This window comes from Melospiza melodia, chromosome 9 (genome assembly GCF_035770615.1).
Source record: "Melospiza melodia melodia isolate bMelMel2 chromosome 9, bMelMel2.pri, whole genome shotgun sequence".
Classification (NCBI taxonomy): Eukaryota; Metazoa; Chordata; class Aves; order Passeriformes; family Passerellidae; genus Melospiza; species Melospiza melodia.
In genome coordinates, this window is record NC_086202.1 from 6,627,936 (window position 1) to 6,772,114 (window position 144,179).

At 40.7% G+C, this 144,179-nt stretch overlaps 3 protein-coding genes across 3 annotated transcripts in view; 1 reads left to right on the forward strand and 2 right to left on the reverse strand.

The window, feature by feature from the left end:
• The first annotated feature begins 28,515 nt into the window (after window positions 1–28,515).
• On the forward strand, window positions 28,516–81,620 carry PDZD8 (PDZ domain containing 8). Its single transcript, XM_063163127.1, has 5 exons — window positions 28,516–29,459; window positions 45,886–46,008; window positions 50,044–50,146; window positions 75,771–75,933; window positions 77,032–81,620. The coding sequence occupies exons 1-5, from the start codon at window positions 28,552–28,554 to the stop codon at window positions 79,224–79,226; spliced, it is 3,492 nt and encodes a 1,163-aa protein (XP_063019197.1). The 5' UTR covers window positions 28,516–28,551; the 3' UTR covers window positions 79,227–81,620.
• Window positions 81,621–82,754: 1,134 nt separating this feature from the next.
• SLC18A2 (solute carrier family 18 member A2) lies at window positions 82,755–111,395 on the reverse strand. Its single transcript, XM_063163128.1, has 15 exons — window positions 111,272–111,395; window positions 109,176–109,527; window positions 102,029–102,087; window positions 99,986–100,069; window positions 97,245–97,337; window positions 96,735–96,824; window positions 96,586–96,629; window positions 96,451–96,511; window positions 92,924–93,019; window positions 89,823–89,901; window positions 89,521–89,572; window positions 89,048–89,111; window positions 87,588–87,707; window positions 86,051–86,184; window positions 82,755–84,223 (listed from the first exon to the last, which is right to left on the reverse strand). Exons 1-15 carry the CDS (start codon window positions 111,390–111,392, stop codon window positions 84,113–84,115), a joined length of 1,560 nt encoding a protein of 519 aa, XP_063019198.1. The 5' UTR covers window positions 111,393–111,395; the 3' UTR covers window positions 82,755–84,112.
• A 28,775-nt stretch (window positions 111,396–140,170) lies between these two features.
• The window catches only part of KCNK18 (potassium two pore domain channel subfamily K member 18), a 4,736-nt gene continuing 727 nt past the window's right edge, over window positions 140,171–144,179 (reverse strand). Inside the window, exons 2-3 of the mRNA XM_063162817.1 lie at window positions 143,509–143,664; window positions 140,171–141,250 (exon numbers count right to left, since the gene is read on the reverse strand). Coding sequence (XP_063018887.1) covers window positions 140,445–141,250; window positions 143,509–143,664 — 962 coding nt within the window. The 3' untranslated portion in view covers window positions 140,171–140,444. The remainder of the gene's footprint in view (window positions 141,251–143,508; window positions 143,665–144,179) is intronic.

Here is a 144,179-nt window from a genome sequence, read left to right on the forward strand (position 1 = left end):
CGCTGATGATAGTTACCTCCAGGGGGGTGGGTTCAAATCCACTTCTCCAGAGAGATTTGAACCTGCCATCTCCCACACCCTGGCTGAGTGCCTTAAATATTTGGTAGAGTATCTGGATATCCTCTACAGAGCTGTAAAGCTAGGCCAAAAATAGTTTCCAGCTGCAACTATATGACTGATTTGACCTGAGACTACTTGGGAAGGGGTGGGGGGTGGTGTCAAGTATTTTATTCACAGAAGAAAAATAATTGCCCTCCCCTATTAAGAAGACTGAAAGGAAGAAGCTCTGTTGCTACAGGAAATGAGCAATGAGATCTTTCAGACAAGGCTGGGAGGCTACACTAATAAACACCACCTTTCCCCAAGCTGTAGTTTGAAAAAATACAGAGTTCTTCTCCCTTTTTCCTTTTGTATGTAGCCATACAGTTATGCTTGGGGTTTCAGGATGTCCTGGAGTCACAGCATATTCTCATCATGTGCACTAATAATGACACACATTTTATACCTGTGACCCCTGGGAGTGCAAGTGGGTGTCTCAAATACACAATGTCTTTCCACAAAAAAATAAAGACCAAACAATCTACATTCAAGTTATAGAACCATATAATTATTCAGGTTGGAAAAGAGCTTTAAGATCATTGAATCTGGGCCTAGGTTTTAAATGACACCTGAAGTGAGGCTTCTAGAGTCATATTTAGGCTTATAAATAAATAATCAAATTTTCATATGCGCCCCATTCAGCTTCTCTTTGATTACACAGTTGCAGCTGGAAAGCCAACATTTTGGAAAATCAGCATAACTGGGGGCTTGAATGCAGACTTGAAGTAGAGATTTGCAAAGGGAGTTAGGAGCACAATTTCTGTGGAGAAAAGGTGTAGTAGTTCTACAAGCACAACTTTTAGGTATCCATTAGGAAAATCTCAGCCTTGCTGGAAACACCTCTGGATTCCTGAGATTTTGTGCATTTGGCAGCCAGACCCCAAGTTCTGTCGTCTGACCCGAGAAGAAGTCTACTGAGTTCTGTATAACTTATGTAGCCTTTCTTTGGAAAATAAATAAATCACTCAACTGGAAATACTCAAAAAAAGCTGGGCACGTGTCCAGATACAGTATGCCTAGCTTAGTGGCAAAAAAACTTACGGCACACATCCTGCATTGTCAAGAACACTGAATGTTTTGGCTGCCCTAATAGAAAAACAATAATTCAATCATGTATTATAAAGGAATTTCCTGGAGAAGTTTGGCCCCACTCAATCATCCTATTAGATTTATCCTTAATGTGGAAGAACAGCACATTAGATTCATTACATACATTAGGCCAGCGACGTTCATTTCCAGATGGGTTTCCGTAGAGTGGTCAAAATGCCTAAAAAAAAAGGCATTTTGAATGCCTAAAAAAAAAAGGCATTTTGAAGATGCCTTCATATGTAACTCCTAAAGCATGATAATAACTCTGCAGTCTCACACCATTGCATGCCCAGTAATTCCTCCTTGCAATGGAAGGACGCATTTAACACAACTAGCTGTAAGTATTTTATAAATCAATAATGGCAGGCCCACAGGGCTGGGATCATTGTTTTGTTTTGCTGGCAGGGGCCCGCAAGGCTGGGATATTATGCAAAGAAGAGAGAGGATGTGTGAGGAGATAGTTATGCTAATGTACAGCACTTCCTCCCTCCCTCTCTCCTCCCTGGAGTAACTGTCTTAGCATTACACGTGGTGATTTGTCCTTGGCAGCTCCAAATTACCTGCACCTGTTGGCTCTGGCACACTAAATAAGTATCCCATTAAAGATTTCTCTATTCACCAAGAATGAGGAAAATGCAGTTCAAAGTGCTCTGCTGCAGCCCTACAACCCTCACCGAAGTGTTTTAGCTGCCTTTCAGATGAGAGGAGCTACGTCAGTATCAATACTTTTGAAAATAGGGCTGCAGAGTGGTATTTGTGAAATTTTAGAGGTTTAGATTTCCCAGAGCCTTGCAGCCTTGGTCCTGGCTGGGGTCTGGGATGGTGCTGCTGGGAAACAGCCCTGTGCTGCCATCAGAGCCTGTAAGGGACTGTGTCTATGATGGAACAGAAACAAAAGTAAGGGAGGTGTGTCACCTCTGGAGACAACGATCTTTCTCATGCAACACTGGCTAGAATCCTTTTCTTTAAAGCTTCTCAAAGACCAAAACCTCCTGTGTTTGGGAAGACTGGCCCTACATTGTGTGAATTTTCCCCAGCTGCCAAAACACAGCTCTCAGCACACTCTTGGTGTTGACAGGATACCTTTGAATTTCTCAGGGTCCTTTAGATGTTTCCCCCTCACATTCTCCTCCATCTCACAGATGTGCCATGTGTCCAGCTGCCTCTCCCTGGATAGGAGACCTGGATGCTGCTGGTCAGCCAAAGGCCCAGTGATCACTGCCCCTTGGGGTCCCAGGGCAGAGGAGGAGCAGAACTTTGAGGGGCAGCTCTTGTGAGTGTCTCTCCACGAGAAAAGCAGAACTGCCTCTTCATGAGCCTATTGTGGGAGGTGGGTTTTGCTGTTCTGGTGTGCAGCACCTTCTCTGCTGATCACCCTGCACACACTGCAGATGTGCAGGGATGGGTTGAGGTACTATTTTAGTAAAAAAAATCACTCCTGAACTGAAATTGTATAAAACTGCTCCAAAAACACTCATTACTTTAGTAATAAAGGGTACTTATCTAAAAGACTTCACTTTTTGCTCTGTGCTTTTGCACACGCAGGATGTTTTTTGCACATCCAGACCGGGACACATTTGTGATTATGGAGCATCACAAAGCAGCTGGCCCCACTCAGGTGCTGTTTGGGGCCACTGCTCTACCAGGGTTACCAGAGATGTGGAGGTTCCACAGCAGGAGTTCTGACTGAGGCAGAGATGGAGGGTTGTTAATCACGCACAGCAAAGGACTGCAAACCATCACTCTGACTGTGCTTGATGCTGGGAAAGGTTTTACTATTCTTGGATCTGCCACAAAAACATTTCAAGTTGTTACAATGCCTCTCTCTCTGCAGAGAGGCAGGAGAGCATTTCAGCTGTGCCAGTGCAAACAGTTTCCTCACCACCTTCACTCCAGTGTCTCCTAATGATACCCCTGGACCCTGTGCTACACTCCATTGCACAAATGTAAAATACATCTACCTTCTGTGCATGTGTAAATATACAGGCTTTGCATTCATGCATGTAATGCAGGTATCAGCTTTCCTAAGCCCACAAGATCTGTAGCTCTACTGGTGCACAAGCATGTCCTCTGCATACCTAGAAATTGTATCAACAAGATGTGTGTGCCAAGACTTTTCAGGAAGGAATCTGAACCAGCCAGAAATTTCAATAAATGCCCATGAAGTACTGGGACATGCACTGGAGCTGCATGTTGTGTTCCTCCCATGCCAGCAGCAGGGGCAGGCAGGATGCTCTGTGGTGGAGCTCTCCTCCTGCACATCCAGAGTTTTTAAGGAATAACCCCTGTACCCTGCTGGGACAACTTGTCAATAATATAAATTTTACATATGTTTGAACTGCTTTTGTGGTCTTAAAAAATGTTAAAAGCACACGTATTTGTAGAAACTCTGGGTTGCCTGATGTGCTGGAAAGTTGCTAGGTGCCTATAATGTTTCAAACTGAATCCTTTCCCTGTTCAGGGAAACCTTGCCAGGTTTTCTGTAGTCCCAAGGGGTAAAGTTCTCATCTGTCAGTTCCAAGTTACTGAAACCATAAAGTTGAGAATACTACAATTATCAAAATCTCAGAAATGATAAATGGAGGGTCTATTTAGGATATTTTTCTGTGTGAACTCCTGTTGTGATGGATCCAGTCCCCACTCTTCAAGCCCTGAGTCCTTTGTTCTGCACTGATGGAAATAGTTTAATACAATTTCCCATGTCCCACAGGAACAGTTCACTGTGGTCATTACATTAATTAATCTTTTCTCTGAACTTGCAATGTCCCTAATACTATATCTGTGTTTGTTGTCAAATCCCATCTGTAAATTTGTAAGTTTGTCATTTTCTTCACCTTTCCTGACAGTCAACACCTTCCTTCCTCAGTGTTTGTGATATCCAGAGGAAAAAAGAGGAAATGGAGATACAGGTCAACTAGACAGCCTTTCTGTATATCAGTTCACTTTTATTGTTTATTAAAATGGAGAAAACCTGATTTAAAAAGTGAAATCATTATTAAGCACACTATTAAAACTAAGTAGTAATTTGTTGCTCTTGCTACAGGGAAGCTCAGCATATTTTTCTTTCTTGTACATTTTCCTGCCTTATTTTTCTTATTTTCCTCCATCACTTAACATCCATTGCAGGAGAGCAAAGCCTCTCCCTGAACAAAGCTCTGCAGACAAACTGGGATCATAGGCTGCCTTCTGATTTCCTGTACGTTACAGAAAATACAGCATGATGCCAATTACTTCGAGGGGGGAATGGCTTTGGATTTAAACCACTGTATCTGAGATCATAACTCTTCTCCCTGTGAGTAATTGGGGTCACGTGCCTTCCTTTTTAACCTCAGCACTGCAATGCCTACGCCTCGTGCTGCAGGCTGAGCAGCCTGAACCATCCCAGATGACTGAGTCATGAACATTTTTCCTAGATGAATACATGAGACTTTATATGAGAGCAAGTAATTGCTCTTCATATGTGCCTGGGATATTATTTCATTAACCAAACTACTCCCTATTCATGCAGAAGCCCTGAAGATCAAGCAGCTGCTAGTGCCAAATTAAGTTTTCCTTGGGGTTAGAGCACAAAGCCAAAACGTTTGGGTCCTTTTTCATTACCTTCCTCAATTTGTGGCTTTAGACAAAGTCCCTGGGATCTCTGTACATCAGTTACCTATCTATAAAGTTGAATGAAAGCTTAATTTACAAGGGAAAGGAGATGTGAAAGTTAAGCATAAGAGGCCAAATTCTGTCCTTTTATTCATACTGAAATAGTCCCAGGTTCCGTGTTCCTTGACTGTTTGGCTCCATGATATCACCAAGGAAAGCTGCACTTGGTGTCAGTTCACGTGTTTACCCCTGCTCTCCAGGCAGGTAAAACACCCTGGAACAGGCTGAAATTCTCCAGTGAAAGCTGCCCTATAAATGCAAAGTGTTCTTGTGACTCAGGTTCGCTCTTTGTTTGGGTACAGATTCAACATCTCACTTCCTTGGCTTATGAGGCAGGTTGTTATTACAACACTCTTTCCTACCTCCTAACACCTACTTAAACAGAAATCACTTCTTATTGGTCTGATGTTCTAGGCAGAAATCTATTTAAACTTTCCTTGACGTGAAGGAAATCATTAAAATCAACGTCAACCCCCCTGCCCCTGAAGGATTGCTGTCTTGTGACACCAAACCACCACAGGTAAAGCCTTCAGCATGCCTTTAACTCTGCTTTTCTTAGGAAGGACCTCAGCTTCTGAGACTGAAGAGACTTCTCTGAAGCCATGAGCAAACAGCGTGAGAAAGCAAGGGCGTGGGGGATAAGTTCTGCTCCCAAAGGAGGGGTTTTACATGGCTGAAGGAGGGAATTAAGACTTCAGATGGAGGCTTTAGCACCATGTTAGGTAAGTGGCACCTTTTAGCATAAAATCACTGTATGGGGAGTAAGCAGAATATTATCAGCTATGTTTATGTAATCATTTTATATGTTCTTATATTCATTCCATGCATGCATGAGTGGCTATATTACCAATGGGGCACTAGAGATCTGTTTTGCCACGTTTTCTCCCCATGGTAGTAACTTTTCTTCCCTATATGTAATGTTTATGCTATAGTCATCCAGGTTAGTGATAAAAAAATGCTATTTTCAAAATCCCACAGCTGTAATGGTGGCAGGTTGCTTTAATACCAGGATGGGGTCAAACAGAATGGCCCTGAGCCCAGCAGACACCCACTCAACACCCCCTCACACACACTGGACACTTCTTACCTTGCTTTCCACAAGCCCAAGAGCCCAAACCCATCTGTGTTCCAGAGATCTATTAGTGCACACACTAAAGAGCATATTTATGATACCACAAATATTTAAGCGTGGTCTCTGCAAGTGGGAGGAGAAACTGCTCTCTCCAAGAGCTTTTTGGCCATAGCATTTCCCTTTCTTGCCAGCCTCCATGTGTCCCCCTGAAGCAATGGGAGGCCTCAGATAATCATCTGACATCTTCCACAGGGCTCATAAAAAGAGCTAGTCAGAACTCCTTACATATTATCATATGCATTTGAGTTTCCACAGGACAGAGCAGCACTTCCAGGAAAGGAGGGAGAAGCGTGTAGCGGGTGCTAAGGCATTCAGGGAGCCTGGAGTGGGAAGGAAGGATCCTGCCAATGTGTCTCACAAAGCTCTGGCCAGCTCCTTCCCTCTTTGCTTTCTTGTTGGGAAAATTCAAATTTTTTAGCCTATATATATAGTGAGACTGTGAAATGAAGCTGATGAAAGGGTCAGTGTCAGAGGAGGCTCCCTCCTGAAGGGCTCAGAAGGTCTAAAATGCCAAACAGATTCATTTCTCAGGGAAGTCTGCTGCCTTCCTAGAGTCCAGATTAAATATGTGAAGAGAAAGCTTTCTGCCCTGGTATGAGTGCTGGATTTCTATCCATCACAGATTTTTCAGGTAGGAAGTGACAAATTTGTGACAAGAGTTTTGACCGTGATGAAGAGAGGCTTCAGGGGCTTGGGACAAGAAGTTAAGGGAGCAGGAGCACAGGCAGTGCTCTCCTCCATCTTTCCAGTTGCAGGGAATGATGAGGGAAGGAACAGGAAGAGCCAGCAGATCAATAGCTGGCTCCAAGCCTGATGTTATCGACAGAATTTTGGGGTTTTTGATCATGGGTCAGTTTACACGACACTGAGCTTGGTGGCAACAGATGGGGTACACCTGTGTCAGAATGGGAAAGGATCCTTGCACAAGACTTAGCAGGGCTCATTGAGACAGCTTAAAACTAGAAAAAAAAAGACAGCTTAAAACATTTGAAGGGGGAAGGGGTAAACCCAGTCTTGCTAGAGAGAAGCCTGGGCCAGCGCCCCAAAATTTGAGGGGCAGAGTGCTGGTGAGGTCCTGTGGTCTGCTCCTCAGTGAAAGAAGGGACAGAGATTTGTGCAGCAGCAGAGACATGAGTGTTATTGATATGTTAGAAACCATTGAAACACCTGAGAATTGTCAGGCAGGAATTAGGACTTCTCCCTGGAAAAGGTGGCAGGAGCGTGCAGGGGAGGATTTCCTGGCACAGCTGGTGAGGGAGCCAGCAAGGAAAGGCACCCACTGAACCTCTACTTGTGAACAGAGAGGGACTGGGGGGATGTGATGGTTGGAGGCTGCCTGGAGCACAGGGATCATGGACTGATAGAGATTTTCATTCTCAGAGAAGTAAGGAGAAGGATCCACAGAACTGCAGTGTTGGTCATCTGGAGGGAAGACTTTGTCCTCTCTAGGAGACTGATTCATGGGGTCCCTTGGAATAAGAGCTGAAGTGCAGAGGAGTTCAGGAAGGTTGGGCATTCTTCAGGAAGGAAACCTTCAAGGCTGAGGAGCAGGCTGTTCCCATGTGCTCAGAGATGAGCTGGTGGGGCAACACTGGCACAGGCTGCCCAGGAGAGTGGTGGAGTCACCAGCCTTGGAGATATTTCAGAGTCCAGTAGATGTGGTGCTCAGGGACAGGGTTTTGTGGTGGCTTTGGCAGTGATGGGTTAATGGTTGGACACAGGGATCTTAAAGGTAATTCCAACCTAAGAAATTCTATAATTCCATGAGTCTAAAAGATGATTTAAAGTGGATATTCAGTATCCTGGTTTGGACTAATAAATAGCCTTCCTGTAATATGCTGCTTTGCAGAATGGTCGAAGAGAGAGCCAAACTGAGCCTCTGCAAAATGGAAATGATCCTTGTCCCAGAGTTTACATTTTCAGCTGAAAAGAAGGGATCAGGTTCTCTCCCTCAGGCTGAGCAAATTCTTACTCTGCAAGTAAATGTGCTGAAACCAGTGGTAGTGCAGTGGAGTTGAAAGATGTCCTGGCATGGTGTGGAGGCCCCTAGCTTTGATTCCAAACTTCCATTCACCTTTTTTACTTCTGTACTAAAAAGCTGTGAGTGCCCTACAGGCATTGCAGTATATTGGGACTGAGATGCCATGGCTGAGCTTTGCTGATGCTTGGCTCTCCCAGCATACACAAAGAAATCCAGGGTCAGAAGTGGCAAATTTGTCCAAAAAGCCATTTTGGTTGTGTTTTTTGATTGTGGCTTTTTTTTTTTTTTTTTTTTTTTTTGCTTTACCTTCTCCCTCCAGCCAAATTCTCAGTCACACTGGTAGAGTGAGCATACTTCACTGGATACCCTGACTTGAATAAAGGAGCTTTTCCACTAGCAGATGGAAAGGGTGGACCCCATGGGCATGGTCCTGCTGCATCTTTTCCTGAACAAAGCCAATTAGTTGAAGTACCTGCTCTGTGCCCCCTCTGTGCTGCTACATATATTTCTTTCATTTCCCATGACATTAATACAACTCTGCATGTGGTGCTATTTCCCCATGGCATTAATGTAGATCTGCACATAAGGAGACAGGAGAAGAAAGAGGGAGCTCCTGAAGACTGACTTGGTTTATCCTTTAGCTCTCACAGAAACAGGCTGGAAAATCTCAGAGAGGAATTTTTTTACGCTGGCAAAATGCCAGACTGATTAAATCAAAATGAGTCTCCTGGCATAAATCTGAGGAGTTCCTCAGGTTTCCAGTGAGGTCAGTGGGCTGGTGATGGGGAGAGCCCTGGCCCAGCCCTGCTAGAGCCACAGCTCCATGAGATAACTGGGTGTGGGTCACCACTCTCTTTATCTGGTTATGTCACTGCAGGAGCTCAGCAAGCTGATGTAATTCGCACTGGACCAAGCTCATGGCTCGGATGCTGAGGCTGTAAGGCCAAGCTCTGCTCCCAAGAGCTTGTGATGGGCTCAGGAACCCTGCAGCTCCAAAATCTGTGCTTTTGCAAACACCTGAACCACCCCAAACGACACCCAATCACAAACAGGGTCACAAGGGGAAGGTACTCCAAAAAAGCACTCAGAACATTTCCAGGTGGTGAGGAGGAGCTCAAAGGCAGTAATTTTGGATGCCTATACCAAGTTAATTTACCCTCCATCCCTTTGGCTGTCTGGTCCTGTTCTCCTTTCTCCTCCCAGGCTGTCACCCAGTTTTTAAATGGCTTGAGGATCCCTGAGTGCCTAAAGGGGATAAACCCTGGAAGAGTCCAATTATTAATCTCTAGAAGTCTCTACTGAGTATACAATTTCTCTTTCAATTTTCTTTCTTAGAAATAGATTAATAGTTTAATTCCCTTGTTTTTCAGCTTGAGGCAGAAAAATCTAACAGGAGTTTTCAGCTTGAATGATGAAAATTTTGTGAGGCAATACTGAATGGCAAATAAGGCCTTTTCCTGGGAAGTTCTGAGCAACCTTGGCATGAGGTGGGACTCAGGCAGTGCAGGGTGGACTCACAGAATGTTTAGAAAAGCACTCCAGTGGTTGTGTCAGACCTCCCTAGAGCACTGCATTGAGTGGGTAAATGTATGTGATCTGCCCAGAGGTCTCAGGGAAGCAAGGCTAATTCCTTGTTTCATTGTCTTTGATGTGATTGTTCCAGAATCTCCTTAACCTGCCTTACATTGCCATAAAACTCTTTCTTCTCACCCAGATCTTGATGTCGTCTTCTCTCTTCCCTTCCTGGGATCTCTGTAAATAATTTTAAACACATTTTGTACATATTTGTACATATTTTGTGCACATTTTGTACATACATTGTACATATTTTGTCCTACAGCCCCATTTCATCTGCTCCTCTCAGATTGCCTCTCCTCTGCTCTGTGGGGATGCCAGAAGTGCAAAGATATCACAGCACAGAATATTTTTGCCCTCTGATCTCTGCCACCTCCTTTACTGCAAGGACTCAGAGGCAGACCCAGCTGTCACTTGATGTCCATTCAAGTGTCCAACACACTGGGGTGGATCTGTAGAGAACTCATCTTTAGTGATCAGGCAGGTGCTTTGTCACTACTGTTTATTAAAATCTATAATACTTGGGATCAGTCTTTTATCTCCAAGAAAATAAACAAATTTTCCCTGTTCCCACACAGGAGGCAGAGAATGAGGCTGGTGCTGAGCTGGAATTTAGCACTGCAAATCTGCAGTTTTTTCCCCTGGATCCCAAGATCTCCTCCCTGACTAGGGGAAGTTGCCTGGCAATGCAAGGAAACAGTCTGTGCCTGTGCTCCTTCACAGTTACAGACAAAGAAACAGGCACGCTGTGCTGGCTTAGGAAAATGGTCTGTCAAGTTCTTATAAACAATAATAAGAAGTAAAATAATGTTTCATTTTCTCCAAATTAGGAGGGTATTTGTTTTGCAGTCATAAAAAATCCTCTGAAATGGATCAGTAGTGACATCCAGTGGCCACAAACTGAGACAGACAGTAATTTTGGGATGTAACGGCACGGGCAGGATTTGCCGCTATTTGAATGTCTCCTAAAAGTGTTCTGTATGCAAAAAAAAAATAATGTTTGTAGATTTTATAAGTGCCACCACCCAGGGAATGAAGAAAAAAAATTATATATATATATATATATATATATATATATATATATATATATATATATATATATATATATATATATAATATACATATACATATATAAATCTTATCTACATATACTTATATAAATCTTATATACATATACACACACACACACACACACACACATATATATATATACACTTATCCACCCAGATCTTAAACTAGGAGCTACTCTTCTGCTCCGACCCACACAACATTCCCTCCATAGATATTGGCCTTCAGAATAAGCTTAATCCACTCAATAAGGTATTTTGGAGTTAAAGGTAAAGTATGGATGAACTTGGGGTGTCTATGAAGGTTGTCAGCTTGTTTAATCAGTGTTTTCCAAGGGCTTTTTGGCTCTCTGAAGGTTTCTATTTATCTCCTTGGCTTCTTAGGCATTTTCTGGCAATGCTGTCTAAACAAAGGGGCTTTCTGCACTTGGCAGAGTCAAACAGATGTCGTGGTTTCTGTATGATGAGTGAAGGATCTGCTATCAATGATTTTTTAAAAAGAAATGTGTATGAAATACAATGCAGACCCCTCTTAAAACCTTCACAGCCCTATTTCCCAAGGTTTAGATGGCCACTAGATCCAGGTAGTCCAAGTCCAACTTGGCAATCCTACATCATGAGTGATTTGTTTCTACATCATGATTGCATTTTTTTTTCTTACTGTGTTCTAACCCACAATGTGTTAAATACAGCAAGGGGAATATTCAGTCATCCAAATGGCTCCCTGGCCTTGAAGAAGCAGACACAGGGACTGTCAGCCACTCTGCTCCACTCCTTGCTGAGCCAGGGCTGCAGAGTGATTCTTCATGGGGACACGAACCAGCCCACCAAGGAGTGCATCAGCTGGCTTGGACGAGTTGGGGAACTTGAGAACACCTTGATTCTCTTTCTTGGTGTGTTAGAAACACACTGACCAGCCCAGTGTGAGCCAGACACAGATTATTTTTTACAAACTGTGCACTAGGAAATGCTCAACTCTCCCTCAGAGACAATAGGCTTTTCTTTAGTGAAGTGCTGATGCTGTGACTGCAGAAAGGAAATCCTCAGTAAAACACTGTTCCTTACTTGACCAGACTTGCAATTTAAGATGTTAAATTTACACCTTCTCTGGCAGCCCAGTGCCTCTCACTCAGTTCAGATCTGAAGCCACTGCTGTGGTTCAGTTGAGGGTTGGGGAAGATAATCAAGTTACTGTTGGCTGGAGAGTTGCTGTGTGTTCCTCGAGGCTGGGGGTTCCACCACATGCATTCTTCTAGACTCTCACAAACACTCAGCAAAAGTGTATTATCTTAAATCTTCCTCTGCTGACATTTAAATGAACACATTTTTCCTCAAATATGAGACAGGCCAAGAACATCTGGCTCCCCTGATGCTCAGTCAGTAACTCATTACACTGCAAGAGCTCACTCATTTTTGAGCCCTGGGCTTTGGTAATGCTCTTGCCTGGTTTATGGCTCTGGCGTACTTGATTTGTGCTTGAGCCAGGGTTTTATATTTAGGCACTTGAGCAACAAGTTTTGCACAGAGATCCCAAACCTTTAATTCACAGTTGTGGAAAGGGCTGCAGTAAAACCCTGCTCACCATTCATAGCTTACATTTAGAATATGGAAGTGCAAGGAATGACAGTTGGATCTAAAAACTCTTGTATTGAAGCTAAAAAGCAGAGGCACATGAGCCAGCCTTTCAGATCCTGCTGATGTTTTATCTGAGGTAGCAGCCTGATAAAACATCCTGCTTGTCTGTTCAGGGTGGCTGCTCAAGGACATCATGATGATGACTGACATTTCTGCCATGTCACTCTTGTCAGGATGACTCTTATTTCTCTCCTGCTTCCATTTCTTGTAATGTTTGTTTGCCAAAGCTTAAAAGATGCTAAAGCTCCAAACAGGACCCAGATGGCAGCAAGCTCCTATCATTCACATACAACTATTTATACTCATCTTGTACTTACAATCACTGGTAGTAACTTTAAATTATGATTCTTCAAGAAAATTTTGGGATGACTTTCCAAACCAAATCTAAGGAATTTACTAATATTTCAGTAGTATAATTAGCAAGTCTGCTTAACCTTCTGAACAGAACAAGTCCATCATTATTGAGGTTTGATTCCTGCTAAGGAAACAGAAGGGGAAAGTAAGCAGTGCCTGAATCCATAGAGATCTGAGCTACTCCCCTGTCATGGGATGTGAAACATCCTCTAAGCTAGGAGAGAGCGAGCAGATTATCAGATATCAGAATCACATCCAAGGAAAACATCAGGCTGCAAGGCAGGAGTTAAAAATGGAAAGCTTTATGTCATTGGTGCCAGGTGGGTGACAGAGCAGAGTGGTGGTAAAAAAGCAAGAAGTGAGTAGGTGACAGCACTGGTCTCCAGCAGAGTCTTTATGAGGCAGTGTAAGTCTAGCAGGAGTTAACAGAATGTAATAGGATTAAACCTGGCTGAGTTCAGAGCAAACAGCAAGATTTGCTTTCTCAGAAGTTTGAGATGTGGCGGTTTGGCACCTCAGTAAGAAATGAAACCTTAAAAGGGGTGGTTGGAGTATATTTTGTCACTATTATTATTAATATTTCCAAAAATCCCTGGCAGACATAAGGTCCTTAGGCGACCCATGTGCAGAAGAGGGAATATGTGTGGAGGGTGGCTGCAGGCTGAAAGGAAAACCAGCTGTGGACTGGCCATGCAGTGCTGCCCTGCCTTGGAGCATGGTGTGGGTCTGCTGGGGTGCCCTGGGCTCTCTCCAAGACTTGAGACCACCAACACTACCACAGTGAGGGGTTCATGACAGCTACCTTCTGCTGGGGATAGTGAGCATAAAGATGTAATCTTTACTGTGTGTGGAAGAGGGAGCAGTTCCATTTGCACAGACAGCAACTGCTGGCTCTGTCTCCTTTTTATTTTTTTTTAAATTCTTGTAGCAAGAAATAAAGGTAGAGTTCCTTGGGCTTCCTGGAAAGAAAGTTTTGTTGGAGGAAAACAGAGTTTTACTTCCTAACAGAGTTTAATTTCCTTACTACTTCCCTCACCCATCCCACACTCTCCTGCCTCCCCAAAATGAAGAATGTTATGACATTGTCCAAGTCCATTAACAAGGCCTGTTCTGCTTTTATTTCCCTACAGGATTTCTTCATCCCTGAGCTGGGATGGTCTCTCACTTTACACTGTGGAAATGCAAACAATGTTTGAGGATTCACCTCATGGAGCAGACACTGCACTGACCCTAAGGCTGTCCTGCATCCCTTGGAAAGGGACCAGCCCAGCTCCCAGTGAAGACACAAGAGAAATACAGAGAAAGATACCAAAATCTTTATTAAATTATGCTAAAAAAATATTGTGCATGTGTCCAGAAAAGTCTCAGTATTGAGACAGCCAGAAAGTCAATCACTTTTGTGGTGGTGATGGTGCCACAAAACAGGGGATGTCCCAAGGGGAGTGGATTCAATGACTGTGAATCCACCTGATTGTGGATGTAGACATGATTGTGATGTTTGCTGGCAGTCTTTTATTTTTTTCTCAACTGTTTTCTTTGAACATCTCCACTAGATTGTGGATTATCTATAGCTGAGGTACCAAAAGAGAAATGTACTCATGGTCTTCAAAATTTGTTAAGAAGTGGGGATTGTGCTCCTTGGTGAAGGCACCAGTTTTATCATTAAATAGACAGGAAAAAAAAAAGAACCATCAATGCTGCAAATTTTTATGAGTGAGTTCAGGCCTCTTTGTGCTGATTCTACCTCAATGGGGGCTCAGTCTGGGGGCAAAAAAGGGCAGAAACTGAAAATCTTCTCCGTTGTAATGATTGCTTGAGTATGTCTACACAACTGCAAATCTCCTCTCTTAACATCACTAAGTAGAACTGACAAGATATAATGGCACATTACTGCCTGCAGAGGAAGGCTCTGCACTTAGCTTTTCCAGGATTCCTCTGCTGCTGGATTTAGTATCCTGTTACAGGAAGCCTGACTAGACAAACCTTGGCAAGATCTAATGGCCTCATACTCTTTGCTGCTCTGTTTTACCCACTGCTCTGCAGATGCTGATCTGTTTTGGAGAAAGCATAGACTGGCTCTGCATCTTTTGCTATTCAAAAAGAACAAAGTTTCAGAGTCCCCTGTCCCAGAAGATCTATGAGGATGAAGCTTTGGACCATATTTTATCTCTTCAAGCCAAGAGTATCTTTAGGAGGAAGTGTTCAAAGGATAATATATTTGTATTGTGCTGGCCAGGCTTTTAATGCCACAGGAAATCTGAGGGTGCAGCTATGAGTCTCCATGTGGTTAACTCCTGAGGTATTTAATTAATTGAAATATTATATTTCACCCTTAGTGAAAAAAAAAACAACCAAATTAACAAACAAACCAAAAAACTTTAAAAAGAAAATCACAAACGTCTAGTATCTGTAATATAAGACAGAGGATCCCTTCCTTTCTTTCCTACATGAAAATCTACTTCATTTTGTTATGACCATTCTCTATTTGTTTTTACTTCCACACAGCTGTGCTAGTCTACAGCTCCTATTTAGCAATAGCCTGTTTGGGTCTGAATGTTCAGCAAAATCTTGCAAGTTACTCCTTGGCATCTTAATTGCATTTCCAAATAACTTGTTTTTCAAGTTCTCCACCTGCTACTTCATCACAGCACACAGGAACACACACACTGTTTGCCAGACCATGCAGGACCTGATTTCCTTGGACGAGCTAAATCAGGAAACAAGTGTAGCTAAGGCAGAATGGACCAAGGCAAACTCAGAAAAGGCACTGGGAGTTTTCTTCCCAGGTGAAAATAAGGAAAAAAATGCATATGATTTACTGAGCATGAAATCTTCAGATGAAGAGGATCAGACATTGCAAATTCTCATAATTCATCATGAATAGAGAAGCACTGAGTACAGCAGGGGTATTGCTCAAACTGCGAGCAGCTGGCTCTTGTGTAAGCAATGGGCTGTGGAAAGGAGGTGTGTTTGCATCAGGACAAGCACTCCTCAGAAAAGCTGTGAACCAGAACTTTTCACAACCACCAAGAATCATTCTTGTGCTGTTTACCCAAACCCAGCTCTCCTAAATGCTTCTGTGCTTGAAAAGGACACTTTGTGTTTTTGGTAGATGGCAAAATGAGGTAGTGTGCAAGATGAGTCACCAAACCACAGAGAGAAAATGCAGTGAGGGCAACCACAGCACCCTCAGTGCCCCTTGTTCCTCCCACAGCACCTAAAGCAGTTTCCTGCAGCCCAGGCCTCCAACAAGAGCTAAATTAGCTAAATTATCTCACTAGTGTAGATAATGGTGAGGGATATTTATTCCAGCTTCCCCAGATGTGTCTATGTGTCCAACTTATTGAACCAGCCTGTAATTTTACTAAGCACATTTATCCTGATATTACACATGCAACTTCAGGGTTTGAAGACCTAAGCTTCAGGTGACTAAATACCTTCTGAACATAATGAAACAACTTGGCTGGTGAGAATTCAGGCAGGAATCCTGGCATTGCTGTCTCACAGGACTGTTCTCTCCAGGTCTGGTATCCAAATCATTAAAATACCCTCCTTAAATGTTGGGATGGGGCAGATTCAAAGTAAAATCACCTTGAGAGCTGGGCATATTAAGCCCAGGCTCACAATAACACAGAAACAAAATATTGAGCCAGAATTGTGGGCAAGGAGGGAAGGCAGCCTGTGCTGATGAATTATAACTAAACCTATTTCTGTAGGCAACACTTGTGTCAAAAAAAACACCAAAACAACAATAAAATTAAAGACAAAATGCAAAACAATTATAGATCGTTACTGCTAACTCTACTAAATATAAAATGTATGGAAAGCAAAAGGGAAAAAATCAATGGTGTTAGCAGTAACTTGCTATTAAATCTTCATTGCATCTGTGTGACCTTGTCTTCACCTAAATTTGAACCTGTGCTGGCTCTTAATGTCACCTATCTTGTGTCAAGTGAAAAATTTCCCCCAGTAAACGCACATGAGGAGAAGACATGAAAAAGAAGTTACTGTGGGAAGATTCATGCTGATGAGGGTAACTGTAGGAATCAAATAACAACTTGGCCTTGTGGAAAAGCAATATTTTTATTGTTCTGGGAGGGTTTCACAAATAACTTGGCAAACACTTTGAAAATGTCCTTGATGGTGCCCTTCTGACAGCAAGCGAGCTCACATTACAGCATCAGATATGCTGAGCAACTGGTGTGGAGGAAGCACTGATGCCACAAATCTCCTGTGTAAAATCAAACACAGACAATTACCTCGCTGATGAGCCATGGTGGTGTAACAGCCTTCAGCCAGCAGCCTGTCCAGCTGCTCCTTGGCACAGATCCTGAACAGACCTTGCAGTTGGTCCTAAATCTTCAGCTCCTTCCCAGCCAGGAGCTGTACTGACTGCACTAAGCACGCACAGAGCTGCTGATGGCTGCCCTTTTCCTAGAGACAAATTGCCATCAGCAAAGCCTCTCCCAGGCTGTCCCAGCAAAACAGCATGAGTGGAGGGGGGATATGGTCCTGAAGAATGTGAATAATGAGGAACTTCCCAGGTAACTGCCATTAGGAGCACAGCTGAATTAGCTGAAGAGATCTGTGCTCCTGTGCTAAGAGAAGAGAGAGGAACACTCAAATGAACCAGCTCTGCCCAGCCCAGGCAATTCTGTTGCACAAATGGATATCTGTGAATCCCTGTTAAAGACCTCTGGTGTTCCTTGAAGAGATTTACAAAGGGACAGAATTCAATCCTTTCACCTACCCTTCTACACACTCTGTTCTTGACAAGAGCTGCTGTTAAACGCCCATTCATTTTTTTCCTTCTCAACACACATTTTTTACAGGTTTACCTGTGATTCCCTTCCCCTGCCTTTGACATCCTTTGTGCCCAAGCTGCTCCAGAGATGGACCAGAGCCCTGTGTACAAAATAGTGTGGATAATGGATGAATACACTCTCATGCTCCCTGGTTTGTGCTCCCTCCAAAGCAGATCATTTCTGCATGGTACAAACAGTATTGCCAGACTATGTTTTAAGCATTTAAGCTGATGAAGCAAAGATTAGCCTCTCAGAAGTCTATTAACAAACTTAGGAGGGTTGTTTTTTTACCCAGTACGTGTATTTATATATAATTAATGAAGTCTGATGCTTGCAGTACATGCCTCTATCCCTCCTGTATAAATTATTGCCATTATTGGTCCTTGCTGTTTGTCATTTAAGAAGCTAACAGTGGAAAGGAAGATCTTTCTGTTCCTTTCAGAAATGAAGCCCCAGTATCAATCAGCACAGGGCTGAGCTCAGCCTTTTTCTACCTGCTTTACCTGCCTGAAATCTACATTTCCCTCTCGAACTGTAGGGTTGAGGAATCAGGGGAAAACAGTAGGATTACTCTGAGATAACAAAGGAAAATGCTGGGTACAAGGAGGTTTGGAAATCCATGCTTGCCTTAACTCAGTCTTTATGATAGAACCAGTAGGGGGTGAATCTTTGGGGACACTGGTCCAAAGGAGCAAGAAAATGCAAGAAAAACTCACACGCCGCTTCATTTCTCAGAAAAATATCAGCATTGTTCCCGCTCCCCCTCCAGAAGCAGCCATTTGGGATCCCTGAGATAAACCCAACTGTTTCTGTTGTTCTTGCTCGCTTAATCAAACTCTGCTCCCAGAGCAGCTCCCCCGCTGCAGCACCTGACAGAGCTCACAGGGCTTTGAGGAGCTTTCCAGCTTCCTCCTCCTCCTCCTCCTCCTCACCCTCCTTCCTTCTAACTCTGCTTCCCCCAGCCCCACTCCCAGGCATGATGAGCCTCCCCAAACTCCTGTTTTCTACCATTCTGGCGGACTGTCTGCCATAACCTGCTCCAATTTTCCTTTTTAAATTCTTTTCTATTCCCACAGCTCTTCTGACTCCTCTCAGAGGAGAGAAAGCTCTGACAGGTTGATTTTTCAGACCAGCTGCCTGTTGATAAATAATGATGCAATATTTAGAGGAAATTAACTGATTGCATGGGGAAAAGCAAGCCTGTGGTGATCTGCAGAAAAACAAGGCAGGGATCATCCTTTCAAGCCTCAGCAAAGGAGTTTTGTTGGATGATTAGCTCACAGCAACATCTGCATTGGAAGCAGTTAATAGCTGTATTTTTAAAAAAACCATGAACATAAGACTAAGAGCATTTAAAAATATCTGTTCTTGATGTTGCTACGGAGACCTTTATTGTAGCCACTGTACGTGATGTGCATTGATTATATTCCTCAAAGGTAACATTTCTCTCTCAGACTACTAGGAACTGACAATACTCCCACTTGTAGGAGGTGGTGGGAGGGAGTACACAGGCTGTGGAACCAAACAGCACTTGAGAGGAGCTTTACTCAGTTTTCCAACCCTTAAAAATCTGCAGATGTACAATTGCAGCACTCTGTTAACAGCTTCTTGCCTTTGCAGATATCTCTTGTTTAACACATTTTGCCTTTTTTAAAGCAGAAGGGCTTAGGATCAGTGCTTAGGATCATTGTAATTGGGGTGATAAATGCAGCAATCCTATTATAAAAATAAGGGTTATCATTCACATGGCTGGCAGTGCATGCATTTGGAGCTCCCTCAGTAAAATGTGAGTAGTTTCAACACATGGTGTTCACATAAAAACTGCATGGACTGCATTAAAGATTTCATTTGTCTTTAAGCTGAGCTGATCAGGTCAGTACCAATGGCAGAAAATGCATTGCTGGTACTCATGTAGTTACCTGGGATGCTTTTTTCAAAAGATTTGAGAAAATGTTGCTGATCAAAAGCAGTTAAGTCAAAATCTTGGCAAAAACCTCCAAGTTTTTATTACTATATTCTAAGCTTTACTCATTCCAATAAAAATAACATTATTTGGAAATACAGCCCTCATAGAACTTCAGTTTCACTTTTTAGATGACAGTTTTCATCTTTCTGGCTTTTTTTTTTTTTTATTTTAATGTTGATTTGGATTAAATAACCTTGTGGGGATGACAAATTTTAGCAGAAATTATTCAGGAACCCAAGCTTCTTTAAGGCTTATTTCAGAGAAGTTTTAAATTTCATATTAAAAATATTTGCTTCAGTTTTTCCATTTGTTAGATGCAGAGCTCAATAAGTAAATTCAAATAGAAGTCTACAGGCTGCATTTCAGGCAGCTGTGGTTTTAGAGACATGCTTCTTAAATCAGGGAAATAACTGAAAAGTTGTAGGCTGGTAGTGGGAGGAAATGCCAATCTGCTGTGATGCTGAGGACAACAAGCAGGTTCCTCACTTGTTTGAGCCTGCAGACTGGAATTTCACCTTCTCACTCAATTCAGCATCCTCAGCATCACTGAGTGCCCAGGAAAAGAGAGAGGAAATCAAACAGATCCAAAACTGTGCAAACACCCATGAGCTTTCTCTTCTGGCCTAATGATGCTACAGGAGTACAGTTTGCCCAAAAAAAAAGGGGAAATTGTTCTTCAGTTAAGAGGGATTTGGAAATTTTCCCTTGTCAGAAGTTTGGAAGTGAACATGAAGATCCTTGTTTTAAATTGCATTTCTGCCAGAGATTTCAATCTATTTTACTGATTTTCCATACTCTTCTTCTTACTTATTGTTGTTACTTCCTTTGTGTAGGCAGCTCACTTAGCCCATTCCTCTGCAATGTCTTATGCACAAAAAAAAAAAATAGTGTTAAAAACTTAAGGCCTAGACTCTGTGTCAAAGGATAAGGCCAGATTTCACTGTTACTTTCACTGTTACTACAGAGGTAATACAATTTTCCAGCTTGCAAAATGTTTGTGGCTTTACAAATTGCTTCAGTCCTCTGAATGTATCACTTTCTGAGTGTGAAACGTGAGGTTGTGCTTCTGGGTGAATTTAAATTTGGCCAATGTTTGTCTTGCTCTGAACAGTAGCAGCACAGACAGAGTGGTATGAAACCAGACTATTAAATAAAGTCTAAAGGGAGAATGCAGGAATTGTAATGTTATGCTTTCTCAGCTGAAATGTGTTATTAATGGTATTTACAGAGATTTCAAAAATATAGCTATTTGTCTTACATAGTTAAACAAAGTAACTCATGTTATTACAAATATGTAGCCCAAATTGGTATGCATATGTATTAAAATACAAACATATGTACTTGTATTAGAATTATAGTTCAGATATGGTTGCAAGGATCATAATTTGTCATTAAACATGGCCTTTGGGACAGCTTCTGAGAAAATGCACTTGAGTTTGTGCAGAAATATGCTGTGAAGGGAATGAAACTACGTGTGTATAGATTAGCCTTGGGAACCCACATGCATATTTTCATTCTCTGAGTACAGAAGCATCAATACAAGCAGGGGAAAACTTGTAAAATCCTGTTAGTAGGATGAAATAGAAGTAAGAATATGTAAACAAATCTTTCCATTCACCTCCTGATCTTCTTACCAGTACAAAAGTTATTTTTTCCCCCCAGATTTATTTACTGATCTACTTTTGAGTGCTTGGAACAAGTTATATTGATTTTAGTTTAAACTGCTGGGTTGAGGGGAGGAAGGGAGATGCAAGGATCTGTTCACTGGTTCAGCTCCTCACACACATTTACAGATGCTGAGATGGACAGCTTTATGTGAAGGTGCCTCAGAAGTCCCAGGAATGCCAGGGGGACAGGACACAGTCATGCCTGCCCACTGCCCTTACACCTAACACACCTTTCCCACAAAGTACATGAGCTGATCAGTAATTTCAGTAATTTCCTTTTTTTTTTTTTTCAATTGTTTTAATAGCTTGAGACTTTGTATGAAACTTAGCAGAGATGCTAAGGTGAATAGTAAAGAAATCCCAGAGTCTTCCTTTTCTGAGAAAACTTCAATATGACCTAAAATTTCTGAGATACTCCCTCCAGCTTGGAGAGCTGGAGCAGGTTCCCCCAAATCTCCTGTTCCTCTGCTTCTTTTCTCTTTCCAGCAAAGCCAGCATCAGGATCCATGGAGGCTGTGAGCAGCTGCAGGAATCCAGGATCTGCCACAGATTGTCTCCAATCCCAGGGCTGGAGCTGCTGGAATTGGATTAACGAGCATTTGCACAATTAATCACTCTCCCAGGACATGAACTCGGGCTGGGACTGTGGCAGTGCCAGGTGGTTCTTTGCCCCCAGTGCAGCCCTTTGCCCTCCCTGCTGCAGGACACAGAGGCTGATAAAGGGTCAGATACAGAGACTGATAAAGGGATAACGGGTCAGATACAGAGGGTGATAAAGGGTCAGATACATAGGCTGATAAAGGTCAGATAAAGAGGCTGATAAAGGTCAGATACAGAGGCTGATAAAGGTCAGATAAAGAGAGCGATAAAGGGTCAGATACAGAGGCTGATAAAGGGTCAGATACAGAGGCTGATAAAGGTCAGAAACAGAGGTGATAAAGGGTCAGATACAGAGGCTGATAAAGGGTCAGATACAGAGGCTGATAAAGGTCAGATACAGAGGTGATAAAGGGTCAGATACAGAGGCTGATAAAGGTCAGATACAGAGGTGATAAAGGGATAAAGGGTCAGATACAGAGGCTGATAAAGGGATAAAGGGTCAGATACATAGGCTGATAAAGGGTCAGACACAGAGGCTGATGAAGAGATGGACAAAGAGGCTGATGAAGGGATAAAGGGTCAGATAAAGGGTCTGATGAAGAGATGGACAGAGGCTGATGAAGAGTTGGACATAAAGGCTGACAAAGGGTCAGACACAGAGGCTGACAAAGAGATAAAGAGTCAGATATAGATATATATCATATATATATGATGAGGGTTGAACATACAGGCTGATGAAGAGATGAACATACAGGCTGATGAAGCATCAGACATAAAGGCTGATGAAGGGTCGGACATGAAGAGTCCCTCTCTGAGCCACAGGACTGCAGCCCAGCCACGTGTGCAGCCCTGACCTTTCCACAGGGGTGATCACCTCCAGCAGCAGGGAGGGAAGGAGGGAGGGAAGGAGCTCCCTGCCATGGCCTGATTTGGCTGAGCTGATCTGGAGGCTAACAAGACACAGCAGATGCTCCGCGACCAGCAGCTGCCAGACATGACCAACTACCTGTGGCCTGATGCAGGGAATTACACTTTTAATGAAGGGCAAGTGAGGCACAAAACCTCCCAGGGACCCTCATCTCAAACCCCACATCCATCCCTGAAGTGTGCATTAACCCTTTAGCCAGTGAATCCCTGTGCAAACCAAAATTGCTTTTTAATGCAGTTTCCTGAAGCCTCTCCATCAGCCAGAGGCTGCTTTGGACTAATCCAGGAAATGAGCCAAGCATTAAAAAAAAATAATGTGAGGTTATGGAACATCAAAAACATATTGACCATAGTGTAATTATACTTGAAATGGATTAGGGGAAGTAGCTAAAACAATCTCCATTCTGAATAAGATAATTTGGGAGCTTGCAAAAGGGCCTTGGGGAGGGTGCCTGCAATTCTGAGTAGGGATGTGAATGTGCTTCAGAGCGTGTAAGGCAAAGGTACCAGAGTGAACACTAAATGACAAATGTGATCATCACTGTCCCAAACATATCACTTTGCAGAGCTTAAGCAAGCTGGCATTTACATGAATACCACAAGTCAGCAAAGGAAATGCAGGAAAAAGCGAAATACGTGTGACAAGTCTCACCCGCATCTGTGAATTAAGTAACAGTTTCTGGACTTAAGATGTACCAGCAGACAGGGAATAAAGGAAATCTTCAGTTTGCCTTGCATTCTGGTAATACTAAAAACCTGAATTTGTTATATTTACAATTAAAATAGCTGGTTTAATTTTTTTTTTTTTTAATCTTGGAAAAGTTATCTGAGAGCTACAGTTCCTAAGTGGAGTATCTTCCTTCATGATATAATAAAAACCAGAGTCTGTGTAAGATAGCAACAGAATCCCTAATTAAGAACCCAGATACTTTAAGCTTGAGTATGATGAGCCTCTTGAAGTAAGTATCCAAAGCATCTTTACATCCAAAATGTTAAGCTCTTGATTAAACAAGCAGAACATACTTTAAAAGATAATTAAAGATGAGCTTCAGTGAAAATACTGGGTTTGTATTTGGGCCAAACTAAATCTTGGATGCAAACCCTCGCTGTCTTTTTTGTTTTAACATGTTCAGATCCAAAGTGGTTGGGCTCTAAGTCACTGTTACCAAAAAACTCAAGTGTTGTACTTGTTTCAGGTAAGATTGATAAATGACAGCATCCCTGTTGTGAGACAGATTATACCAGATCTGCAAATTTGGACCCAGAGATTTTCTTTTTCAGAAGTGTCAATTCACATCTTTACTCAGCCAGTGGAGTTCTTTTGTTTTTTTCCTCTTGCTGCAGGCAATATTCACAATTTCAAAGTAAATTCTGTAGTTTCTCTTTATCTCTGAAAACTGAGGGTTGGATATGTCAAGTAGGATCCACTAAAAAGCAATATCTAATATGCACTTCCATCTTGAAAAAAATAAGTCTTCCAGTGAGACATTTCTAAGATAGGAATGAAACCTTCCAAAATTCTCAGTTGCCATCCTTAAAAATAACTAGAAGTTGGGGGATGCATGTGTCATATTTTTTAGTAGGATAAATGGATGCATTACTGCAAGAGAGCCAATGATTTTTTCCAGCTGACTAAATGCTGGTGGTTCACTGCAGCATTAACACAGCCTAAATATGATTGAGTCACCCAAACTGGAATTTTTTCCCACAAAATTCTGAGTGGGGGAATTGAGATTATAATAGTGAAATGTACTTGAGAGATTTGGAAATGAATATGGAGCCCCAAGCAATGGATTCTCCTCTGGACAAGGAATGGGCTCACAGGGGGCGTGAGACAAATTTGAACAAATCTCCCCAGGGCCCAGCTAGAAACAGGGTGAGCTCTTTCTGCCAGCTCTGAGAGCAGACTCACAGTGCAACCTGCCCCTAAAAAGGCAGAATTAAAACAAAAGTGGGAATTCAGATGGCATCAAAGGAAATCTCACCCGAAGCTCCAGTGTTTTTAAAGAGGTTTATACCAATAAAACACAGAATTGCCTGATATTAAGGTAACACTCTTCTTGGCAGAGTTCAGAACCAGAACTGGAAGCAGTACCAATCACTGTGTTTCCTTTTTTTTTGGGTTTTAACACATCTTCAGCATTGGAGCAGAGCAGCTGTTCCCTGTGCTGAATTTGTAGAAGCCTGAGGACAGTCAAAGGGAAAAGACACCCGCCAGGTGTCTGTCACAGTGCAACTTGCAGCAATCTTTGTGTTTAATAGCCTTCAATGGATTGTTTTTTCCTCATGAATTTACCTAATCACTTTCTAAATCCTGTTTCATGCAGCACCATGAGAATGATAATCTAATTTTGGTCTCTAAGAGATGTAATACAAAAACAATAGGAGGCCTAGGAAAGAATGAAATCATTTTGCCAACAGATACTACAAAAGAAGGCAACAATTCCACTCCAGCGATGAAGGAAATTACTAAAACCACTCATTACAAAACATCCTGCTTTGAAAAACAATCTATTTAGACTACTTTGCAGTTCTGAGAAAAAATAAAACCCACCCATCTGTAACTGCCTTTCCAAGATTGTGGTGTGGATGTTTCTTTCCTTGGTTCCACAACATGAAATTTAAAGTGTGCAGCTTTGCCTGCTACTGCTGCCTGGGGTTACAGAAAATGCTCCTAAAGCCCAGTGATCCTTGGGCCAGGCAGGAGGGAGATGGATTGAGACAAATGTTCCCAAGGCACCCCCACTCCTTGCTTAGAACAGGACAATTGCCTCAAACATATCCCTTCTGTGAATTTATGCTACTTGCTCTGTATTATCAATTATGGAACTCTGCATATTTTGCAATCTTTTTGCACTATCGTTGTTGAAATCTCCCACAAAAGTGTTGAAATTAGATTTGCTGCCGTCGTGTACTAAATTGATTTACAAATGAAAAGAGTATTTTCCTTATTTAAATACAGGTAAAATATCCCTTTTAATAAACTATTTTCTAGTACTTTTTTAAAAGATCAGTATAAATATAGGCCTTTTTATTTTGCATGTCTTGAGCCCCATTTAATAATTTCCAGCTATTCAAAGAGTAAACAATTGAGTACATTCTACACAGTTTTACCAAGCTCTGTGTAACCCGGGTGAAATTGGTGAGACTACATAAACCTTTCTATTCATCTAGACTTCCAGAAAATGCAAATAAGACCTTCCAAATGGAAGCCAAAGTAAAATATGTTCCTAAAGGCCCTTTTTAGACAGTATTAAAATGAATCCTCATTCTCTCCTCTACCTGCCAAATTTAAATATCTTTTCCTTTTATTTCAATCCCATCTTATATAACATTTTTGCACAATCGTTTTGTATTCACATTAACACATTTGCTATTTCCCTCCATTCTCCCACTCTCATTGAAAACTCTAAAACACGCCCGACTCTTGCTTCAGAACGTGGCTTTTAAGATAACACAGCTCCTGTTGAAAATGTTCCCGGGGAAGGAGAAAAGCCATTACTGAGCTGAACATTTCCGAGGCTCTTAAGCTGCCATCAGGTGCACAGAATGTGCCAAATTCCCCATTCTGCTTGTCTAACAGGAGAAAATACTCAATTGAGACATCTGCAACATGACTTTTTTTTTCATCCTCCTGCTGTTCCTCCTGACCCAAAAGCAAGGCTGCTATTGCCTTTTTGAATAGATTAGTCCTTATCTGAAAAGCCATTTAGTTGCAAATCCCAAACCTTTCCATTATTCCCACGTTTGGCTGCGTTAGCCACGGTGAAGGCCCGTAACAGAGCAGCTCAAATGTTGGACTAATGACCTCTCTGGCATTTCTAAAGGAGTGCTCTGTTAAACACCCAGGCATTTCAACTTTCAGTCACAAGACCTATAAAAAATTCATACTCTGAATCTCTAGTTTCAAACCACAGCACTACATCATTAAGAGCTTTTCAATCCTCCCACCCCACACACTTTACAAAGGGGGATGGGGAAGAGAGCTTTTATCTTCTTGGCAATAAAATTTCACATTTTCTTCTCTTCTTGTTTGCATTTTTAAGCAGTCCTGGAGGTTGGGGGAAAAAACAACCAACAATGTGAGCATGAGTTTTCTTTTATTCTATAAAAATAGAACATTATCAAAGGACTTTTAGCTAGGTATTTAGTGTAAAAGAGTGTAAAAAACAAGTTTAATGATTAAAGTAACTTTTGCCTCAATTGTTGCTGCCTTTCAGAAATCATAAAACTTCTATTCCAAGACTGAAAGAAAAGACTACCCCTGACAAAGGGAAGCACCTGGAAAAACAGTGTACAGCTGTACATTCTCTAGCAGTATATACATTTTTGATCTGGCCCTTAAATGAGTTTGCTGAATAACAGGAGTGTCTTTTGGATATAGGTTTATATTTTCCAGTAAAAATATGGGTATTTCCTATGACAATTCTGTAAGCCGAATTTGAACGGCTCTTGCAAGTTAACCCCTCAGAATGTTCATAATTACTCTGAAGGGTCCCTGCAGGCTGTAGCCCTGCCTCATGTCACATTTCTTCTTTCTCTCCTCGCTCACTGGTTTTGAAGCAGTGTTTTAATGTCCATCCTCCCTGTAATGTCCAATGTCCCCACTTGGATGGGCTGTCGCTGGCTGTGTGTGACACATCTGTCACCTCCCTGCAAGGTTCTGAGCAGCCTGGGCTGTGAGATCCCTCCTCTGCTTTCCTCTGTGAGCTCATCGAAGCCAGTTTGTCCTAAAACAAACCTCTGTCCTTGGTTGTCCTACCCACAGGACAGCAGCGGCCTCACACACATCAGAGGATGAAATATCATGCAAAGCTCTCGGCTTTCTTTTCTTCAGGCTCCTTTGCTCCACAGGCTTGGTAGGGCTTTTTTACCTCATGCACTCAAATGACGACTTTTAAGCACAAGTAGATAGCTGGATGGGACGGAAACAGATTTATATCTCATCACCAATAATAGCAGAGCTGGATAAAATGTCATCTAGGCAAGGTTTTGGGGTTGTTTTTTTTTTGAATGTGCTAAAAGTATCTCTCATCAGAGGAAACACGGAGGTTTCTAGGAAGTCACACAACGCCCACGAAAACAGACTTTATGTCATCGCCCCTCTCCGGAGCAATTTCACCGAAGCAATCCCCACCCACCCGCCGATTTTTGAAGATGCTCCATGTCCTTTTTCTGTCACCGCCCCTCGCTGCTCCTCAGGCGCCCAAGTGCCACGGACACCGGTCACCTTCCCACGGGCGGCGCGTCCCCCTGCCCGCACCGCCACACGGGGCACGGCCACACCGGGCACCGCCACACCGGGAGCGCGCTCTTAGCGGGTGTCGGGACTTGCCCGCGGAGCAAATCAGGGGAGCGCGCACCGGGGGCTGTCTCGGGAGCGCGCCCGGGCACAGGGACTTGGGACGGTGCGCCGGGAGCGAGTACGAGGAGCGCGCCCCGGGAGAGGATTCCCCGGGAGCGCGCCCTGAGAACGGGGCTCGGGAGCGATTTTGGGGAGCGCGCCCTGGGAGAGGAGTCCCTGGAAGTGTTCCCAGGGAGCGCGCCTTGAGCACGGGTCTCGGGAGCGAGCTTGGGGAGCGCGCCCTGAGAACGGGTCTGGGGAGCGAGTCTGGGCAGCGCGCCCCGGGCCGTCTCTCGGGAGCGCGCGCCGCCCCTCACGGCCGCGGGTGACCCCTCCGCGCGCGCGCGCCCGCCCCGCTCCGCCCACGCACCCCTCCCTCCCGCGCACGCGCCCGCCGCGCCGTGACGCCACAGCGGCGCCCGGCGACATGACGTCACCCTCTAGGCCCGCCAATCGGAGCGCGAGGAGGGCGAGGCCGGCGCCGCTGGTTGGCTGCCGGCGCCGCCCCGCCCCGCCCCGCGGCCGGCGGCGGGGGGGACCCGGATGAGGCGGCCCCTGGCGGCCGCGGCCGTTAAACGCCGGCGGGGCGCGGGCGCGACCCCCGCGATGGCGGCGGCGCGGTGAGGGCGGCGCGCCCGGGGCAGCGCGGAGGCCCGAGGATGCCGCTGCTCTACGTGATCCTGCTCTCGGCGCTGGCCGGCTGCTTCCTCACGCTCCTGGTGCAGCTCCTGCTCGTCTACAGGAGGAAGCCGGAGCCCCCCGGGGCGGACGGAGCCTACGGCGGCATCGTCTACTCCCGCGTGGCGGCCGAGCACGGCCTCAGGGAATACCTGCAGGGCGCGGAGCCGGCCGGCGGCCCGGCGTCCGCGGAGCCAGCCCCCAGCCCGGCCCCGGCCTCCGCGCCCGCCGCCGCCCCGGGCCCCGATCCCGGCCCCAAGCAGCAGCACCAGCACCAGCAGCCACCACAGCAGCAGCAGCCGGAGCCCCCTCCAGCCCCCTCCTCCCGCGAGGAGACGTGCCACTTCCTCAATGCCATCTTCCTCTTCCTCTTCAGGGAGCTCAGGGACACTGCCCTGGTCAGAGACTGGGTCATCAAGAAGATCAAGGTGGAGTTCGAGGAGCTGCTCCAGGCCAAGATGACAGGGAAGGTGCTGGAGGGGCTCAGCCTCAGGGAGGTCTCTCTCGGCGATGTCCTGCCTGTCTTCAAGTCCGTGAAGCTGATCCGGCCGGTGGCCTGCAATGAGGAGGGCTGTCCCGAGGAGCTGGCCTTTGAGGTAGACCTGGAATACAATGGTGGCTTCCACCTGGCCATCGATGCCGACCTGGTGTTCGGCAAGTCGGCCTACCTGTTCGTGAAGATCTCCCGGGTGATGGGGAGGCTGAAGCTGGTCTTCACACGCCTGCCCTTCACTCACTGGTCCTTCTCTTTTATGGACGACCCCGTGATTGTCTTTGAGGTGAAGTCTCAGTTTGAAGGGAGGCCCATGCCTCAGCTCACCTCCATCATAGTGAACCAGTTCAAGAAAGTGATTAAGCGCAAGCACACCTTACCCAATTATAAAATCAGGTGAGTTGGCCTGCGTCCTCAGCGTTATTTGGGTGCTGTGCAGCTGAGTTGCTGTTTTGCTCTTAATGGGTGCTTAGCACGGTACATTGCTCCTCTGCTGGCAGGAGCTCTCCTGAAAGGAAGGCTCATTTTCCATTTATGACAGGTGAAGAAGCCTTGCACAGTGGGGTTGTTCCATGCCCTCCTCTGGGTGTAACTAAGTGGCAGAATCAATACGTATGAAAAGTTTGGGGGTCTTGTCAGGTGTGTGACGATAGGAGCACGAAGTCCCTCTTTGGAGGATGGCTCCATGGAGAGTGTGTGCATTTGGGGTGTCCTCCCAAGCTCCTGCCCTTGGTGTGAGCCACCAGGGCAAGGCTTGTGGCTGCTGCTTACCTCTAGAGGTGAGGTGATTGTTGCTTAATGTCAGAAAGGGTAGAGTTCTCTGTGTAAGGAATATTTTTGAGATCCCATGATATAGGCAGTCTGCTTCTTTTCTGGTCTGCTGAATTCCCTCAGTAAATTTTGGAGGAAGTCTGAAAGTTGGTAAGAGAACTATCACCACTGCTGTGGGAACTAAACCTTCTGGGTTTTTGATTTTTTTTTTGTTGGGTATTGTAGTAGCTTTCCTTTACAAATGCACACATTGCAGCGCAGACTGCATTCTGTAGTGAATATAATGAAATATGCCCTGATACTTCTGTAGCAGAAGTGGCAAGAGACATGTTCACTTTGTTTCTATCCCATGATAATGATATTGAGTGTCTTACCACTGCTCAGGTACTGTGTTTCCTTTCTGGTGTGTCTCACCAGTCTCAGGGCACCACGTTTCCTTTCTCTTTTGTTTGTTCTTTTGAGCTTTTCTTATCTGTTAAGTAAGGATTTTAGGTTTGTTTACAGCATTCCTCTGCAATAAGCCTTTTCCCTGAAATTCGTGAGAGATGAGCAACTGAAAATGCCTGTTTGAGTTTTGAAGTGTAATTAGCTTTGTAGTGGTGTAATTTCTGAAGACTTTTCAGCTGCTTCCCCTGCAATTGAATGTATAAGTGCTCTCATGAAAGTGGATTTTTAAAATATCCAAGATTTGGATAGCCCTGACAGAGCAATAAGTTTTTTTGAGTAATGTAGTGGCTCTTTCAAGTTTTGAGGTGCTGAACTGTGCAGAGGAGAGCAATCCCTGGCCAGCAGGGAAGCTGTCACGGCAGGTTTGCTTCCATCCTGTTGCTGTTTTGGAAAGGGTGAAGCTGCAAAGTGGAGAGGAGCCCGAAGGAGAGGTTGGGATTGCACAGTCGTGGTGCAGAGTCAGCACTCCCAGCACACCCAGACAGAACAAATGAACTTTGCACTCCAGACAAGTTTTTAGGGTTCCTGTGCAACCTGTGGTGGGTGATGTGCTCCCCCCCTCCAGCAGATGAGGACAGACATCTTCAGTTTGCCTCTGAGAGATGCAGAGGACAGTGAGGTGTTCTCCTCCTTTAGTTGGAGACAGTCAATTTTTCACGTGTTTCTCAAATTTTCTGCCCCCATAAAGAATGAATGAGGCATGTGTGAGGGACTGGAGGGGCAAATGAAGAAGCAGAGTGCAGAGCCTGAAACAGAAATGAGAAGTGTGATGATAGAAGGTAACTGACACTCAGAATGATATATGAAGCATAAATAATTCTAAAACTAAGAAGAATTAACAGTTAACTTAAAATGTTCTCTGTGGTTGAAGGAGTTGGGAATCTCTGAATGCTTCAGAGGAAAAAGCAATATCATAGCTGATTTTCCCACTGGACAGTGGGCTGGCAGCCTGCTGTCCAACCCTGCTTGGTGCTTCTGACCTTTACATTTTATCCCAATCATTCCAATGGTATCATTCCAATCCCCCCGTTGTGAAGGGGACACCAAGGCTCAATGCACATGAATGGAATTGTCCTCAGGGAGGAGGGTTGGCTCCTTGGTGTCCCAGCTGTCCACACCGTGGCATTTGCAGCTTCAGGTGGGAGCCTTGAGCTGTCCACAGGGTGCCCAGGGTTTTCTGGAGCACAGACTAAAACTACAAATTCTTCCTCAGCGTGTCCAGGCTGGGTTTGGGCAGGTGAATCCCCACTCTTGGTACGAGCTGGGCAGTAGCAGTGCACTCTGAGGTGGTGGCACAGCTGAGAGTTCAGGTGTCACTGCAAGCTGGTTTGGGAAATCGAGCCCCTTGCTGATAAGATGCAAAAGTGGGGCTTTAAATTGTAAGATTACATTGGATTTGGGATTATGGTATGCTAATATATTGCTTAGCAAAGAATATCCAGGAGAAAGTCAGGAGTTTCACAGCTGCTTAATAATAACCTCTTACCTTACCTAAAGCTGAAAAGTTTCTCATCTACATGAAATGTGATTATTCTCTCCCATTTTTTCCCTATTGCCCACATGTCCTTAAGTACATAGTATTTGCTTCCATGTGTAGTTCAAAACCTTTTTGATGTCTCCCTGCTCTTGCTCAAGTAACTTTGTAAATAAAACTTTGGATAACAGCGATTGCAACTTTGTAAACAAAGGTACTTGGAGTGTGAGGAGTTCTCTCTTTATGGGGCCAAAAAGGGGCACTTTGCTACTCAGTTGGCTTCCACATTGACGATCACAAAAGAGTTTTATCTTGCTTCAAGGTGTTAATTAGTATATAAAAATATGCTATTTTCCTTGTCTTTTGTGTTAGGCAACTTCTAGAGGTTGTTACTGAGTGGTGAACGGCGTACAAAGAGAACTTTTGCCAGTGGTTGATTTTGAACACGTTATAACTCAGTTTGTGTTACAGATCCTGGCCTCCTCTGTTGTTTAGTTACAAAATACTGTATTTAAAAATACATATATTCATATGTGCACTGTCTGTTACTAAAGCCAAATTACTGCTCAAGTACTTTGTATTCTTTCCAGTTAGGTACAAAATTTATGCAGCACAGCAGTGCTGAGTATTTTCTATCATCCACTTCTACAGGCTTTGTGTGATCTGCAGAACTGTACCTTGAAAGCAGGAAAAGGCATCTTGCATTCCTGCTGCACTCCTCAGAGTCTAGGGAGAGGCAGTGAAGCCTAGTTTTAGTGCATTTAAAGTTTGTCTAGCATTTTATGCACATTTTTCTCCATAAAAGCAATTGTCTACTAATTGAAAAAGAAGGGTTGTGCTTTATGTATAAACTAATAAGTAGTAATTTGTGTTTTACTCTAATATCATGTAATCACTTTTCTCTGTCTCTTTAATAAATGTGTTTGTGTCTGGCAAAACCCCCTGTTCTGTAGCTGCTCTGCTATTGAATGGGAATTGCTGTCTTGTGTAGTAGATTTGAGGAAATCCCTGGATGTAAGGCTGTGGGTAAAATCCAGTGACTGTAGGCTAGGTTTGTTTTTTTTGGGGTTGTTTCGTTTTTTTTGGTCATAATTGATAAAGGATTTATGCAATTCTGTTGATAATAGCAATAGTTAAATGTTTGTATTTAATGTTAATGTATTTGCTGCTTTATTATAGAAATGCAAACAGCTTTTTCTGCAAACATTTTGGTATGTCAGAGCAGTGTCTTGTTCAGATGTGGGGAAAACCTAATACAACCTTGTTTTCATGTAGATTTCTTTTGATAGACCAGGGCAATGAATGCTATCAGCACAAAGTGGAGTTTATCTTGTAACCTGAGTCCAGCTTTGGGTTTGTCATTGTGTGCGCTCCAACAGTTCTTTAATGCTGTGGACACTGTTCATGGGGGTTTTAACTTTATCATGTCCCTTTAGCAGTGGCTATTAAGGTGGTTAATAGGATTTAGGGGCACAGAGTAGGGGCTGTTTCAGATGTCTGGCTCCTTGCTTGATGGTGCTGCTGCAGTGCTCGTGGGTTCATCTGTGTTAGCTCTCTAATGAGCTCTACCTTGCTCATTAACCTTTTATTAAGTTGCTTATGGTGACAGCCTTGCTGTGCCCTCTCTCACCTCTGGCTTATCAGTACACTGATTATGCTGTGGCCAGCATGTTCTTAATACTTGGGTGTATTTTTGCTCTTTTGCACAGCTCTTGATCTTGCTTTTAGATTTTGGAGAGGTTTGGGTGTCAGGTTGTTTCTAGGCAATAAAAATACACTTTGCCCTAACAAAGATCCAAAGCCTGTTGTGTATGTGTAAAGTGCTTCTTCTGCCAGATTTTAACTTCCTGCTGTTTCTTAAGCAAAAACCTGACAGGTTTTCTTTTTCATGGATTAAACATCTCACAAGTTCATTCATTCTAGGCAGACCAGGTGTTGGTTAAGCAATAGGTCAGTTCTGTATATTTTAGGAATGTTTGGATCATATTCCAATATAGGAACACTTTGTTTCTTGGTTTGTTACATTAAAAAACCCAACTATTTTGTATTGATGCTGGTCTGCTTTGAGAAAATCTGTTTGCTTTGTTTTAATGCATGCTACCACTGAGGGGAATAACTTTCTTTTCTTTGTAAGTATTCTCATAAAGCATTGCTTCTACCATTTCTGTATTGGATGTTTAGAGGACCTCCTCTGGCCACTGTCAACATGAATTATCCTTAGAACTGATCATTTGCAATATATTTAGTCATGTTAAATAGTTTTATGCTTTATTTGGAAGCTGAGGCTATATTGAATTTCTCTGGGAAGAACAATTAAACAAGCCTATTTTTATTTACCATTATAGAATGCAATTTGAGAGTTACATAGTAGTTTCTTATTTTTGGCAAAACTTAAGCCTAGAAGTAATTTAAATAGATATTGATTTGAAATGTGTTTTACAATAGAAATTACTTCATAATGAGGAAATTGAGGTATTGGAAAAAGTATAAAATAAAAAAAAAGCATGTATTATTCATATGATGAGGCAGGAGTACCAGAAATAATCAGATTTTGGGACTGTGATCGTGTCTGTGCTTCAGAGACCTTTCTCTGTAGCTGCTGCAAAGGGAGGGTTTTTCTTTTTGAGTGGATTTCCACAGCAGTTGATAGGAATCTCTCTAGTTAAATCTGTAAGACACCCCTGTTTGAAGTTCTCATTCCTGCTGCTGCTGATGGGAAAGAAGGCTGGTTTGTTTGTGGTTCTGTTTATTGGGGTTTTTAATGCCATGCCTGTTTTAGGTACAAAAATAATCTACTGTACAAAAGCATTAAAACCCTGCAGGAGTCCTTTTCTGAGTCCTTTTCTGCTCTGCAATTTGATGGTAAAGCAGCACTGTGATTTTCAGGTGTCCCAGAGACACTGCCCTGAATGATGGCAGCACAGACTGTTCTGCTCATGGCAAAGGGGAGATAATTGCACTCAGTGGATCTGTCAGTCTCTAGTCAGTAGTTCCATGCTTGGAAGATCATCTTAATACTGGACAAGCAGCTTTGCTTTGTCTTACAGGAATTGGATAAATGGGTCTGTAGGCAACCTGACACACAGCAAATACAACTAAACCTCAGAACAGCAAATAATGATTTCCTTTTTTTTTTCTTTTTAAGGATGCTACATGTAGAAGGAAGATTTTGGTACTGCAGAGCTTTTTACTGGTTTTGTTTTTGTTTTTTTTTTTTTTTTTGGGAGGGCTCCATCTCAGGCTTACGTAATTTCTGGAGGGTCACTAAGTACCAGTTTCTTCAGAGTGTAAGAAATTATATGGTACAATGGCTGTATGTAAGTCTTATGTAGCTAGCAAGTTCAAATCCTTTGGTTCTAAGGGTTTTGAAACATTTTTAGTCATCTTCCCCAGCTCCAGCACTTCGTGAGTTTTCACTCTGGAAAGACTGAATTCTGAAAGAATGCCAGTTTGAAGCTTGTTCATGGTAAAGTCAGAAGTAATGAGTGCCCAGCTACATACCAGGCATTTCCCAGCACACAGGTGGCATTCTTTGCAGCTTAGGAGTGAGCCTTTTTCTGTGGTTAGTCAACAAATCCTGCATTTTCTATTCTTACCTCCAAGGGTGAGGAACTAACACATCACTGATTTGAGATGGATTAGTGAAAAAACTGCGAGACAGAGGTGTGGGGCAAAGAGAAAATGTCAGTTGGAGGGAGTGATGGATGAAGGTACAGGATAAAGGAATGTTTTGATCATTAGCATCTGCCTTTGCTGCAGATGGAAATCCAAAAGGCATAATTGGTCTGACATGAAAACAGGACCTCCTTCAGCTTTTCTTACTTATTTTCATGTACAGTATATAAACCACTGTAGAATAATAATGTAAAGAAAATTACCTCATTTAATCCTTTGCTGGTTTGTGTTAGAAGTCACTTGATCTTAGTCCTGCAGTGAACTTTCATGTGGATAGTGAATAAAGACTGAAAAATCTGCTGAGATTTATTTAGTACTTGGAGTTTTGCATGCACCAGCATTGAGACCACATTTCTGTTCATCTGGACTCTGCCCTTGAACTGATCATGCTGCTCAGTGAGCACAAATATGGATCTTTTTATTCAGTTGTCCTCATTTGTGTTGCTTTCAATGCATTTAAATAAATATTAAATAAGCAGTAGTAGTGTTTGTTTTTTTAAGGGTAACTTATTTCAAAATATAGATCATATAGGAGTTAATCACTTCACTGAGCTGTGGGCACCTAAGGAGTGTGAGGATGGTAAGGAGTGTGAGGATGGTAAGGAATGTGAGGATGGTAAGAAATGTGAGGATGGTGAGAAATGTGTGGGCAGTTTCTGAGCCTGTCTGCTGGAGCAGGGAGGTGTGCTCAGGCTCTGGAATTGGGCTGTTCTCAGCCACCTTCTACAAGCTATATTATGATTTTTAGACTCTGTAATAGACAGTATGATTAGTGTCCCCCACTTGTCACGTGTAACTGAGCACTGGGTTTTCCTGAAGGAGATTAATTCAAGGAAAAGGACACAGAATTTGCCTGTGAATATCTGTAGCTAATACTCCTCTCAGTAGTTCATTGGGTGTAAAAATGTAGGAGGCTTTTTTGTCAAACCTATTTCTATGTATTAAATGCATGAAACAGTTAATCTTTTATTCAAATGGCACTTGATGAGAAAGCCCTTAAAAGCAGCCTGGGTGAGCACAGTGGGTTTTAGTGGGGTAGAACAGTTCAGTGCTGGTGAAGCTCAGCCTCAAGCTGCTGCATTCACTGTTGGAGCTGATCCTTCCATGCTGTGGCTTTCTGTGGGAAGCTGCTTATTCTGCATTCCTGCAGGGATGGCCTAAAGTCACCCAGTGTGCTCCTGGGTTTGCACTTCATGTTCACACTTGTTTGATTTGAAACTGTTGCAACATTTGGGTATTCTTGATATTATTTTTTTTTTTTAGAGTATAGTAAAAGACTTAAAATATAACACTTCTAGGATTAATAAGCTTTATTTTCTTAACTGAGTATGGAGAGGAATTAGCAACTCACATAGGTAGGTTACATGAATAGATAATTTGTGTCCCCCCAGTCTGTTAAAATCCCTGAATTGTGGAACTACAGAAAACTTTGTGTGGTGATCTCAAACCATCCTTTCACTAGAAAACAAGCAATGATCCAATGATGATGAAGATTCCTACACCTGCCCAAAGCCATTTGGGTACCTCTGATTCCCTAAGCACACCCTACCTTGTGGAGCCCTGCCTGAGTTCAGTCCCCTCAGGACTTTCCTGTAGGACCCAGCTGGGGGCTGGCAGGGTTTTGGACCCGTCTGTGGCCAAACACAGCTCTGCAAACTGCCAGGAGATGCTGGGTATAGCAGAGAATAAAAGAAAGAGGGGGAAAACCTTAAATTTTGTGAGGTAAAAAACGCACAGAAATTACGTTCAACCCTGAGCTAGGCTCTAGAGAGCTACCTGGTTTGATTTTTTAATTTTTTTTTTCCCTAGTAGCTGCTCTAATTCTATTTAACCTTAAAGCTACTGAGTACAACTTCCCTTCATAACATCTAAATTCTGCTGTTTGGTGCTGCTGGAGCTCAGCAGAACGGGCTGTGAGCAGCAGTGTCCCCTCCATTAAAGCTCTTCCATGAGGAATTCTACTACACCAGCACACTTCACCCATTTTTGAAGGCTTCCCAGATGCCATAAAGCTCTGTCTGAAATGGAGTGTATTACAATGATCAGCCACTGATAATTAATCAGACTGTTACACACACTCAAAGGCAGTAATTAATTGCCAGATATGATGAGCATAAAATTTAATTAGGATAATCACTTGGGAATTAATTTTTTGGCAGTTTTTTTGTTGCTCTGGCTGAAAAACTTACAGGGACACTTTGAGATGTAAATTCAAGTCATTATTTCTTACTTTGTCTTTTAGAAATTATCTGATGATTTCTAATGGAAATCAACGCTCACATACTTTGTTCCTGACTTTCTTTACTGAGACTGATGCTGAGCAGGATATTTTCCTGCATCAGTGTCAATGGCAACATTGCTATGAAAAATGCTCACTCGGAAGGAAATGTGTACAAATATTAAAATTCACTTTTGTAATGGCATTAAGTCCAAGATTGTGGTGTTTGCCAGTGAAATGAAGAAATACTGGTAGTAACTACTACCACATGTGTAAAATGCTTTAAATTATACTTAAACCTGTGAAAAATAACCTGTCACATAAGTTTTATGTGTGGTATCTTAAAGGTAACCCATTGAGTAGTAAAATTTAAAATGGACTTTTTAATGAATGTCACTTGTGTAGTAAATGATTTAAACCATTCTTGTTTGCCTGAACTGAAAAAGGAGGAGTAAAAATGGAAGATCCCAGTCTGGTGGTGACATGGCACCAGGGTTCCTGGTGGTGTTTAGATCACCTCTGAATGATCTGGCTTGGTGAATAGTTCCTAAGTAATTAACCAGAGGAAATTACTCCAAAAACTTCGACAGTTGTGTGGTTTTTGTTGGTTTGGTGTTTTTTTAAAGAATAACCATATACTTGCTAACAAAACTTGATGCAGTGTGGTAGAAGAAACAAAACAAGCCTAATGTTTCCAAGCAAAGAGTGAATTAGAAAGGGAGGTGGGGTGGGAACAGCAGTGTTAGGCAGTGGTATTGTTCTAAAACAATTCTGCAAAAACTCAGATGGTTTTTCTATTCCTCTGTTCCTCTGAATGAAGGGCAAATTAGAGAAAGTGTCCAAATTCATCATGTGAGCAGCTGCTTCTATCAAATGTAATCACAAGTTGTAATGTGCCATGAGTGCTGCAGGATTGGGAAAGCGCAGGAATCCTTCCTGTTAATTAACCTGCCAAACCCTTCCTGTGTTTGATTGTCATCAGTGGTGCCACAGGTCATGTCCAGACTGAGCTTCTGTGCTACTTGATCCTGTTTACCCTGTGGCTCTAGAAATAAACTGCTGTGACTTGCCTGGGCTGTTGGCTTTGCTTGGGGACAGCTGGCAAATGGCCATGGTGTGTCCCTGGGTCTGTTTGTGCCCTCCCCAGCCCTGCAGCCCCTGAGCTCTGCCAGCCAGCTTCAGAGTCAGCTCGGCTTTGAAAATGCTCCTGCTGGGCCTGAGCTCTCAGGCTGTGAATTGGAGCATCTTCTGTCTTGTCAGAAGTGACTTGATAAATGTCGATTGAGGAGAAGCTTCTGCAGTTTGAGCATTTCTAGAACTTACTGGAGGAGTGAGGATAAACCTTGGGAAGCTCTTGCCTAGAATTTACAGCAGATACAAATATTTTTTCCCTTTTGGTTTACAGCTGTCAGGGACTGCTTTCAGCAGTGAGACATTGTTTTCTGGCTCAGCAGCCTGAGAGATTTTATGTCACTTTATTTCATATGGATGTGGGCTAGGGTTTGGAGCAGAGGATTAAAACTCTTCAGCTCAATGAGTGAGTGATGTTCAGAGCTCAGACCTCTCAGAAAATCCTCCTCTTTTTGCTGGAACCAGGATTGCAGACAGGTGATGTTTGTAGACTCGAGACTTCCTTATGGGAGAGCAGTCTGCTGAAGTGAGCAAAAGCAAATGTTTGCCTTACTCACTGGGAGCAACCTCTAAACCAGCTGGCTGAAGGCAGAGCTTTGGGGTGGCTTGGGTTTTATTTGCTTTTTTTATGTGTGTGCTTTTTATTTTTTGTTATTTTTTTTCCTGCTGCTTTTCCTTGAATGCTTAAAAGCTGGTTGCTAAACCACACCTACTTCTCTTTCAGCTCTATGTGAACATAAGCACATTCTGTGTTTTCTGTCCCATTTGGAGCAATGCCACAACAATTCAGGCTTTTTGGTTAGACAGGGAAAATTTGTCTTCATCCTGTCAGAATTACAGCAGGATTTTCATCCTTTAATTTGAATCAACAGAACCTGGAAACAGGGACCAGACGTTGACTACATTGAGTTAATAAAGCTGTTTCAGTATTTTTGCAATTTAGAATTTGGCAAGTATTCCTGAAATACTAAAGAATATGCACATGGTCAAGTTGAGCTGGTTTGTGGTGATTAGAAAGAAATTTTGGTTAGATTTTTTATTTACCTGTGGCTATTCCAATGCAAGCAGTAAAACCATATCATTGAGACTGTCCATGTTGTATTTGCAATTTCTGTCATATAAGCAAGAAAAAAATCTGTGATCTTTTTTGAAGAAGCTACTAGACTGTTTGCATTTCTTCTTTTGTTTGTTCTTGGGAAGTCAAGAACAAATTGAAGTTTGGGAAGTGTCTTGTCTCAAATGCATGATTCAAGATATACCTCAGAACTACTGAGAAGAAAGAAAACTATTTTAAGAATCTGGAAATGTGTGAAGTTTCTTTGAAGAAAAAAAAAAGACTAGTAAAATCTTTTTTTTTTTTTTTCTTTTGAGGTCTTGGTTTAAAAAAAAGGGACTGTTCATCTATTGGGACCTTGTGTGTATGAGCCTCCTACATGTGTGTGGCAGAATATCCTGTAAGACAGTGGGTGGATTGCTAGATCTGATTTGCAGTTTACCATAAAACTTAATAGAAAAAAAAAAAAAACATCTTATTGCAGTGGTTTTTTTCAGGCTGCTTGTAAGCCAGATTTTCATGGCTGTGAATAAAGCTGAAATCTTATTTGTTATAGAAATCTACCTTAAATTGAATTGTTCAATCCCTGAGTGTAAATACTGATAGAGTTCAGCAGCAGCATAATTTCTTGAGAAATTAATGGAAGCTGGAGAATTTCTTTTGTAAAATCTATAACAAAATCTATAGAGAAACCATTACTGCTACTATTTTTTTTGTTCAAAATAAAGATAAACCTCATTTTTATATCTTCAGTGTGAAGAATGATATAAGCTGTTTACATTATAATACCTGACAAGTGTAAATGTTAGCTGATAAGCGCTTCTAAAATCTTATTAAGGTGATCATGTAATTTTAGGAGCGGATTGTAATATTTTAGAATTTTTGTAGAAGTAAAACTTCATCTTAAATTACATGCAGTGTAAGAATAGAGGACTTCTTTATGTTTTAAAATATCTGCTCTCAATCCCTCTTTGAAGTTTACATGCTTTACTAGTGCCTGACTTGTGTTTCTGTGACTCAGGTGAAAAACACAATCTGAAAATGACTCAATTCTTAGAGTCATTTTTAGATTGTATTTTGTTGCATAATTCTGTTGCATAATTAGTTAAACATTTTGATTAATCCTCAAACTGAAAATAAATTCAGCAGTTATTCTTTCAACAGTATTTTAGGTAAAAGAAGCTTCACATACAGTAGCACTTGCAAAATTGAAATCTAAATACAGTCTCTCTTTGGATTGTGATAGAATTTTGCTTAACATTCAAGATGAAAATAAAGACTTGCAATGCATTCAGAGTTGCTTTATGCTGAAGATGTTTGCATTTTTGGTTGGCTGATTCTTCTGAGGTTCAGTTAGTGTAACTTCAAAACTCCCAAACTTGAAAATGTTTTATCTTTATGTCAATAGAGTAGTGCTGGGATTCATATCATTCAGGTGTTTAATGTGGTCTGAAACTGATAGTCAGTAATTTTAAATACTGTTTTAGATACCAAATTTCCTTTTTAAAACAGAGAATAAGTTAAAACTTCTCCTATAACTTATTTTAGAAAAATATTCTCACTTTTTAACAAAAGCTCTACAAAATCCCACCTTCTCATGCCCTTGGCAATGAAACCATAAGACTTTCTACTTCTCCAAGTAGAAGATGGAATACTGACAGCTTTTGAATTTTGTTTCTGGCTCTGTTTAGCTCTGAACAATTGTTGGTTTTTTTACTGTGATTCTGGATATTCTTAACTGAAGCAATGAGCAGACACAGGAGCATATGGTTATCATACCAGATAAATCAAATTTTTTTTATTTCTCAATAGATTTCCTGATGCAAGTAAAAATATCATTAAATAGGTACTGAGGTGAGCAGTTCATTTGGGGATTAGGTTAATTAAACTAAGGTATGAAAGACTTCCTTCCTCTTTTCTGTTAAAAGTTGGCTAAAGGACCACAAAACAACCATCACAGAATGGTGAATTTAAATTAAAGGGAATGTAGGTCAGACATCTTTAAAATGAAATCCCCAGATCAGACTTGTTCCAAGTGGATGAGTTCTGCCTCCCAGAGAGAATTCTGCCATTGCGGGGCTGGAAGCACTCGAAGGGAAGGGAAGGGAAGAAGCTTGGTGTGCTTGGGGTTTTTCTGGATACACTTTTGATGCAGACTTTGAGGGAGGTGCTGCTGAGAGGGAATGAGTCACTGAAGAGGGAATGAGCACTGAAGTGACTCTGAAGTCTGGCATGGAGGGAGTGCAGGAGTCCTTCACGCCAAGGAGACGCTGCCTGCAGTGCCTGGAAACATTTTTGCTGTGCTTTGTGTATGGAAGAGCTTAGTGTTGTGCTATTTTAGTGTCTACCTTTAATCCTATATATTAATTCACTAACTTTATCTTAATTACCTTCAGTATAATCATCTGACTAATTCCTCATGTGAGGGAAGAATTTTTACTGTTTATATCTTGCAATATTTGTTAAGGAACGCTCACTGTGCTACTGCTTCTTTTAAATATTTTTTCTGTGGAGTTGAGATTTTTTCATTTGCTTAAATTTCACATGATTGATGAATATTCCTGTTCATATTAATGCTAAGTTTTAGCTAGCCTTTTCTTAAGACTGTGCTGTCTGAATTTCAGACCTTTGGACAAATGAGTTTTTGGAGGGACTCTGATAATTTAAAAAGTTGAAAAGGCATGATAAGCATTTCAAATAAAGCACTTTTGAAGCCTTTCTGCAGAGAGAGCACCCATTGCTGGCCTGCTGCAGTCCTGCCTCACAAGGAGAGGAGAGAGATGATGGCTCTGTAAGAAGGTTTTAAAAATTGGGGAAGTTCCCAGGGTTTTCCTTCCATGGGGAGAAAGATGGGAGAGCTGTGATGCCCGGCCTGTTGTGAGCATGGATTTCCTGTGGGTGATTTTACACCATGAGGGAATGGTCCCACCCTGGTACCAGCAGTCCCCATCTGGGTCTGTGTTAGCTCACCAATTCCCAGTGGGAAAGTCTTTCCCAATAAATAGTGTTGTTTTCTGCTTAAATATTCTGACAACTATTCAATTCCCTAGTTTGTAATTGAAATCTACAGGAAGTAGTAATTTGTCCAATGTTTAATTTTGGAAATGCACAAACTCTCAACAAAATTAAATTAAATAAAACAAAATTAAATAGATAAGTGCTATGATATAAATTTGGAAGGCTCCAGAGCAGCACTAAAACATTAAAAATGCATTTAATGTGAGATATTCAGCTCTTTGTACGTTGCTAGTGCCAATGGAAATAGGTGATGTGTTCCTTTTTTTTTTTTTTGGCTAATGATTTTGCAAATTAGTTGTGATAAGAATGTGAACATAAGTGCTTCTTGGAAATTAAACATGGTGTTGAGACTGCCTTTTAATCCTGTATTTGTAGAAAATTTCAGTAGTACTGCACCAAGTCCCCCAAGCACTGCTAAGTGTTTTATATATTCATGTATATAACTGTATTGGTATTTTAGAATTAATTCCTCTTTAATTCATTGTTGTATAAATTTTTAAAAGGATTTTGAGACTAGAAATCAAAATTACAATAAACATTGTCTTAACCTAGCAAGGAAAATAGCTTTTTCTGGGGATTGTTTCATTATTCTGTGCTGCAGCAAAGGCTTGCAGTGTGTGTTGTACCAACACTTTGTTCTGAAGTCACTTGAGGATGATGTTTTTAGTTTGAATGTGTAGGTGGATATGTCTGCATCCTTACTGGAATGTTTCAGTGTTATTTTGCTTTCCTGTTCTTACTTTTAGGATATAAAATAGGTTTGTCCAAGTTCGAGTTCTTGTAGATGTCCTGCAGGATGTGTGAATACATCATCCTGTGAAAGACCTTCAAAATGCCAACACTTTTAGGCATGGTATTTGCAGAAATTGGGAGAGCTGATGGTAACCTAATGAATCCCCTTCCTTTGCCTTTTTTCCCTGCCAGAAATCTTGTTTCACTGAAGCTCAGAATGGTTGTTGTTAGTTTGATGCTCCCATGGATAACTATCTTTATAATAGATTTGGGAGAAGGACTACTGGCAGTTGCTGGTACTAACTGAAAAGCAGTTTATTAGTGCTTAAAAATCCTCAAACCTGCAAGTACCTATTCACTCAAAACTTATTATTGTTTTCCAGTGTGCTTGCCTAACTCATCCTTTTCTGCCTAACAAAATCTGAGCTAAGTCTGTATTTTGAGGGGATAAAATCATTCCTAACTGGAGCAGGGTACCTTTGCTTGTAATTGAAGTGAGAAACGTGGGGTGGGTCTGGGCAGGAGGTGATCAGGCCCTGAACTGGGATGGAGTTTTGCAGAATTGAAGCAGTGGGGTCATCTTGGTGGTTTTTTCCCTACCATTATGATGCTTGCTATTACTTTAGTAATTCAAGACCTATAAGGGAGGATTATGAATAAACTACCAGATCAGTCAGTACTTGAACAAAGCTTATTTTGAGTTAGTTATTTTTGTTATGCTCATAAACATAAACCATAGCCAGAGTGATTTAATAGCCTCATAATTTTCATGCACAAGACCTTTAAAAAAATATTTAAAAGTGAGTATTTTTATGCGACATATTTCAAAATAGTTTTCTTTATGAAGGAGTTAATGAGGGAGAAACTTGGAACCAAATTAAAGTTAGAAGTTGAATTGGATTTCAGGAGAATAGCTGGAGTGTTGAGTTGTGTTTATTCACAAAGAGAACAAAAGAAATTACTTTCTCATGGCTCTGTATGAGGCTGTTGCTCGCACAGAACCGAAGTGTCTGGAATCAGAGCATGGAGCTGCCTCCCAAAGTGTGTGCTGACAGTTAAAGGATGCTTAATTATTTATTGGAGTTTCTGAAAGTCTTCAGTTCAGCTCCATGTGACTGTTTCCTGAACATATTGTGATCTCCGAATGTGACAAGCAGATGCCTCTGATGGTTGAGCGAACAGTGCTTATGAAAGAAAGAGTTCTTTCTCATGAAATGGCAGAGCCATCCTGCAGCCTCTGCTGCTCCTTTCCTGCTGTTTGTGACTCTCCACACAAATACTTGCTGGGGGGCTGCAGCAGTGACAGAGGATGGCAACCAAGGCACAAGGCAGTGCTGGGAAATGGGAGCAATAAATGAAGACAGAAAGAAGGAATGCCCTCTAAGAGTTTTTTTGGTTTTTTTTTTCAAAAACTTCAGCACAGATGCTGTGAGATCACTCTTTGTGCAGGGTTGTGGCCCTTGCTGTTGGGATTTTCTGTGTGTGTCAGCCATGTGATGGGGCTGCAGCTGTGCAGCCTCTCCCCCTCCTTCCCTCCCTCAGATCAGGGCTGTGTCCTACACCGGAGCACTATCACTTAAAAACCAAATTGGTATTTATAACTCAGCATTTTCTAATCAAAGAGACAGAATTATGTGGTAAGATAGATGGTGTTTTGCACAGTTATCTTGAACATGAACTGCTTTTCCTGTGAATCACACACTGCAGTGAGGGAAATAAAGCTCAAGGGCAAATGTTTAGAATACCTGTATCTTTATTTTTATTCAAGAGGGCTGGCTAAGAAGAGCCACTTAAAGTTTTTTACAAAGTGAGAGAAGAATCAATCTGTGTAACTAAAGTGAACTGTTCACTAGGGTGCACCAACAGTACTGTCATAAAAAGTTTAAGCTTTAGGGTCATAGCACATTTTCATCTTTCTTTGTTGTGATGTTTATGCAGAAAAACTTAAAGACCTGCTAAGATATTTACTGCAGTAGGACTCTTGTGTTAAGTCATGTTTGCAATTGTAAAAATACAATGTGATTTTTACCAGCTTCCAACTTCTTAAAAATTATCTCTGCTAGTAAATGTAATTCAGTCTATTCCTGTGAAGCATTTTTTGTCTGTATTTTTCAGTCTGCTGCATTCAAAAAGCTTCAGTAGCTCCTACTCATTCATTTTGACCAATGAATACATAGGAATGGCAGTATTTCTCTTTTTAAAGAGTGTTAAAGATTCATTACTGTCCTGTTACCTTTTCTATATTTTTGTGTGTTCATGCTGTTTAATGTGAATTAAGAGAAGTTTCTTCTGTATTTTTCAGGTTCAAGCCATTTTTTCCATGTCAGCTATTGCCAACTGATGAATTTGAAGATCGAGACCTCTGTATACAGGATTTTCTGTTGATAGAAGGTCGCCTGAGGATCACATTAATTGAATGTACAAGGTATATTTTGGTATATTTTTGTGCACTTTTGCTTATTCTTGACTAAGCAAGGACCTGTGTTTCCTAAGTTTGTAGTAATTATTGTTGTAGGGCAGTTCTGATTTGCAAAGTGGCAACTTTGGTGTTATGATTGCACTCTAACCACAACCTGTACTTTGCTTGAAGTAAAAATGAACAAATCAAAGTTGCAATTACTTTCTTGAGGCACTTTGGGTTTGTGTGGGGGCAAGCCTTTGCCTTTCTGAATTTTGCCTGGTTACAAGCTCTGTGCCTCCTCTTATTTGCTTGGTTTGCTTTTCTGCCACACCAAATTATGGGTCTCTTTCCAGGACAATATAAATGTTGTAATTATATTACTGTGTTATGTAACCAAAGGGAAATAATGGTTTCACTCAGTCTTACTTAGATAAATCCAAATCACTTTTATAAGGCATTATTTACTGTCTTGGTCTTGAGTAAACAATGGAAAGAAATAAAATCTATTTCCTCCATTCATTGAAGAGAATATTATTCTCTTCAAAGCTGGAATAAAGGTGTGTGGGCTCTTGGTTTGTTGGGGGTTTTTTGTCAGGCTCTTGGTTTATGTTAGATCTTATCCAAGTAGTGCTAAGGCTTTGATGTAGTCATGTGCAGTTCTACTCTTTATGAACTAAACTGCTCTGCAGAAAGACTCTTTTTTAACCTGTTCTTTCATTGCTTGCATTCCCATACCAAATTCTCTTTGCACTTTTTTTTTTCTGTAGCACTGAACAACACTGTACAACATTTGAGCTGTATTTGCTGTACTAATGTGGTGGTCAGGATTTCCTGAAGATATTCTTTTGCTTCTAAGGGTTCTGTGGTGGCAGCAGGGGTTATGTTTTTTGTGATAAAATTCCTGCTTACCTGTCTGCCTCTCTTTGTGGTGGTTTCTGTGGATGATCCCAGGATGCTGAATAACTCTGCATTCCTTGGCCACCAGGAGCATTTCCCCTTTGACTGCACTGAGTAAGAAAACTCTCATCACTTTTCATAACAATTCTCCAATTTCAGCCCAGTGATACATTTGTTTTTATCATGAGGGCCAAAATGACCACCTTGCACTGTGATCAGTTGTTCTTGGTTTGGGAAGTAATCTTTAAAAGTTGTCTTTCCTGAATCTGAAACACTGAGCAGCACCAACTCTTGAGTTTCTTTGCACTGAGAGCTCAGATTGCTCAGTCTGACATCATTGTGAGCTCTCAGTGATTTCAGCTGTCTCAGATGCTTATCAGATGGCTGGGAGAGGATGCAGTTGCTGGTTTGTCAGGTCTGACATAATCCAAGTGTTTTATGCAGCTTGGAATTTTTCAACACACACTTGGAAATTGTCTCAGCAGACACTTCTCAGGCAAGATGCCTGACTGCTGGACCCACAGTAATTCCTCAGATCTTCCAGTTGTCCATTCTTTTTTTGAACTAAACAGCTACAACTGCTGCCCATAGAGTCCCTCAGTGAGTAAACACTCTTGTTTGATTTGCATCTGAAGATATTGATGAGGTACAAAGAGAAACAGAGAATTTTGGTAGTGAAAGAAGAAATATACACTACATACAGTGATCAAATTTCCCTTTTTCCTCAGCCCTCTGTGAGTGGTGTGAGTTTGGCTGGGCCAATTCCCAGTGCAGCACTGGGTGCTGACATCCAGGGCTTTCCACTTATATCTGCCATAGGAACCTGAACATTTTTCATCCTCTCATTCTCGTTCCAGAATGAAGGATCACTTTAATTTCTGTATGGTTTTCAGTTTTGCTCAGTGCCCCAGAAGGTTTTATATTTTCTCAGTAGATGATCTCTGACTTCTCTACAGAATTTGGAAGTAGAATTCTTCCATCTAGTCAGGTAACAGAATTCTGCTGCTTCTCTCATTTAAGTCTGGACATCAGTGGTGAACCTATAGTTGTAAAATGTTTAGCAAACTTTTTCTGTATTATAGATGACTTGTTTAATTAAATTATACTCTTCACATGACCAAGTACTTGCACTTTTCACACTTCTTTTCTAATTGCAGGCTTGACCATAGCAATTTTCTGCTGTCATGCTGTTGAAAGAAAAACTAAATTTGTTAAAAATTAATGAAAGGTTGGGAACTTTGGTGTAAAGAAATAATAAGGAATATATCTTGCAAATCTTTATCTGACCTGCACAAAAAACTGAAGTTTTCAAAAAATGCAATGCCCTCAAAGAACTGAATTGTTGCAAAAATGCTGTTTTCTGTCATTATCTTAAAACTTTGAAGAAAAAGGGAAAAACAAAGCAACACTGTTAAATTTTGGCTTTATTTCTTTTTAATCAGGAAACACTCTGAAAAAAGTAACAAAGGTAATAAACTCTGATTTTATTAGGCAAGAATACACTTCCAAAATTGTGCCATAAAGTGGGCACTTCTCAATCTGTAGGATATAGATTTAATGTTTAGTAATATATAAAAATGTCAGTCTTTATTTGCAGCTGTCTTACAGGATAAATCTTCTTTCTTTGCATATTAATGGAGATACTGTTCAAACAAAAAATTTCTTAGTGTAGCAGAAGTTACAATTTTGCCTTTGTCTTTCTGAAATTGGAAATTGAGCTCCAAACTCCAGCAGAGTTTGAGCTCCTAAGAGCTCTTTAAAATTTAAATGTGTGGTTTGGCTGCCCTGTGGTGTTTGTTCACCTGACACCAGGTTTGCTGTTAACCTGCTGTAAGGTGAAATCTCAACATGCCTCTTGGTTTTGCTTGTGGCTTGGCTAAAAATTGTTCTAGTCCTCTTTTGAGCTGTCTCATGTGCTTGTTTTTCTATCCAGTACAGCAAAATAGCTCCTGGGCTGATATTTTAGAGGAGGGCAGTAAGTGCCCCTGAAACATTTCCCAAGAGTGGGTCTATGTGAGCAAAAGCAAACTTGAGAGCTGTCACAGTCAGAGAGGTGTTTACCCTCGGGTTGTCTTAATTTTACCAGTTCTGATCATTGGTGAAAGTTGTCTTCAATAACTTTACTTAATTTGCAAAGGATGTTTACTACAAATCTCCACATCTGAAAGATGAGACTTTTTGATTGTAAATATTTAACCTAGAAACATTATTTAGCAGTGTCAAGATAAACTGAGAAAATTGATGTTTTTCTGACAGCTTGTGTCTGTATCATCTAAGGAGTTGTATAACACATCACAATCACAAATAAGATACTTGGGATGAAAGCTTAGAAATTGTTCTTGTAAAATGTGTATAGAAAGTTTAGGGGAGATTTAAAATCTAACAGCCCTTTTGAATGAGTAAGGTTTGTTTGAATTTTTATATTCCAAAATATTTATCTGCTTCCAGCTACTGTGAGATAAGTTATGAACAACCTGATTGCTGTTCTATAGCCTAAAGTTTATAGTCTGGGTTGTTTTGTTTTGTTTTTTTCAAGTACTAATATCTGTCTGAAAAGCTTTATAGCCTTCTGCAATAGGGTATCATGCATGAAGAACTACTCTGTTATAAATGTTACAACAATCATAGATAAGAGGATCCCAGTTTAGTGAAATACAAATATAAGCAGTAGTAAACTGACTTTAATCTACAGTAGCACTCTCTTAAACCAACAAGAGCTTCACTTTGTGATGTTTAGGATTAAAGTGGAAGACTCTGGTTGCTCTTCCTAAAATAAAACAAAAGCCCTTTATGGGAAAAAGCCAATTGAACACTTTATTTAAAAACAAACCAACAACTCCCCTCCCCAAAAAAAAAAAAAAAAAAAAAAAAAAAAAAAAAAGAAAAAAGAAAAAAAGAACAGCACTGTAGGAAAAAAGTCAACCCAAAAAAACTCCCTAGCTAAAAATTCTGTTATATTTTACGCTTTTGGAGTTCTTCCACTAGAGGGTGGCAGTGTCTTTCCTTTGGTGTAAGGCTGTGCCTGTGCAATCTGTTTTCTCTGGACTTCTGTGTATACACATTGGTAATAATCATGTATAGATGAAGAATAGGGAATTTAATGTGATATCTGGGATGCATGTAATGGTATTACAGTTCTTACCATAGGCTTTTCTATTTCAGGTTGCTGGTGTTTGGATCCTATGAAAGAGAAACAAATGTTCATTGCACACTGGAGCTGAGCAATAATGTTTGGGAAGAAAAATCAAGAAGTTCTATTAAAACGGTAAAAAAAAAAGGGTGTCATCTTTGCATATTGCACTTTGCCTTCTGCACTTGATACATGGTCTAGAAAGTGTCTTTAGGTAATCAAATGGGTGACAGACCAGAAAAAACCAAACCCAAACAATAGCAGACCAGTTATTTACTTTTAAGTCCACTGACAAATTACCACGTATGGATAACATCGTGCTCAGTTCTCACAGCTGTGCTTGAAACTGTACCTGGTTTGAATATTCTGCCCGCTGTCCAGCTGCATTAAAACAAATAGTGGAAAAATATTCATTTTATAGTCCTGTTATATTTGGGTGGGGCAGTGTTTAGAAAGCAGTGAGTAAGATTCACCTCTCTTTGCCTGGCCAGTGTTTTAAAGTTGTGTTTTACTAATTATTGCACTTGATAACAGGAATTTAGCAGCATACAGCCTGCAGATTGCCTGCCTTTTTTTTTTTGTGAGGGTGAGATTGACCTTTTTCTATTTCTTCAAAGAAGAGGTGTGATGTATGAAACAGCCTTTCAGTTTTACATTAGAGGGGTATTGTGTTAGTAATCAAATTAAATTGGGCTTGTGCTGAGCATTAAGTAGTGTGCTTATTGAAGAAAACCCCCCAAAGCTTTAACAAGACTGTGTGTTAACAGTTGGTTTCATGTAAAGAAATCACTGGAACAAAAATCCTTGCCCTGAATTTTACTCTCTGCTGAGTGCCACTAACTTAAGCCTTTGCCTTTGTTACCTCTGACTGGAGTTGTGTTTGAAGACCAGCATTAATTTCCACTGGAGCAGCAAGAATGCAGAATTTCAACATCTTATTCAGTTTTCCACCATTGAATTCCACTTTGCATTGGGTCTAAAATCCTTGTAACAAATGTTGTGATCCTTGTTTTCAGCTTATGTATATTATGTTTTGCCAAAAGGGGAGTATGGCTGAGCAGCAGCTGTGTCTGCAAACATGCACAGATCTGCAGGGTTGGTGCTCTGGCAGTGAAGGTGGCAATGCATTGATTTACCAGTGCACTCCTCTAGACAAATTAGCGTGTGATTATTTTTACAGCACATTCTTTTACACAGAGGAAAGGAAAAACGCTCTGCAGACCCTGTGGCACTGATGTGTTTGTGACAGCAGATGGCAGTAGGAGTAAAGGAGTGAGGGTGGAATGGCTTCTTCTAAAACTATGCAAAAGTACTCCCGGGGAGGCTCTCAAAATCTCATCTACTGTGTCAGTATCTAAAGTGAAATGGCAGATTTTTAAATGAAATGGCAGCTTTTAAAAATGTCCTAAGTTTTTGGAAATCTGGCCCTCAATGTACAGAGGGTTTTCTGTGCATCTGTGGTGCTGTCCTTCATTCAGTGGGTTCAAACACTGCCAGAGCAGAGACTCCTCAGTTTGGGTTGCTGCATCTTGAGCTCAGCTGGCACTGGAGAATTCACTGTGCCCAAGCACCTTGAATTTGAGGATTCTGGAATGGTTTAAAGCTCCTGCTTTTGAAATCTCAGTATGGGACAATATTGAAACTGAAAGTTCGCAACTTGCAGAACTATTTTTTATTCAACAGATGTAGCAAAGTCATGTAAGTATCTTTTTTTTTTTTTAGGAAATCTGGTTAAATTTGCAAGCTAAGTTACAAAATGTTAAGACATCTCACTGAGTGGTAAGAGTATTTTCCAAGATACTCAACAAAATAGGAAGTGTTGCTTACACATCTAGCACTGGAACTTAGTTATTTTCAGAAATATTTACTGTTTGAGTAGTTAAATAGTAAGTGTTATTTTTCCAAACAAAAAGTTTGCTTCTAGCCTTAATTGTGATTATTAGCACTATTGCAATATTAACTATGAAGCAGCTGATGGCAATACTTTAAATCTTTTTAATATTAAATCCTTATTGTAATGATCAAATTTGCAATACTTACTCAAGATGAAGTTAGAATGAATAACAATTTCAGAAACTACAAAAGAGAAATAGCAGAAAAGTTAAAGGTAAATTCTGCTTTAAAAACTCCAATTTATACAAGCCTCACAAAGGCATGACAATACATCCCCTGATTCAGACTATGTTCTACAATATTCCTGAGGAAAATTCTCATAACTTTCTATACTTCCTGACATTTTCATTCTTTTTATTGTGTTAGTAGTAGTGATAAAAGATTAGACAGGTTTAATACTTTGTAATGAATTTTGGCAAGACTTTAATCTGATCCCAGAATTTATGGAACATTAGTAGATGTCACAATTGATTTTGAAAAAAGATGCTGTGTTATTGAATATATCTGGAGCATTATTGAAGTGTCTGTTACAATACAAAGGTGTCTCAGGCTTATGTTTGTCAAATCTGAAACAGGAGTAAGACTTCAGAGAGTGATTTGGCACATTCCCATGTGAAACATGTAAACATCTTTAAATACCTTAATTAGCAGTACATGCTGCTGGTATTAAGGTTAATGAGTGCATTGCTATGTAAAAGTGATGTATGGTGAGGATGCAGTAATTAGCATTAGCAGCATTGGACTGGCAGACAGGTGTTCTGTGGTTAAATAATGAGATATCTCTGAATAATGAAATACATGATTGTAGATATCAAGTGGAGGCTGTGTCATAACTGTGGATGGGTGTGTCCACTGGACTGCAAGTCAGCAGTACCAGGTTGATTTCTACAAACAAAAAGAATTGTTCTATTTTTCTTGGAGCACATCTGTTCAGTGAACCCTGTGCCCTTTCTACCCTTGGTGAGACTCTTTACAGTACCAGCACTTCCTGTGTAGTGTTGTGAAAGAACAGCATGATTTTTCAGCAAAAATCAGAATTTCTTTATTTATAAAAGGAAAATAGAGTCTGCTTTCTGTACAACTGGCAGCAGGATGGACATGGAGATGAAGTATGAGTAGCAGAGACCAGAGGTAGCTTTGTAAGTACCCTGTGCATTGACTGCTCTGTATTTGCTGGTGCTTTTCTCTGGATCCACCTCTGTAGAGAAGAATGACTCAAGAGTGCAGTTGTATTGAAGGGAGAATCTTGTCTCTTATGAACTGCTCTGCAAATCTTTGTAGTCATGTTTCTTTTATCTACATACTGATTTTTCTGATAAGGATTAAGTAGTTTTCTAGAAGTTGTAGAAACTATTGCAAGGAGTTTGATATCTTCTGATAATCTTATACATATGTAAACTGTAAATGGTTTGTGCTTTTTATTGGTTGTAAGAATCCAAAGTAATGTGGAGAGGTTCTCCACTGCATACCAAAAATATCTGTTCCAAATTTTCTCTTAAGGTCTTTTTTTATAGAAATTCAGGAGCACAAGGGAACCATTATTGATCATGAAATAAGTTACATAACCCAAGAAAAATTTGAGGAAACACCTTTAAACTCTGGTGTCAGCTATGTTGTCTGAGGTGGTACTGCAGGAATAGCCATGGGTTCCTATTTCTCCTATTTCTTATTTCTACAGGCAGTAAGTCTTTTTATTGTTGGTAGTTTTTCATTATGATTTTTTTGAAATCCCTTCTATAAATATTAACTTTGGCAATACTGAAACTGGATTTCATATTCTGCAAAGTAAAAATTTGTGCTTTTTATTGGCTGTAAGAATCTGAAGTAATGTGGAGAGGTTCTCCACTCCACACCAAAAATATATCTGTTCCAAATTTTCTCTTAAAGTCTTTTTTTACAGAAATTCAGGAGCCCAAGAGAACCATTATTGATCATGATATAAGTTACATAACCCAAGAAAAATTTTAGGGAGCACCTTTAAACTCCAGTGTCAACTATGTTGTCTGAGGTGGTACTGTAAGAATAGCCATGGGTTCTTATTTCTCCACAATTTCTTATTTCTACAGGCAGTAAGTCTTGGGGCTTCTTTATTGTTGGTAGGGTTTTTCATTAAAATTTTTTTGAAATCCCTTCTATAAATATTAACTTTGGCAATACTGAAACTGGATTTCATATTCTGCAAAGTAAAAATTTCCATCTAAAATGCCACATCTGGTAGCCCATAGGATTCACTCTGGCAGCAGTTGTCTCAGAAGCACAAAAATATCTCCTGAAGTAATCTAATAATAGAAGGAATTAAAGAATTAAGATTAGCATCCCAGTGCTTTTTCATGAATACTGCTTGGTGTTTTCTCCAGTTCATTCTGAACATTGTGATCAGCACTGGAGTAACTCAAGGGGAGGACCCATAACACCACCTTTCAATATTGCACTATAAAAAAAAAAGAGCAATATTTCTCAGCTTTTCATAAAACTAAATTTCCTTTATCAGGGATTAAGGGCAACTTCAAGGTATTCCAGTACTATAACATATGAATCTAAAATGAAAAATAATGTAAATCAAATCCAGCACCTTCTGAAATTAGTTGCCTGAAGGTACTAAACTATAATGTCAAAATTTAAAGCAACTGTGAAATGTTAATTTGTGAATACATGGAGTTAAATGCCTCACAGTTGGCATTTCACTGTGCTTATTTAACAGCCTGCCATTTCAGTATTTAATCCTATCAAAAGAAAGAGGGAGGATTAAAGCAAGAAAAGCTTTTTGAAAATGTCACTTTTTATGAAAATTCATGATCTTGTAAAACTTGGTAATATTTGTAAATACAATGGGGAATAGTTCTGGGATTTGTGCCTTACATAATATTCTGTAATCTGTCTTTCAAATAAACTTGAAGGCCATCAGGATTTTTTCAGTCTTATCCTAAACATTTAAGTCTTTTGACTTGGGGCTTCAGAAAGCTTTGCTGTGATTTAATGAACAACCTTCTGTGAAAATGCACTGTAGTTCTTTATTACTTAGTAACTGTTCAATATGAACATTTAAAAAACCCCACCAAAACCCCACTGCCAGAGGGGTTTATTTCAGTGTAAATTCAGATAATTCCTTAGAGCCCAATGCCATTATTTCAGTCACAGCCTGACCTGGAAGTTGTTACCTGCTCATCAGAAGCTGTGCTGTGCTGCATCCTGGCCACGAGCACCCGTGCTGGGGCAGGCACAAAGTAGAGCTTGCTCCACTCTGGCATTTGGCAGCAGACAGTCCTAAATGCAGCATGTGCATCCAAGGCTGGGGCTTCCCTTCCCTGCTCCTTTTTCTCCCTATGTCCAGATCTAATCCTGAGTAAGCCTGAAGCTTCATGCAGCTTTTGTCCATGAGCAGAGAAAGTCTCACTAAGGACAATTCACCCAACATACCCAACTAAAAGGCTGGAGCCTCTTCCATGACTCTGATAAATCAGGAGGTCACTGCCACATTTTCAGAGGTCAACACCTGGCAAAATATCAGCTTGGAAAACTTCAGCTGGACAGACAGCATCACCATCTGCAATACAACTTGGCTACAAAATCTAATGGAGATTTCAACTGGAATTAGGTGGCTTCCAATCAAACTCATTTCACTATCCAAGATGAGTAGCTGGTTGCAGAACTCCTAAATCCAAGGGGCATGGATCAGCCTTACTGGCAACTGAGAGTAAGAGCTGGACATGGGGAAGTGCAAGCACACAGAGAGCACTAAGCACTGCTCAGCACAGCTTCTCATTCAAGTTATTTTATCCATTAATCTTTTCATCTACTATTTTCAATTTGAGACTCAACAAGTCAGATTTGTTGCAAGCAGTCAATGTCTGTTAGTGCTCTCTGTGATCTTGCACTTCCCCATGTCCAGCTCTTACTCTCAGTTGCCAGCAAGGCTGATCCATGCCCCTTGGATTTAGGAGTTCTGCAACCAGCTACTCATCTTGGATAGTGAAATGAGTTTGATTGGAAGCCACCTAATTCCAGTTGAAATCTCCATTAGATTTTGTAGCCAAGTTGTATTGCAGATGGTGATGCTGTCTGTCCAGCTGAAGTTTTCCAAGCTGATATTTTGCAAGGTGTTGACCTCTGAAAATGTGGCAGTGACCTGATTTATCAGAGTCATGGAAGAGGCTCCAGCCTTTTAGTTGAGTATGTTGGGTGAATTGTCCTTAGTGAGACTTTCTCTGCTCATGGACAAAAGCTGCATGAAACTTGAGGATTAGTCCTGTTCTCTTTTTTACAGAGCTGATCTGAAAAGAAACCCATTTTTGCTCTGCTTTTACTCATGGAATAGCCAACCTGTAGTACAGATTGAGTTACCTTTCAGTTGACTATTTTATGTATCATCCTTGATGCATAGGTACCCAGTTTGACTTTCAGTTGTAAGCTTTTCTTGTCATGTTTTAATGTACTGGTTCATTTTTAAAGATATGTAACTATTTACAATAAATTGTACCTTTTTCTTAGAAATGCTTGTGAAAGTGATGACTGTTTCAGAGTGTCACCAGATGTGGTGCTGGTGACTATTTTTTCCCTTATTCTTGTTGCCTGTTCTGTAACAGGCCCAAATACTGAATGCAGTAGAGAGTTTTAAGTAGGTTTTACAGCAGCTGTCTTTCTCATTCGCAAAGAAATTGATTTACAGTGATAGCTGATCCTGCTAAACAAATAGATGGCTGATGCATGAAAGCTAACTTTGTTTGTGTAAACAGCATGGCTTATTGTAAGAGAGATAACACTGTTTTATTGACCAGAGTACACAGAGTGGTTCCTGGCTAATTCAGTATTTCTGGAATGGCTTTTTCAATTATTCTGTTACATCCTATTGCAAAATTGCATGGCCAGATGAGCTGGCAGCTTGGAGGCTGCCTCACATGACTGAAATGGAAGGGGAGGGACTTACTTAAACACAGATATCTGCAGCCAGCTTTGGAAAAATAAGCTGGTTCTGTTCGCATTGGTTTGTAGTTTTTTTTTTTCCTCTTCAGCTCTTTAGTTTACTTTTAAAATATATTTTCTCTGATAACTTTATAATAGTTAGCCTTTTCCTAATGTAGGGATTTTTTTCAGATTAAGAGGCTGGGATCTGTTCTTACTAAGGAGATAGTAACTGGATTGGAGCTAATTTACTCATGTGTATGGATTTTAGTGATATTGCAATGTTTCCTAGCAAATCAAGACCTCTTTAAGTTGAGCAGGCTGACAGCTATTTTCCTTCCATTGGTGAACAGTTATGTCTCCAATAATGAAGAAGGGGAGTCTGTGCTTGAATGTGTAGTTACTGAACAGAAACATTTTCTAGAGAGAAAGCCTGGGAGTGGGTAAAAAAGGGAGTGTGGAAAAGGGACCTATGGCTATGAGTAAAAATCTTGTTAAGAAATAGCAAGGTATTGGCACTTGGTGCTCACAAACCCTCCTAAAACCAGTTATCTCCCAACATCTGTGTGAGATGTGTGCAGGTTTGACATGACAGAGTTGCAGAGTTGTTCTTTTCTGACTGCAGGTTGCTCAGTAAGAACCTGTCTGAGCGTTACTGCCACAAGCAGTTCATCATCTGCAAGTTCATCTTGCAGTTAAGGAAGAGAAAATGACATTGGAGTTTCTGCAGATTGTCAAAGGATAGAAAAGTGCTTGTAGTTGTCACAGAATAGCTGATGTTTAACTTCTGCCCTTCAGGAATCTGATATTGTCCTTGCTTCTGAGTATAAATATCTCACCTGTTTATAGACTTGGAGTGCATTAGTAACTGCTGGGACGAGCATACAAGAAATCTCAGCTGCTTGGTTCTAATTGTTATATTTTTGTTTACACTGGCTGAATTAACAATGACGTTAGCTTAAACAAAAGCATCATCAGGTTGCATACCAGGAAGAAATTCAGAATGGAGATTTTTTAAAACTATCCTTAATTAATAACTATAAAATAATTATTTATATTAATTATTTAACTAATAAACGTACCATTTTTAATGTACGTATCTGGTGCCTTTCAATGGGATAGAAATGAATTTCCATACACCACAAATAGTTGATGTCTAGTAATTTTATATTTTATGGTTCAAGTGTCAAAATACAGGCATAAAATGTACTGTGTGACTGCAAAGAAAGCCTTTAATTTTGTGGGTGGAATTCCTTATTCTGAGTACAGTCTAATATATTGTAACTATTTTTATGAAGTCAAATGCTTTTAGTAGTTCAGATTCTTGAACTCAAGGTAATGCAGTGTTGTTACATGTGTCACATCTTGCCTTCCTAGAATGTAATTCTTTAACTAAACGTTATCTCAAAACAACTGTTTATCTTTTTTTCTTTCTTTCTCCCTCTTCAATCACAAGCTGAACCAGAAATTACATGCTTGTCTCAATCTTACAAGTCTCTCCTAGGTCTGGTGGAGCTCAACACTTGGAGGCCACAGAGAGTGAATGAGAACAGTGGTATATTTATACTGTTGTTATAATTTTCAGTGGTTACTGCATTACCAGTTGCTATGGCCGTTCTGTCTGTAGAATAGCAGGAGTGGAATCTCACTTTCTAGGCAAAAGTGAATAATAAGATAACTATCAGTGCAAGATAAGTGATTTTTCTTAAAAAATGTTTCCATAATTAAAAAAAAAATTATAAGCAAAAATTTCCCCAGAGAAGTGCAGTGCATGTTCTCCCAGAGCTCTGTAATGATGGCAGAGAGCAATAAGAGAATAATGTGAGTGGGCAGTACAGCAATTGTCCTGGAAAAGCCTTGGGGATCAAACCTGGAATTGCCAATTCCCGTCACACAAATGAAATGACTAAAAGGTCACCTGGTGTATTAAGGTTAGAGGGAGCAGAGTGAGGCTCTGCAAAGGCCACCTGCAGATCAGGAGTGATCAGGAGTAAATAATCATTAGAAAATTGAGCATTTCCCTTAATGCAATCTGGTAAAAGGCTGTCTCTGTCAGACTTTGGGTGAGATAAACAGAATTTAGGAACTATGAGTGTCTTCACTGATACCTTAACCAAAAGTCAGTATATTCAAATCTATACTTCTGTCATCTCTTTCCATTTTTAGATGCTTAGTTTGGAACAAATATCATGTCTGTGCACCCTCAGATCCATTTGATATTAATCGAAGCTTTAGATTTTCCTTGGCTGAAGGAAAAAAAGAAGCTTAATTCCTTAGAAAATTGAGGCAGATATGCAGAAATACTTCTGTGTGTTTTGTTTGTTGGGGTTTTTTTTAATTATAAAACCCATCTAAAAGCATATATATTATAAATATGCACATGCACTTTTTAAGTATAAGTTGTGCATATAAGTACATGCACTTATATATATGTACAATGAAAATCATCAGTTGCTCTACTTCATTTGAATTGATATGGAAGTCTCATGGATAACAAGTTGACCATGCATTAAAAAAAAATGTTGATACTTGTAAATACAATAAGCAACCCTTGAGAAACTGGAATTGACTCACCCGAAGTTCATCAGCAGAGTCAAGAAATAACAAAGTTGATGTTTAGAGAGCAATTGCAAAAATCAGTTTCTAGGTTCCACAGTAGGTAAATCACACATCTGTGGGAATAGATCAGGAATAGCCTGTACAGCAGCTTGTGAACTAAAAACAATCACTTTACATAATAATGTAAGCTACATGTGAAGGGAGAATAGGATTACAGTGTCCTGAACTTCTAGTGCAAGCAAACATGTGGCTCATCTCCACTGTAAATCTCCCCCTTTCAAAGCAGTGAATTCCACTGGTTTCAATCAGATGCACATTTACACATTTCATTGGACTGGTTAAGTGTACAACAAGTAACTTGCTTAAGTCACAAACTGCTGTTCAGTCCCATGGTATTTCTGTGAAATGTGGAGTCCCGTTCTGTTTGAGCTGTACACTCTGTTCTTGGGGACTATGAACCACATCAATATGACAGTCTATTTCTGGATTCAAGACTTGTGTGTAGACTCTAGATCAACTTCTCTCTATGGACATGTACATAAAAATAAATGAAAGAAATTTGCAATATTTAGCTAGTGTGGAATCTTTAAAGTGCCTGATAAATGTATGTTATTTACAGGTTTGAGAAACTCCCAGGAATTATGTGGTTGTATCACCAGAAACACTCAGCAGAAAAATTGGCTTGATTCCAAGCATTTCTTTATAATTATATATAGTCCAAAAGAAGATGAAAAATGGTATCTGGACAAGGTATCTGAGTGGAGTCAGTAATTTAGAATGGAAAGGACCTCTGGAAGTAATCTGGTCCCAGCTCCAACAAGGTCAGTGCCAAGCTGGCTCAGACCTTCTTCCTGCTCATTGATAAAAGAGTCTTTTTTCTTCAAATTCTATTATCACTTTTGGTAAATAGTACATGACAGACTATGCTGTTACACAGGGAGGGGAGGGCAGCAGAGCTATCTCGTTTCAACTAGTTAAATAAAAATAATTCAAAAAATACTAATTTAGTCTTCAGGCTAGCCTAAGAATATATCTGTAGGGATGACTTCAGATGGAATAAACTTTCTTTGCATAGCAGACAGTCCAGGCTGGAGGCAGTTTTAGCCTAAAAACTCTTAATTAAATCGCATCAAGATTACATCTGAGGTACAGACCTGCTGGAGAGAGAAAGTAATATTAAATGTCTTCATTCTGGCTACAATGGATGTTTAGCCAAAACATGGGAACATCTATGATGGATTTTTACTCCTTGCAAAACAATATTTGAGAAAATAATTCATTCTTTTAAACAATTTTTTTGCCAATCTCGATAAACATTTTTATTTCCGCTGGAGTTGTTGAAGCTTTCGCTATTGGAAGAGAATGTGAAATAGGGAGTATTCTAAAAATGTTTGTAATAACTCAGAGCAAACTCTTGGCTGCTGTTGTGAGCAGAGGCATTCAGATTCTTGCCAACTGATGTGTAGAAGTGGATGAGGAACCAAAAGTCTTGGTTGCATATGATTGAGGTAACCAAGAGTTGTAATTAATTCCCGAGCTTAAAAATAACTGCTAGGAGGAACAGATTTTATGAGAGGTCATTAAAGCAATATTCCCTCATATCTAGTAATTGTAATGAAAATAAAAGAGATTTTCCAGAAAATTAAGAACCTGATTCTCACTAAGAGGAAAAAAAATTACTTCTGCAGAGATTAGTTTTGTTTCTGAATTTGTTTTAACAGATGGAAGTAGTAACTTATAAAGACACTGGAAATGTGTCCTGGACACAGCACACACTTTTCTGCACATTCAGAAATAATTTAGTGGAGCAAAGGGTTCTTTTTTGATTTTGCCAAATCCTCAACCTGGTGTATAACTCTTCAAATGCTGAGGTAGATGTTTTAAATCGGCAATAGAAAAGACTCAAGGAATGCTGCTGTGGCTGCAGGAAGAACAATGTAGGCAAAGATGCTGTGTGGGTCTTGACAGATTTTTGTCCTGGGACTCCTTTTCAGCAAAGCAGTGGTAGAATGGGAGAGGTACAAGCAAATTCCTTTCTCTTTCTTCTCTTCTGTCCATATCAGAAATAAATCTTTGACATTGAACTTTGGCACTCTTTCTTATTTTTTATTTTTGCATTTTACTGGGAAGTAACTTTACCAACCAGCTTCTGAAAGAGATTCTTATTCCTTATGAAAGCTAGATTATTTTTTTTTTTGCAATGTGCTCTCCTGATGATTGGTGTCTAGCAGTTCTACAGATTTACTAGGTAAGTTTCAAGTGTTCTGTATTAACAAATGCAAACTGCAAGAGTATAAATTTCTACTATCAATGGAACAGATTGAAATTTTTTTAAAGTGGAATTTCTCTTGAGACAGCAGCATAAACCCAGAATAGCAGAGCAGTGGTTAATTTGTTGTTACTGAAAAATTAAAATTTTGCAAATAAGTCATGAACTTGAAGTGTACAGTCATCTCTTTATGAATCTATAGGTATCATGCATTTTTTCATAGCATTTCTTAAGGAAGGAATAGCAGTTGAGAGTGCTGCCTGAGCAGGCAGCCAGTAACTATCAGTTGGTCAGAAATACTTTAAAGCAACGCCTTCTGTAAGAGAGTGAGTGTGACTGATATGAAAATGTGCACTCGAGATGCAGACAAGCTTTTTCTGAGTTTCTAGCACTTCACCTCTTCCCCAGCATATCTTTAGTTCCATTTTTTGAGTATTGCTCCCATTTGTCTTGAGTACTCTGTAATGTGAATGTTGGCAAGGAAATCTAGGGAATCTATACACTAGAATCTATCTAGTGTATAGATTTTTTAAAATTGTTTATTGTTAGTAGTCTAATTTTTTTGTTATTTGAGAATTTCAAAAATCATATTTTAGCCACGCTGCTTTAAGGTTGGCAAGTCAACTGAGTGTCACTGAAATCTACAGGCATAACTTTGATATCCATTTCAAAGTGTCTCATTGCTCATTGGAAAAGTCTCATCTTTGTATTAATTTAGCTATGTCTCCTTTTTTGATATTTCTGAGTGTCTGTATACCTGTAGAATTTTTTTTTTTTTTTTTAGGAAGGCACAGTTATTTGTAAAATAGAGCTGGAACTTGTGTTGGAAAAAAGTTGTTTACCCAGGCAGAGACTTAAACCAAGAAGGTGGCCTAGCTTGGCTCTAGTCCTTGTTAGTGTTGTTGGCCCTGTGTCCTCAGAGCTTTGCTACTTGTATGAGTTTTTTTAAATTGTATTTATTTCTCATGCATTGTATGGTGTTGACAAATTCTTTGTTCAATTTTCAATTAAATGAGCGAGTTGTGAATTCTTTGGGGAAGGTGATTGGCCGCAGTCCCAAGCCAGCTGGGTTTGTGGTGGTGGAGGAGAGAAGCAAAGCGAAATAAGAAGATGTTGGGTTATGAAACTGGGTGAGTGCTTTGCAGAGAGCTGCAGCAAGCCCAGGTGGAAAGCTCAGTGTTTCTGTGGGGTGGGTTGGCTCTCAGGTCCCCCCACTCATTGGCACCTCCCCAGCAGGGCAGCCTGGCTGCCAGGATGGTCCTGCTGCCGTGGGCATCCAAGGTGCTGCTGTGGGACCACCCTGTCCCTCTCCACTCACCTTGGGCATGGCTGATGCTGCCACCATTGCCACTTGTCCCTGTCAGGGCTGGGTTTGCCCCTGTGACCACAGCTCTGGCAGCTGCTATGGAAGAGAGCCTGCAAAAAACCCAGATATTCTCCATGGTAGCAGGCACTTCACTGTCTGTGTAATAAAACCATAGCTCTTTCAAAAATTATTAATTCAATAATTTCAATAATTATTAACAGCTCACTAGTTGATGTTATCATAATATTCAGATTGTGATCCTTGCATACCATTTTTAACTTTGGTCTGCTTTCTATGTAAAATACTTTTTCATCTTAGAAATGTGTCCTTGTATGAAAATGACAAAGAATCAATGATGTTTCTGCTGAAAGCATCTAAATTACAGTTAATTTTGATGTTTGTCTGACTTAACAGGATAGATTTACCTGAGGCTGAATTACTTTGTAATGTTCTTGATCAAATGGTATGAAAGTCACAGGCTGGATTTTTGGGCTTCAGGAGTTCATGGAGAAGGGCAGGTTGTGCATGATGAATACATGTGTTTATTCATTATGATTTTCTTTGGGTAGAAAGAAAATAATTTTTTTTACTCTTAAGTAAAAATAAAGCATTGATAGTTTCGCTTTCTTTGTTCCCAAGTTGTCTTTTTTTTTCCCCTTTTTCATTAGAAAAAGGCAATTCCCTTCTTAATATATTGTAATGTATGCATGGATGTCTCTACTGAAATGTAACACTGTACACAAATAATTGAAAATTATCAATTTTAAGTTTAATCCATTGGTTTCTTGTAGCTAATGTGAGTTAATTAAGTTTTATTAATCGGAGGTCATGGGAATGGGAAAAGTAGAAGTGTGTTGCTGTCATAGTGCAGCCATGGATTTACAAACTGCAACTTAATTCCCTGTCCAGATCTGTTGGTTTTTTTTCCATCTCCAATCTCCTTTCCCTTCCCATCTCTACATCACCCAATCTTTTTACCCTTTTTTTTCCTCCCCAAACCCTGATTGAATATAATTTTTCTGGTAGTTTTTTTTAGAATGTCATAGAGGTTATAAAAAATTTTGAGCTCTAGTAGGAGTAAAGTGGCTGTATAACATTGAGAGCGAGCTGATGATTAAATTTGTAATTTTGTATCCTGAAGCTTTGCTATTGGGAATTTTGTAGGATTTCCTCTTCTTTTTTACTGTGAAGTATTTCATCATTCATCACATTGCACATTGGTTTTTTCTATGGAGTCGTAATGTCTTAAGCCTGTAGGTTTTAAATGAAATATTTTTTACAAGTACCACTTGAAAAGAGAAACCTCAGACTTTGGAATACTTAGTGTTGAATGTGCCGTTTATGAACGATGCCCTTACTGTGGTGATCAAACAAGTATAGTACCATGGTCTGAACCAAGTATTCAAATAACTTCACAAGTTTTCATCAACTTCTTGGATGCAATTTTCTTTTTTTTTATTGTAAGGGTCATTGAAGTTATTAAGTAAGCTGAATTATTCCTATCTTCTTCAATATGAGCTTTTTTTTTAAACTTAGATTTATTTCTCAAGCCTTGTATGGTATTGACTAATCCTTTGTTCAATTTTCAATTTAATGAGTCAGTTCTGAATTCTGTGGAAGAGGTAATTGGTCACAGTCCCAAGCAAGCTGGGTTTCTGGTGACAGAAGAGAGAAGGGGAAAAGGGAAGTAGAAAGATGTTGCTTTATGAAATCCTGTGGGTATTTTTCATATATATTTCACCAACTATCAATAAAATATGTTGCTAATTTAAAAATAATAGAGCATAAAACCAGAGTGTATGAAGTTATAGTGAGTGCTGAAGTAAAAGAAGTTTTTAAGCTTGACATAATTTCCTATTCATTCTTTCACTTACCTTACAAAAGGGAGATGAGGAAATGGTATCTATTATTTCCCTGAGCCAGAAGATACTGAAAAAAAAAAGCTCAAAAGGAATGAACTTTTACTTCCACTCTGGGTAGTGTTCTGCTTCTCTTGTAACTTTTTTTGGGTTTACTCTTAATAAGCTGTTCCTGGAAGAATATTTCTTTTTATCTCTTTTACGCTTTAGTGTTAGAGAGGTCTAAATTTGGTTTCTGGAGAAGACGTAGTTACACAAATTGTTTTCTTGTCATTCAGCTAGCTGACTATAGGGAAAGGAAATCCTACTTTTTATTAGGCCCTTATGATCACGTTGGTTGTGTGGAGAGAGCATTGCAGACAAAGATCCCTTCTGTGAAAAGTTCAGCTGTTTGGATTTTCGTGAAGCGTTTTTAGAAGCTCGGTTGCAAAGCTGGCGGGTATGTGCATTCCAATTTACAGCTAACATTCTGTTTCTACGGCATTCTTTGAGTGTATTGGGAACTGATCTTTATGTGTATTAAAAAATAATCTGGATTATTTTTCAAGTGCAGAGGCAATAGAGCTGGCTATTGATTTTTTTTTTTCAAAGTGAATTGTCAGTATTTGCGTTGATGTAAAGATATTTTTGGTTTGATAGTTGTGACAATTTTTATAAGTGGTGATCGTCGGTAACAAAATGAAAATCTAGTTTCTAGGTGTGCTGTTGTCTTGGTGCTGCTAATTAGATGTGACATTGAGCTGCTGTTTCACTGCCTGCCAGCGACTTGTGCCCTATAACCATAAATAAATTGATTTGATGTGATGTGTTCAACAAAATAACCAGAAATAGATGTATGGTCGTGGAAACCTTTACTGGTTGTATATTTGTGTGTTTATACTGCAGTGTTTTGTCCAGAATTTAATTGAAAACAACTCAGTGTGGCTTGGCTGCCTTTCTAGGTACAGAAAAAATTATTATATACGAAACCTTGGCCTTCTTGCAGCAATTATTCGGAATAAGTTAAATATAAATCCTCGTTTCTTCTGGCCATGGTAACACAGAATTTCAGAAAAGTGTTGGTCTGGATTTTCTGGGCAAAGGGTGGGGCTAGGGCTTGTATGCAGCAGGAACTTCATTTTGATACAGATGGGTCTTCTGTTTAATCTCTGAAGAGCTGTTAAGATCACGAATCATTTCACTACATCTGCTTCAGTTCCTTTGGGCTTAGCTCGTTCAGTGGGAATGTGGGAGTCTGAACACTCTGTGGGTCACACAGGGTATTATTCAGGCTTGGGCTTTGCTTTAATAGCCATCTAGCCATTAAAGTTGATGAGAAATGTACCACTTGCCAAGAAAATTGTGTTTCTGCTGAAAAAACAAACTATTCTTTTAAGTTCTATGGTATTTCAAATTGTATGATTATGGAGCTTCTAGGTGCATGTGAGGTCCCTATTCCTTTGGCTGTGTTATTGATGAGAGTGTAATTTGTATTACCTGCAATCTTAATGCTTTGTTGGTGAGAGTGTAGCTTTTCTGTCAGAAAACTTCTGACAGAAAGTAGCTTCTAAGCTTTTAAAATGTGACTTTTAAGCCCATTATTGAAATCAAAGAGTTATTACTTTTTAGTGCATATAAATTATATTGTGTATCTTATTTCCATGGAGACTAGCATCTGTAATGCATATTATTGTAATCACAGTGGATAATAACATTTCATATTTTTAGTTCTGATGGCAATATCCATGTCAGTATTCAGATATTTAATGCTGCTGGGTCTGATAGTGAAAATTGCCCAGCAGTTTCTCTGTGTGGAGAAAACTCTTCACTGTGTCTGTTAGTTCCATTATAAAGAACTTCACCTCATAGTCCAATATTTTGAGTTTATTGCAGGAAGATTAATAGTAGCTGTCATATCACCATTAATTAGATACTTCCAAGATACATATAAATAATTTCTATTTTAGAGGGTTTACTTTTAATGCATAGACTTGAATGTTTTCAGTTTTTTTGCTTCCATCTCACAGGTTCTCATCAGTCTCCTTTATCTGTAATTTGCAATGTAGTGATTGGTAAAGTTTTTATTGTTTTGATGTCACACATGGTATTATTAATGAACTTAGTAACATTATTTCAGTATTTCTTATTAGACTACCTGAGTTTTGCACAAAATATTTATATGATGACCAAATACTGGTTAACCAATATTGGAGGAAGCCTTTTTCCTATCAGGCTTATATGGCTGTATAACATTAGAGAAACAAAAGTCGATCTCTGTCATTTCTTCAGAGCCAAAGGAAATCATCAAAGTTGAATTTAATAAAGACTAAAAGGATGTCAGTGAGTAAGAGCACTTAAAGACGAGCTATGTTGGTGTTTGTGCTAAATTGCTCTGCAAAGAAGAGCTCCACCTAAGACTGAAGGCCTTTATTTTACCTGCTTTTGACACTTCAAAGTTAAATGCAGGTTTTCTGCTGCCTTGTCTTTATCTCCTCCATTCAAGTCCTGTAATTGCTGTAAGAGTGCCCCAGCAATTCATGGTAATTGCTAAACAGTTTGCTTTTTACATGTCGTGTAACCTGCCTCACCATGCAATTGGAAGGTGCAATTTTTTAGGAGTAGCTTAGCCAAAGAGTACCTGCAATGTGTCAGAAGTATTTGGGAAAATAAGGTACAGCTCCTTGTTCTGTTCAGTAACAAGCCTGTTCTGGATTTTGCTGATGTCTAAAGTTTTCAGTGCTCATCAGGCAGACATGCAGATGTTTCATTTTCCTACGATGAATTGTCACATTTCTTTTCAGACAAGTAGTTTATGATGGTGAAGTTAGACATGTGCATAACATTTGCCATATTGTGGTGTTAATGAATTGCTATTTTAAATATGATCTTGGCCCAATATGTAACTCGTTTCAGAATGAAATTATCGTCATACTTTTAAACTTATATTTTTTGGGTTTTAGAAGTTAAATGAGTCCCACTGCTTTGCTATTTAGGATGACTAGTAAGAAAATATGGACCTTTGTCCATAAGTACACTTCTTCCTAAAAGTAAAACAAACCAAATAGAAAAATGCAGTGTTCATCTGAGATCATTGTATTTTTCCAATAATTGTATCTGCCCATGCACAGACAGTTCACAAGGCTGCAAAGATTAATAGCAAAAGGTAGAACATCCCACTTCCTTTTTTCACTGTTTTATAGTCATCAAAAACTTGGTTTTCCTAATATTCCACAAAACATTGGTGCCTGTTCATTCAGTAACACTCAAGGAGACACCAAGGTGTAACCAGTCCTATAAAGCTGCTCCAGCTGATGGGGTATGGAATGCAAATATATGGCCAAAATGCAGAAATTAAAAAATGGGCAGTGTTGAATCAAAGGAAAGAAGCTGAAGAACTTATTTTCTGATATTGCACTAGACATTTTCTGATATTTGTACTAGACGAATTGATTGTGAATAATTAATCTCAAGATGATTTTGAGTGTTGGCCGATTCCTTTGTTTCACTGATGAAAATTGTTTTCAGGACAAAGTGTGTTGTTCAGAGGTTTTGGAGAAAAAGGTGAGCAATGTGAAAAGTTAACTTTTTTAGGGGGTTAAGCAAGTGGAAGTCTGCTCAGGACAGCTGTGAGTACAGAAAAACTCTCCTCACTCATGGGGTTTCAACACACAGTCAGAGCTGCAGTGGAGGAAAGCAGAACACCAGGTTAAGCAAAAAACCAATTAATTAAAACTGTCTAAAATTTGAATATGTCTAAAATTTGGTCAACTTGGTCCAGAAACCCACTACAAACACTCCAGTGAATGTTGGGTACAAGTAAGGAATGGTTTAGCTATCAAATAAGAGGCACAGAACAGAAAGAGAAATTACAAAAATATGGTTGAAATTTTATTTTTGTTTGGTGATATCACCTTGTGGTAAAAGTCCATTTTAGTAGCTTTTTCAAACTTATTTTGGTTTTGATGTTAAGTTTTAAATAGTGTTATCAAATTACTTCTTTCAGGCAAAATCGGCATAAGAATATCTTTATAGTAGTTGCTCAGCTATGACTGTAAAAGAAATTGTGCAAAAACTATAATTGGGATTGCTGTTCAACAGGAATTTTTTTATAAGCAGCAGATAGTTTCCTTTTGATTTCTTTTTGGCAGTTCTATTCTCACACACACACACACACACACACACACACACACACACACACACACATATATATATATTTAAATGTTTAAGTGTACTAATAAATTTAGTTATTTCACCCCCCTTTCACCTACCATTCTGTATATCTAGAAGAAATACGTATTCATTCAACGTATTTGTCTGATATGTTTTGTGAAAATATTTAAAAAATGGAGAGGACAAATCAAATTGTTTATTAAAATTAACTGAATCAATGTAAATCTGAGAATGGTAGAAAAATACATTTAAATTTCCACTTGAATGATACTAAAGATGTGTCTATCTTTGGCATGGAGGAAGGATCACATAGCAAGGAAGAGTATGTTAGTTACTGTTATAGAAGTCTTGATACAAATTGTGGAACAGTAGCAATTTTAGATTTAGGATTTAGATTCAATTATGGAAAAAAATTGAAGCAGATTTTTATTCAAGAAGTCTTTTGTTAATTATTTGAAAAAAAATTATTTCACAAATCAGTAAATTAATTTCCAAGTTTGTAAATGTGTTTTCTAGTATATTTTGGTTTCTAGAAGGACATATTGCTTCTAGCTATAGTGTATACTGATGTTTTAAGTAGCCAATGTATTATCTTTTACATTACATTACCATCAGTCTTCTTCTAATGAGTGATTTGTAATTAATGCCTCTTTCTAGTGGGGAGGAAAAGAACTTAAGTGAATTTTTTATATAGATTTAATTTGATTGCAGGGATTATTTCCTTCATTTCACTGTTGTACTGTATGGTGTAGTTATTCGGTAAGTATTACTACAGCTTTTTATTTTATTTAAACCTTCTGTCAGTGTGTTTCAACATTTCTGAAGCCACTAAAGGAAATTCCCAGGTTAAATCTGGAGATGGAGGCACATCCACATGTGTGCATCGTTGCACCTGTGCACGTGTAAGACACAACAGTGAGTACAGTGCAGAACTGAGAATTAAGGGATACTTTATTGATACTGAGCTATTTAAACATCCCAAGAACAGGGGTAGCTCTTGAATGCTCAGGAAGCATTTCTCTTTCTGTAACTGGGAGTTTTCTCAGTGCCTGGGAAATGAAAGCGTTTCTGTCATCGTGGATTCCTTAGTCCAGGTTTACATCGGAACATTTCTGATGTTACCGTGCCTGTGGACAGGAGGGCTGGAGAAGACTTGTGCCACACTGCCACAAGCTCTCCTTTTAGTCTTCAGGGCTGTGACACAAGGAGAAGAAAAACACCTACTCCTGTTCTAAACCATAGATTGAAATCCTCTCAGAACATTACAAGGAAATTATTTTATTCCCTTTGCGTCCAGGGTTTCTAAGGAGCAAATCGTGAGTTTGGCGATACGCGTTTCCTTTCAGTGCCTCCTCTCCCCTGTAAATAATCTCTCAGCCTCTTTGCTGTGCAGGTCATACATAATAACTGTATTCAGTAATAGGCTTGAAAAAAGCAATAATATTAAAGTTTTAAGGATGTTTGCCAAAAACGTTTTTTCAATAATACAAAGAACTGAATCTTCTGAAGAGAAGAAACTGCTTCCCAGTTTTTACTTTAATGTTTTGGGGGGTTTGACATGAAATATTCCTTCCTCTCCTGTCGGCGTGCAGGGTTGTCTGGGAGAATGTAATACTTTACAGACATTCTCACTTTTTTCCTCAGAAGGCATTGGACTATACCTTGCAAGAATACCTAAGATATCACCTTTAACAATGCCGATGGTTTGGCCAAAAAGAAATATTTTTATCCACAGTACAGCACTGACATGGGTTCAATTTCTGCTACACACACCTAATGGGGAATACGAACAATTTGGAAAAACAGTATTCTTCTAGTTGATGTAAAGTCAGTAAAAAAAGATTTCTTATTTGTGATAGGGTGATCAAGCTTTTTTAGCAATTATTCAAAAGAATGTGACATGCTTACTAAATTCTAGTAAAGGTTTATGATGTTAATGCTTACAAATAGTTAAGCAAATCTAGACTATTGCACATTATTTTACAGTGTACAATTAAGCTTACAAAAACAACTATTTATTTTTTAATTCCTGAAAATAAGCAGTTAAGTTTAAAAGCAAAGGTCTGCTGCTCCAGTTATCCTGCCAGGGCTTCATTTTGTCGTTTTCTATTTTTCTATGCACCTAATAATTTTTAAAGTTTAGCTGAACAGTGTTGCAATGCTGGTAAGAAATTGTAATACACGCTTTCCTAGATGTTGTAATCTCTGTATTTTTTAATGGACATTATTTATTATGTCTTGTCTGAGAAATTCTGAATGGAAGTGCTGTATCTAAAGTTAACTAGATTCTACTTATGAGACTACAGTATTACTGTTGGCATTCTAACCTCTGAATCAAATAATAATCTAACTTCATACATAGTTCTGGAATAAATAGTAAATGAGATGGCATCACATTTGCCTGTTGCCTGTAAAAGGGATGTTTATCATCATTATTTGTAAATTATTTCAGACTGATAATTTCATGAAGCATTTGCAGATTAAAACTACATCATGTTTTGACATTCATGTAAAGATTTGGCCATTTAAACGATACTAGCAAGCTGTAAACCTCTGATTAATCTCTGTGGAGTTCAGTACTGGTATATTTGAAAAGGTTTGGAAAAATTTCTTTTCACTGACATTCAACTGCTGGGCTTTCAGAACAGCAGGGCTGAGGCAAGGAAAGGCTGTGAGACTCAAGGTGATTTTCTCCTTCATTGTGTTTCCAGAGCACCCATCCAGTATTGAACTGAAAGTGGCAGTGAAACTGTGCTGTGGAATTGATGCTTGTGGACTTCGTGCTGTAAAAGCCAAGTGTTCACAGCTCTACATCAAATTGTTCTATTAATTCTCAAGTTAATTGGCATCTTGTGGTCTCTTGTTTTATTGTTGGATTTGGGGATATTTTTAATAATAAAACACTAAGGAAATTACTACTTTTATTTCTCTCTCTAGGACAGTCATTCCTGTTTTGTTGCATCTTAATCTCAACAAGTATTTCATAAATAGTCTGGGGATTGCTTGCCTTTTTTTTTTTTAAGATACATTTTCTAAGCTCTGTGATACAATTTAGCTCTAACTATTTCAATATAAAATACATTGAATGTATGCTTGTCACTGACAGTGAAGTACTAATGTCTGCTTTGTCTTGCTCCTTATTTAAATAACTACTAAGGTTTGCAGGAACTAGTAAAACGAAGCTATTAATTAGAGCAAATTAAAATAAACTTGCTTTAATATGATATAGCTAATTGGTTAAAATTTCCCTTTCTCTTGGGTGCAGCTGTTAGTTTTTCTCCCTTGCAGCAAGGTTTCTTGATAATAAATGTCCTTTCATTATTAGCAATTTTCTTCCAACCTCTGTGTCATTTAGCTGATTTTCATCCTCCTTGTGTTCAGTGTTGCAATAAGTCTTTGGCTCTTCACATTTATTATCAAGTCTTAATTTGAGTGGGAGACAGAAAGTAGCTGTGCTGGGTATACAAAGATGTTTGGGTTTGTGAGTGAACTTGTTGGGGTGGGGGATGTTTGAGAGCTCCAAATGGTCTTCACCTGCATTCATCTTAGCCTGAGATGGCGTGGTGTTTCTTGCAGGTGCCAGATAGAATAATCAAGAAAACCATTCATCTGTTTTGGGTTGATAGATAAAACCACTTCATGAGAAAGCTTGTGACTGTGCCAAAGTTAATAAAAAAGTTGAGATGAACTTTGCTTGTTATGTTCAAAGGCGCTCTCCTTCCAAAAACAGCTTTCCATCAGATACTGCTGGAATATGGGAAGTCTCCTTGCCATCAGTGAGTCATACATGTTGTAATCTGCAGGCTGTGTCCCTGCATGGGAGCCAAATGTTCAGAGATACCTACATATCTTGGGTCCCAGCTGTCCCTCATTTCTTTCATGTGGTCTCTCCCTGGAGGAGGAGGGAAGGGTGAAATGCTGGGGATCACCTCAGGAGTTTCTCGTCTTTGCACTCCAGAATATTTTCACTGTTAAATCATCCACTGTGTAGTTCTGCTCAAAGGAATTCTTGGATTCAAAGGAAACTCAAGAGCATCAGAGTCTGTACTGACAAGCACTTTAAAAAAGAGCTTTTGGTAACTTTTTTATTCATTTTTGCTGCCTAATTATGCCCTTTCTCCATATCTGCTCATCATGCACTTTGCCATGATTGCAAGTACCAACAGTTTAGAGATCATTGCTGCCTTTCTTTAAACAGTCAGATGTTGCAACACCAGCTCTTTCTCCTGACATTCTCTTTGAGACAAGACTTTCTGGAGAAATCTTACCACTTTGGGCCATTTTTTGAAGAGATGAGAAAATACCAACTGTAAAAGGAAGGAGTAGGTTGGCCTGAGGTAACTCCTGTGATGGGGTTGTGATGGCCACCTTTCGTCAGCAGGTGGGTGTTTTACTCCTCTGCTCAGAGACTGCGTGGACAAGAGTTGAGAACAAACTCACAGCAATGTCTCTTCTGCTGCCATGCAAAGCTAACAGGGTGTCCATCCTGGCTGGGCCTTGGCTCTCAAACGTCTTGTCTTGCTAAAGAGCTCCAGTCCTGGGCTGTGAGCTACAGAACTAATGTAAGACTTCAGGAGAAACTATATACAGTCAAAATAAATGACTTCCTAAAGGAGTATAATTAAATGGCCAGAATAACAGGGTGTTCAAAGGAAAACCATCTTAAGGTTTTTGTTGGGGCTTTTTTTTCCTTTCACTGTTCTAAGCATCCATTTCTTTCCTGGAATTCTCTCACTAAACAGCTTTCTACTTCAGTGCACTAACAGAAATTAGGGGGAAAAGTGGTTATAATTTGTTTTTCAGCCCTTTGTAATTTTCATGTTTGTCAGCATTCCTTAAATGTGAGTTTACTTCCTGATCTTCATTATGATAGTTCCTCTTCTATTCAAACACAATGATTTGGAAGTATTTTTTTGAGCTTAATCACTTAGAGTGAGACTTACAAAGGAACCATCATAGGAAAACTGAGATTTGAGTACTTGGACTCCAAGCAAAGCTCAGAAATAATGGTTTCCTCATTGTTTGATAAGAATGTGCAGTTATATTATTGTGATCTTTGGATGTTGTTTTTCTTGCAGCTTTGCGTGCTGCCAAAGCAAATTCGTGTCATTTGTGTTTTTGACAGTTAAAATATTCAATTAATGTTGTTTGAAATTGCGGTAATTGTTCATGTTGTTTCCATACAGCAGATTGCAACATTTGTGAAGTGCTAGCTTAAAGCTATATTGCATATAAATAAAGGGCTAAAGCAGAAGAGCAATTCTTTTTTAAAAAAATAGTTTGTCTTCTTCCACAGACATTTCTAATACTTCTTTGTTTCTTAATGCTTAGTATTTTATTGTTTAATTTTTTTTTAATTTAATTATGTAGCAGTAGGTTTGGTGTAAATGAGGATGGCATTTAAACAAACAAATGAACAAAAATCAACTGGAAAGCTCCATCAGGGCTGTTTTTGTAGGCAACTATTTACTTGTTTCATTCTGGAATAACCTTTAAGTCTTGGAAGTGCAATTAAACTTTTATTGGTCTTGTTATTCTTACATACATTACTGGGGATTTACAATAGAAGTTGGAAAAAAAAGAGTAGGTGCCTGTGGGAAATGCAGAAAATAGTGACAAAGCTTTGAAAGTTAATACAAGTCTGCTTCTTCAAACTCAATAAACTGCTGAGCAGTTCAGCATTTTTATTTCTGCAAGGAACTGAACTACAATTAAAAAGAACCAAGATGCAGTGCTATTAAGATTATGGCAAGGGAGTGGCAGCCATGCAGCCAAGGAGAGAGCCATGGACTGAGTAAAGGAGCACATCCTCCAAAGAGGAGCCTCAGCTCCAGGCAGTTCAAACATCCACAACTGAACAGCAACCAAGTAAATGCAGAAGGCTGGAGGAGAAGAGTGTCTACCTGAACTCAGTAAATTGAAACCAAATACAAAATTTCCTGTGGAGGCTTCTGCGCTGTCGGCCTCTCTCTTCTTGGGAATCAAAAAAGCAAATTAAATTTCTATCCTTGAAGCTGAAACATATGAGTTCTCCTTTCAAATAGAATATCTGTTGATGGAATGATGGTAGGCAGTCATTTGGAATAGTCTAAAAGGAATGTGCTTTAGGGGAAGAAATGATATTGTTAAATTCATTAAGGGCTGCTTTTATTAGGAAAAAAGTTGCCAAAGATCTCAGCCACTGAGGTCTGTAAATAATTGATCCCTACCTAGGTGTGTCATGCAAAAGTCAGCTACAGGGATTGCACCTCAGATGTCCTTTTTTTTCATTTGTTTGTTTTTAAGAAGGTATTTGAAGTTATTTAAGTTAAAATTTAAATTCTATTTATTTCTCAAGATAAGTATGAGAAAAGGGTTTCCCTGTTTGAAGAAACTTTTTAAGCTATTGTTAATTTAGATTTGTTCTAAATATACTCAAGCAATCTATAAGTACATAAGAGTTTTGTCACTGCAAACACTCTTTTGCACAGACTATTGGAAAGCTGCTCACAGTGTTAGGTTTTGTGACACAAATGGGCTACCTTCAGAGTGATATCTAGGGTTGATGGTGCAGTGCTCCTAATAAAATGGATAATGAGGTTGTGTTTAATAGTAGTATTTCATTTAGGACTGGGACTTTCTTTGAATACCTCCAAAGGGGTAAAAGTAGTTGGCAGACAATCAAGTAGATGAAGTCAATGGATGTCCTAATGCACTTTTAAATAATAATTTGTTTTTAATAATAAAATTGTATAATTTAATTTAATTTTTATTTAAATTATTGTTAGTAGCCTTGAATCCTTGCAGTCAGCTTTACTGAGATCCTTTTCACTTCTTTCTCTGCAGGCAGAACTTGTGAAGGGGAATCTGCAGAGCGTTGGGCTCACGCTGCGCCTTGTGCAGTCCAAGGAGGAGGATGCAGGGCACGTTGTCATCGAAACTGTGACTCCAAACTCACCTGCTGCAGCTGCTGATCTACAGAGAGGAGACAGACTGCTGGCAATTGGCAGTGAGTGATATGTCAGCTTTCACAATGAGCGTCCTCCTGTCCTGCATGCAGTTCAGCCAATCTCCCGTTCTTAACAGCTACAGTTGTGCTTGGCACTCAAAAGCTAACATTAATGTATTTATGGTCACTTAAGGTCTTTGTTTGCTTGATTTATTTCCTTGCACGTTTATTTACTCCTTCTTAGGTAAAAGGCAAAAGAAGCTTGAATAAACATTTGGCAACAACATTAAAAACAGAACAAACAAACAACAAAACAAAACAATAAAAAACCAAGCCAAAACATTAATGTGACTGGGCTAGCAGGAAGTTTAACCTTTTACAGAGGTTTTACAGACCACAGCTTAAAATCTACAATGAGTTCTGTTGCTTAGGTACTGCCTAAATAAATCTCCATTGCAATACTCCAGTAATTTAAAAGGGTTTTCAGTTCCTTTGAATAGATTGCTGATGATTGCTTTAGAACAAAGGAGGAGTCATTTTTATGTGATCCTCTGCATGACTGTATTTGCATGCTCATTAAGATATTTTAACTTGCATGTAATTTGGAGATACATCAAATGGCTCTGAAAGTTCTGCCCAGAAAGATGGTTCAGCTCACTCCAGCCGCACTGATAATGTAGCATTATGCCCATATTTCAGGTTCAGCTCACTCCAGCCACACTGATAATGTAGCGTTATGCCCATATTTCATTAATATATTGCATTTTTATTTTAGCCTGCTTCTGTTATAATTATAACTGTGTTTAAAGATACCCATCTTTTTTGAGCTCTTTGTTGAATGTCGAATGTCTACTGCTGAAAAGTCCAAACTTACAGTAAGAGCAAGGTTAAAACTGTTACCATATCAAATCAACATTACTGTGTAAGATTACAATATTATTACGAGCAGCAAACTGGAGTGTTTATATAATTATTTTTTCAAGCTCCACATTTATAGGAATAAAATCGAGAGAATCCATCTGTTACATTTCAATTAAGCTCTTCTGTCATAATTGACTTCCTTTGCTACTGAGCAGCAATGTGTTTGTTGACTATTTTTGGTCACTTAGATTATTATCATAATTAGAACTTAATAATGTTTGTCTTTTTTTTTAATAGGTGTTAAAATCACATCAACTGTCCAAGTGTTGAAGCTGATTAGACAAGCTGGGGAGAGAGTTTTAGTCTTTTATGAAAGGCCTGTTGGGTATAATCAGCATGCCTCAGCACTGCAGGATGGATTTGGACAATTGGAGGACACAGCTTTCTTGTCACAGGCAGAAGATGACCAGAACAGTTTAACAGCTGATACTGATAGCAGAGATTTTGATTCAGAGTTTGAAGACTTAGCTTGTGATGCACCTGACCAAAAAGAAGATCTGCCAACATCTCAGAGTCCCAAACGGTCGGTAGTAATTCTTGCTGCTGCTAAACCTCTTGGAACTATATCACCCATCCTGAATCGAAAACTGCATTTAGGAAATTACCAGGCAGCATCCAAAACGCAACAAAAAGATGGGGCTAAAGTGGCAACACCTAAAACTCTTGAGGTTTCAGATGCACCACAGCCGTCAGGTAAACAGTCACAAGGATCTAGTACTAAGCCTCCTGTGCCACCTAGGCCCCAAATTAAGCCTCCTTTGTCTACTAATGATAACCAAAGTGTGTTAGAAACTGGAAATGTATGTCCTGATAAACCAGAGAGGCCACCTCCCCCTGCAAATAATGGAGAAAAATCTACAGAGAAGCTAATTAAAATTAGTGATCAGATAGAAGATCCAGCAGTATCAAAAGTAGTAACAGCACCAAAGCAAGATACATTAAAAGACGGACTTACAGAAAATGCACGTGGCAGCAAAGATAGTGATGATCAAAGAACGTGGGAGTCACCAGAAATTCCTTATAAAGCCCGTCAGGGCCGATGGCCGGTGGCGAGAACATCCTCCTGTCTATTTGAAGTAGAAAAATACCACAAGTACCTTAATGTTGCACTGTGGTGCAGAGACCCTTTCAAAGCAGGTGGTTTTATCTGCTTAGGGTATGCAAGCATAAAACTTGAAGAAATTGCTTTAGATTGTCTAGCTACGTCCTCGATGGAATTTGTTAGAAAATTTCAGCTGCTTGCTCCTACACCTAAGGCAGCAGTCACCAGAACAGCGTTGAGGAGTTTGACAACCCATAAAGGTTTCAATGAAAAGTTTTGTTACGGTGACATAACTTTACAATTCAAATATTTAAAAGAAGGTGAAATTGATGAAAGCGCATTTCTGGAAAAAGAGAAAGAATTTCACTTAGAAGAAGAAGCTCACGCCCTTCAGAAAGAGGATCATTTCTCGGGACAAGTTGTCACAGAGAATAGGCATAGCTTTCAAGATACTCAGTTTCAGAATCCAACTTGGTGCGATTACTGCAAAAAAAAAGTGTGGACTAAAGCAGCTTCGCAGTGCATGTTCTGTGCTTACGTTTGCCATAAAAAATGTCAAGAGAAATGTTTAACTGAGACACCCTTTTGTGTAGGAGCCGAAAGGCGGCTCGATCGAACTGGGGGCAGCGGCAGAGCCGAGGGCCAGGAGGCTCCTGCAGCCTCCTCCTCTCGGCTGGATTCAGAGGCCAAGTCCTCTACCAGAACCACAGGGCTGACCAGGCACATCATCAACACGAGCACGCGGCTGCTGAACCTCCGGCAGGTGCCCAAAGCCCGGCTGGCCGAGCAGGGCCCCGACGTGGCCGAGCCTTCCCCCAAGCACACCCCGAACACGTCGGACAACGAGAGCAGCGACACGGAGCTGAGCGGGCCCAGCAGCCCCTCCAAGCGCGTCGTGGGCGCCGGCATCAAGCTGGTGCGCAAGGAGGGCGGCCTCGACGACAGCGTCTTCATCGCCGTCAAGGAGATCGGCCGGGACCTCTACAGGAGTCTGCCCACAGAGGAGCGCTTTCAGAAGTTGGAGTTTATGCTGGATAAGCTGCAGAATGAAATAGACCAAGAGCTGGAAAACAATAATTCGCTGGTTAAAGAGGAAAAAGAGACGAGCGACGTGAGGAAAAAAGCCCTGATATCTGCTGCACTGGCCAAGTCGGGTGAGAGACTGCAGGCCCTCACGCTGCTGATGATCCACTACAGGGCAGGCATTGAGGATCTAGAGTCCCTGGAGAACATGCTCTTAGAGAAGCAATCCAAAAAACTGACTAAAGATTTTGAGGAATCCAGTATAGCAGAAGAAGTGGATAGCGAAGATGGCAGTCTGACAGAGGCTCCGACATTGAACATCATATCAGAAGAAGAACCTGTTGATCCACCTCAATCAGTAGACTGATATTTACATATTTAGTCTTTGAAGGAATGGACTAAAAGAATACTTTGCACTTAAATCCAAACACACACAAATTAAATTAAAACACTGGTATAATGTGCGTGTCCTGCTTCTCCACAGTTAATTGCTAATAGTGGTTCTTCTCCAGCTACAGCACCATCATTTTGTTAAAGTAGCTGGTTAAAACTACACTTTGGGGTTTATATTGGAAATTTATTTTTAATAACTTATTTTTATTTTTTCTAATTATGTAACCTTACCATTTCACATCAATGTGTGTGGTTTCCCTAATGCATTACTTGACCCCACTTCCCTTCTCTGTATTTTTTGTTTTGTTCTGGTTTTTTAGGTAGTGTTTTCAATGGGAAACAGGCAGGGTTTTCAAGATGTTTAGTATCCATTGTATGATGAAAACATTATAAGCTTGTTGCATGCCTAAGCTGATGACTGACTCAGAAGTCACCAAGGGGCCAGGCTTTTAAGTGTTAATCACAGTTTTATTGTATGTCTTCTAGGTAATTGTGTATTTTTTGCCAAACATATCATGAAAGCAAACAAAAAGTCTTTCATTTTGTCTGTTATTAGTACTTACTGAAGTTACCATTGCATATCATTTGTTTTCCATGTTTTTGTTAAATGCAAGAACTTTTTGTAGTTTGTATTTAACATGAAATATAGTAATGCTATGCTAAAGAAAATCCTCCTTAGAACTTGGGACTATTGTTATATATCAAAGTATAAACTGGTATCTCATAATAATTTAATTGGGAATATTTTCAAGGTAAGAGTCTTGTTGCCTTCCAGAATGAAATCATATGTTTGTGATGTTGTATTATCTGATAGCCTGATAAAGGAAAGTTGTTCTTCACAAGAGTTGGAGGTTTCATTGCCTTCTGTGTAAAAGCATGTAATCATGGTGTAAGTAATATAAAGAAATTAATATTTTGCTGCAGACTATCATTTTGGAAAGCTTAAGGTGCAAAATACAAAGTAACTAATGTTCTTTCAACACTTTTGAGTAATCATAGCATGGTAAGTTGCATTCAACTTCTCAGACCGAAGATAGAGTCTGAGCAGAAGGATCACCTTTGTCAGCAAAATGTCTTATAGTGTATATAACATGTTTTATTTGAGTCAATTTGTGAGTCCAGTAGAGATGAGGAAGAAATTCAGCCAGCTGCTTTTGAAAAGAACTGTCTGGTCTTGTGCTATGTGTAAAATGTGGATCTTAGCATCACCTGGCTAAGGCCATCGTTCTTATTTATTTCCTGTAGACATTGTTTCATCTTCTGTGTATAGATATTTTGTATAAAATATCATCTTTATTTTAGGTACTGTGCTAGGTACTTGTATCATTATCACTGGTATTGCTGGTAGTAGAAAAAAAAAGCCTTTGTGGGAGTTACATTTGAGATGGTAAAAATAACTCCTTTAGTTTTTGAGGTCACCTGTAATGTACCTCTCCTTTAAATTTGCTTCTTGGTTTAGTTTGTGATGGGCAAAATGAAGAAGCAGTGGTTTTCATCATGGGACAGTGTGCTTGTGCTTCTAAGCAAAATGGTTACTGCCAGTCATGCAGCTACTTGCACTTTTTAGTGAGTTCTGGGCAGTTGATACTACTTAGTTGATGTATGGAAAACTATCCATGCTAAAACAGCATGTGACACACTTCTGAAATTAAGCTTCAGCAAATAATCGCACAAAATGAGCTTCCCTTCTTGTCTGAAAGTTATTTAACCTGTACTTGCTTGAGATGCATATTAAGACTTGCCCACTCCATTTTCTCAGCAGCTTACCATTGGTGGTGATCTGCATTCAATGCCATCAGAGTTTGCTCTTACAGACTACTACAGAGGTTTTCAAATATATCCAAGTGCTTCATTTAAGCCCTGGTGCACATGAAGGAGCTGTGAAAACAATGCAAATACTGATTTCAAAATACACATTCATGGTTTCAAATTGACTCCTGTAACACAGTGGGTAAGAAAAGCTGGGAATCGTTTTCCTCACATAAGTGTTGCTAATGATGATGATTGTAAGAGGTAAATTAAATGTGGTGCAATATTTTTAAATATACTGAATGGAAAAAGGGCAAAATAGTTGTATTTTAGTGGTAAGAAGGAAAACATGGATTCCTATCTGGCATTATTTACAATAAGCAGTGAATCTCCAGGGGGAAATTGTAATACTACATTCCTGATGTAATCTTTGCTTCATGCTTGACTGTAAATAGCTGAAAATAAAGAACACCACAGAAAACAAGAATATCTTGACTTAATGATATCTGAATAGGTGGCAGCTACACACATTTGCAGAAGACCTGCCTAATATGATTTTGTTGGCTATTATTTTATCATGAAAATAAGCTTTAATAAAATAGTTTTGCTAAATTATCAACTTTCTTGCATTGTGTCAATGTTTTTAAGCACTTCTATTGCAGTAACTTATCATCTAAAGCTACCACTTAAAGGAGGGATCTTCAGGGGGAGAAGCACGTTTCGCATTATATAAAACTACTGATAACTGGATTATTTGGGGTGAGAAATTTGAAACAAAGCATCTGTGGAAGTTTACAGCTGCAGAGGAGGAATAAATAGTGGGAGTAAATGAATAAAGTATCTTTATCTATCACACCTGAATTGACAGATCAAAATATACAAAATAGGAAAAATCCACATTTTTCCAGGACAGAAAAAATCCTAAACAACTGCTAAGTTTTTATTTGGGAGTGGGGGGAAAGGTGGCTTAGAGATTACAAAAATGAGTGTCTATGTGGATTTTAATTAATCTTCCTCTTCTGGTGGAGCAGGAATGGAGCAAGAGAAGGGGAGCCACTGCCTTGATCTGCTCAGCAAATCCTGGGAAGATGCTGCTCCCTCAGGCCAGCAGAAACTGGCACCAGCTGTAGAAAAGGAATGTGATCCATTTCTCTCCCCTTGGGTCTCCTCCTCAAATTCATGTTGCACATTAATGCAAACTCCTCCTTAGTTTTGTTGTGCTCAAAAATTCAACGCAAAGCCATGAAGAAAGCCTTTTTGTGCTTTTAAAAATATGTGAGTTGCTATGTTTGAATCACATATTAGTGAATTTAAGAAATACACTGGTTGATCAGCTGGCAAAAGGATGAACACATCCTGTAATAATTCAGAATTCTTGCATTGGTATTTCAGTCTCAGATCTGATCAGATTAGCAATTTGATGTTGACCAAAAGACTTCAATGAAGACTTCAGTAAGTACAATAACATCTCTTGGAACAAAGTTTCAGTGTTCAAATCACAGTAAAATCTGAGCCTGATGTAAATAGCCACTGATCTGCACAATTATTACTTACTTGGTGTTAGTGGAGAATTCATCATGTGACAGAATCTTGGTTTCTGAAGGAGCTCTGAGAAATGCCAGCTTTCCCCACACTGGTAAAGCACACTGCATAAGGCAAATCCTGAGAGGGGTTGTTCTTTTTAAATCCTTTTTTCACTTTATTACAGTAGGTCATGAACTTCTGTCAGATAACTTTATTTTGATGCGTTCTGAATGCATAATTATTGACAGAGCAATACTTGAAGTTTGCGCCACTATATTTTTCATATTTTTTGACCATAGTATATACGCTTTACAAAACTATATGTAAACATAGTATCTATGCTGTAGTACATAAAACATCTGCAATTACATGAGAGAAGGCACATCAAGATTTTCATTTTACAAATGAAATGATACACCATGGCTGAGAGGGACATGGGGATTGTTTTTAAAATGCTTTCTTTCCAAGTCTTGTTTTTTCTAAGTGCAGGCAGGGACTGCCTAATACAATACTTCACCTGTATTGGGCTGTTTCCCCAAATGTTACGAGAGATTGGCAACAAACTGGCTGTTTCTTCCATTTTTTGAAGCCAAAAGTGTATTTAAAAAAATAACTGTACATTGGATTTTTAGATATATATGTAAATGCATGTAGAAGTTGTTTGAACTGCTCCAGGTAGCAGCTCACTTTCAGTACATGCTAAGACTGAATACTGTAATACTGCAGCTGTTCCTAGCCACTCACTGAAGATGCAATTAAAATAAAGTTGAAATATGTTAAAAGATCCAAAAGACAGAAATACAAAAAGTATCCTCATGCTGTTACATTCCCTGCTAAGGGACAGGAACAGTGCATGTTCACACCCACTTGTTTGCCTGGTGCTGAGTGTTTGGGGGCTTCACATTGCACAACTGCTTGATTAAAACTTTGTTAGATACTAATAATAGCAATACACTCATCTGTTTAACAACGTGGTTTCCTCAACATTGGTGGTTCAGGGAGAACTCAGTATTTAAACTGACAGAGAAGTTGTGCCTCTTATTTAGTTTTTTGTATATATTATTAGGACCTGAAGTTGATGGAAAAAAGTGATAGTGCTGCCCACACTCTGAATTCCAGCTTCTCTCAATGCACTTACGAGGGTGTCACTTAAAAGGATGTAAATTGGATGGGTTCTCTTTGAGGGTTGTTTTTTAAAATTTCCAATTAAATAAGACTCAAGTTTGACAGTAACCTATGACTTCAAATAAAATATGAAATACTGCCCATGAGGTGACTTTAAAAACCAAATTGTTAAAATTCACATTTTATACAGATTTATGCTACACATTTAATAAAAAATAGAGTGTAATATTCAATAAAATTAAATACACAAAGAGTAACACTATACAAATGGTCTATAAAAGCTCTTTCCCCCCATAAGGCGGTTTGCAGTCTGCTTTATAGTCACCAATAAATAATATACCTTTGGTTTTTCTGACCATTTCACTATTAAATGTACAGTACAGCTAAAACCTATTTCAGGATGAGATGTTTCACATGAACCACAGCATTTTGTACACCTAAATATGTTATATGGCTTTTCTGTTATTCATCACTTTCATATTCCTCCTCTTCTTCACCTATGGGGTAGGATTGGATGTTGTTCTGGGTGTACATTTTTGTTTTCACGGGACAGTTGTGATCCATGAGTATTGCCTGGAAGAGAACAGAGTGTGAGTATTTCTGCTTAGCATCCAGCTGAGGCTGGGGCTGCATGCACCACTCAGGGATTCACCTCTCCTCCCTTGAGGCAGAGCCCAAACTGATTGCAATTAGGGTAAATTGAGTCCTCAGGTCTGTGTGAGGGGGGATTTTGGTGCTAAAGACCTGGAAAATTTCTATTTCCAGTATTTCAGCCCAGGTATTACTGAAACACATCTACCTGCTCTGCAGAGACAGTAGTTTACCCCTCCCAGAGTTAATTTCCATCTATTAAAACCTGAATGAATGGTCAAGAGCAGTCCTACTGCTTCAAGCCAATTCTCTTTTACTGCCTTTGTCCCCTCTTTCCATGAAGATCCAGAACAGCAAAACTGAGGATGATGCCAGGAGTGATGGTCCCAATAATATGCTTTGACACAGCAAGCTAAAAGTGGTAATCATGGTAAGGGCCAGATAAAATACTAAATTCTCTGGGCTGAAATTTTCCAAGGAGTTTTGGAGAAACTGTGTACTGTTCTTCATGCTGAGTGTAATTAAGCTTGGGAGTCATTAATTATGCAAAGACCACAATTTTGGCACCCTCCTTCTGACTCTCCTCCAACCTGAAAGAACTGGTACATCATTTTACAGCCATGAGCCGCTTGGGAGCAGGAGCTATTTTGCATTTAAAGGTATATTAGAGGTGGCAGATGCTGGAAGGTGTTGGAGCCATGGAGAGAGATCCTGTCCCTTCAGGGTTGTGATGTTACAAATCAAACAGTCAGGGACCATGGAAGTACCTGATAAATTTTATATTGCCAAGAAACAGCAGCTGAGTTTTTGTTCCTTTCTGTTCCTCAGCCTTATTTAATGTACAAAAACCAAAACAAACTAAACCAGTGCATTCAGCAAAGGTCATGACAAGGGATTAACTGGGATTCTGCAGTCCAAACATGAGCCAAACAGAAGCTCTCTGGCCTCACACACACCATTATTGCAGCAAGATTCAATTTTCCACCTTCTGCCAGCACAAAGTGAGCAGCACCAGCATCAGGTGCTGTCCTTACCTTGCAGAGAGGTGCCACTGCAGAATAAAACCATTGCCATGCAAAATTAGTTTATTTTCACCCAAATAAACAACCAGCAACTACATTTTGGGCCCAGATCAGCCTTTTTCAGGAAGAGTAAGGATGGAGTGCTGAGTGGGCTCAACCTACAGATGGTGACTCTGTTCTTACACACCCTACAGTGTCTGGGGAGCACTGAGTGCTCCAGATCATTAGGTCTTTGGCAATTTATGTTAAAAAACAGAAAAGAGAGAAGCCCTGTGGTACATACTGGACAAGAGAAACCACTGGTTTGTAGGGATCCGTGAACTGTATGAAGGGAGGAGAAGGAGGAAAAAAGATGATTCAAAACACACTGTGGTATATTTTTCTATTTTTTTTTCCCAGAGGACTGTGGGAAAAAAACAGTTTGAGGCACACCAAGGAATAATTTGGTCAATTGGCCAAATAGAGTTCTGGATCCTCAATGAAAAGAGAAATGAATTCTCTACTGACTCTACCCCAGCATATGCTGGTGCAGAGGAATGTCTGTAGGACCCTGTTTCATAGAAATCAAATTTGTGACTTTGTAACATCTAATTAATAAAGGGTTTCCCTTTATACATCTTGGACATAGAAGGAAGGGCGAGTTCATTTCAAAGTTAATGCTTGAGAGTGAAATACACTGAGCTTGTCCTGTTTTGAGGAACTTAGAGGCAAAGATGCAAATGTAAGTTATCATTTGATTCACTGAAAAAACCCAAAATTTATAAAAAAGAAACCAAGTTACACTTACCATTTTCTCCTCTTTGGCAGGTGGACTTCGAAGGAAAAAGCACAGGGGAGCAAAGATGATATCCACAATTCCTATAATTGTCATGAGCCATGGGAATCCAATGGCCTTGGCAATGGCACCACCAGCAGAGGGACCTTGCACAGAGAAAAATCCTTTTCTGCAGATTGCTCTGACACAAAACTTGCAGCAGCATATTTTGTATACAAGTGATTCTGTGTACTAACCCCCTATCTCACAAACAGATTTGAGGAATGTAAAGACGTGTTTGTAATTCTAAACATAAATATAATTATGATTAAACATAATTATATGTAATTATATAAAATATATATAAATATACAAAATTATATAAATTATATATATAATAAAATTTATATAATTTTATATATTATATATAAATATTATATATTATTATATAAATAATATATAATTATAAATAATATATATTATATAAATATTATATATCTATATATAAAATTATATATAATATATAATATATTATATACATAAGTTTTATATATAATAGTTATTATATATAAATTTATATAAATATATATTTTTATATATAAAATTTATATAATATATAATATATATTATATATTGTATTATATATGTAAAATATATATTCTATTAATATATATGTTATATAATATATATTTATATATATATTTATATAAAATATAAATTAAAATATAATATGATTAAACATAATTAGATGTAATTATATAATATATATAAATATATAAAAATATATAATTTTATATATAATAAATTCTATATAATTTTATATTTTTATATAAAAATATTATATATATTATTATATAAATAATACATAATTATAAATAATATATATTATATACATATTATATATTATTATATATATTTATAGTTTTATATATAATACCATATATAATATTTATAAGTTTTATATATAATAAGTTATTATATATAAATTTATATAAATTTATATCATATATATAACTTATGTAATATATGATATATATTGTATATTATATTATATATGTAAAACATATATTCTAATAATATATATTTTATATAATATATATATTTATATATTTTTATATAATTATATAAAATATTAATTAAAATATAATATGATTAAACATAATCATAAAACATTCCTGGCTCCATAGCTCACATTCCCTGGGGAGATCAGAGATGTTCCTGAGGGCATCTCTGTCATGCTCTCCAGGGGATCAGGGGAGACTGATTCCCCCACACACCCTTGGAGCACAGCTGTGGTAGTAAAGTATCCCAAGGCCTCTTTCCTCAGCATATCCCATTTGTGTTCAGCGCCCTCAGACACCTTTAGGCCTCTCACAGCTCATGAAATGAGCACAGATTGCAGCAGGGGAGGGGAATGATGCCAAACACAATCCCCCCACTCTGATTCCCTGCAGAAAATAAGAACCTCCCCTCATAAAAGCTGCAGGCACCACTGGGATTCACAGCTGGCATTGTGGCAGACTCCCCTTTTCTTAGCTGTGCCTTCCAGGCAGGGGAAGGCTGGACTTACCAATGGCAAAACCCATGCAGAAGGCAACGTCAGCTATGGCATACACACTGCCATAGACCGACACGTGGCGCAGATCCACCAGGTAGCCCATGATTGGCATCATGGAGGAGTCCACCATCCCTGCAAAACACATCCCAGGAAAATGCTGCCTTTTCTTCCCATCCTTTAACCCTTTTGGGTGAATGATGTGCCAAGAAGGGGTGCAAAAGCAGCTAAAAGGATGCTTGTTCATAACTAAGCAAGATTTGTGTAAAATAGTCTGTGTTAGCTTTGCTTTTTATGGTCTTTGCTGTGCCCAGAGTCATGTGTGGACATTATACAGGTGTACACAGCAATATTTGTGTAAAATAGTCTGTGTTAGCTTTGCTTTTTATGGTCTTTGCTGTGTCCAGAGTCATGTGTGGACATTATACAGGTGTACACAGCAATATTTGTGTAAAATAGTCTGTGTTAGCTTTGCTTTTTATGGTCTTTGCTGTGCCCAGAGTCATGTGTGGACATTATACAGGTGTACACAGCAAGATTTGTGTAAAATAGTCTGTGTTAGCTTTGCTTTTTGTGGTCTTTGCTGTGTCTAGGGTCATGTGTGGACATGTATAGAGGTGGCACCTGCTAAAGGACAGGAGAGATGTGAGTTTAGGATGTATCCACACTTCCCACCAAATGTCTGAGCAAAGCTCCCACCTCACATTCCCTGCCAAGGAATTAGGGCAAGGTTATCTGGTGTGAACTTGCCCTGGCTGAAGGCCTAAAAGGCAACATTAGCCCCCAGTCAACCAAAATGATTGACAGTGTTTTTATCATGTCTTTTGATACACACCCTCATTTCTAGCAAGAAACAGCACAGACAGCTCACAAAACTGCTGAGACACCTGAAGTCTGAATTTGTTCCTGTAACTTCTTTCCTCACTGCACATCCCTGGTGAGGAGATGCCCCAGGACATTTGCTGAGCACCAAGCACTGAAAACAAGGCAGGGTCCCCAGTGCACAGCCCAGTGTAAGGAAAGTCACACATGTCACTTGAAGAATACATGTGTGTGAGCCTGGGAATTCCCCTTTATGTACAATTTAAGCCTTTTATTCCAGTGGAAATGTCTACATAAATCCTTTTCCTCTGCAGGAAAGGCTGAGGGTTTGGGGCAGTGCACAGCTGCATTTCTAAAAACAACATTTACATTCATGGACAGGTTGAAAGGTCTGTTTAGGTGGATGGAGCAGTTCTGGACAGGCCTGGGGCTCCAGCTGGTCTAAAGCAGCCTGGTCCAAACTCCCTAAGCACTGTCCCTTAATTCCTTCTTGCTCTGCCTGCCAGTTCGGGCCACAGCTCAGGCTGCAGCACTGTTAGATCAGAATGGCAACAAAACTGATTTTCTGTGTAACTTCATAACAAATCATTTTTACAGAAATAACAGAACTCATGTAAAGAACTCATGTAAGAACTCATTGCAAATGTTCTTACCTATGGCAAATCCAACTCCAAAAGTTGGTGCTATGAGCCCATAAATGTTTTTAGCAAATGGTACCTACAAAGGAAATTTCAGGCAGTTAATTACACCATACTGCACATGGTGGTTAGCACCTTTTTCTGAGATAAATTCTCCAAGTAGTTATGCCCCACTTTGTACAGATCTGGGAGTCTGATCCTTGTTCTGAGCTGTCATTTCAGACAACTGTGCCATTAAACCACTGACACACTTACTATTATAAACTGCTGAGTGACAGCTCAACAGAGAGGCATGCTCCTCTCAGAGTCACCATTTCTAAAAATAATTGAAGCACTGAAACAGGAAAGCACTCAAAACTCTGATCTGGAACTTATTAGCCACACATTGTTTAATAACATGTCATAGAACTCTCATGGGAAAAGCACATATTTGAAGATGAGCACCCCAACATTCACATGATTTAAAAGATGTGTGATTGTCTACTTACACATAAAATACTTATTCCCACGATTAGCATCCCGAGCAAAGCACAAAGCCACCTACCAAAGAAGAAACATCACTCAGAGATGGTGATAATGAGATGTTAGAGCTGATCCTGAATGTTTCAAAGCCACGACTGAAGCGTTGAGTTAAACAGCAAAAGTAGAAATGTGTTCAAAAAAAACCACCAATTTTGCTCCCATAGAACAAGCTTTAATAATTTCCACTATCAATAAACTGCCCTGGGAAGCGCTGGAAATGGTACATAAAGAGACTGGGAGGTGATTAGTATTTTTAAATTAAGCATACCTTCCAATTTTGTGTGCAAGTATCCCAAAAAGATTGGTCCCAATGAGATAAGAGATGCTGGCTGGAAGAAAAGCGACGCCTGAAAAATATGAATGAGAGGTTTTATCAGCAAGGCTTTCAGGGAAGTGTTAGAAGAAACTAATAAATGCCAGACACTGCAATTTTCATCTGGACACATCTAATGGAGCCCAAAGAATCAAATATCCGGTTTGTTGCAGCCTCCCCGTGAAATCTCAGGACATCATCTGTGAAATGCAGCAGCAACCTGATGCCTTGGGAAAAAAAAAAAAAAAAAAAAAAAAAAAAGAGTTTTTCAGCATTAGATACAAGAACTGCTCCGGGAGAGGGGACGGAACAACAAAGAGCAGAAAGTTTATGTGTGGCTGCAATGAGCTTTGGGACGGGTCACGGGGAGCAGCCCAGGGCTGTGGAGCAGGGGCTCAGCACACGCAGCCAGCCCAGGGGCTCGGGGTGGGTGGACCCCCTGCAGGAGGGGACAGCAGGGCTCTGCAAGTGACAGTGCCCCTCTGAGCCTGGCAGTGCCACTGAGCTCCCTGCCACAGGCAGGGCTGCAGTGCTGTGACACTGCCCTTGGCCAAGCACGTATCGACGATGCAAGGATAAAAAACCCTTTTAAAATAGTATTAGAATTATTAAGCCAACACCTTCTTAATATTTTTTTTAAAAATTACTTAAAAATAAGTAGAAAAACTTTAAAATATAAGCAGTAAAACTTTAAAAAAAATTTAAGTAAAATAAAACTTTAAAAACTTCAAGAAAATGAGTAATAAAACTTTAAAAAATAAGTAATAAAACTTTTAAAATAAGTAATACAACTTTAAAAATTATTTCTAAAATATTGCTTTAAGTAAAATAACAAATTTTGAAACTGTAATAGCTTGCAGATGAGGACACCTGAGTAAATTCTGTCTCTCTCATTTCCCACCTCCACTTGGAAAAACACATTGTTGGCACCAGCAATGCTTTTCCATCCCTGAGGTTGCCACAGCAGTGGCTGTATCTAGAGCAGATGCTGTTGTCTGGTGCCAGCTGTGGTTTAAAATCCAGTTATTACAGTCTGTACTGGAGGATTCCTCCTCTCCTTGCACAGAATCCCAGGGCAGGACCCAGCCAGAGATGCAGAAATCAGCTGTGGTGTCAGGGTACACAATCCCAGCTCTGCCTCTCGTGTGTGTGCTCCTCATCTTCCACCAGGGCAACAGAGCTTTTCTCATTTCCTGCCTATCCATCTTCCTTCCCATCTCTCTGATATATTCATAAGAAAAAAAAACAACAAGGGGTAATTTTTAGCACAGCAATATCCTGTGATTAAAAACCTTGTGGGTTTTACAGTGGTGGTGCTGGGGAAATATTTAATTTCAGCCTGTGTAACCACAGCCACTTCAGTACTGCTTGGAGCTGTCTGGTTATACCAAATGGTCACACAGAGCAGACCTTGACAGCTGTAAAAGAGAAATTGTACTGCAAAGGCTTGTTCAATAAGACTGGAACAGGTTGGTCTGTAAGCTGTGGTATACTGAGGCAGAACTATCATTTTCTAAATGGGCTCTATGCACAGTAATATTCATTGGGCAAATCAAGGTACTTTATACCTTCTTCAGTTCAGGCTTCAAACAGCTGGCTTCCAACTGCGTAAGATAATAATTTGCTTAAAACCCTGCAGTTTAATTTACAATTTAAGAGGCTTAAAAATTTTAATTAATGCTGTCAAACCAGACAAAGTGAAATGGAGTCAATTACTTGTATCATTAAGGGGTTACATTAGTCTTAATTTAAAATAGATATTTTTCTTCTAGTGACCTCTGTTCAATGAAGAATTCGTAAATCTCATTTCTATTGCAGCAGTAATATGAAACTGGTGAGGGAGGTAGATAGGCAATATTTATTTTTCCTTTTTGAGGTTCAAAATACCCAAGTTTGCATGTTCATTCTGCTGTATTGCAGGCTAGAAGTTACAGCCAGGTTCAGCATTAAGAGCTCATAAGAGGTTCACTCATTAAGAACTGCATCTGTGGCCACTCTAAATCTCAATTGCATTAATTAGAACTAAGATTTGTGCTTTACATAGGGTGTAATGTGCACATTAACACACAGCAGGGATATCAGCTGAACATGATTTTCATGAAGGATTTTTTGTTTTCTTTCAAACTATACAGTGATATTAAAAAATACCCTCATGACCAATCCATTAAATTAATCAGAGACAGATGAAGGCTGAGCATTGCCCACTTAAGAAGATTCACATAAACTTCTCACACATAGTTTATCACTCACTAGAATTTAATCCACTTTCCGGTGGTTTTTTCCTGCTCTTGCTCACGTCAAAGAGAAATTCACTGTCCTACTTTCTTCTGGAGGGCAACATTCCATGGCTGCCCAGGGATTTGGTTTCCCAAGGCTGTGTCCCTGCTAAAACCCATGACAAGGTCCAAGGTGGGGCTCCCCAGTGCTTTCTGTGGAAAGGGATGATTAAGCAACCACTAAAGAAGCCAGATATGTAAATTCCAAGGGAAAGTGCTCCTCATGTCCACGTTTTAAGCAGCAGTCCATCTTTCCCCCAGGTGTGTGTGAGGAGGAGGCTGTGCTGCCATGAGCCTGCTGCACATCCCTGTGCCTGCCTGCCTGTGCAATTCAAACCAGGGACTGAGGAGGGGTTCCCTGCAGGGGGAAAAACCAAAGGGTTTCGCTGTGCAAGGCTCCTGTGCAGCTCAACAGGCACACTGCAGCTGCCCTGGCCAACATCCACAGCCAGAGCAGCGCTGAGATTCCCAATGGAGAGGGGTCAGCACCACTCCTGAGGCTGCCTGCAACTGTTTTTCCTGGAAAAATAGTTCAAATAATTCAGTAGTCTAGTGCAGCCCATTCCAAGAGCCTCTATTGCAACAACATCACCCCGCTGTGTAATATTTTTCTTGCCTACCAGTGTTTGTAAATTGTGCAGGTTTAGCACAGGCACTTTACAGATTGTAAAAAAAAAAAAAAAATAAATTAAAAATTACCCCCCTGAAGCAAATGATCTTTAACAGGACCAGAACTCAATAGAAAAAATATAGAGATGCAAACAATATACTGTACTTTACCAAGCTGCCATTTTTTTGAGCACATGGTCTCCATCATCCAGATGGGTAAAGCTGGTTCAAGCATAGCAATAGCCATGTTTGCAAAACAGATCGAGCCTTGAAGAAAGAAGGAGGAGGGAAAAACATAGCACTAATTATTTCTTTTGGCTATAAACAAAACACCATGCAAAGAATGGATGGTTTTACATAAAATATTTCACTTTTTACTGGTTTTACATAAAATCTTTTACGTAAAGTATTTTCACTTTTTACAGGTTTTACGTAAAATATTTTCACTTTTTACAGGTTTTACGTAAAATATTTCACTTTTAGGGCATATTTCACAGCCCTATTTGTCATGTGTCAGATGGTGATTAACATTAAATAGAACACTGTAAAACCAGCGAAGGCTAACTTTTTATATGTTTCTATTCTCCTAGAAATTCTACAATAAAGGTTAAGCTGTTTCATAATGTGAAAGTTTGCAGCGAGCTTGATGACATTTGGAAAGTTCACGAGGTCTGTTGTACAAATGATTAGCTAAAACCACAACCACCTGGTTTTACGCGTTCTCCCGGGGCCATAGCAGAGCCCTGCTGTGCAAGAGGCTCTGACCCTGTGCCTCTGCCACCCGAGAGCTCATCCTGCCCCACATGGCAGCACGGGGAGGGCTTGATCCTGGAAATACCAAGGTGCAGACACAGGGATGGCTGCTCCCAAAAATGGGGTTTTATCTGGAGATCCTACAGGCAGCAGTGGGGCAGCAAACGCGGCTTTGAGCTTGCGCGGCCCTGCGAATTTCAAATCTCATTTGAGCTTGCACAGCCCTGCGAATTTCAAATCTCTTTTGAATCCCAGGAGCCTCAATAACCCAGCACGAAGGATAACAAGGGTGGAAGTGCTGGTTCAGCCCGGCTGCCCCCTCAGCTCTGCCCCACCCCAGTGCCTGCAGAGCCGGAATCAGTTTGGGTTTGGGTTTAATTTTGGGTGGTGCTCATCTCTCCCAGTGCTGCACTTCAGCTCCAGAGCAGGGATTAGGAGACCCCACGGTATTTCTTGGGATTCAAGATGCCTTTCACACTTACTCAAAAGACCCTGAGGCACTCAAGGCTTAATGCAGGGCAACAGGACATGTCCCCTCTGCTAATCCCTTTAAAATGGCTCTTGGGAATCACTGCTGCAAGTGACAACCTCAGACTTGTGTTCCCTTTCTTCCTAATATTTACAATCTCTGAATTTCAGGAAAATATTCTAGACTCTTCCAGTCCTTTACTATACAAATTCTACCTTAAAAAAAAAAAAAATCTATATTTTTCAGAGGTCAGAGAGGCATTATTTCTCTCGGAGGGAGTTCCTCATCACAAGGTTCAAAACCAAATGAGCACTGATGTCATTCTTTGCTCAAAGCTGTCAGAATACATTAGACTATTCCTAAAATGACCTTGCTGGCTAGCTGGCTCTCTCCCTTCCCCGGGCAAGGAGCAACAGCTCAGCACTGCTTTGCCCTAAGGACAAAAGCCAACCTTTCCACCTGGGTGCAAGCTCCCAGAGTGGGTCTGCAAGGAGCCCCAGTTAAACTCCTTGGGGCTCTCCCAAGCCACAACCAGCCAGGCTCAAACAGCTTCCCTGATGCTGGAAAAAACATTTCAGGCTGCACAAAGTGTAGCCAGAGGAAGCAGGACCGTTCTAACTGAGACAGCTTAAATAGCAAAGGATTTGCTATTTAATTAAATATTCTATTTAATTAAATATTCAATTAAATTTTCTATTCTATTCAGTTTACTCTATGCTGAACAGAGCTCACAAAGGAAGGAGAAACAGGTGTGCCTGCACTTGGTTCTGGCACCTGCTTCTCTTTAGGCCAAGAAGCAGCACCAGAGCTCGCCAAAGCACTCAGGGATATGGTGACAAAGGTGCTGCAGACCTAAAATGTGCCCCAGGAGAAAAGTGAGAGCCTGAGCTGTGCTCTGCAATCTCAGGGCAAGAGCCTGCTACCTCAGCAAAGCTTCCCCAAAAGAAAATAAATTAATTTTTTCCTCAGTCTTGCCTGGAGCTGACCTTACTTTATAAAGTGCCATGAGTCAAGGGCATGAGTCCTACATCTTTTCCTCCTTGAATGGGATTAAATGTCCTGTGCTGGCCAGAAGGTGGGAAATTGCAGCCTTCCAGCTGAATCCCATCTCCAGAGCCCAGAACCCCCCGGGTTTTGGCAGAGTGCCACAGACATCAGTGACATTTCCCTGCGGAAGAGCAGGACCCAGTGCAGAGCTGTCCCACACCTTCCCAAGGTGTGCTCATGGTGATGTCTGTCTCAGCTCTGGTTTTTAAATCATTTAAACCAACTTGTCTGTCCAAGCAGCTCTGTGAGGCAGCAGCACTGATTTTCCTGTAATCCCTGTCAGTGAGGTTGGGGCTTCAGGAATGACACTGACTTCACTCCCACCAGCAAGGACAAAACATGTCAGGGACATTTCTTCTGCCTGGTCAGGGTACTGATGGCTGTGAAGCATCACCTCTGACACAAACCTGGGCATTTGACAGAACCAAATTTGGGCTGCAAGGGAAATAAAGCAAGGAGAAGAGGCTGAGGTCAGAGAGCATCAGCATCATCTGTACTGTCACAGCACTGGGCAGCCTCTGTCCTGGGAGGCAAATGCTCCCCTTAATCCCATTGAAAATCCATGGGGATTTCTCATATTTTATATACTTTGCTGGAGAAGTTACTGAGTCAGCTGAATGACAAATCTGATCTCTTATCACAAGAACTGTCTTTGCTATACTTTTATTCAGTGTTTTTTTTCATGCTGCAAGAATTTCTCAAGCAAAAGGGTTTGTATAATTTCAGTCACAGCTCAGCCAAGTCACAGAAACAAGGTTATGATAATTCCCTAAGATCAGCAATAAACAGAAAACTTCCAGAAATGTCTGGAAGAATTGCTGTTAGACAAGCAAGTTAGGATGATGTAACAGAACTGTGAAAATAATTATCTGTTTCCTGGTGTTTTGTCAACATTAGAAAGGGCCAGGCTTAATTACAGACTTCGGAATAAACATTCAGCAACGTGCAATGCAAAAAGGCAAACTTCTCTTGAGACAGAAAGGCTCATCAGAAAAAAAGATACATATAATACCAAACAGCATTCACCACTCCAGCAGACCTTTTCTGAAATACAACAATTCACACTCAAGAGACCAAACTCACTCCCTCTTCAAACAGGAACAAAGTTCAGTGCTGTTCCCTGTGCCTAAAGCCTTGCCCCAAGTCACTTTCCTCACAGGAACTTTCCTGGCCACATCTCATTGCCCCAGCAGGCACCTGGAGGTCATCAGTGGCCTCTCAGTTGGAAATACACATTTATTTCAATTTTTCTGCCTATTGTGCTTCTGCTGGTTCATTCATCCTGTATTACCAACACATTCTTATTAGAACTTTGCATAAAGTAAACCAGCAAATGACAATGCTGTTAAAGCAGCTCAGCCCAAGGCATGCCAAGAGGGTAGGAATGACATCCATGGCTGGTTTAAAGAAGGAAAAAGAGGTCTGGTACCTGCTGCAATAATGATGTATGGGTCCTTCAGAAGTGTCAGCAAAGGTGTCCCCTTCTGACTCTGTGAAACAAAAGCTTGGGATTAGGAAAGGCAAAGTGACACCCATGGCTGCAGTGTTTTACCTGAATACTCACTTCTGCCTGTGTTCTGGAGGGCTGCAGGACAAGTAACTGAACAGCTGTGGAAAGAAAGGCAAGCTGTGACTCTCCTGCAGGAGGGGATGGATGGCAGGAGCAGGAATGGGCTGTGCCTCAGGGCGACACTGACGCAGGGACCTACTGACCTCCATCAAACAGAGCCAGGGCTGCCAGCACCAGGAAGGGAGAGCTCTTCCCCACAAACTCATACATGACACTCCCAAAAGGGGGGCCCACTGCCAAGGAAAGGAAAGGACACACTTGTGAAAACTCTGACAGAACAAAACCCCTGCGAGCGTTCAGGCGTCCTGCTACGGGCACGCAGCGACCAAAAATCCACTTTGAAAATCTCCACAAAGATCATTGATCATGGCAATAACCATATTCTCCATTCCCCAAAAACACTGTGCAGTGTAAACAAAACCCAAACAACTCAGAGATTACTGCTTGACATGTAATTCCCTGTGTGAATCCACACAGGGAGTGCCTGCTGTGGGAAAAGCTGCTCCTCACGTGCACCATGAACCCAGTCTGGAGACTGCACAATGCCACAACACCCAGGGAGACCTTTCTGCTGTTTCCACAGCTCCCAAGAACAAGCTTTGGGATGGCTGGGGGATGGTTTCTTCTGCCAGCACAGCCTCCAGCTCACTGACCTAGTACTCCCATAGCCAGGCCTCCAAGGGCAATTCCCATCGCGTTGCCTCTCTCTTCATCATCCGTGTAAACAGTGGCAAGCAATCCCATCCCTACAATTAAAAATAAATAAATAAATATTTTTTATTATTTTTAATAAATAAATAAATAAATAAATAGACATTATAAAATAAATAAATAAAAATAAATAAATAAAGAGACATAAGAAAAAAGCACAGCACAAAATTAGGCATCCGTGCGCTACATTTTATGGTCATAATTTGCCACACCTCCTAAACATTATAGAGGACTTACCAAGTGTTTGGGGTTTTTTTTGTATGTATATATATATATACACATATACTCCCTTCCCACAGAATTAACTTCCAAGCAGAAATGGTTCTGGCAGCACTCATGGTCCCCAAGACCACATTCTATTGTGCAGCATTAGTCAGGTAATTTAGTGATGCCCTTATTTGTTAGATTCTTTATTCTTCTCTTTGTCACAGAGCTTTTTGATGATGCTTTCCAATGAGCAGAATCAAAGCCTCAGACAAGTATTCACCATCATTTATTCATACTCAGAGTGCACAAAGGTCTGGTGACCACTTAGATCCAATTGTGGACAGTGCTCTGGGCATGAGGTATTATGCAGAGCTGATTGCTTTGTAAATGAGTATTTCAAGTTCAGCACAAAAAAATTAAAGGATCCTTTTGACCTTTATCTCCACATGCCTTATTTCTGCACTTGATGATGAGCCTTCATTTCACAAAAGGAAACATGAAGCCTAATTTGCTTGTCTTTTTGTGGAGCACAGACACTGCAGACGTAAATGCTGCAGGAGAGTCCTTATAGAAATTAATAATTCTGTTTTCAAATCAAGATTTACATAGGACTCAGTAAATAAGTTCTGCAGCTACACAGAGGAGGAAAACAATACATTGCATGGTTGATCACTCAGTAAACACCATCCATCACCAAAAGAGCAGAGGTCCTGAGTGGATCACCACGTTTATTGAAAAGAGTGGATGACATCAAATTGTTTGGAGAGCTGCATTAGAATTCACAACGAATGTGGGATTTGGGGAAATATTCTGGAAGAAAAGAGGGAGGGGGAAATGCAAAGACCATAACACAAAGTTCTAGGACACAGATGTATATCTGTGTGCTCTGTCACACATGGACAGGAATAACTGCACACACAAATGCAGGGGAGGGAATGACTGCCAGCAGTGGCTCACAAAACTTCCTTTGCTGTGAGATGCAGGGTGAGACTCTCACTGCTGAGGGCCCTGTAAGGAGCCCGAGCTTCTCTCAGAGCTGGGTCTGGCTCTGGTGCAGCACAGGGAGAAATCTGGGGCTGCTTGGAGGCCATGCAGAGAATGGCAATGAGCGTGAGCAAGGACTCAGAATAACATCTGTGAGGGACAACACAGGACTCCCAATTCAAAACCAGAGAGGATAAAACTGATGTGAGAGGTGATAACAGCCTTGCAATACACAAAAAGAGAGCCAGGAATATAAAGAAAGGAAACTGATCTTTGTCTTCTCTGCAGGATGGCAAGCAGAAATCAGCTCACATGGCAGCAAAGAGCCTTTAGATGAGACATCAGGAACAAAAAACCTTCCTGGCCATAAAGGTGCTTAAGCACTGAGCTGGATGCTGAGGGCAGTTCTGGAGGCTTCTGAGGTCAGGCCTGTCAAGTGTGCATGAGGAATGACAGATATTAAGTTGATCCTGCCTTCAGGAAGGGGTGGACTAGATGGTCCCTTGGCCTTTTCTGCTCTTTTGTGTTCATTGGCTGAGAAAAAAGAAAATCTTGTGCTCACCTAAGAGCCCACAGCTGAAGGTGCCCCCTTGCACAGGGACTGAGTTACAGCTGAACAATAATTTTGATTCTGGCATGTCTTCCCTTGGGAAAGCTTCACTTGCAGCCCTGACTGATGTCAGTTCCTGCCATTCCAGGAAATTTTTCCAAGATTGGAATATTCAGCATGAACAAAACGTATTTTCTCCAGCCTCAGCCTCAAGAATGCTCAAATAATTTGGGCTGAAAACCCATACTACATTCTACCTACTCATTTAAAAATGAGACACATTTTTTGGAACTCTGGTACTTTAACTGGCAGCCAGCATGGTAAACCCTTGAAAACAACATTTTATAACAGAAATTTCCATAACAGACAGAGCTGCTGTTCTAACTGCAATAAGTACCAACACAAGTTCCCAGTGACCTTTAAAATGGCTAAAAATGAATTTAAAATGTTGAAGACACAGGTGCAGAAATCCCAGGGAGAGTGCAGTTCATTTAGTGCTCTACCTCACTGCAACCCAAATACCAAGGAAGTCTTAAAAGGCATTTGCTTTTGAGCTACTTCATATGAAAGAGACAGAAAAACAAAAAAAGAAATTGATTCAACTGAATATTTTGTATTAATTATATATTTTGTATATAGAGAGTATATACTCTATATGCATATATAGTATAACTATAAATAGATATTATTATATTTATATAGTTATATTTTGTTTATAGAGAGTATATTAATTATAAATATAATAATTTCAATTAATTATTTAATGTGTCAGCACATTCAATAATTAATACAACATATTATATTATTAATATACAAAATATATAATAAATATATTGTGTATATTAATTATATAATATGTTGTATTAATTATTGAATGTGCTGACAAAATTCAATTTAGAAAAAGACTGAAAGTGATCTGCATTTTCCTCTATCATCTCTTACCTGCCACAGAAGAACAAGAGGAACCCACTCCTTGCAGGGACCTGGCAATAAATAGCAGTGCATAGCTTCCAGAGAAGGCAAACACTGCAGGAAAAAAAGAAATAAAAAACAGAGGTAATTTTTAAAATTAGGTTAACTATAACTAGGTTAAAAAGTTAGATTTCTTGAAACTATCACAAAAACTTCCTACAATTCAGTCAAGTGTTTACAGTGGCTTGTGCCACTTTCAATGCTAACTGCATTATTTCCCCTTATTGCATTTGGATGTGTCAGTGTTGAATGGCTCCCAGGTGTCAAAGCCTCCAGGTGACACAGAATGCAGGAGCCCAAGCAGTTTTAACTAATTACTCTGGATTTGATTACCTCTGCTCTGGTTCAGCTGCACACAGGAGGAGTAATGAGAGTTTTCTTTGCAGCCTCACCTCTCCGTGCTGCTGCAAGCACCAGTGCTGCCTCCAGTGAGGGGGCGGAGGGAGGTTTTCCCCTGGTGCTGCCAGATGTGTGGAGCACAGCTGGCTGGAGGTGCAGGGAAGGCAGATCCCCCCATTCAAAACCTTCAGCAAGTTCCTCCTCCTGCCTCTAGCAGAGACGTTTGCCACTCTTTATTTCCCCAGGAGATTCAGCCCCAGGGTTCACCCTCAGCCGCTCCCTGCCCTGGGTGCTGCACTCAGCCTGGCTAAATTCTCCACCCACAGCACTGGAAAACAGGAGTTTCTCAGAAACCCAACCACATCCCTGCTTGCAGAGCCCATGTTGTCGGTGTCATTGACTCTACAGTGAGTTTACAAAGCTTTTTTTTCAGCTCCCATCTCTTGGCCACCTAAGGGATTTTGCTGGGCAGGTTGTAGCTGCAGGAAGGTGTCATGCACCAACCAAGCATGGGATTCATGTGCACTCCTCCCACCTGCCCTGTGGTTGTGCCTCTTGGGGCTTTTCACCACATTTTACAAAAATCCCTACTGTGTGGACACGTAAAAATAAAGGGGAAAAGAATTTCAGCAGATCAGCAGCTCTCTCCTCTGCCATGAGTTAGGCTCCCTACTCTTATCTACATCCCAACCAGAATTTATCTAACGTGTTCCTAAAACACAGAGGTGTCAGTGGCTCTAAGACCAGGTCATCTTCTCTAGTACTTCAGTCCCCTTGATGATACAGCTTTAAGATCACAGACTCACAGAATGTTTTGGGTTAGAGGAGACCTGGCTCAGTCCCCTGCCATGGCCAGGGACACTGTCCCCTATCCCAGGCTGCTCCAGCCCTGTCCCACCTGGCCTTGAGCACTTCCAGGGATGTCCCATCCCATCCCCTCTGGGAACCCTCTCATTATTCTTTCTTTTATGTACAGAGGACCTGGAAAACTGTTTATCCCCTTCTTTTTTTTGTCACAGGCTCTAATACATCTCACATTTGCCTTCTGAGGCAAAACCAGTTCTTTCACTGATCCTCACAGGCTTCTAATGAAGCTTGATGTTCTCTGTACTCTTTCTGCCTGGGCTCCGGGTTTAAATGTCAAATGCCAAACATAAACCAGCAGCTGAAGCCTTATCAATGCCATTAGAGCAGGGAAATTATCTCAGCTGACTGGCAGGCTGTGCTGCTGTTTGCACATCCCACAGAGATGTTTAGCCACACTGTGATCCTGTTGACTCATACCCTACTCATGAGCCACTGCAGCCTCACAGTCCTCCTGATAAACCGCCGTGGTATCTGCCTGTACAGGGAGAGCAAGGCAGCTCTCCCATGGCTATTTAACAGTGTCTGAGCACTGCTCCAGAGCAGAAATACCTGAAAGGCTCAGCTAAGGAAGGTTCTGCTGAGGTGGGATGAAGGGCTGTGTTCCCTCAGAGCAGGTTCCCTTGTTCAATCTTATCAGCACCACCATCAGTGTGGAGCTGACTCAAATTTTCCCTCAAATTTCCCCTCAAATCTTCCTTGGGAATCAGTCCCCAGACACCAACAAGAAGAATTCCTAGTGATAATTATTGTGGAGCATTCATTTAAAAGTTTTGCCTGGGCCAGACCAAGTGAGACATGGACACTTACTGATTGTTGACACAAACATGATGCAGAAGCCAGCAAACAGTGGGATCTGGTACCCTATTCTGGAAAACAAAATGAATATTCACATTGCTGAGGTTTTGAGTTAGTCTTACACGAGTTCCCACACCACACAAACCAACCTGTAGTTCCTTGGCAGGCTTTGAACTATTTATTGTGGACCACATGGCCATATTTGTCCACACCACAAACCTCTTTTCTGACACAGCAGACTTTTTATCTGAAATCCCTGGAAAAAAATCCTTCTCATGATTGCCCCGATTGCCCTGTTCTCATTCTGCCTCGATTGTTCCCAATAAAACCCCTCTGGGGCTCCGTGAGGCTGCCAAAGATATGCCAAGGGAAGATTTCCATGAGTGTGCTGAATTTTGAAATACCCCAGTCGTGTTTCAGCGCTCATCTGTTTCCATCCTTGTGAGACAATGATTATAATGAGACATAGTCAAGCCAGTGGCTTTTTTACTGGAAAAATTTGTCATCAGCTTTTCTGGGAGTTTTGCCTCAGGAGCACTGGAAGAGTCCCAAAGAGCCTGAGAATAATTCTTCTGCTTTCCATGGGTTTAGGAGCAGAAATGGAGCTGATCAAAGCTTTCTTCATCAGCCCATTTCTTCATTAGGACTCCAAACAGCCTGTAGAAATGCCTGGTTGATCCAAGTATTTTCAAGTTTCCAGGAAATAAAGAACTTCCTGGCTGGGAAGCAATTATATTTTTTGAGCAGATAAAACTGAAAATTCAACCACAAAAAAATAATAAAAATCACAACATATTATTTTCCACACCAATAAAAATCTACCCTGGAGTCCCAACCTAGGTAGCTCTGAAGACAGAGTGCACATTCTATCCAACATACTTTGTTCACAGCCTCATTTTTTGTAGGATTGTGCATCTCAAATGTATTTGCCAGGACATTATTTAATGGCCAAATTCAGGAGTACTTTCAAAGGATTTCAGTTTCCAATGATTTGACAGTGTTGCACATTTAAATGGGCAGCATTGGCTAAAGCAGGTCAATCAAATAATGGAAAGGTCAAAAATGGCCCTTATTAATAACAGTAGTCATGACATAAACAAACCAAAATAATTATTCTGAGCTTTGTTTTTGTATTAATATTTTTATACAGTCAAGGATCTTTGATAATGGAAAACTCCCTCGAGTGCAGAGCTCAATGTTCATTGTTTGTCTCATTCTTGTGAATGAAATAAATTGAGATTTCATGTGGTATTTTGCCTAACATATTATAAAACATTTTAACATGGATTCTCCCAGTTGAAATCTGTAAGTGAGTGTTGTAAATATCCAGCAGAGACTGGTCACTCATGTGCTACTTACCTGAACTGGTGTCTCCAAAGCAAATTAAATCCCTGTCAAAAAATTCCCCTGTAGTCTTAGGATAAAAACTTTAATCTCCCAGCACCTTCACACATGGTATATAAAAGAGCAATATTTTTTTTGTCTGCTTTATTTTAAGTGAATGATTTTTTCTCAGCCAGCCTTTCCCTTGCTGTGTGTGTAATAGGGATTACACAATGGGATGCTGGTCTCCACTGGTGTTTCTGTGTACATGAGGAAATAAAAAATTGCCTCTTGCCAAATTCTTACCTGCCTCAGAGCTGAAGTGAGCACTTCCCAGTGGGCCCAGGCCACTGAGAGTTTGATCACAATTGCTCTGATTTTGAGTTTTACAATTAAACAAAGCAGTGACAGGAGTACAGACAAAAAAACTAAATAAACCCTGCAGGTATGGCTACTGGTAAACTAGGGCTGGGTCTGTCAGGACCATCCCAGATGTGTCTAGGACGGATAATTGAGGGATAATTCTGATTTCAGTACAGGAATCAAGGAATTTTGCAGTTTGCCACAAGTACATTGAAATAATATTCAGTTATTGCACGAAGAGAAATGCCATCCAAGTTGGCTCCCACATTCACATTTCCATCATTACATCAGAGGCAATGTAATGTCACATGAGCTGTGAGATCTTCCACAAACACTCACAAATTAAACACAGAGCAGTGCTGTCATAGTAAATAAAGGAGATTTCAGCTCTTCCACTGGGCTTCCTGCACCTGGGAACTTCCTGGTGGTTGAAGGCAGGAAGAAAACAAACATTTTGGAAGCCTCTTCTAATGCTCAGTGTAATACTGCTCAAGCACTGTTCTTTCATTTTTGTAGTTGAAGATCTTATTCTTCCTTTTCCTTGGACAAACAGGGCCACAGCAAGGTGGAAAGTGACACAGAGCAGAGGGTGGGAGTTAAACAAGTCCTTATAATGCTCTGGAAGGATAATACTGCCCAGAGCATCCCCCTAAACGTGGAGATGCACAGTTCTGCATGGAATTGCTGAAGCCCTAGAAGCCATGGCTGGGCTTTCTCAGGGGACAGTCCTGCCCACATCCAGCTGACATTTCCTTAGATGTGCAGATTGTCCTTTCCTGGGCGATCTCAACACACCCTGCCTCTTAGCAAACCCTGAAATAGCAGCAATAACTAACTGGCAGTTGTGCTGCCACCAGTGTCCAATCTGCAGCTGCATTCCCTGCTCTGTTCTACAGGTGTTGAGAGCACAGACTGGGAGGTTTTGCTGAACAAGTGCATTATAATAATCATAAAAAGGAGAGGCACCACCTGCAGCAGCCAATTCAGTGATTCTGCCCCTTGGTGCTGGGCCATTCATGTGAAAAGTGAATATACAGTTTTTCCTCAGCCATGACACAGCACCCTCCATCACAATCACCTCTGCATTTTGTTCCTCTGCATGTATGCAGCACCAGAGAATATTACAGCCTGTCCTCTCTCTTATCTTTTCTTGTTACTATGGCTAAACATATAATTTTCCTGGGCACTCCTTTCAAAACCCTCCAAGCAATTCTGAAGCAGAGTCCAGCACGCCTCACCAAGGCTACTTGCAGCTAAAAGTGCTTATTACAAGTGTTTGTGATCTCTGGAAAAGTCTGAGTCACTGGTTGAAGGAGGGAAAGGAGAGGCAGGAGGATGATGCCCAGATGAGCTCCATTTCAGCCCCTGTGGCTCCAGATTGTGGGGCTCTCAGGAAATTATTTATGCCCATTAACAAGATTACTCCAGACTAAGACAACAGATTGTTGGTCCTGTGCAACAGCACAATAAAGGTTACATTGACCAGGTGAGCAGCTGTGGATTATTAGAGCCTAATTACCAATTAGAGTGCTGCAAATCCACTGGTTCCAACCTTGCTGTCGCACAGCTCCATGTGAGCACCTCTTGCTGGCTCTGTTCTGGCTGGAACTCTGGCTCTCTTCTTCCCTGCCAGTGAGGACTGGGGAGGATTTATGGCAAGAATATGTTCCTTGAGGTTCTGAACCAATGAACCACTGAATATGTGTGGAGTTCAAAAAAGAACATGTAGGGTCAGCAGGGACAGAGTGAACTGAACAGGCAGAACAGGTCACTTCAGCCTCTGCCAAAACATGAAAGGAAAGCTCACACAGGAACTGAACTGTAAATATGTACTTATAAATGTTATTTATGCCTCTGCTTCCTTCTCTGTGTGGGTCTTGGGCATGAACACATTTTGGTCTTAGCTACTCATGCTAAGGAGTTCAAAGCTGTAGCCAGGATGGTGATGATGAAAATAGCTAATAATTTTTTTATGGTTTTTGAGCCTGATATGAATAAAAACAAGGTAAAAACTACAAATTTTCTTTCAGACTAATGAAAACAAGAAGGGGACACACATGGCAGAGGCACTGACTGGCTCTGGTGGTTGAGGGGCTGGCACAGCTGGGCTCACAGAGAGAGACTGATAAAAGCACTGGAGTCAATCACAGAACCACAGAATGGTTTGGGTTGGAGGGGAACTGAGACCCCATCTCCTTCCAACCCCCTGCCATGGACAGGGACACATTGCACTGGACCTGGGTGCTCAGAGCCCAATCCAACCTGGCCTTGGGCACTTCCAGGTATCCAGGGGCATCCACAGCCTCTCTGGGCACCTGTGCCAGGGCTGTTGGATCAGGCAGGTGGTTACAAAGGGCACCTTCTGCCCACCCTCTTCACAGCACAGCCTTTTGCCCACTCTTTTCACAGCACAGCCTTTTTTTTTGTCCACCCTTTCACAGGACAGCCTTTTGTCCACCCTTCACTCTGCCCCTGCCAGAGCATCCTCCTCACAAAGAGCCCTGCGTCAGATGCTGGGCTTTGTGGATAGCTCCTCACAAATTTCACCATCAGGAAAAATAATGTGCTTCTGACCCACAAAACCTTATCAGCTCTGCCCTGAAAGCGTGCCAGGGTGGGAAGTGAACTGTTCACTTCCTATGGCAAAGCCATCACCGGTGTTTGCTCTGCCAGGACTTTGTCAGGGCGGAGGGAACTTGTATTGTTTCAGCAGCTGCAAACCTGTTCTCTGAGCCAGGTGTGTCTGGTGTTCCGTGAAAAGAGATAAAAAATGGTTTTTGCAGAGCATACTCCTTGAATGAAACCAATTCCGAAATTTGTTTTTGAAAATCTACATTTTCAGTAATTATAAAAGAAAGGAAAACAAGCCCCAAAACTTTCAGAAAACCTAAAAAACAGTGATTATTTGCACAGATTCATATGAGTGGAACATCCTGTTGCTGGCTGTACAAACTCAAAGCCAGTGCCTGGTGAAAACCAGCACTTGACTAAAACTCTAAATCCTTCTTGTTCAACTATATTTGATTGAAAAATAAAAATCCCTGTACAGAGTGTGCTACTCATTTGAAAAAGAAACATACTGGTCATCTTAAACAACTGTGAACACAGAGCTTGAAACAAGCAATCATTTCTCTCTAAGCTTTGATATATTGCTGGAATTTTGTAGAAGTAATAAAGGTAAAAGCTTAACAGTAACCAAAGAGCTCATCAGTGGTAAGGAAGAGTCTTTCTATTGATAACCCAGATATTTTCTGTTTGATTTATACAATCACACATTTTAGCTGATCATATACATTGACCTGCAGAGGAGCTGTGGCATCCTCACTAAACAATACAGGTAAGAAAAGTCCTTCTCAACTTGCAGCAATATTCGTGAAAAAGTAATTTTGTGGTGGTGTACTTATATTTGTGGAGGTGATATGTATTGGTGATAAGGGGAAATGAGAGAGAAATGAAACTGTCTCCCTCATTTAAAGCTTTTGTGTTTAGATCAGTTCCACAGATCAAGCACAGGTTTTGAATACACAACACTGTGAGTCCAAAAATGCTGCTTAGCCCTCAGCTGGATACTTTTTATGAGATTGAAAGGAAGCACTCAGACAATATTTATATATATAGTATATACATTAGGTTTAATAGCATATATATACACTACATATATAGTGTATACATATATATACACACTGGTATACATATATATACACACTGTAAATATATATATAGTAAATATATATAGGCTATATATATATATATATATGTATATGTACACCATAAAACCTAAATAAGGTAGTTTTTGCTTCAAAACCTGAAATACCTGTCATTGGATTGTGTTGGTTGTTTTAAATATTGCCACCTATGATGGGCATATTGACTGCTTAAACCAAAGTGTTCTACAAGTCCAAATTTCTGCTGCATGTTATTTTCTGAAAGGAATAATTCTCTACGAAAACAGCTTACATATAAAATATTATGCAGATCATATGTTCACTAAATACAATTTGGAGTTTATTTCCTGCAGAGATTGATCTCATAGAATGTTTGGGAGGACTGAAGCTGCTTCTCTGGGGAGTGGTTACACAAAATGCTAACTTTTTAATCTTCATATTAACATCATCAATACTTTGATTTGGAGAGGAGTTTTAAGTCACTGATATTGGTGTTTATAAGCTTGGTCCTGGCCCAAATAAATTTTCTGTAAAGTCCCATTTAAACATATTTGGTTCAAGACATCGTATATTTGCAATAATTTAGAGGGAGCAATTAGGAGGCTGGGCAATGTCATGTACTAATGGGAATGTGGGACCCGCTGAACCTGGTGATGAACATGGCATCAGCAAAGTTGGACATTTGTGCCCTTTTCCCTGAAGCCCACACAAATTTCCTATTGATTCTCTCCTCAGACAACTCCACACAGCAAGAGCTGCTCCTCTCAGTGACAGCAGGGAAGGGATCTGAGCCCTGCCTACAGTTTCAATATCATCTTTGCCTCATGTGGGTGCCACAGGATTACTGACAATTCACAATCTTTGTGAATTGCAGTGTCTTTTGGCCTCCTATAACTATTTGGGAGATATTTCAACAGAATCACAGAATAATGAGGTTGGAAGAGACCTCTAAGATCATCAAGTCCAACCTGTGCCCTAACACCTCACCTAGACTACAGCACCAAGTGCCATGGCCAGTCTTTTTTTAAACACATCCAGAGATGCTGATTCCACCACCTCTCTGGGAAGAGCATTCCAGTGCTTTATTATTCTTTTGGTGAAAATTTTTTTCCTAATATCCAACCTGCACCTTCCCTGATGTAGCTTAAGGCTGTGTCCTCTGGTTCTGTCAGTGCTGCCCAGTGGAAGAGATCAACCCCACCTGTCTGCAACCTCCCTGCAGGAAGGTGCAGAGAGCAATAAGGTCCCCTCTGAGCCTCCTCTTCTCCAGGCTAAACACTCCCAGTTCCTTCAAACGTTCCTCACAGGGCTTGTGTTCCAAGCCCCTCGCCCCTTGTTGCCTCCTCTGGATGCGCTCAAGCATCTCAACATCCTTCCTAAACTGCAAACACCATCTCTGCAAAGCCTGGTATAAAAACCCAAGGTTTCAGGAGCTGGGGGAAAAGAGTGAGATACTAATGGCTGATGTGCAGCCATTGGGGTGCAACCAATTGGGGTCCCACACAAAGTCTGCAAAACTGTATTAAAAGGAGTTATGTGAATAAAGAATGGCCTTTTTCCACCATGAAGAAAATGGAGTCCCGTGTGATTTATTCCCATGCCCAACCACTGGTCATAAACTTCCTCTTAATACCCAATACTTTGGAAAGGGTGTAAACATTTAGAAGTGTTCACCAAACTGATTTCACGAAAATATTCCTCCAGAAGGCAGCAATCCAGGGAGAATTAAGAGAATTAAGAAGAATCTGTTTGAAACGCTGATCTGGGCTAAAAGAGCAGCGTGGGATGGAGCAGCAGCAACGCCATACCTGTTAGTCAGGGGCCCTATGAAGGGGTTGGTCATCAGCTGCACTGTTGCTTTCGAGGCGAACAAGAGGCCGACGCGGACGTTCTCGTTCAGCAGCTCCTTGTCGTCCTTGGGGCAGTCAGAGGGGGCCGGAGTCACCCTGACAGCCATGGGCTCTGTCTGGCTCTGAGGCAGCTCTGCAGGCTGTGTCCCGTCAGACTCGTTCCCAGCGAGCACGGTGGAGTTGTCGTAGTAGGAGAAGATGCTCTGGAAATTGTCCATGGTTGCTGAGGGGAGGTTGGGTGTAGCAGTCTGGATTTCTGTGGCGTTTTTCTGGTGTTCGATGCTGTAAAGGTAACTGGGAATTATTGGCACTGGAAAAACAAATAGAATACATTGGCATCTTACTGTCAGGTTACTTGGAAGTGGAATCACCAAGCTGCTTGCTGTGCCATCGATCAGGAAATACGAGGCTTTGTATTTCAGAAACACAGAATTGAAAGAGAAATTTGCTCATGGGAAAAAAACACACCTGTAACTCAGAAGTGCAGTTTAAAACAAAAAGTTAATTTAAACTGATCTTTATTTTTGCCAGTTTTCATAAGATTCCCATGAGGTTTTCTATGAATACATCATTAAGCAAAATATCAAAAGTATCAAAACCCATGTCTGAAGCCTCTTTGTTGCACGTGGCTGCACAAGTCCTTTTATTAGGCTGTGAAAGCATGAATAATGAGAAGAGCATTGGAATGATTATTAAACCAAAATATAAAAAAATACTGTATAAAACATTTCTAAAATAAACCACCAAAATATTGATAGGTACCAGCCATAAGAAGGAAAAAAGGTAACAAACCTATATCAAGGAATCAGAAATAATATGCCTATATTTGCATTGGCAATAATTGTTTCATTATTTTGAAATTTACATTGAAAAGATCATCCAGAAGGAACCATGTTTATATGTTTTAGGATCCTGGCTGCAATTTAATTCCATTAATATGTATCTCAGACATTAGGATTTTAGAGTTTGTAAAAACAGATGTCAGGTTCATTCATTTTAATACAAGTGAGAGAATCATCCCTTCCCATCTTGCATTTCATCCTGAAAAAGTTCAGCCTCCCAAATCTGCAAGTTATAATAATTTCTAGGGCCTCTAGCATACTTATTACTAAACAAGCAATTAAATATTACTAATATTATATGGAAATATATCAATGTAAAAAAATTCCAAAATCAACTGCTACAAATAGATATTTTCTTAACTAAGGTCTACCTTGTGGCATCAACTTTTAAGCTGAAACCCCTTCAAGAAATTCAGGAGTCAGATTCAGAAGCTGAGTCTGAAGCATCATCTGAGAGCTGAGCCCTGCACAGACAGAGCCACTTCCAGGAGAACCATGAGCATTCTGGTGTGTCTGTGTGCACATCCATGAGCCACTGGTTCCTCTGGACTATATTCTTTTATTTCATATAAACATTTGAATAGGGGGAGTTCTAAGTCTACCAGAGAAAAACATTCAATTGTTTTATTTGAGTAGATTTCCGAATCTTGACACTGTGCCACTGAAGCCATTAAAAGTTGGATCTTAGACTTTGATCAAAACTTTTATTATTTTATTAAACTAACTCATGGAAGTGCTTTTCTTAAAAGTGACCTAGATAGTTTTCTTATTAACCTATCATTTTAAGACCAATGTGGGGGAAACAGAACTATCACAAGGAAACAGGCATCTCCAATGTTATCTAGCCTGTTGTTTCAGTTGCACGACCACAGGAGAAAAAACGACGATGAGCTAAAAATACTGTTATCTGTCGTTCTACAAAGTATTAGTGGCGTTTAGCAGGAAAAAGGCAAAAAAGAGAAAATAAAAAGAGGGGAGAAGGAGTTATTAAGACCTCTTTATACCATTCCTTATCTCGCAATTAACATGGAAATAAAGCAAGACTTTGATGTCCACGGCGGCGCGTTTGCAATGCCTGCAATATAATTCACGGTTAAAAATAAAATTAATCGGTGTTTGAAAACGCTGGGTTTGAGAGCATTAACCGGGCATTCGGGCAGCACATCTGCAGCAGCCGGGGCAGGGACAGCAGCCCGAGCCCGCTTCACCTACCGACCACGGTGAGCAGCATGTTGTCCAGCAGCAGCGCGATGAAGACGATGAGCAGGATGAGCTTGCGGGACTGGCGGCTCTCCCGCAGCCAGCGGAGCAGCCCGAGCTCGCCCCAAGCCATGCTCCGGCCCGGCGCGGACACCGAGGGGACCGGGGGACAGGCGGGGATCGGGGGGACACGGGCAGGACACGGGTGGGGACCGGCGGCAGCCGCGCTCCCGCAGCCCCGCTCGCTCCGCGCTGCGCTCCGACCCCGGCGCTGCTCGGCGGGAGCGCAGAGGAGGAGCGGAGGGAGGAGGAGGAGAGGAAAGGAGAAGGGCGGCTCCTCTGGTCCCCGTGAGAGCCGGGGAGCGCTGGCCAGCGGTGCGGGGCACGGGGGGCTCCTCTGCTCTGCTCTGCCTCCTCTCTGTGCGCCCCCAGCACAGGCGGGGATGCTCCGGACAGCCGGGGCGGGGCCGCGCCAGAGCCTCCGTGTGCCCGGTGGGATGTGCCAGAGCCTCCGTGTGCCCAGAGAACCTCTGTGTGCCCAGGGGGATGTGCCAGAGCCTCCGTGTGCCCAGTGAAACCTCTGTGTGCCAGCGGGATGTGCCAGAGCTTCTGTGTGCCCGATGGGATGTGCCAGAGCCTCCGTGTGCCCGGTGGGATGTGCCAGAGCCTCCGTGTGCCCAGAGAACCTCTGTGTGCCCAGGGGGATGTGCCAGAGCCTCCGTGTGCCCAGTGAAACCTCTGTGTGCCAGCGGGATGTGCCAGAGCTTCTGTGTGCCCGATGGGATGTGCCAGAGCCTCTGTGTGCCCAGTGAAACCTCTGTGTGCCCAGGGGGATGTGCCAGAGCCTCCGTGTGCCCGGTGGGATGTGCCAGAGCTTCTGTGTGCCCAGAGAACCTCTGTGTGCCCAATGGGATGTGCCAGAGCCTCTGTGTGCCCAGGGGGATGTGCCAGAGCCTCTGTGTGCCAGCGGGATGTGCCAGAGCCTCTGTGTGCCCAGTGAAACCTCTGTGTGCCCGGTGGGATGTGCCAGAGCTTCTGTGTGCCCGGTGGGATGTGCCAGAGCCTCTGTGTGCTCAGTGAAACCTCTGTGTGCCCAATGGGATGTGTCAGAGCCTCTGTGTGCCCAGCAAAACCTCTGTGTGCCCAGTGAAACCTCTGCGTGCCCAGGGGGATGTGCCAGAACTTCTGTGTGCCCAGCAAAATCTCTGTGTGCCCAATGGGATGTGCCAGAACTCCCGTGTGCCCAGCGGGATGTGCCAGAGCCTCTGTGTGCCCAGCAAACCCCTGCATGCCCAGAGAACCTCTGTGTGCCCAGCAAAGTCACTCAAATTTTGTGCTCAGACACCAGAGCACATCAGCGCCGCCTTTGGCCAGCCACAAGGAACAACTGCCTAAAATTAGGAATTTCACACAATCATAGAATATCAGAATGGACCCACCAGGATTGTCATGTCCAGCCCTGTGCAGGACACCCCAAGAATCCCACCTTCTGCCCAAGAGCTTTGTCCAAACATTTCCTGAGCTCAGGCAGGCTCGGTGCTGTGCCCACTGTCCTGGGGAGCCTCAGTGCCCAACTGTTGCAGCAAGGTTGAAAAATCATAAATAAAGGCTTCATAAAATCAAGGCTGCTCTCCTGGAAGCAGTGGCTGGCCTTGTCAAGGCCAGCATTTTGTGAGTTCCCATGTGAAAGCAATCCTGTTGTGAGCAATTTGTTAACATAACAAGCTATTCCTGGGGAAAAAAATAACTTGCACCTGCATAAACGGTTTTACACAGCTGGAAAAATGAAAATTATCTTCCACAAACAGCTGCCCCTACACATAGACACCAAGGGTTTGAGTGACCAATCCATGCAGAATAACAACTTGTTACTAACCAGTAAAGGAAATTGGCCAGAAAGCTACCAACCAATTGGGGTCCCACACAAAGTCTGCAAAACTGTATAAAAAGGAGTTATGTGAATAAAGAATGGCCTTTTTCCACCATGAAGAAAATGGTGTCCTGTGTGATTTATTCCCACGCCCAACCACTGGTCATAAACTTCCTCTTAATACCCAACCTAAACTTCCCTTAACTCAGCTTCATGCCTTTCCTTGAGTCCTGTGACTGATGATGAGAGGGAAGAGATCAGTATTTGCCCCTCATAAAGTTATTAAAGACCACAATGAGGTCTCCTTTCATTTTTTTTTTTTTGGTCTTCTCCTCGTGGCATTCCAAGTGTTTGACTCAGCCTTATCAATTTCTTCCCAATTTATATTAAAAAAGAGGTTAACCACATTGAACTGGCCAAGAACACATTCTAACACAGGTTTCCACTTCTGTAAAACTCTTGTCTTTCATATCACACAGCACACTACTTTGATTTATCACCAAATACTGAGCTTTGTGAACTGTTCTTTGCTTCACTTCTGGAAAAACCAAAGGGAGAAGTCTCTTGAGGAGCTCAGTAGCCCCAGATCCAAATGTCATGCTGAAGATATTGACATCATCACTGCACAGGTCATTTATTTCTGTGGCTGCCTTGCCTGCAGTGCATTTTAATCTGTTTAGTGTTTCCATCTCCCATGTGTTGTGATTTCACTGCTGATGCAGGTTTCTTAGGAAAGTGCTCAAACTTCTACTGGTGCCTCTGTGGCAGCAGCCTTTTCCTGCTGTGAACACCCAGCCTGGGAACAAAAGACATGTACTGGAATTTTGCCAATGTCAGTTATAACAGGAGATAAATGTTTATGGTCTAAATTGCTTTCTTGGGTCTTAACCCACCTCTGGATGAAATTTAACAGGTCTTGGAAATGGGAATAAATTTTCAGGGCAGTGGGTTATTTGCTATGCACAGATTTTTTTTTTTTTTTTAAAGAGTTAAAAATGGGAGAGGATCTGCTGACAGCTCAGCACTCTTTGGTTTGCATGCAGGTAGCTTTGATTTTATTTAAAATGCCCACCACACATTATTTCTAAACAGAATCTGTTATGCCAGCACATGGCAAGTATCACCCAAAGCTATTAATGGGTTATTGATCCTTGAATGATGGCTTATAATTGGTTTGGGGTTGTAAAACTTTTTTAACCAGCAGCTTCAGCAGCTGGACACATTCACATTTGAAGCTGAATTTTCAAAAAAGGACTTCTGTATTCAGAGGAGATAGAAAAATACAATCAACTGGACTGAAGTGAGAAGAAATGTTTCATCTTTCAGGTGTCAGGTACTGAAGGCACTTGGTCAAAAAGTGACATTATTTAGTTGACAGCCTGCATGGATAGCAGTAGGAGGGGGGCAGCACCAGCTCTGGTCAGCAGCAGGAGCAGCATTAATATGGAATGCATATCAGTGGAATGTCAATAATTCTGCCAGGAAAATGTGGGCCTGGGTATTTTTTGTTCTCAACAGTTCACATGAGAGAGAATCAACAGCAATGCTTTTGCTTTGTCACCTGTCAAAAAGCAGATGTGGAGAGAAATAAGATGTTTTTCTGATCATTCCTAAAGAGGGGCATGACTGTAGAAGCAATTTATTTCTATCTCTTGGAATCAATGACATGACAGGGGGGAAATGACAATGACATTTTCCTTCCTGTGCCTCCTCTCTCAGTCCTTTCTCATGGCATTTTTCTCCTCCTCATCCCTCTCTTGCTGTGGTGCTACAAGACACTGACAATATCTGCTCACTTTGCTGGAGTTTTACATCACTCCCTTTGTCCTGGTTTCTCTTGCCTTCAGCTAATTGATTGTTTGATAAATGACGCTGAAATATAAATGCAGAATCATGCCTGTTCTATTAGCCTGGGTAGACAGAAGAGCACTCAAAACCACCCACCTGCATGTGAAGATGCCTGTTGGCACCTGGATATTTTGCTTTCCCCATCCAGCTGATGGAATTGGGGTTCCCCAGGCAGCCTGCCGGGTTTGCTGCTCTGCAGCTGTGAGCTGCATTCAGGCAAAGAATGATTCCCTCACTAACACCCATTTGTCTTTAACCAGCCATCCCTGTGTCTACTGAAGAACAAGCAGAAAAGGAATAGCCACAGCCAAAATCAGCTGTTGATGATTATAAGGTTTTCCTATCCTGTAATTTCTAATTAAGATTGCTCAAAAAAGAGTGAAGAAAAGCCAGGGAGTTGTTTCTTCCTGTTGTTATTTTAGCTTTCAACAGAACAGTGGAGCACAAATGCTTTCATGCTTTGAAAAATGCTGGTCAGCTCCATTTTATTTGCTTTGACTCCTTTAACTATACACATGCTTATTAGACCCATATTTAATAATGTGATCGCTTTATTAATTTTAATAAGAAATTAATATGAAATAAACTTCTAATAAGAACATTTTAAAACAAATAAACTCTGAAATTAGTTCCAAAAGCATATATTTATTTAGAAATAAAAATTTTCAGGACTTATAAATGCTTCCCATCCCTGGGAGTGTCCAAGGCCAGGTTGGATGGGGCCTGGAGCAATCTGGTCAAGAGGAATGAGATAATCATTAAGACCCTTTCCAACCAAAAGCATTCTGTGATTCCATTGCAAGCACCAGGGAGAAGTGGAATTTTGCTCATTTGCCTACAGTTTCCTTAAATGTTGAAATTTAGGAAAAGCCCTCCTGGTTCTCACAGCCCAGTCAGAGAAGTGCATTAGCTTGCTGATTTCTTTGGGAAAATAATCCCTTTTGAAGCTGTCTCTTTTCAAGATTTACATTTATTTTTAGTGCTTGGAGTTTTAATTTGCAATACTTCATAATTAACTTAGCTTTCTGTATGAATTAATCATTGGCAGCTATTGCTGCTGGGGAAGAATTCCTGCTATAAATAATTCTTACCATTTAAGTTGGAAGCCATACCTGGCAGCTTATATTTTACTAATAGCAAGTAACACACTTAGCCAGCTTTTCTCATCCTTTGCAGCCCTTTCCAGACTTTTTTTCCCCCCTCTGTGCCCGACAGCCATGCTGCTAATTAGTCTGCAGTGAGACTGGGTGGGAGTTAGTTCCACTGAATAATGCATCTCCTCTTCTCCAGGCACACAGGGTGTGCATTGTGTTTTAATCTGCAGAAATTATAACCTACAGAAAGTGTACGTGTGGATGTGGATTTCTATATTTGCAAAAGGGAATGTGTATTTCTATCTATACAAAAGTGGATGTGTATTTCTATATATACAACTGCTCACTATGGCATGGAATGTTCAGAGGAGAGAGGGAAAAAAAAGCAGAAATTTTGCTTGTGAGAGAATCACTGACCAATTGATCAATAATGCTAAATATCTATTTGGCTGAACAGCTGTGTGTGTGATAACCAGGTCTGACATGCTCCGAGGGGGCAATTTTTAAAGCTGGAAAGGCTCAGGGTGGAGAAACGGGGAGAAGAAGAGGGATAGAACAGCTCCTGTGTCTCTGCTAAAAAGGAGTAAAATATCACTTGTTCCCTTTGAATAGAAACAACAACATTAATTTCAATGTCAGAATACAGGGCAGACGCTTCCACATCCACCAAGAAACTGTGCAGGAGGTGTTTACAGATGTAGGAAAGCTGTCGTGGAAGAGTAGGTGGAAATATGAACATAAATAGGCGATTCTTTGTTGTGATGCTTTGGGAAGACCACACATGTATATATGTGTCATGGACAAAATCCTGGAGTTCTATACATAATGGCAGATCTATATGCACTGAATAATTTAACCTCTTCAAAAGTAAAGATTTTCAAGTTAGGGCACTTGTTCTAAAATATTGTTCACACGTAGTCTTTATCCAAAATAGTAGTAGCAGTCTGAGATGGTGTTCCTTCAGGTTTGCTTTGTACAATTCACACTGAAAACAAATCAAAAAATACAATATTGTGAGGGTTTCGATGAAGGTCTGAAATTTTCATTGCATTTCACATTTAGGAAATTTGATTCTACGGTAAGATGTCTTTAAAATTTATTTTTTAAAGTATTTTGCTATGCACATTAGAAAAAAAAGCATTTGACAATTCTGTACTTGGGGAACTGCTTGAGCAGAAAAGCATCACTTAATCCTGCTCCCTGTCTCAACCCCTGAAGAAAACACATCACCTGGGACACTTAAACGAGTTACAGCATAAAAAGGGTGTTTAGGTATAGATGGGAACATATTTGTCTACATATATATGTGGTAGCTAAAGTATATATATATATATATATATATATATAAAACCATTGGTTTTATATATTTATATATATATATATAGGATATTAAGATATACCTGAATGTATTCCAGGTATATCCTCATCTTTTGGACTTGCCTGAGAATTTAACCTCAAGAACAGGAGGCAGGAGAGGAAGGAGAGGCAGTGCCCTCCATCCCACACCCCACAGCATCATCATTTCTCTGCTGGCTTCTTGCACCCAGAATATTTTCATTCCTGAGAGCAAACACTGCCAAGAGCTGCATGGGGCAGAGGATTTAATGTTTCTGTGCTCATGAGCTGTCCAGGAGAACCATCACCCTGCAAGATGCCCAGGGAAGCTATTTTCAGCATTTCCATGGCATTTCCATTTTGCCTGAGCACTCTGGTGTTACTGACCACAGGTTAGTGATGGAGAGATCTGACATGCTTCATCTGACAAGAAAAAGAGGCTCTGCCAAGCACATTAAAAGCTGGAAAATAACTGGGCTAAATAACACCTTGTTGTATCTGTTCTTTCCAAGCTGGTTTTCCCTTTGGAGTGAACGCAGCCCTGAGGCCACTCTTAGCTCTGTGATCAATGGGGAGAAATGCTGCTCTCAGTTTTACAAATCTAATTATTTTCTTCAGAAATCTGTCTGAAACTAAAAAGCCTCTGACAAAAAAAAAAAAAAGTCCTTCTTATCCCTGGAGCTCAGAGGAATTCAGTCATTGCATGTGAATTGTGTTTATATTGACTGCTTACACGTCTTTGAAACTGGTGTCTTCCAGGTGGCTCTGCAGGAAAACACAGCTCCCTCCAGGCACAAACTGTGAACTCCTTTTATAAGGAAAAATGTTCAACATTGAGAATGCAGGATGAGTTTGTGTTCACAGACACAGGTACATAAAGGGGTGTGTGTGCCTAAGATCAGTAATTCAGGATAATGGTGCACAACCCACTCACCCTGGGAATTCTGGTGGAGAACAACATTCCTTGTTCTTTAACACATTTTAAATGCAGTTGGCTTTAAGAATGTTAAACCAAGCTGTAACTTTGTCTCTTTAAAGGGCAAGTTAAGTGTGAATTAAATAAAACAAAATTCATCTGCCATTTTTAAGAATTATGATGTCACAGCAGACTCCCTCAAATACACAATCATCAGTCAAAGAGGCTTCAAAAAAGTTGCCTTGCTTAATTAAGATTTAATTGCAAATCCTATCCATCATGAAAAGTGAATCCACCCTAAAATCCTTGAATTGCCTGCCAGACCTACCTCTAAATGTATTATCCTGGAATAAACCCTGTGGAAAATTCATAACGCAAAACCAGCCCACCACCCTGAGCAGGTGTGACCTGGAGGCTGCTGAATGCTGTGATTGCTTCCCACAGATTATCATTTTAGCTACACCTGGGCTGAATGGGCTCTGCTGATGCAGCAGCCTCATGGGTCCTAATGAAATAATTATGGGATAAGAGCACAAAGAAACAGTTCAGAGCTTGCAAGAAAACAAACAACTCTAATGCAGGAACAAAGATACTAGATCAGCTTGGGGACAAAAAGCTTTTGTATGGCCTTATTTATATTGCTGGCATAAATGAAATCTCTTCAGAGGCTTTATGCAATATGTTAGATGTAAGTGCAGTCAATGAGAAATGTTAACTGCCTGCTCTGTAGGAAATCACATTAGTTTTACAGGAAAAGGCTTTACATGAAATCTCCTGGTCTTACAGGAAAGAGGGGAAGGCAGAAGAAGAGGTTTCTGCCACCCACCTACATCTGCAAGTAGGGGAAAACCTAAGAAGTCAATGGGCTTTTCTTTTGGTAGGTGATAGAGGCCAAGTTGATTGGTGAAATCTACAAAGAAATAAATATATTCAAAATAAAAATGCACAAGAGCCTCTAAAATATCTGAAGGTTAAAAATTGACATTGAACAGTTCATTGAATCCTTGCAAAATACACTTCTAAGACTGCTCTGAGCAGTGCAGTAGAACATGAGTGAAATGTGGGGTGTGTGAGCTGCACCTCTCAGCCACGGTGACTCACTCAGGATCTCCCACTGCCAATGGGTGATAGTCAAAGATTTCTACTCTAGCACTCTGACAGACCTCAAAGTTACCCACATGTTTAATCCCTGACTTCAAGATGTGACTTTGCAGGACTTGATCTAAAATGTCTTAGCAATAATTATAAATATATAAGTATTTTTTTAAAAAGCATTTTCTATTGTGTAACTTTTAATTAGAAATTGTATTTCTCTGAAATATCTGTTCTAGAGTCAATGAAGAGAAAAAATACTAAGTTTGTATCCTACATGAGTTTGTTGAATTCTTAACACAGAAAACCATTATTTACAATCTAAAATGAGTGAGACCCTTTGCTTCAACAAACCAGTCACAATCTCTTAGATACCAGCATACACAACTGGAAATGCTGCAGTAAATTTCTTGAGCCAAGTTCCTTTCTAAAGATCTTAATTGATTTTCTTCCACCAATACAGCTTGTGGTTTGACTCTGGTTTCCAACAGGAGATTTTTTTTTTTTTTTGTCCCTTGGACTGTATAATTTTCATATGAGTTTAAACACACTTGGAAAAATAAGAAGCCCTGCCTGGGAGTACAAATTGCACTGCTGTGCTTAGTCACAAATGGCTGAGCACAATGAGATTTTACAATAAACCAGAAATGTCTGTGTTTTGTTGTGTCAATAAATGTTCCAGTGATGCTCTTAAAGACAATAAATTACTGGTAATGGAACACTATCCCCAGCATGTAGAAGTCATTTTCCACTTCCAGGCATTCTCAGATTAGGTTTAAATTGCAATTAGAAAATCCTAAATGTGTTTGGTTGAAGGAAATCTTTTTAAAGCCTAGAAATAATCTGGAAGTGGCTGGTTAGAGCAGAGTTAGCAGGAGTATTCCTGGGGAGAGCAGTTTACACATGGAAGGGAACTTGGCTCCAGCAGATCCCTACCACTCACAGAGGGAACAATACACAGAGATTTCAGAGCCTGTAATTTTTTACAGCTGCTCAAATGAAAGGGAACCATGTCAGTGCTAAGGAAATCATTGTGAGTTTGCAGCAGGGCTGGAACTCCTGGTCTGGGCTGCCCTTGGCAGAAATTTCCCCATAATGGTTGTTCTCCAAAAGCTTTTGAGGTGGCAGAATTAATGATGGGCATGGGAAACAGGGCAGAAGGAGAACAGGGGAAGGGAAGAATCAAAAGTGAAGGAAACATCAGAAAAACTGGTGTACAACCATTTTTTTTGTGAGTAGAGCTGTTGGTTTCCCTGGGCATCCACTGAAATCCATGGTGTATTTATCAGCAGTGCTCGTGTGCTGGTGGATGTTCATGTGCCCAGGCCTGAAGGTGCAAATCCTGGGGTGCTTACACACCCTCTTTCCTTCAGCACTGGCTTTAGCAATAGCAAATCCAAGCAGGACAACCCTCCCTGTTTTTTTCCTTATTAATGGCTGCAATTATAGAGCCCAGAAAAGAGTGTGTATTTATCAGTGAGCAACCTTCAAGACTGCCACACTCGTCCTGGTCCTACACTGAAAAATAAAGAGTTAAGTAGAAGTGCATAGCATTATAAGGAACTTCTGTATTGACTTTCTGAGGTTTTCCAGAAAGAAATCCACAAGGGACTGAGGGGCAATTTTCCTAGGGACTAATTAGCTTCATGCTCTATGAGAAATACCATTGCTAAACATAGACTCTGCTGGACTGCACTGCATCTTCTCCCACACTAATGACCCCAAAACATGGGGCAAATTATTAATTCCTGATCAATGCATTCAAATTAAAGAATTCATTTCCCTCAGCATAAATCCTACTTTTTTCATATTTTAATTTGCTTTGTAGAAGCCTGAAATGAAGGGAAAATAAATTGGTGTTGTTAATGGATATATTTCCATTGGCTATAGCAGGGTTTGCCCATGGATGTGATGTGTGGCCTGTGGTATGTAAATTAAAAATAAAGGTTACTATTTATTGTCAGAAACCATCAAAACTGGCTGTGCTCCCTTCTGTTTTCTGTCAGTTTTTCAAGCTTTTGTGAGTCTTGTCTAGTCTTAATGTGATAGATAATTTTGTTGTATGTGCAGAGGTCCATGAGCTCAGACATGTAATGTCACACTAATGTATAAACACATGTATTTATATGCAGTATATGCAGGTGTGGATACAATACATTCATAAACTGAGATCTCCAGTTTTGCTTTCAATCCTACTAAAAAATAATATATAATGTATGCACTGCAACTGGACATTTATATTGATTGAGCTTTTCCTGGTGTCTTTATGGACATTTTCCAAGGGAACACAAGGAGTAAAAGCATGAAGCTGTGTTAAATGCATTCAGAAAAAGAGGAAGCAAATATGAGCCAGAGGGCTCCCAGCAGTGAAGAAAGTTCTGGCTGTCATGAACTTGTTGCATATTTTTATGTGATATTCCACTTTTAAGGCTCAGAACTTCCCTGGTGTGTTAGTGACAGCTTCTCAGGTCCTAGATGAGCCCTCAGTGGTACATGGGCTGGAGGATTTCCATGGATCTTCCAGGGGAAAGCAGTTCAATAGATTACCTCTTTACACCTGCACTTTCTCAGATGCCTTCATTTTTGCCATTTTATCCAAGTAACACAACAGAGGAGCAAAACTGGCCTGGTGTGAGATGGCTAAAACCAGGAATTAACAGGCACAATGGCAAGGAACTTCCATGGTGGTGTGTCTGGCAGGTGGAAAAGGAGGAGTGCAGGGGTAACAAAATGCCATCAGCCTTCCCACAGGGCAGAAAAGAGATCAGCAAGGGTCTCCCTAGAGAGGGGAGTTTGGAGCAGCTCTCGGGTGAGATTTCACTCAGGCACTGGGAGCCCTGGTCAGCACCAATCCTCCTCTCAGGGTCCTGGGGGGAGAGGTTCAGGCCTTGGATGTTGAAAATTAACTGCAAATAAAGGGAGAGATTCAGGCCTTTGGTATTGAAAAGTTCACTACAAATAACAGAGCCAGTGCTGAATCTAAAGATGCATTTGAAGACATGAACTGTGAAAACTATGCTGAAGCCAGAGCTTTTCCTGACAGCGTTAAAAAGGCTTAGTTTGGCAACAAGAGATTTTCTTTTTCTTTAATGTAGCAGAGTGCAACACAATGGATAAGACCACAGAAGCCATGAAATCGAAAAATGTGATTTGCTGAACACTTTAAAAACCTTCAGTACATCCATCTTTATCCAGGGAGCAGCCCATGAGCAGGAGAGTATTTCTGCAAAGGGAGTGAAGGGATTCCTCTGTGCATGACATCAAAGGTATTGAATTTTCACTCTATAACATTTTTGCCTTTCTGGAAAGGAAAGAGAACTTATGTAAAATCAGGATTCTGTGACATGGAGTATCTTCTTTGTCATGCAATCCTGGCTTTATATAATAAACTTATATTTATATAATTAACATATATTTATACAATACATATTTATATAATATCTAATTGTATAATTTATATATGTTTTATATTATTGTGCAATTGATATATGTTTGTTTATTTATATAATAAGCATGTAGTATTAATGTAATAAACATAATCCTGTCTTTTTTTAAAAGTTATGTAAAGTTTATAGCTTATAAGTTATATAGTTACATGCTATAGTTAATAGCATATTGTTTATATATAGTTTAAAATTTTATAAAGTTTTATATCATTTTTCCTTCCAGTTTCCTGTGTAAACAAAGGCAATCACAGAGCAAATATTTAGGAACAGCTTTTCCAAAGTCATAAACCCTTGTAGCTCCTCTGCTCTACAGGGCAGCTCACCACAGCTGGTGTTTGGACCCAGAGCAGGTCAGTTAATCCTTGTGAAGTTTAAACATCCCAGGGGAGGGAGGTTGCACAGTTGGATATTGAGATCTGACAAAGGCTCAGCATCCCAAGTGTGAATTTGGGTGGGGGTTTCCATCCTGCAGGTGTGGGGTGGAGGGGCCCCACCTGCAGCCCCCGTGCGACGCCGCCTGGGCGCTCTGTCACATTGGACATCTCCAGGCACCAGATTTTCCCTGCAGGAAGAGTCACTGTCAATATTTATAGAGCCCGGTGAGACCTCCTCGCTGATGGAAAGTGTTTCACCATTATGAGTTTCCAGCTCTCCAGTGACATCTGATGAAATCATATTAAAGGTAATTATATCTGAGGGGCGCACGTCTAAGTTTTAATGAGCCTTTGTTGTTATTCATTATCTGATTTCTTCATTTTCATTTTCTAAAGGTTTGTTTGCTTCATTCAGCTAAATTAAGGGAGAACCACGTTCATAGTCTCTTCCCTCCAACTTTCAGATCCTTCACTGTGTTTTATGACTGGGCTGGTGAATATTTTTGCACACAATTTTCCGATTTTTACCTTCTAGGGACTCCAATCATATGTGAGAAGTTATGGACAAGAATAGCTTTATGAATAATAAACAGCCCCAGGTTTACAGGCTAGGATTTTTTGGTTTTTATTAAAGGAAATTCTTACATAAAGAAAGCTGGTTTTGCCTTTTCAGAAGTGTCTGAAGTTAGTGGGACAAAATCCAGGCATTACAGATGCTTCACACGAGAATTATGTGCAGATTTAAAGCAGAAATCCCATTTTGACCACATATTCTGGACTGAAAGGGAAATGGACTGAGCATCACACTGACTTGTACTAAAGATGAATATCTGCTTTGGCTTAATTCATTATTTAAAGCCCTGACATGGGTAAAAGGCTCTGGATTTTAACAGGAGAGCATTTCTTCATTCAGTTTTTCCTTCTCTTTCTGTGCCTTTTCCATGAGGAGTCCAGGTAAGATATATCTACTGAAAGCAGCAAGTTTTACCTATAACCATAATTATGATTATAATTATAATTAACTATCTAGATTGCTTGCAATAAAGAAGGTGAAGAAGTGATGCCAGTTGCTTCCCAATAACTGTTCCTGATTTCTGATTAAAATTCCTTTTCCAGAGGAAATTAAGCATGCTTTTGAAATTCTACATTGTGAACAATCATAAGGAAAACTTCTGATAAGAAATATGAAGCACCAAAATATTAATGACCTTTTTCACCTCCTGGGCAGTTTTTCAACATTGTATATATGTAACTGGTTATTTTTTTGAAATAAATATTTTTAATTTCCTAAATCAAATAATGCTTTTTAAAATGCAAAACCTTTTTCCTGTTTTTGCTTAGATTTTCATGTAAGTATATAGTAGCAGATCCCTCATAACTTTAAGATACAGGCAAACCAAGGATCTGAGGATCAAGCTCCTGTAATCTTCAAGTGTTCTGGAAATTCAGAATTCAAATCTTGATATTTCTAAATAGCCTTTATTTTTTTTTTTTTAATAAGCTGGACATCTGAATTCTGAGCTGTTTGCAGTCTCAGTTTGGATCAAATTGTATCTTGAGCACCTCTAGAATTTCACTTGCAATCAAATACTATGTTTTTCTTTCCATATAATTTCTCTTTGTCAAAAATAATCAGGTGCTCCCACTCACTTCTTTGCAAAAAAAAAAAAAAAAAAAAAAAAAAAAAAAAAAAAAACAACCAAAAAACTGTGATTTAGCTCTGCTTTGAGCCTGCATCTTCATGAAAGGAGATTTCAATAGGCTGTCTCCATTGCCTCTATTTTTAAATCACAATATTTGCACAGACTGCCTCTTCACAAGAATAAATAAAAGAGAGAAAGCAAAGCAACAAAAGGAAAATTCGAGGATAAAAGAAATAATTTGCAATCCTAGTGAAGGCGAAGCATCGCGCTGCACCTTTGTTTTTCAGACAACCCAAACCAACTTCAAAGTTAGACTCCGAAGGCAGGATCAATATCCATAGCAACTAATTGCATTTGCTGCACCTGCTGGAAAGTGCAGGGGCTGTGTCCAGCGGCACCAGAGCAGCCAGGCTGCTGCAAGGAGCAGAGCCTGGCTCAGGGCGTGCCTGGGGCACTCTCTGCCAGCTCCAGGATGCTCCCCTGCTGATCTCGCACTCGTTATGTTGTTAATAGATATACTGCCCTTCCTCTTCTGCTGTTCTTGACACCAAAAATGTTCTCTAAAGAAGAATGAAATAAACTCTGTGCTTGTCCCTCAGCCCGTGAGTACAAAGATCCTGGCACGCAGAAATCGCTGCCTGGTGACCCCAGGCAGGGCCAGTCCCCCTTGCACTCCTGCATGCAGCCCTCCCTGTGCTGTTTGGAGTAATCAGGTGTTGCTCGGGGCAGGAATTGCCTTTCCATTATTTAGTTATGCAGTGCATGACAAAATAATAAATAAAAATAAATCACTCCCAGTGCCTGGCTGGGGCTGCAGGCTCCCTCCACACCAGAGCCAGCCCCAACAGGGGCTCATCAGTGCCCTTTGCAGCACCTCCACCAGGCACCCCGAGCTGAGCAGGCTGTTACACTGCCCCTGAGCATCACCACCCGAGCACAAACAGCACTGCCATCAGCCATTCAGCAGGGCTGCCTCGGAAATGTTTACAAAAGCAGAACAATATCCTGGAGCTGGAACTGCTCCTCGCGGGTATTGCACAGGCAGGACACTCCCCTTCTTGCTGTTTATCAAATACTGTAATCCAGCTGAATTTCTTTGTGAGACAACAATCCATTCAGTGTAAAAGGCTGATAATATTAAAAACCCTTTTGTGTGTGGTTAGTCCCATTTGATTGCACAGATAACATGTTTCTGTTTCTATTTGTCAGTTTTATATACACAACTTGTAGAGTCAGAAAGAGAGTAGGGTCTGAAATGTATAGCAAAGATCATTAAACAGCAGCAAAGACATCTTTTAAATGTTAACTTTTCCTTTCTGGGTCCTGTAAGCCTTGCCAAGAATTGCCTATGGATATATGATCTTATTAAAGCACACTGCTTTTGTGATAGTTGTTTCAAAGGTAACAGATCTTGCTCTTTTTAAAATTTGTTTCTCCCAAAAAAGTTTAAATGATAAATGTTACTTAATACTCACCAAAACAATTTGCTTGCTCTGATATAACCCTTGAGCCTTTTGTTACAGCTTTCCAGCCAGTCTTTTCTAACAAGAGAAGCAACATTCACTGGGCAGGCAGAAAAATGAATGTTTGGGCTTGTTATGAAATATGAACGCCCCCCCATTCTTAACATAATGCAATTAATAGAACATAATTAATACAATATAATTGAACTATCTACCCTAATTTAACATAACTTAACTTTTACTTATAACAGGCTCATTTTCTGTCCATGTCCATGCTCTCCCTCCATGTGTGAGCAGCCCTTGTGGTGAGTATTGCTCTTATCTGCCAACAACCCCAGCCCAGAAAAGCAGAGGCTGCTGCAGCCCCAGGTCACAGCCAAAAGTGAGTGAGAGCTCTGAGAAGTCCAGAGTAACAAATCTGTGTGGGGAAGATGGATTTAGGGTGGGTTTCACCCCTCTGTGCAGCCCTGAATCTGCAGAGCATCCCCAGGGGCTCAGCGCTGGTGCTGCCCTGTCCCTCTCAGGAGCCCTGGCCATAAATCCCTGCTGCTCCCTGCCACACTGATTTCTGCTCAAATCTGTGTTGGTAAGGTGGGTTTGGGTCGGGTTTCACCCCTGGATCTGCAGAGCAGCCCCAGGGGCTCTGTGTTGATGCTGCCCTGTCCTGTCCCTCTCAGGAGCCCTGGCTGTAAATCCATGCTGCCCCCTGCTACACTGATTTCTGCCCGGGTTTCTGTCTGAAATGATGTGGGAATTGCCCTGGAGAAGCCAGGGGGAGCGGGAAGAGGGCAGACAGGGAGGACAGGGGAAGGGCACGGTGGTTGCTGTATCTGCTCTGCATCCTCAGCCCCTGCTCTGCGCTCTCCTCCTGAAGCAAACACACAGAAATCCCTGCCAGGTGCAGCAGTGGGGACGGCAAAAGGGACAGCAGAAGGGGACAGCAGAAGGGATCTGCACCCATTCTCCTCCCTCCTCCTCTCAGGAAGTACCCCAGGGTCCCACAGTCCCCTCCATGGCCTGGGAATGACACTGAGGAGCGTGTCACCCCTGCTCAGCATCCCCTTTCCTTCACAGCCCCACCAGCCATGCCGGGTGTGCTGGTTGCCATGGCTGGCAGCCATCCTCCTTCCCTGAGCACTGCATTTCCTCCTCCTGCACTCAGGGCAGGCAAAGTTCAGCATGCAGGCAGCATTTGGAGGGGTGGTGAGGTCGGTGCTATTCTGGGACGGGGCTGTGGTGCAGGAGATGACATTTGGTGTGTTTGCATCAGACCTGCCTGCTGCAGTTATAATCAGCCATGCCAGCAGGACCAGGGGCTGGAATGATTCAAGTCCCGTGGCCTCCACCACTGGAACTTAAATTCCACTAAAAATAACAATAAGAGAGGCTGGAGACATTTAAGCAGAAGTCTGGGCCGAGTATAAGCAAGGATGGAAGAGAACAAATAAAAGATTATCTGTCCTTTGAAACACCCCATCTTCCTGCCAATTCAAATATTGACTGGCTGCAGAATAGGAAAAATCACAGCCTGCAGTGGGATGGAAATGGCAGAGTTTGCTTCAGAGATAACTCAGGAAGCAAAAATGATGTTTGGAGGCTTCCATCAAAGATCAGGACTCCAAAGCAGGAGAAAAGTCACAGTGTGCCTTGAGGGGCATAGCTCAGGGATGGTTTTTTGGTCTGAAATCTGAGTGGAGACATAAATTTCACATCCAGGATGCATTGTGGCATTCAGTATTCATAGATTAGAATATCCTCATTTGGAAAGGACTCACAAGGGTCACCAAGTGCAGCTCCTGGCACTGCTGAGTTGTGACACCAGCTTTAAGGAGTGGTTGTGAAAAGCTCCCTGCTGGTTGTTTCCATGGACATGGTGGGAAATGCAGGGGGAACTGCTCTGCCAGAAGAGAAAACTTGTGCATTCGGGGTATCCTTCAACCAGATCTGCTTTATTTCTCTGTTCCTAACCCTGAAATTGTAACAAACACCTTCCCACTGAGTTCCTGAAGTGATTACCCATCTCACACCACCAGCTGTGCATGGGCTGTGCTTGGTGATATGAGTTTAAAGAACTCCCCTGTCTTCCAACACACCCTTAATTCAGCATTGTTCTGGCTGTGTTAGGGTTTGGTTTGACCATTATTTTAATTGCAGTGTGATGGATGGTGGTTTGGTTTGACTTTTTAAAATGTTGTGTGTGTATCCAGTGATTTTTTGTCAGTGAAAGACAATAAGCTTCAAAATAAGTCTTTCTGTCTGAGATGTTCATTTTCCTAATGCTAGAAAGGCCTGTAGAGATCAATTATGGGAACAAAGAATTGGAATCTAGCTCCTCCTCTGGTATTAATTAAATCTTTTATCCTATGGTGAGCAAACAGCACATTAGGCTTTGCCACAGCCCTCAAAGGTATTATTACCACACTTCAATGGATGAGGGCAAATAATGCCAAGGGAGGCTGTCATTTCCTTTAGGTCATTTTTCCAAATTAAAATAAAAACCAGAGCATAAAATGCCCTGCTCTACATCAGCCTCTCTTGCCATCAGAATTGCATGCAGAGCAATGTGGGCAACACTTTTACCCTCCCTGAATGAACAAGGATTGCCAAGGTCTCAGTTTTTACTGCCTGCCTCCCATGTGGGTTTGGGCGGGCCTGGCTCAGGAACTGACACTTTGTCACCTCCTCTGTCCCTGCTTTGGGCAGTGATCTCCACTGCAGGAAACTCTTTCCACCTCCTGAGGAACAGGGGAGGAACTGCAGAGAGGCAGAGGGAGCAGCAGCACTGCAGACCCAGCCGCTGGTTCTGGCTCTGGCCCTGAGCTCCCATGGGCTCCAAGTCTTCTGTGCCTCTGTTTGCCCATTCATGTGGCCATGATCAAGAAATTTGAGATTTTTTAATATACTTCCTATATATTTTTTCTCTAAAAGGACCGTTAAAATAAAAACTTGTTGCGGTGTGACATGGCTAAGAACTGATCAAGGAGCATCTTAAAATCTATGCTCTCTCTGTGACAATGCATGTAGGGCAGCACATCAAATGATCTTTGTGGCCCCTTTTTGCGTTAAACCCAATAACAGATTGGCTATTCTGTGTGAAGTATTTTGTTTTTCTTTCCTTCCCAAACTTCATTCATATCCTCCTGCTCCTGAAGTCCCCATCTAACAATCTCACTGTTCTGGTGTTGCGCAGAATTTTCGGAGGCGTTCTGTGGTTACATTGGCAGAAGAAAGCTGAGGAGCAAACGGGAGGATTTGAGTCCTTCTCAGCCGTGCCGTCTGCTGGCGCTGGGCTTCCCGCAGCAGCGAGGTCTGCTTGCACCATCTAGTGGCTTCAGGTAAGGGATTTGCTATCCCCAGCAAGCCTGAGGAATAAAAACACAGATGAGGCGTTTGCATCTTCAGGTAACTTTAAGTGAACATAGGGAATGCAAAAATCACACTTCCTCCAGGAATAAAATGAGAATTTTCTCTTAATCACTTCTTCCCCCCCCCCCCCCCCCCCGCCCCGAATTTTTTTTACCATTACCACCATTCAAAGAACAGGAAAGCATGAACTTTTAGAAATAAAATAAGGAAAAAAGTTCTTCCACAGCAATACCAAAGGAATCTGTCCAATCTCACAGCCAGGATCGATATTGTGGAGGTCAGACTGGGATCATTATCACACATCCTTCCTTTTTCAGCTGCTTAGGGACAGATTTGCTTCACTCCAGAGAGAAGCAGAGCTGTTAAAGGAAAGCTACAGAGAGTTTTTTCATCACTCTTATTGAGTGAATGGAAAGGAAAGCATCTGCAAAGACTTCAGAAGCACAACTGGAATGACAGGAGCTGCATTATTCAGGGATGGAGTCACATTAAAGGTTTCCAGTGAAGAAAATGAGAGTTTTGTTGTCAGTCACTCTGAGTGTGGGAATTCACCTGAGCTTAGCAAACAGCCCCTTGCTCTCTCACCATGGAGATCCAGGGTCATGCCAGAGGATGGAAAGCCTCCAGGAAGAGAGAGGCACTTGGCTGTGAAGCTCCAGGTTATGTCTGATGGATGCCTGAGGACTTCTTCAAGTACAGATGATTCATTCCTCAAGACAGCACAACATACCTAGAGAGTAGAACACATCCACTATGAAACACAGGACCTGCTGATCCACCTGCACAGAATTCTCTGTAAATCATATTCTTCACTCAGAATAGCCTTTGAGTCATGGCTGTGCACACCATGGCTTGGAAAGCTTTTCTAGGAATTTAAGCACTTGCTGCTTGCCATGAAGTGTTTGTTTTTAGGGTGCTCCTTGCAGAGGAGCCTATTTGCTTTAGCAGACTCTGGGGCTTTAAGAAAATGTGAGCTCAACTGGACAATTTTTTGTGCATATTGCTTTCCTCTTGTAAATACAAATTTAACATCCCTTCACTCACTGTGTTCTCTGGGACTAAAAACTAAATTTATAAAGGCAAATAGACCAGAGAGGTTATCCCTAGGTTAATCTTGCAGGAAGGAGCAGAGGTGCATTCCCCAGTCTGCAGGGATCCAGAGACCTCTCTGTAGAGCTGAAGGGATGAAAGGATGCTCCTTGCTTTGCCGTCTCCAGAGAGCCACACAGACCTGCAGAAGTGAAGGGAGGGCCTTGCAGAAGTTCATGTCCCTCCCAGGTTTGACAGCTATAAATATCAGACCATTGCTCAGCTCTCTCTCAGACATTAGAATCTGCTTTGCTTTGATCTTCTTTCTTTTTCATTAAATAATGTTGCTTCGCTTCAAGCCCTTCTTGCTATGAAGTTCTCTTGCAGCTGAGCATCCTTCTGTAAAGTTGTGACAAATATTTCAGGGAGTGAGCCAGTGAAGCATCTCCTGTAAGGGTCAATTAGTGTCTCAGTGTCTTCTCAACAATAACAGGCATTCAAGTGGGGTTGCTTTTCTGACTGATCTCTTTTCTGCACCTGTTTCATTTTAGTCCTAAGGCAACTCTTGCCTGTGAAGAAGTGATGCTCATGGACCCCTGAGTGCGGATTCTTTTACTATAAATCACTTAATCTGAGCAATGTAATAATATGACTATAAACACTCCTGTGTATGTACTTCTCTGACACACATGCCTTCTAGTCCAGCCTCATAAAATGTGATGATGATTTGAAATTTTGCAAGTTTATCACATTTTTTTTCCCCACTCTGGAGAGGGGAAAAGTGATTTCCTTGATCTGTGTTTGTCAGATTATTGCTGTGCTGGGTTACACCACTTTTCCTGCTTTCCAGGCAGCTTCAAGCACCTTGAAAAAGAGCTATCCATCATCAGGAAAGATAAATTAATGTCTGAAGGCTGACAGACTCGTGTTTCCTCAGCATTCAGAGTTATCCAAGAGATTAATGTACAGAGATATTTATAAAGATATGTCACTGACATATTTTATGAAAATCCTTTCGCTAGGATTTTTCTCCTGAGAAGCTGAGAAGCCTCAGAAAAGAAATGTAAACAATAATTATCTGATGGCTGTGGAATGTGGTTTGGAAGTTGCTTACCAACAGGTTCATCTTTGATTGGTCTCATGTGAATTGTTTCTACTTGGTGACCAATCACGGGTCCAGCTGTGTTGGGACTCTGGTCAGTCGCAGGACTTTATTATTCATTCTTTTGCTGGCCTTCTGATTTCTCCTTTCTCTTTCTTTAGTATAGTTTTAGTATATAATATAATATAATGTAATGTAATGTAATGTAACGTAACGTAACGTAACGTAATGTAATGTAATGTAACGTAACGTAACGTAACATAATGTAATGTAATATAATATAATATAATATAATATAATATAATATAATATAATATAATATAATATAATACAATGCAATACAAGATGAGACAATACAAGACAAGACAATGCAATGCAATGCAATGCAATACAATACAATACAATACAATTAATATATCAGCCTTCTGAAACATGGAGTCAAGATTCTCATCTCTTCCCTCATCCTGGGGACCCACAAACATGGCCACAAAGATATTTATAATATTTAAGATATTTACAGCACCCAAAGCCAGTGCATTGGTCAGGCATTCACTCACTGATGGGTTGCCCATGCCAAGCGTCCTGAGCTGACCACAGCTGGTGGGGTGAAGTGGCACAGCTGGAGCAGGGCAGAGGGGCAGTGCAGACACTTCCTGTGTCATGGAACTCCATGGTGTTGCAGGAGGCTCCTGCATTCACAGCTCCTATTTCACTGAGTTTCCCCTTTTTTGAAACGCGCCGCAGCTGCTGCGCAGATCCCCTTCCATCACCCAGTGACACATATTTGTGCACGTGCCATAAGGAGTTTCTCTTTCTTGCTCAGCCAGGACAGGCAGGAAGTGATAAGGGCTGCTTTAGTTACAGAGATGCACTCTGCAGCAGGCATGCAGCTCGAAACTCTCAGATAAATGGGGGTTTAAAGTCCTTATCTAAGATGCTCCAAGGAACCGCCATAATAAAGATAATAAACTCCAGAAATAATAATTATTAAAAGAATTCAAGGAGCCTGACCTCAATCCCATGTTGGGTTTATAATTTCATTATTTTTTCTGACTTTGATAGAGCTGCTTCCCTCTGAAACTGGAAGTGTAATCAGAGACAGGGGCCAAATCTTTTGGTCTCCTTATTTATAACTGAGCTGCTCTGAAAGGTTGTATAGCCCCATGGTGATGCTATTCAAACTAAAAAGCAGGTGAGATTTTAGATCAAAGCAGCATTTGCCAAAGTCAGCCACTTCAAATCCTTCTGTGCGGAGTGGCAGGCTGGAGAATTTTACAGGAACACACTCCCTAATGGTTTTTTATGACACCTTTTTCCAAAGACTGAAATGCTGAGAACAGTTTCTAGCATGGTTTCCCGCTCCCATCACTAAAAGCTATAATTGAACAAATAAAATACCTGACTCTGAAAACACCAGACTTCAATTAAGCTCAAGTCAAAGTGTTTATTGGAACATCATCCCTAAAATCTATTTTAAAGTCACCTGGAGACTGAGTTTAATGACCATCTTAGTTGCTGTGTTTGTAGTGTTGTTATTATTGATGCTGCTGCTTCCCTTTAATGGAAAACAAGGCCAAAGGAGGGAATATATCCATGCTTCTCCAAGGAAGAATTAAATCTCTGACCCATGGCAGGGTGAGCCCTGTCCCAGAGAATGTCACACCCAGGCTCTTCCTGAGGATGCAGGGACATGCTGAGAGCTCTGAGACAGGGAGTTCTGTTCAAAGCCAATGGCAAACATAGCCACAAAAACAAATTAATAACCACATGACTGCTTAATGTATGTATAAGACACACCTCAATGTTTGTCTGGCTTTGGTCAAGAAGAACTTGGATTTATTAAGAAATTTCCTTTTCTCCAGAGTCTGTAATCATTTTCCAGGTCAGTGCTGCTGACCTGGAAAAATATCTAGTCCTTTCAAGAGAAAAAAAGACAAATAATCAGTAATTTAGGTCATTTTTTGTAGGAAAAAACCTTCCCATGCCAGGGCAGTTTAGGCATGAAATAACTCTTCTAAAACCAAGATCAAAGTGATTAACGGCAAAACATATTCTATTTGTCACTTCTCTCCAAACTGATTTTTCTAAAGCACTGTGAGCTTTGCCATGGATATCAAGAAGATCAGAATTCAGCCCTCTCCTTCTTAAACAGCATTTATAAGTGGCTTTTTTAGAAGGCAAACACATGTACCCATGCCAGTCCCTAATCTCTTTCAGCACAAAATGTGTTCATTTCCTTAGCAGAGAAAATTGCTGTAAAAACCATTTCTTGCAGGGAAGACGGAACAGAGGTTCTGTTGGCTGTCAAATGTTAGACCAAGCATTCACTATTTATAGACCCATTCAGAAAATCAGACTTCTTAGTGCAGCAAATTATGTCCCGCTCTTGAACTCCAAGGAAAATTCATGAGCCTCCATTTGCTCTCTTATTTCTTATTCCCAGGAAGTACAAGGCTGTCTTGTCACAAGGCTATTTAAACTGTTTGAAAAACATTTTTTTATAAAAAATTACATATATTGCTTTGTCTGAAGTAGATCATACCACTGTTTGGTGTTCTCCTGGGGATATGGAAGAGCTTGGAGTGAGCCTTGGAGAAAGCCAGCCCTCCTTCACCAGCAGTGTGACCTGACAAGTCTCATGTCAGAAGTGACAGTGACAGCATGGGAGGATCACAAAGAGCTTTATCCTTCAGCTCCTTCCCTTCTTACTGACATGAATGGCTCAATTCACAGGGTTATTCAAAGGTGGAAATGCTAAAGCCTTTCCAAAAGCCTTCTCTTCATCATCAGCATTTTGTGCTTCAGCCAAAAATACCACCCTATACTCAGATTTGCTTTGAAAACACTTGCAGCTTTTGGCTGGCAAGTGTATTTGGACCATCCATTAAGCATCAGTGAAATCCAGGCAGCCAGTGCTCTCCTGAGAGTTTGGATGCTTGTGTGAGACACAAACAGCCTAAAACCATGTGCATTATCAAGCTGGTGAGCAGAAGGATTCATACACAACCGAATTCCCCAAACTCCCAAATTCCTTTGGCAGCAACAGCTCCTATTACTTTCCACAAGAAAAGTGTAAAGAGGGGAAAATATTAGAAAGTGAGTGTCTGGTACCCACAGTGAGAACCCCAGCCTGCAGCTCTGGTTCTGTTTCTCAGATCCTTTGCCACGTGTGGCAGAAGGCAGCGAGGGGGTGGCTGTCCCCCACAGGGCACAGATCAGAGCACGATGACAGTCTGCAGAGCACAGCAGATCAAGGAGCTCTCTTCCAGCAGCACATCAAGAACACTGGCAGTTTTATCTGCTGGTTTTGTGGTGTTCTCTCACTCCGTTTTCCTGTTCACACAGGGGTTTGTGGAAGCAGATAATGTAATGAATCAGTGTTGGTAGCATCGTTACCCTGATTTCTCATCAGGGGATGCTTAACATGGAAATTAATTTTTCACTGTCGAATTTCTACTCTTTTCTTCTTGCTTCCCTTTCCCTTCTTGCCCATTGCTTTCCTTTTCCTCTGGATTTTTGTGCATCCTGAAAATGCACAGACATAAAGTTTTATGCACAAGATCAGTGTTGGAAGGATTCTGCCCCCAGCCAGATACTGAGAGCTTCGTCAGTTTGAAAAAGCCTGAACTAACCTCAAAAGAACTACATTCTATCTACTCAGAGACTGATTTTTTAACTCAAAGAAGAAAAAAAAAAAAAAAAAGATAATAAAAAAGCTCAGATTCACATGCAAACCCATAAGCACACAAGCCAAGTAAAATTTGTTCAAGCACTTCCTAAAACTCTCTAATGAAAACCACGTGCAGACAATCAGTTATTGGCACATACAAGCAATGCATTCATGGGCTCCATTGCTCATGAAGGTTTGCACTTCGACCTCAGACTGCTATCCTAAAAATATTGGCTTCATATATGAGAGATCTGCTGTCTTCACATAGCTATGATTTGCTATATGAGTGATGGAGAAAATTCCTCGTATTTCCACTGCTATCTGTGTCTGTGTACTTTAAGAAACAATTGAAATTTATCCTGAGCAACTTCATCTCCCTTGCTCTGTATGTAAATGCAGGCTGCCATGTCAGATGGCTTGAAAACTATTTTTTCTACATATGAGTGGTGCATAAGGTGAGGAAGAAATGGAAATATAGCCCAGCTAAATACTTAAAGTTGGACTCAGAATATAGCATGTCCTGGCAGAACATGCTGAATACAGCCTGTGGAGTTGCTTATTAATAGTAATAACAACAACAAAAAAATATTGTTGTTATTTATATATAAGAATAATAAATTTTCAGAGTGTTTCATTTATGAAAGCCAGGTTAAATTATGAGACCCATCCTTCTAGGTTCACAAAACACTCAGATTGCATGCAACAGCCACACATGCTCCATTTGATGCTCCCTGTGGTCTGGAAATTAGGATCACAAGGTATGCTGGGAACCTGGAAGCAATGGGGACTGCAGGGACTGCTCCCAGCTGGAGTCCCAGCCTTGGCCTGTGCTGGGCCTGCCACCACACATGCAATTAGCATTCATTATATGGCAGTGTTTTTGTGATGTGGGTGCATCTCCACCTGGAACAAGTTGAAAAAGCATAAAAGCCATCAAAGTGTTATCAGATGTTATCAAAATGGAGCCCACTAAAATCTGGACTACATCTGAATTACTGGCACACAGATGACAAGTCCTACATCCCATTAAGAATTTCCTGAGTTCTCAGAATTACTGCTCGTGCAAAAGATGCTTGTGAACAAAATGTCATCCTTTGAATGACAAAGCAGAGGATGAGAGAAATGTTTCTGATGGTTTCATTAACGGCTTTTCAATCCAGACCCTGTATCTTCTTCCTGACACTGTTTTATCTCTCTTAATCAAGGAGGATTCCTTGCACAGACTTTCTGCCCTGCTGTGGCTGCTGGTGGTGAGACCTGTGCTGGAGCCCATCACCCATGACCACTGTGCTGGTTTAAGAAGGGCTCTCCAGCCAAGCTGGCTGCACAAACCTTCCCAAGCCACACCAACCAGCCGCCACTGTATTTTCAGTCTCAAGCATCTCTTCACCATATTTATGTCTACACAGAAAATGGCTTTTTCCTCCACTGCTGCTGTCATTTCCTAACCCTCCTGCCCAAAGATTATTTTCCACCCCTTCCACTCATTCCTATGGTTGTTTCCCTGTGATTCCCAGAGCAGGGATACCCTGCCCTCTGCTCCTAAGTGCTCGTGACAGCTGCCATCTTGGCCCAATCAAGGGTGATTGATCCAGCATCCTTCAGCATCAAGTGCATTTGATCTGTAAAGCTCTCCAGCTGGGGCTGTAATAACTCATATCCGCTGTGGGTTACACATCAAGCAGCTCCTTCCCCATCAGTCACGTCTTTCCTGATAGAAGAGTTCTTCAATGAAGCCCCTCACATCTAATCCGCCATCTCATGCAGATCCTGATGGGGAAAATTTATGAAAAGCAATATTTTGTACTGCTTTGAAGCAAACAAAGCTGGTCTCCATGTCAATTTTGTTGGATAAAAACTTCTGTGGGCAGAGATTGTAAATTCTTCCAGGACTTAGTCCATGATAAGAACAGTCAAATCATAAATATTTATGCACTAAATGAGCCATTAGTCACTACTTTGTTTCATTTTCATTAGCTGTGACTATATTTACTGTATTTACATTCAGATCCTGCTCTGCAGTGTCACTGTCAGCCCAAAGCTGCTGCTCTGCCATCTGGAAACTGGTTCCCAACTCTGAGTAAGAGAACCAGGACTGGATATTCCTGTTTGTGGGATCACTGTTTCAGTACACCTGAACAGAAGACATAAATACATTTTTATTCCTGACAATGCAATGTGTGTCCAACTCTCCACCCTCCTTTAGGTTCATGACACAAGCCAAATGACCACTTTACTTTTACTGCAGACTGGTTGTGTGGTGTTGCCTAAATCACAGTTTTTGGTGATATGTTTTGCACAATCAGACTGGACTGGTTTGCCTACCTGGCACACAAATATGAAACTAAATATCTATTTAGGCATTAGGTTTGCTGAGTGGCTTTTTAGCTCTGTAGCAATGTGTTTCTATGCATTCCAGGCATGGAAATCAGGCCAGAACAGGATGGACAGAATACCTCCTGTCTCTGAGGGATAGCAGGTTGCAAAGGAAGAAAACAAAAACAGCAAAATCTGTAGAGAGGGTTCTCCTCATCTCCCAGTTTAGAACTCAGTGATCATCAAGCCAGAATTGTTATCTTTGGATTTAATTGTTTTTAATGTTTTTCTTTCATGATTTTGTCCCATCTCTCATTGATCTAACTGGAACTTTTAATTGCCACATCCTCCCATGACAAGGAATAGCTATGGCTTAATTATATCTTGTGTGAAGCACCATTTTCTCTTCTTTCTGTTTCTTTTCTTAAGCCTGTCACATGTGGGATTCATTTGTCAGCCCCAGCTCTCACAATGAGAGATGTTTGAAAATCATTCCATCATTCCTTGTTCCCCTTCTCTGAGCCCTTGTAATGTTACACATCTCTCCATCAGTCTCTCACCTCTTTCCAGACTAGAGAGCTCCTGTACATGTCCTGTATGGAAGTTGTTTCCTATCTTTGTTTATCCTTCACCCTTACCCTATAATTTTTTTCCAAATTTACATATCCTTTGGGAGGTGAATCACCAGAGTTGTGCACAATATTCAACAGTCAGGTGTCTTATTGATTTATAGAGGGTAATGGTTATGTGATTTGTTCCATCTCCTAATAAATCAGTTTTTATCCCCCTTAACTGACAGGTTCTATAGGAAAGAAAGCTGTTTACTGCCATCCCTTGGCCATAACTAGAATGATTTGGTGCAGAATCTCTATTGTAAATCCAGCCAAAATTCCCTAAATCCATAAAGTAAATGGGAAGGCATTAAGGTACTGTGCCATTGAGAAATATACAGGGCATAAATTCAGGATTAACTGGTCTCCATAAATGAGATTCCACTCATATAACAGAAACAAATTAAATTACATACAGACCGGTTATTAAAAATATTGACAGGTTTAGAATATCACAAGGAAAACCTTGAGGGGCAGGAAGTGCAGTTATCTGATCCATGCAAATCCTTTCATTGATTTCTGAGAACTCTGACATGGTACCAAAGCTCTACACTGATATTAATCTGAAGACACAAAATTAAGTAATATGGGAATACTGATATGAATAGAGGGACTTTCTATGTAAGGCCAAAAGCACAGCAAACATGACAGAGTTAACTGAAGTTTCTTCCAGCTTCTGCATTTTTTATTTTTATTCTTATAAAACACTTCTCTATTTACTATCAGTCATTATATATATCTTGGATATCATTAATGCTTAATTGTATCTAATTATTAATAAGGATTGAATACATATTGCCACATACATGGAGTGCAACAGACATAAGATGGCATGTAAATATTCTGAAAATCTCAGCTTCAACTGGTAAATTTGCTAATGGAGAATATTGTACATTCTGTAAATAATCAAGCATTTTTTATTATCTAGAGATGTTCACACTTAGTGGGCAAGCATGTCATCATAAGTTAAATGTGGTTAATTAAAGTTAGTGATTTCTTTTATATGAATTATATATTTTTATTCTAAATTATTGGTTTTAATGAGAAGCTATTATTGATAATTCAAATTATTAATAATATAAGGAACATCTTGAAGAAAAAATTATATTCTCATATTAATGTTCTCCAAAATTCTATAATTAGAGGATCCTCCCCACATCCCAGTGAAACAGGTGGGTCAGGGAGCTCCCAGAGGTGAGCAGAGTGAAATGGGGGTGAGGAGTGGGGATCTCTGGGTTGGTGTTCAGCACAGGCTCCTGTGACAGCAGTGACATGGAGCATCACTCCAGGGCTGCAGCCACCCCAGGGTTGCTGTGTGCCTTCCCCAGACACCACCAGGGAGCAGAACCTGCCCTGAGCACCTCGGGAGCTGGGCCCTGTGGGACACCCTGAGCCATGATGGAGCAGGAGTGCTTCCAGCTCTGAACAGATGAGCAATTCTCTGACTGGTTTCTGGACAGGTGGCAGAGATGGGGAAATGTGGTGTCCTTCCTTTCCAGGGGACATTTCCCTGAGCTGTGCCAGGTGTGATGTTTGCCACACTCTGCAACTGGGTCCACACCTCTCCCCCCAGCTCTCTCTGATGACGAGCAGGGTGTCACAGTCAGGACAGAGAAGGTGGCAGGACAGGACCTTCCAGCAGATCTGGGTCTTGCTTGGACGAGTACTGAAAACAAAATTCCTGAATTTGCTTGCAGTGGGAGAAGGGGCAGAAAGGCTGCAGAAAGTCAGAGCTTTGCACAATATGTCAGGGAGAACTGTCAAGGAGAGCCTTCACCTTCCTCATCAGGCAGCATCTGTGATTATTCAGGAGAAGAGTCCCCTTTGCAAAGTCTTCCCTGGAGATGCCTTCACCAGGTGCCTCCAGAAGTGTTCAGCCATTTCACAGTCATTTCTCAGAGGAAATCAGATTAAAATATGGCACCTGCCAGCCCAAGGCAGAAATGTACAGAAACAATTCCATCTCTTTGCAGTGGCCAGTGCTGACAAGTGAAGGAGAAATGACTGCTCTTATTTTGGATATATTTTCTTTGAAGGCATATTTTTCTCTGCACAAAATGAAATCACCTTTTTATACAGGACAATTAAACGGTCTTGGCCCAGCTTAAAAGCAATGAAGACAATTTCCATGCCAATTATAATGTAGAGGGAAAAAAACAAGAAAAACTTGGGATGTTCTAACTTTGTATCTCCAAATCCAATAGTGGTCAAAGTGATAAAGCAGAAATAAAAGGCTTCTTGAAAATCCATTTTTTTTTCCCATTTTGGAAGAATAGCAGCAGCACAGGAGATGTACACAAAGATAACGAGCACCATCAACACAATGGGCACATCTAATTTTTCTAACTCTTTTCCTATTTTGTCAAAATTCTTGATTACTCTGGACACTGTCTTTTCCCTGGCTAGTTCAGGACATGAACTCCATCTCTCCATGCTTTTATTTCTTGCTGGTTGTGTGTTTTCTTTCTCCCTGGCAATTAACATTTCAAAAAGTTCCACGTTGCGATATTTGACCTGTTTCACACCTGACTGACTTCTCAGCACTTCCATAATGGTCAGGGGCTCGTTGATGACTATTTTAGACTGTTCCCTGGATTTCAGTTCATTCCTTTTGCTGCATGTGGATCCAGAACAGAGTTTAGAGGCAAGAATTTTTGACTGCAGTTTCCTGAACTCATTGTAGGACTTGGATAAGACAGTTGCAAGGATGTCTCCCATGTCTGTCAGGACCAAGAACATCAGGGGGATCCCAAATAAAGCATACAACATACAGAGACACTTTCCAGTCCATGTCACAGGATAGGTATTGCCATAACCTTGAACAAGAATAAGAAGGGAATGAGAAGAGAAAGAGAGAGATGTGATACATAAAATTGGTAGCAGAAGATATGCCTTTTCCCTAAATCCAATTTGGGTATTTATATTTCCTTCCTCTAACATACTGGATATGAAACTCAAGCTGTAAATCAGTGCTTTTCCATTATAGTGGGAGAAAATTTAGTATTATAGGAACTGTATTAAATTTTATCAACCATTTTTCTCTTCATCCTTCAGAAGACATTGAGTATTCCTTCTCTCCTTTCAAAGACCATTTTTTCCTAGGGGAACTTCTAGGCCAAGTACTTAGCCTGCCAGATTATCAGCTCATATGCTGAGGTACGGTTTCCCTCATTTTCTTCATCCATGCATGTTTTCACTTGTGGCTGCCTCAGCCTTTGGTCTGAACCCAGCCTCAGTCCCTGCTTTGCTGTGAGGCACTGAAATATCATTTATTCTTGGTCACTCTCTTCCCCACAGGCAAACTGGGAAACTCTCAAAGCACTTGGGAAAGATTATTGTCGTTATTGCACAGAGTGATCTTATTTACTCTTTTTAAAATTGATTTCTGTGCATTAAAAATACCTAGTGCAGTTTCCAGGCTTAAAAGTTATCCCAAGCCTAAATTTGGCTATCCAGAAATATTTCCTAGCTGAGCCACTAGGCAGCCTCCCCAGGCAGCAAAGAGATGCAGTTCAGTCCATCAAACTTCAGACTAGATGACTCAATTCTCCCAGAAAATTCAAGGTAGATAATTTGATTCTATCCCAAGGTGATTTATCAGTTCCTGATTCTACAAATAACAAACCCGCTGCAATGGAAATAGCCACCTATTCCATCTATTAACAGCAAATGTTCCAGGCTTTCTACTGATCCCAAAATTCAAGTCAAAATTGAGAAAGCTGCATTAATACTCAGTGCTCTGAAGGCAAAAAGTACTGGCAGCTTAGAAATAAATTTGTTGGGTCGGTGTGTATGGGGACATTTGTCTAGTCCCATGTTAATGGAGGAGGGTAAATACGCCCATGGAAGACATTTCCCACAATATGCCTTTTCATCAGCTTGCTGAAGTCAAAACTTTCTGATAAAACACCCCCTTTCAAAAGTTCTTGGCTGCTGTGTTTGTTCCAGGAAATATTCACAGGGCTGAGGATTTTGGTCTCATCCCCAGTGCGTCTCTGGCCACCCAGACTTTTGTCTTTAACTGCAAGAAGCTGAGCTTGAGCAGTCACCCAAAAGATGAGAGTGTGAGGTTTGAGCTGTGACACAGCCCACAAGGGCTCTGGGTGAGCTCTCACACTGTTCCTTGTGTAGGATAAGCTCTTTTTAAGGTTCAGTTTTTCTCTTACAGTAGGATGCATCCCCATGCTGGGATCTTGAGCACATCCTCCTGCAGTGGAGAAATGTCTTTGCAATTTGATACAATGCTGTGGGAATATTTCCCATCCAGCTTTGATTATGACAAATTTGGATAGACAGTGCCTGTACTTGCCAGCATTTGAGAAAGATTAACAAAGGGATAAAAGTAGCTTTGGGAATGAGCATGAGGAGTTGTATTTAGCAATGCAGAGGGAGCCAAAATCAGAGCAGATGTTTCTATTTGATTTAGGTCCTCCTTTGAAATATGAAGTCAGACTGAAAGATTTCAAAGGTGTGACTTAAACACTATCATGTGCTGTTAACCCAGAGAAACGTGAACACGGTGGTTAATTACAGAACCACGGATTAACAAAGCTGAATTAGACATAAGTAACTGAGAAGCAATTGAAAAACAATATAAGTATTATGAATTCCCTTTTCCAGAGAAGAAAACATTACCCAAGAGGACACACAACAGTGTGAAGGATAAGGTTTGAGACTGAAATATGGATATTTCTTTTTATTTCAATAGCTCTGTGAACATCATATAGGAATTCATATTATAGTATATATGTAATGATGCAGTTAATTAGTGTGTACCATCACTAATCACTAAATTGTGACTTGTTTCTGTGACTCAGCTATGTCTCTGCAGTCTGTGTTTGCAGAGCCACTTGCAGACTCATCAGCAATATTCAGGGGAAAAATTCAAAGAGATTTGGGCTTTGGGTTTAGTAGGGGTGGGTTTGTTTGTTTGTTTGCTTGCTTGTTTGTTTGCTTGTTTGTTTACTTGCTTGTTTGCTTGTTTAGGGTGGTTTTAATTCTCTGGAAGAAACTCATTAGAGAAAGCAGCAACAGGAATTTATTCTGAAGGGTGTTACTTTACCTCTGTACTTACCCACAGTTGTGAATACTGTGCAGCAAAAAAAGAGAGACCCAAAGAAATTCCATCTTTCTTTTGGGTTGATAAACCAGACTGGGTCAGCCGTGTTCAAAAGCTGATGGATGTCGCGGTTAAGCGTCTCATTTTCTGTCAGGTTATCTGTCCAGTTATCTGTCACAGTCACAGCAGGAGGCACAGTGAGTGTTTGCAGACCACCACCCAGGGAGCAGCCTGCCTGCTACCCCAGTGAAATATACTGCAGCTGAGAATTTGCTCATATTGTCTTAAAAATATAAAAATATTCCCCTTCTCACCCTCCCCTTTCAAGCCCCTCACCCCCACCTCTGAAAAAATCAGGTGGGTTCAGTGGCTTTGGTGAATAAAAGTACAGGGAAAAAAAACAGAAAGAAGCAGGACTGAGTAACCAGCTTCCAGCCTGAATGTCCTGTTTCATTTTGGACTTCCCAGGAGATTAGTCTACTTTTGACCCAGAGACACCAAGAAATGTGGGGTCAACAGCAGGGAACCAATATGAACCACTTGGATGTCACTGCCCAGTGCCCTGCTGTGAATCCTGCTACCCTTCTTCCTCCTCCCCGTGGCTGGGCTTTGCTGAAAAGGACATTATTTACATTATTTAATTGCCCAAAACTGATCATTGTGTCAGCACAGCTACCTGAGTGAAA

Excerpts from the sequence above, each read along its gene's own strand:
- PDZD8 (XM_063163127.1), top strand. The coding sequence starts at position 28,552 with ATGCCGCTGCTCTACGTGATCCTGCTCTCGGCGCTGGCCGGCTGCTTC. Across the intron at positions 29,460-45,885 it reads TTACCCAATTATAAAATCAG|GTTCAAGCCATTTTTTCCAT; the intron begins GTGAGTTGGCCT and ends TGTATTTTTCAG. Across the intron at positions 46,009-50,043 it reads ACATTAATTGAATGTACAAG|GTTGCTGGTGTTTGGATCCT; the intron begins GTATATTTTGGT and ends TTTCTATTTCAG.
- SLC18A2 (XM_063163128.1), bottom strand. The coding sequence starts at position 111,392 with ATGGCTTGGGGCGAGCTCGGGCTGCTCCGCTGGCTGCGGGAGAGCCGC. Across the intron at positions 96,825-97,244 it reads CCTGGCTATGGGAGTACTAG|TGGGCCCCCCTTTTGGGAGT; the intron begins GTCAGTGAGCTG and ends TTTCCTTGGCAG. Across the intron at positions 89,573-89,822 it reads CTTGCACACAAAATTGGAAG|GTGGCTTTGTGCTTTGCTCG; the intron begins GTATGCTTAATT and ends CTTCTTTGGTAG.